Source organism: Tripterygium wilfordii, chromosome 22, assembly GCF_013401445.1.
Source record: "Tripterygium wilfordii isolate XIE 37 chromosome 22, ASM1340144v1, whole genome shotgun sequence".
Taxonomy (NCBI): Eukaryota; Viridiplantae; Streptophyta; class Magnoliopsida; order Celastrales; family Celastraceae; genus Tripterygium; species Tripterygium wilfordii.
In genome coordinates this window covers 1752434-1855514 of record NC_052253.1, presented here as the reverse complement: position 1 = coordinate 1855514, position 103081 = coordinate 1752434, and the positions used below count along the sequence as shown (strand labels likewise).

The 103081-nt window shown below is 37.8% G+C and overlaps 16 protein-coding genes, 1 long non-coding RNA gene, 1 other non-coding gene and 2 pseudogenes across 31 annotated transcripts in view; 12 read left to right on the top strand and 8 right to left on the bottom strand.

Annotated features, from left to right (window-relative positions):
* Window positions 1-5162: 5162 nt before the first annotated feature.
* Window positions 5163-11050, top strand: LOC119991006 (annotated as a pseudogene).
* Window positions 11051-11948: 898 nt separating this feature from the next.
* LOC119992057 lies at window positions 11949-18010 on the top strand. 2 transcript variants are annotated; one of them, XM_038838666.1, is made up of 4 exons: window positions 11949-12842; window positions 12939-12989; window positions 13076-13148; window positions 17523-18010. In XM_038838666.1, the coding sequence occupies exons 1-4, from the start codon at window positions 12076-12078 to the stop codon at window positions 17676-17678; spliced, it is 1047 nt and encodes a 348-aa protein (XP_038694594.1). In that variant the 5' UTR covers window positions 11949-12075; the 3' UTR covers window positions 17679-18010. The 2 variants fall into 2 exon arrangements, with proteins under 2 accessions (XP_038694594.1, XP_038694595.1); XM_038838667.1 differs by having other exon boundaries at window positions 17527-17665.
* Window positions 18011-18477: 467 nt separating this feature from the next.
* Window positions 18478-21959, bottom strand: LOC119990414. 5 transcript variants are annotated; one of them, XM_038836311.1, is made up of 4 exons: window positions 20906-21959; window positions 19157-19274; window positions 18973-19103; window positions 18478-18900 (listed from the first exon to the last, which is right to left on the bottom strand). In XM_038836311.1, the coding sequence occupies exon 1, from the start codon at window positions 21827-21829 to the stop codon at window positions 20924-20926; it is 906 nt and encodes a 301-aa protein (XP_038692239.1). In that variant the 5' UTR covers window positions 21830-21959; the 3' UTR covers window positions 18478-18900; window positions 18973-19103; window positions 19157-19274; window positions 20906-20923. The 5 variants fall into 5 exon arrangements, with proteins under 5 accessions (XP_038692239.1, XP_038692237.1, XP_038692238.1 ...); XM_038836309.1 differs by having other exon boundaries at window positions 19157-19240; XM_038836310.1 differs by having other exon boundaries at window positions 18478-18893; window positions 19157-19240.
* A 633-nt stretch (window positions 21960-22592) lies between these two features.
* On the bottom strand, window positions 22593-24675 carry LOC119991005 (GATA zinc finger domain-containing protein 14-like). Its single transcript, XM_038837174.1, has 3 exons — window positions 24609-24675; window positions 23895-23976; window positions 22593-23466 (listed from the first exon to the last, which is right to left on the bottom strand). The coding sequence occupies exons 1-3, from the start codon at window positions 24673-24675 to the stop codon at window positions 22593-22595; spliced, it is 1023 nt and encodes a 340-aa protein (XP_038693102.1).
* Window positions 24676-26828: 2153 nt separating this feature from the next.
* LOC119990478 (RNA polymerase II C-terminal domain phosphatase-like 3) lies at window positions 26829-33474 on the top strand. The gene is made up of 12 exons (XM_038836412.1): window positions 26829-27799; window positions 27922-28054; window positions 28197-28252; window positions 28342-28402; window positions 28533-29918; window positions 30491-31087; window positions 31218-31364; window positions 31460-31728; window positions 31824-31935; window positions 32036-32293; window positions 32568-32614; window positions 32735-33474. Exons 1-12 carry the CDS (start codon window positions 27201-27203, stop codon window positions 32799-32801), a joined length of 3732 nt encoding a protein of 1243 aa, XP_038692340.1. The 5' UTR covers window positions 26829-27200; the 3' UTR covers window positions 32802-33474.
* Window positions 33475-34007: 533 nt separating this feature from the next.
* Window positions 34008-39464, top strand: LOC119990479 (coiled-coil domain-containing protein SCD2-like). 3 transcript variants are annotated; one of them, XM_038836413.1, is made up of 18 exons: window positions 34010-34552; window positions 34741-34913; window positions 35084-35159; window positions 35279-35320; window positions 35420-35482; window positions 35799-35848; window positions 35929-35956; window positions 36090-36161; window positions 36292-36402; window positions 36476-36536; window positions 36863-36979; window positions 37098-37222; window positions 37407-37473; window positions 37634-37675; window positions 38064-38104; window positions 38182-38308; window positions 38981-39089; window positions 39190-39464. In XM_038836413.1, exons 1-18 carry the CDS (start codon window positions 34175-34177, stop codon window positions 39224-39226), a joined length of 1719 nt encoding a protein of 572 aa, XP_038692341.1. In that variant the 5' UTR covers window positions 34010-34174; the 3' UTR covers window positions 39227-39464. The 3 variants fall into 3 exon arrangements, 2 of the variants coding, with proteins under 2 accessions (XP_038692341.1, XP_038692342.1); XM_038836414.1 differs by having other exon boundaries at window positions 34011-34552; window positions 37101-37222; XR_005466050.1 differs by lacking the exons at window positions 38064-38104; window positions 39190-39464 and having other exon boundaries at window positions 34008-34552.
* A 1077-nt stretch (window positions 39465-40541) lies between these two features.
* LOC119991633 (ADP-ribosylation factor GTPase-activating protein AGD3-like) lies at window positions 40542-50837 on the bottom strand. 2 transcript variants are annotated; one of them, XM_038838004.1, is made up of 20 exons: window positions 50643-50837; window positions 50295-50532; window positions 48931-49007; window positions 47763-47863; window positions 47495-47565; window positions 46911-46973; window positions 46419-46463; window positions 45427-45492; window positions 45241-45288; window positions 45042-45137; window positions 44922-44963; window positions 44048-44263; window positions 43806-43937; window positions 43477-43701; window positions 43319-43405; window positions 42908-43237; window positions 42143-42288; window positions 41964-42057; window positions 41205-41683; window positions 40542-41116 (listed from the first exon to the last, which is right to left on the bottom strand). In XM_038838004.1, the coding sequence occupies exons 2-20, from the start codon at window positions 50349-50351 to the stop codon at window positions 41002-41004; spliced, it is 2490 nt and encodes an 829-aa protein (XP_038693932.1). In that variant the 5' UTR covers window positions 50352-50532; window positions 50643-50837; the 3' UTR covers window positions 40542-41001. The 2 variants fall into 2 exon arrangements, with proteins under 2 accessions (XP_038693932.1, XP_038693933.1); XM_038838005.1 differs by lacking the exons at window positions 47495-47565; window positions 47763-47863; window positions 48931-49007; window positions 50295-50532; window positions 50643-50837 and having other exon boundaries at window positions 45427-45546; window positions 46911-46930.
* Window positions 50838-55310: 4473 nt separating this feature from the next.
* Window positions 55311-57441, top strand: LOC119991265. Its single transcript, XM_038837573.1, has 2 exons — window positions 55311-55746; window positions 56258-57441. The coding sequence occupies exons 1-2, from the start codon at window positions 55357-55359 to the stop codon at window positions 57170-57172; spliced, it is 1305 nt and encodes a 434-aa protein (XP_038693501.1). The 5' UTR covers window positions 55311-55356; the 3' UTR covers window positions 57173-57441.
* Window positions 57442-57590: 149 nt separating this feature from the next.
* On the bottom strand, window positions 57591-60111 carry LOC119991266 (trihelix transcription factor ASR3-like). The gene is made up of 3 exons (XM_038837574.1): window positions 59248-60111; window positions 58919-58969; window positions 57591-58247 (listed from the first exon to the last, which is right to left on the bottom strand). The coding sequence occupies exons 1-3, from the start codon at window positions 59978-59980 to the stop codon at window positions 57958-57960; spliced, it is 1074 nt and encodes a 357-aa protein (XP_038693502.1). The 5' UTR covers window positions 59981-60111; the 3' UTR covers window positions 57591-57957.
* A 2782-nt stretch (window positions 60112-62893) lies between these two features.
* Window positions 62894-62974, bottom strand: TRNAL-AAG. The gene has a single exon. It is a non-coding gene; the product is annotated as a tRNA-Leu (tRNA).
* Window positions 62975-63048: 74 nt separating this feature from the next.
* LOC119991095 (glycine--tRNA ligase, mitochondrial 1-like) lies at window positions 63049-67355 on the top strand. Its single transcript, XM_038837298.1, has 9 exons — window positions 63049-63540; window positions 63992-64374; window positions 64567-64684; window positions 65118-65312; window positions 65389-65613; window positions 65788-65847; window positions 65940-66020; window positions 66112-66517; window positions 66883-67355. The coding sequence occupies exons 1-9, from the start codon at window positions 63169-63171 to the stop codon at window positions 67113-67115; spliced, it is 2073 nt and encodes a 690-aa protein (XP_038693226.1). The 5' UTR covers window positions 63049-63168; the 3' UTR covers window positions 67116-67355.
* A 302-nt stretch (window positions 67356-67657) lies between these two features.
* Window positions 67658-70639, top strand: LOC119991096 (cytochrome b-c1 complex subunit Rieske-4, mitochondrial-like). Its single transcript, XM_038837299.1, has 2 exons — window positions 67658-67948; window positions 69750-70639. The coding sequence occupies exons 1-2, from the start codon at window positions 67777-67779 to the stop codon at window positions 70391-70393; spliced, it is 816 nt and encodes a 271-aa protein (XP_038693227.1). The 5' UTR covers window positions 67658-67776; the 3' UTR covers window positions 70394-70639.
* A 454-nt stretch (window positions 70640-71093) lies between these two features.
* On the top strand, window positions 71094-74447 carry LOC119990699 (probable beta-1,4-xylosyltransferase IRX10). Its single transcript, XM_038836757.1, has 4 exons — window positions 71094-71513; window positions 72532-72920; window positions 73027-73268; window positions 73713-74447. The coding sequence occupies exons 1-4, from the start codon at window positions 71417-71419 to the stop codon at window positions 74224-74226; spliced, it is 1242 nt and encodes a 413-aa protein (XP_038692685.1). The 5' UTR covers window positions 71094-71416; the 3' UTR covers window positions 74227-74447.
* Window positions 74448-74928: 481 nt separating this feature from the next.
* On the top strand, window positions 74929-78005 carry LOC119991681 (peptidyl-prolyl cis-trans isomerase FKBP19, chloroplastic-like). Of its 5 annotated transcripts, XM_038838075.1 has the most exons (11): window positions 74929-75142; window positions 75221-75290; window positions 75397-75531; window positions 76112-76197; window positions 76285-76335; window positions 76498-76578; window positions 76663-76707; window positions 77049-77104; window positions 77408-77483; window positions 77572-77719; window positions 77805-78005. In XM_038838075.1, exons 1-10 carry the CDS (start codon window positions 74957-74959, stop codon window positions 77665-77667), a joined length of 882 nt encoding a protein of 293 aa, XP_038694003.1. In that variant the 5' UTR covers window positions 74929-74956; the 3' UTR covers window positions 77668-77719; window positions 77805-78005. The 5 variants fall into 5 exon arrangements, with proteins under 5 accessions (XP_038694003.1, XP_038694007.1, XP_038694005.1 ...); XM_038838079.1 differs by lacking the exon at window positions 77805-78005 and having other exon boundaries at window positions 77400-77483; window positions 77572-77644; XM_038838077.1 differs by lacking the exon at window positions 77805-78005 and having other exon boundaries at window positions 77049-77186; window positions 77572-77622.
* On the top strand, window positions 78005-82194 carry LOC119991680 (annotated as a pseudogene).
* A 55-nt stretch (window positions 82195-82249) lies between these two features.
* LOC119991683 (ethylene-responsive transcription factor ERF087-like) lies at window positions 82250-83274 on the bottom strand. The gene has a single exon (XM_038838080.1). It carries the CDS (start codon window positions 83233-83235, stop codon window positions 82432-82434), a length of 804 nt encoding a protein of 267 aa, XP_038694008.1. The 5' UTR covers window positions 83236-83274; the 3' UTR covers window positions 82250-82431.
* A 6131-nt stretch (window positions 83275-89405) lies between these two features.
* Window positions 89406-90409, bottom strand: LOC119990722 (40S ribosomal protein S27-2). Of its 2 annotated transcripts, none has more exons than XM_038836794.1 (4): window positions 90273-90409; window positions 90009-90140; window positions 89894-89922; window positions 89406-89809 (listed from the first exon to the last, which is right to left on the bottom strand). In XM_038836794.1, exons 1-4 carry the CDS (start codon window positions 90273-90275, stop codon window positions 89683-89685), a joined length of 291 nt encoding a protein of 96 aa, XP_038692722.1. In that variant the 5' UTR covers window positions 90276-90409; the 3' UTR covers window positions 89406-89682. The 2 variants fall into 2 exon arrangements, with proteins under 2 accessions (XP_038692722.1, XP_038692723.1); XM_038836795.1 differs by having other exon boundaries at window positions 90039-90140.
* A 2232-nt stretch (window positions 90410-92641) lies between these two features.
* On the top strand, window positions 92642-93682 carry LOC119990493 (acidic endochitinase-like). Its single transcript, XM_038836436.1, has one exon. The coding sequence runs from the start codon at window positions 92680-92682 to the stop codon at window positions 93562-93564; it is 885 nt and encodes a 294-aa protein (XP_038692364.1). The 5' UTR covers window positions 92642-92679; the 3' UTR covers window positions 93565-93682.
* A 1288-nt stretch (window positions 93683-94970) lies between these two features.
* Window positions 94971-96647, bottom strand: LOC119992051. The gene is made up of 2 exons (XR_005466310.1): window positions 95672-96647; window positions 94971-95378 (listed from the first exon to the last, which is right to left on the bottom strand). It is a non-coding gene; the product is annotated as an uncharacterized LOC119992051 (long non-coding RNA).
* A 6364-nt stretch (window positions 96648-103011) lies between these two features.
* Window positions 103012-103081, top strand: part of LOC119992174 (indole-3-acetic acid-amido synthetase GH3.17-like) — a 2372-nt gene continuing 2302 nt past the window's right edge. The window contains exon 1 of the mRNA XM_038838836.1: window positions 103012-103081. This exon is cut by the window's right edge and continues 396 nt beyond it. The gene's annotated coding sequence lies outside the window, so the exon portion shown is untranslated.

Here is a 103081-nt window from a genome sequence, read left to right as displayed (position 1 = left end):
CTTAGAATAATGATGCAACTAATGCAAATGATATGAATGACAAGGATATGGAATCCCCCTTGGGAAATGATTTGCAATGACACAAATTCACACACATATTTGCTAATTCGGGCATAACGAATCCGTACCTAAGTCGGTTTTAGCGCACTTAAGCCAAATCTCCCTACAATCGATTACTAGCCATCTTATTGGTCTAGGTCGGATATTCCTAAATACATTCTAGCCATCTTATTGGTCTAAACATGCATAGGAATTCATGGAGTTCTATGGAGATTAGGATTCATACAAATTGTCACCTAATTAAAGGGAGACACATTCATAATCAAGTGTTTCAAGAAGCATAATCTACTTGACATATTATTGTCTAAGCAAATTCTCCAAACAATTTCATCCAAAAAACCTAGGTGTTGGCCAAACACCACAAGCATGAAGAAATTGCAATCAAACATAGAAACACAAGATTTATACCCAAATCAACTCATATATATGTAAATCAAGCCATAAACAAAGTCATCAAACCCAAGGCTTCAACCTAGCCTTGGCACAAGAGGTTTAGTTACACATAATGAGAGAAAAACACAAAAGGAGAGATGAGAAAATCATGAATAAACCCAATTAGTTGAGTAGATCCAAGTTGAGCTGAAGAATCTCTCCTCCTAGCTCCAAGAGTCGCCTCCCCCTCTGCTTTCGCTCCCCAGAAATTCTATTCTAGGTCTCCAAACTCCCGCAGCTCGGACAAATCGCGACTTAAAACACCCCAGAAAATTGCTTTTTGCGCCTAGGCGCGTTGTTTTCACGCCTAGGCGCACCACGCCTAGGCACACGATTCAAATGACCATAACTTCTCCATATGACCTCCGATTTGCATGATTTAGATTCTACGGAAAGCTTGAGATGTCTAGTTTCCAATGCCTTTTGTTTCGCTCAATTCCAATAACGTGACAGAAAGTTATGACTATTTGAACACACGAAGGTCGGTGGACATTTTCTTCAATTCAGCCCTTTTTCCGTCGCTTTTCATCCAAACCGCAATCAACCTATCAAAATACAAATCAACACATAAATACACTCATTATTTATCAAAAGAAAGCTTAAGAGGGGGATATTTCTACCAAAAACAATAGGTATTATCATACCTATCAATCACCAGCAAAGCAATGGAGATATTGTTCCAAGGTGCGATTGACTACTTCGGTTTGGCCATCTGATTGTGGGTGATAGCTAGAACTCATGCTCAACATGGTACCGTGCAACTGAAATAGTGTCCGCCAAAAGGAGTTGATGAAGACTTTGTCCCGATCACTCACAATGGATTGCGGAATACCATGTAGGCGAACCACTTGGGCAACAAATGCCTTAGCCACAGAGACGACTGTGAACGGGTGTTTCAAGGCAGTGAAGTGCGCATACTTGGTCAGGCGGTCCACAACTACCATGATGACAATGTATCCATTTGAAGAGGGTAAACCTTCAATAAAATCCATGGAAATGTCGGTCCACATTTTCTGAGGTATTGGCAGCGGTTGGAGGAGGTCGGCTGGCCGTATACAGTCAGTCTTGTACCTTTTACATACCTCGCACTGGTGCAAGAATTCTTTCACAGTTTGGTGCATGTTGGGCCATACAGAGCTCTGCTTGACACGACTGAGAATTTTGTGAAAGCCAAAATGTCCGCCGATAGGGGAGGAATGACAATCCATCAGAACCTAGGAAATCAAAGCTGAAGTGGGACTCAAGAAAACTTTATCTCCTTTGAACCACACACCATCACGTTGCAGCACTTGATATTCTGATCGGGTAGGACTCCTCTTCCTTAATTCCTCATAAAAAGAATCGTGTTGAACTTCTTTTTGTAACAGTGACCACCAATCGGCATGGGGTAAGGAGATGGATAAAAATTGAAATTCAACTACACGGGATAAGGAATCAACACCTTGGTTTTCCAGCCCTTTTTTATATTCGATTTCATAATCATAACCAAGGATCTTCGGCAGCCAACGTGATTGAGCTGGGGTTGTAATCCTCTGTTCCAATAAATATTTCAGGCTTTTGTGATCAGTACGGACAGTAAAAGGCTTTCCAAGTAAATAGGACCGCCACTTCCTGATCGCCTTGACAATTGCCAACATCTCCTTCTCGTAGGTGGATAGAACCAATGCCGAGCCTTCCAATGCCTCACTAAAAAATGCGATTGGTTGATTTTATTGAGTAAGAATGGCTCCAATTCCAAACCCACTAGCGTCACATTCAATTACAAACCGTTGAGAAAAATCGAGTAGGCGTAGAACTGATGGAGAAGCTAGAGTTTCCTTCAATTATGCGAATGCCTTCTCTGCCTCTTCATCCCAACGAAATCCCTCTTTAGAGAGCAACCTGGTTAAAGGGGCTACCATACATCCAAAATGACGGATAAATTTTCAATAATATCCTGCCAATCCGAGAAACCCTCGAACCCCCTTTACTGTTGTTGGCGTCGGCCATGCAAGGACAGCTTGTATTTTCGAAGGGTCAACCAATACCCCTTGCTCCGTGATAATGTGGCCCAAGTACTCCACCTGTAAGACACCAAATCGGCATTTCGATGCTTTGGTGAATAAACTGTTAGTCGAAAGAATTTGTAGAACAATTTGCAAGTGGGTTAGATGGTTTGCCAGGATCTTGAATAGACAAGGATGTCGTCAAAAAAAACCAGGATAAATTATCAGAGATATTGTAACAGCCCGACCCACTAAAGCCCAATCTCCCCACCAACCACTGAACTTGGCCCATACCAAGCCCAGCCTGGCAGTTCCCAACCCTCCTGGCCCATACCAGAAAAGATTGGACAATAGTTTAAGGTCTGCAGCATGTTATATTCTGCACCCAAGACCCATCCCTGGCCGATGTGGTATTTCATCCAGAATAGTAACCCCCACACCTCGCCTCATATGACGCAGAGCAGGGCATTACAGTCCACCCCCCTTAGGAGCCCACGTCCCCGTGGGTCACGCCAGACACGGGCATCGCGCCCCGGTTAGACATGAGGGACGAAACCCACATACCCACCAGGTCGGCTCCGATACCAACTGTAACAGCCCGACCCACTAAAGCCCAATCTCCCCACCAACCACTGAACTTGGCCCATACCAAGCCCAGCCTGGCAGTTCCCAACCCTCCTGGCCCATACCAGAAAAGATTGGACAATAGTTTAAGGTCTGCAGCATGTTATATTCTGCACCCAAGACCCATCCCTGGCCGATGTGGTATTTCATCCAGAATAGTAACCCCCACACCTCGCCTCATATGACGCAGAGCAGGGCATTACAGATATGGCAGGAAAAGATCATTCATAAGGCTCTAGAAGGTTGCAGGTGCGTTTGTTAGTCCAAACGGCATGACCACAAATTCATAATGCCCTTCGTGTGTTCTGAAAGCTGTCTTTGGAATGTCATCATCATGCACCCGAATTTGATGGTAGCCGGATCGCAAATCCAGTTTTGAAAAATATTTAGGCCCATGGAGTTCATATAATAATTCATCAATGACAGGTATTGGGTACTTATCTTTAACGGTGATGTTGTCCAGGCCTCGATAATCAACACAAAATCGCCAAGTCCCATCAATTTTTTTGACCAACAAGATTGGTGAAGAAAATGGGTTGGTACTCGGCCTAATCAACCCCGACTGCAAGAGTTCTCGCACCATTTTCTCTATTTCCGCCTTCTGATAATAAGGATATCGATATGGCCTTACACTTACTGGACCCGTGTTCGGCTGTAGTGGAATCTGGTGATCATGTGGTCGATGCGGCGGCAGGCCAGTGGGCTCCTCAAACACTCGAGAGAACTTGGCTAGGAGTTGGCTTATTTCTGGGGAACAATCACTCGGTGGATAGTAGTGATTAGAAGGAATTATTTGGAATAAAAAACCAATACCTTGCAAGCAGTTGAACTCTTTCTCATTTATGGCCTCAATGCCGCCTCGCCTTACACCACGGAAGATGTGACTAACTCCTCCCAAATTGAATGTCATAGATAGCTACTTATAATCTGTCTCGATGGGCCCCAAAGTTGCCAGCCATTGAACTCCCAACACTAATTGGCAAGCAGCCACCGGAAGGACGTAATAATCAACAGTAACAGGTAGTCCTTGTAAGTTGATAGTAAGTGCCCGACATTGTCCTACACAGTCTATCTTCTCACGGTTAGCAACCATGACTTGGAGTTTCTTGTCTCGAGTCACTGGCAGCCCGAACTTTGAGACCATAGTCTGGTCAATGAAATTATGAGTGCTGCCTCCATCTATTAGCACAGTCACATTCTTGTTATTCAATTTGCCATGGACACGAATAGTCTGTGGATGCTCCGCACCAGCAATGGCATGGAAAGAGATTTATGATATAGTTTCTTCAAGTTTCTCCTCTGTAGATTGTACTCCAGTATCCTTCTCTGGACTAACTGGGGTGGATTCTTCGATCATAAATAATTATGGTCGCTCGCATCGATGACCCGGAGTGAACTTCTCGTCACAATAGTAACATAACCCCTTCTCTCAACGCTCTCGCGCCTCTTGGCTATTAATACGACGGAAGGACACCAATGGGGATGTTTGGTTTGGGTTAGGTCGTGGTGGTCCCAGTACTCCAGCAGTGGTATTTGGGGATGTCCGAGGTGATGAAAGGGTTGGTTGGGATCGATAGCTTGACTGGATTGGTTTCTTTTGCACCAAATTTCGCTCTTCGACTAATCGGGCTACACCAATTGCTTCAGCCAAGGTACGAGGTTGCTTAATTTTCACATCGATGCGAATGTCATCCCATAGCCCTGCAATAAAACATCCGACCAGGAAACTCTCGGGTAATCCATCAACGCGATGGGAAAGTTTTTCAAAGGCTTCTTGATAAGCTGCCACGGTGGTGGTTTGTTTCAAGCGGGTTAGAGCCTCTGCAGGGTCTTCAAAGTCAGTTGGCCCAAACCGGAGCAGTACCGCCTTCGTGAGCTCCTCCCAAGTGAGTGGTTCGCGAAATTTTGTCAACCACCTATGCCACTGTAAGGCTATGCCTTCCAAATGAAAAGAATCCAAGGAAACTCGTTGTTATTGTGCAATTCCTTTGAATTCAAAATATTGCTTCGCCTTATAAATCCAGCCAGTGGGGTCATCTCCGTAGATGGTCATTTTGGTAGATGGATCGGGAGGTATGTGGGTGTAAGGATGCTTCCGGGGTGAATGGATTGATTTCGGGATGGTGAGTGTTTGTGGTACATGAGGTGCGTAAGGCTTGAAGCCCGGTTAAAACTGCTTGAAGAGCAGAATTCACCTGATCAAAGCTCAATTCGTGCTTGGCTAGTATTTCGTTAACCTCATTACGGAACTCAACATTAGACTTGCCGCGCGTATCCATGCTTGAACCTCGCTCCGATACCAGTTGTTATGAAGAATTTTGGATTATAGAAGAATAGCAAACAGAGAAGAAAATGAGAAGAAAAGAGAGAAGTTTGGGGCAAATATCAACATGCCTTTCATTCATTTCTTCCTTAACATATATACAACCGAAATGAGTTAACTGAAATGAAAATGAACTGCCAACTCTGTACAATAACTACACTAGTAACTGAATTATAACTACATAAACAACTGAAACAATAACTGTAGGAAACTACTTTCCATTTTGCCTTTGCACCATGAGGTGCACTACTCCCACGTCCCACGTTCCATACTCCTGACTCTGCATGGATGTGGCACACATCACAAAATTGCTCAAACCCTTGGTAAAATCCCAATAGTTCTTTAGTGGCTTTGAAACGACACTGTTTGAAAAGAAATCCAAACGCTCGTTACGCTGTCTTCTTTTCCGCGGTCGCAGTTACCTTAAACGCTGCGTTTTGCTGGTTCGCTCCACTGCTCCTTGCCCTCTGTTAATTGATGGGTTTTGATTCGCGGTCGTCTGGTGAATGAAGTCACCTACGCTTCACGAACTGCGGCTTCTTGACGAAGTAACTATTCGACTCTGTTTTGTTTTCTGACTTGGTGAAGGTTTGCGGTCTCTGGAAATTGAGGCGCATGATCAGATTGACTCGCAATCGTAAAGCATTTTCATGCCTTGATTTTGCGACGCATTTTACAATTAACACTTGGACATGCTTCCCTGACATCGTTTTACAGCGCAAGCTGCGTTGAGCCTGCAAGGGCAAGAAGAAGAGCAGAAGCGAGGGGAACAAGTACAATGTGCCACTTCTCTGTAGTTCGACTCTCGTGTCTATACTACTTTACTCAAAGATTGTAACGATGACCCAGTTAGAGGGAAAGCCTTGCACTGTCATGTTCTAAAGAGTGGTAATTACCTTGACTTGTTCGCTCAAAATGTTTTTTGAACTTGTACGTCCAAGCGGATTTATTGAATGATGCACGTAAGCTGTTTGATGAGATGCCCACGAAGAATACAATCTCGTTCGTTACTTTGATCCAAGGGCAGAAACATTCGTTTAGATACTTGAAGGGTATACATTTGTTCCAACGCTTACATAGAGAAGGGCAAGAAATGAACCCTTTTGTTTTTACTGCGATGCTGGATTTGCTTGTGGATATGGAATGGGCGGAGCTGTGTCGGATGCTACATTGTTATATCTGTAAGCTTGGTCGTGAATCTAATACTTTCGTTGGGGCTGCTCTTATTGATGCATATTCTGTGTGTGGATACGTACAGAGTGTTAGAGAGGTTTTTAATGGGGTTGCTAGCATGGACATGGTTTGTTGGACCGGAATGTTGACTTGCTATGCAGAGAATGATTGTTTTGAAGAGGCATTGGAACTTTTCTCTGGAATGCGGGTTCGTGGGTTGAAGCCCAATAATTATACCTTTGCTTGCATGCTTAAGGTCTGTCTAGGATCAGAGGCCTTTAATCTGGCAAAGTGTGTGAATGGGTGTGTTTTGAAAACTCGTTATGAATTGGATATTTATGTTGGTGTTTCTTTGCTTGAGTTCTACACCAAAATGGGAGATTTGGGTGATGCTCAATTTATTTTTGACGAGATGCCAAAGAAGGATGTGATTCCTTGGAGTTTTATGATTGCTCGATATGCACAAAGGGGTCTGAGCATAGAGGCTGTGGGGCTATTTTGTTGGATGAGACAAGAATTCGTCATTCCAAATGAGTACACGTTTGCTAGTTTGCTGCAAACTTGTGCAACAATGTAGGGTTTAAATTTGGGGACACAAATCCATTACCATGTGTTCAAGCTTGGTTTGAACTTGGATACATACGTTTCGAATGATTGGTGGTTAGGTACAGGCAGAGGATGAGGAGAAGGCATTGGATTTGTTCGTAAATATGCTTGAATGCCAGGTCCAGCTTACGGAGGTGACATACTCTAGCATTCTTCGTGTTTGTGCTAGTTTAGCTGCGTTGGAGTCGGGCATTCAAATTCATTCCTTGACAGTGAAGAGCAATTATACCAACAATGTTGTGGTTGGTAATTCTTTAATTGATATGTATGCTAAATGTGGAAGCATTAAAGATGCTCGGCTTGTTTTGACATGATGAGTGCAAAAGATGGGGTTTCGTGGAACGCTATGATCTCTGGGTGTTCAATGCATGGTATGGGTGTGGAGGCTCTAAATTTTTTTGAACTGATGCTGAAAACAGAGTGTAGACCAAACAAGGTAACATTTGTTGGTGTCCTATCTGGGTGCAGCAATGCAGGACTATTAGATAAGGGACAGGCTTATTTTAAATCTATGGTAGATGACTATGGCATTGAACGATGTATAGAACACTATTCTTGTATGGTGTGGCATTTCAGCAGATCAGGCCATCTCGATAAGGCTGTGAAGTTGATTAATGAAATCCCGTCTGAGCCTAGTATTATGTTATGGCGTGCCTTGCTTGGGGCATGTGTTATTCATAAAAATACTGAGCTAGGAAGAATTGCTGCTCAGCGTGTCCTTGAGATGTATCCCCAAGATGAGGCAACCCATGTGTTATTGTCAAACATATATGCCAATGCTCGGAGGTGGGATAGTGTTGCTGCTGTTAGGAAGGACATGAAAAAGAAAGGACTAAAGAAAGAACCAGGCCTTTGCTGGGTTGAGAGTATGGGGACAGTTCATTATTTCTGACGCAACCGGAAGATGAAAACTCAAAGAGTTTTGGAAAAGAATCAAGATTCTTATTAAAGCCAAAGTAAAAACTGTCTACAAAATCCTCCTAACGACATATATATATATATATATATATATATATATATATATATATATATATATATATATATATATATATATAAGAAACCTAATAAGTATAGAAAACCGAATACTACTTGGAAACAAATAAAGAAATTCAAAAGAAACTAAAACTCCTCCGTAAACAGGGAAAACGTTACTTTCCGGCCTTGATTAGAACCCTTCAATCGGGTTTCACCCAGACCGCCCTAGCTGGATTTCAATTCAGTCCTTAAAAATATATTATGGGTCTTATAACTCCAAGCGGATCAAAAGTTACGGCTACTTTTAGATTTACCGTTAAACTGCTAAACTGAACTTCGTTTCTTAAACTTTCGACGCTCCAAACAGTCCAAAAACTCATTCGCAACGACGTCCACGTCATTCCCCTCCACTTCAGAAGAATCCGACTCCGACGGATCTTGAGAACCCGGATACAGTGGCTCCTCCGGATGGTAAAGAGATAAATCAGCAACATTAAATGTGGAAGAGACATTCATGTTGACAGGTAGATCAACCACATAAGCATTATCACCAATCTTCTTCAAAATCTTGTAGGGACCAATTTTTCGCTGTCGCAGCTTGCCATGTTTACCTGCTGGAAACCGCTCCTTGCGCAAGAAAACCATAACATCGTCGCTTACACTTGAAAAATAACTAGCCCTCGAGTTATGATTTGACTATAAAAAGTTGTCTTCACCAAGATACTCGTATATAATGAATCATTTGAAGTCTTCGAGCCCATCGATCGATATTGTAGTCTTCCCCTCCAAAGAAACAAGTATTTCGAATAATGCAATTTGTTCAACATACTCATGAACTCAACAAATTTCATGAAATTATGACTGTCGAAACTCTTAGTTCTCAACATCAACTCTTTGACAATCTTCAATATCGAGGAACTAATGTTGAAATTAAATTTTCCACTCCCAATAAAATCAACAAATTCGACCACACAGTTTGTAGGAATGATAATCTAATTATGAAATTCTTGAACCACATAATTCTCCATTGAACTTGAATCTTCCTCAGTCAAAACTTGACTTTCAAGAGCAATAGTGTCAATGTCCTCTACAACTCTCTTATCAAATTCAATAATTTCTTCCTGACTTTCATCAATAAAAGCTCATTTATCCTCCAAATTCTCATTCTGTTGTGATTTGTTCTCCACAGAATTATCAGACTCTTCAATTTTAAAATTGTCTTCATGAATTGGATGTTCCTCAGATGCTTGTGAAATTTGATCAATTTCAATTCCTTCGGTTAGTTGAGAATTTTCTGAATTTTCTTCACACAATATCCCACCTTCATCAAACTTTGCGCAATATATTGACAACTGATTACAATATTCAAAACAAGTACTTTGAACATAGGAATCCACTCGTCGATTTAATTCCCATAAAATATCTTGCCAATCAAAAGGAAAAAATTTAATCGTAAGCAACTTTTTCATTCTACTCCAAGTTCGGATCTTATCTTTACCCTCACGAAATCGTGACTCCTGCAACCTATCCCACCAAGCCGAAGCTCCTTTTTCAGCAGAATAGCAACATATTTAACCTTCTTTTCTTCAGGAACGGATGCAAAATCAAAATACCTCTCGAACTCAGCCAACCAATCAAGGAACCTTTCGATGTTCACAGAACCATCAAAATAAGGAATATCAGCCTTCATGCGAAAATCAGACTGAGCACCATAGTTATGTTGTTGTTGTCCAGCGCCTATATCTCCCAATTCAAAATCTTCTACATCTTCATCCGTAGATGAATCCTCGTCTCGATTGAGACGTCGGTTGGGTTGCCTATGTCGTTGAACTGGAACACCACCACCTGCTACACTATTCTGGGGCAGATTACGGGCAACTCCCTCATGACGTCTTCCCCCAACATCTCACAACAAACCTACAATTTCGTCGAAGCGAGCAGTCAACGCTGCTACTTCAGTCCGCAATTGTTGTACTTCGACAACGCTTGCATTACCACCAATGTTATCTTGTGCCATCAGGTTAGGGAAAACCTCCTCTGATACCACTTGACGCAACCGGAAGATGAAAACTCAAAGAGTTTTGGAAAAGAATCAAGATTTTTATTAAAGCCAAAGTAAAAACTGTCTACAAAATCCTCCTAACGACATATATATATATATATATATATATAAGAAACCTAATAAGTATAGAAAACCGAATCCTACTTGGAAACAAATAAAGAAATTCAAAAGAAACTAAAACTCCTCCGTAAACAGGGAAAACGTCACTTTCCGGCCTTGATTAGAACTCTTAAACTGGGTTTTACCCGAACTGCCTTACCTGGATTTCAATTCAGTCCTTAAAAATATATTATGGGTCTCATAACTCCAAGCGGATCAAAAGTTACGGTCACTTTTAGATTTACCGTTAAACTGTTAAACTGAAATTCGTTTCTTAAACTTTCGACGCTCCAAACAGTCCAAAAACTCATTCGCAACGACGTCCACGTCAATTTCACAGCGGGCGATACTTCACATCAGGACGTGAAAGTCATTTATGGGATGCTGGAGTGGTTGAACATGAATACTAGGAAGGCAGGATATGTTCCTGCTCGCAATGTTGTTTTGCTTGATGTTGATGAGAGTGAAAAGGAGCGCCTTTTATGGCTCCACAGTGAAAGATTAGCACTAGCTTTTGCATTATTTAGTACTCCATCTGGAAGCCGTATCCGAATAATTAAAAATCTCCGCATATGTGTTGATTGCCATGCTGCAATCAAAACAATATCAAGAATAATTAAGCGAGATATTGTCATCAGAGATATGAATCGATTCCACAACATTAAAGATGGGATTTGTTCTTGTGGTGATTATTGGTGATTTGTATTATTGGTTCACTAGTTCTGAAGTATGAGCTTTTATTATATATATTTTCTCTGAGTTTTTTTTTTTATTCTGCATTTGATGCATTTACAGGGAAGAAAGAAATGTGGTTGATAATGTTTTTGAAACCGTTTGCTTTTCTGCTTGATAGATTTCCAAGATAACAACAACTCAACTTACAGGGCAGAGGATGTGGTATTTGTTTGTAAAGTAGTGTTGTAGAGGTAGAATTGACAATCCAACCACAAGGTTTAATGCTACTGTGACCTGGATTAATTAGCTTTTCAGTTCTTGCGGAATTACTAGTATTTTGATTTTAATTTGTTTTCGTCTTATTGGCAATGATTGTTAGCCTTATTTAAACGACTAGAATGGATTCTTCTTTCAATTGAAGAATATTTCTGCTTCCTATTATAGAGTATGTGTTTCCTTGCTCATTTTCTTGAGAAGCAGAGAAGTGACAATTGTAGGAACCTATCCTTGTTTTACAAGTCATGATGTTTGCATGCTTTCAAGAAACACAAAACTATGTGTTAAAAGATTTGAACATAGAGGAGAGGACCTATGATAATAGATAATATGACGTGACAAATTTCCAACAATTACAAGTACCTGAAACTCCATGCCATAAAACTATATATATATGTATATATATATAACTGATTCATGAACACCCATTCCTCTCTCTGCAACTATTTCATCTCCCACAGACCTCCAAACAAAGAGAATGAATGTAAAGTGAGATTTCTTATAAGGTTTATTATTCTCCTTGTTGTCTTCCTCCAAATTGCATATACATATATGTACACATATTTATTCACGATAAAACAGCACACAAACGAGTAAAAAAGCCTTATCTGTCCGTTAATGGCTGATGTTAATCCTCTCTCTTGATTCCACCCTTGTTCTTCTTCCTCTTCCTCATTATGTTCATACATCTTGATCAGAACCGTTCAATAATAATCGATGGCTGCGATGGTCATCATCATCAAGAATTATAATAAGCGATTCGGGGTTGTTCCGGGTTGTCGGTTATGACCATGGTTCCTGCCCAAACCCTCTCCAAACATCATCAGTTATACTGTGGCGGTTATGGTGGCAGTTACACGGAAGAAGAAACGGCGGCTGGCTTATTAGAAGGATCTGATCTAGTGGTCGTGTCGGCGGCTCATAATCCAATGGCGGAAGATGAATCAAGAACAACCATATTAACTAATACCACCGGCGCTAGTCTTAACAATAACGAAGCTGCGGCTTCAAGCTCTAAAGACGCCGGAGCCGAAGAAGATGACAGCTGGCTCCAGCTCAGCATAGGCGGCTCTGCCAAAACTAACACTCATGCGGGCGTAGGTTTAGTAGAGCTTGATCTGTTACCTCCCTCCGGTAGCGAGGGCGAAAGAGTCATTTCACAAGAGAATACAAGAGTACTGGCGGTGGCTACACCAATTTTTCACGTGCCGCGGCCTTTGCCGCGGCCTGTCCCGTCTTTTTTGTTTCAGACAGCGGCGGGGAGTAGTTCGAGCACGGTTGTTCTTCCTCATCCTCATTATCGTCAAGAGAATATTGATTGGACATTTAGGCCTGCAGTGTTGAGTATAGGGACGAATTCATTGTCGTCACCAACTTCATGTAATCAGCCGTCCACGTTTATGCAATTGGGTTCGTATTTTTCTCGAACACCATTTCAATTTCTCGGTGGTGGTGGTTGTGGTGGTGGATCGAGTTTGGATTTTAGAGTTATTGATCCTCCCAGGAGACCCTATTCTGGCATTTGGTTTTCGCTTCAAGCCTCACAAAACCAGTAAGTCTAATTTGCTAATTTAATAATAATAATAATAATACAGTAATAATTTACTTGTTTACTTATAATTTCTTAACCTTTTACGATTAAATGCAGAGCTAAAGAACCCTTCTTGCCTCAAATACCAAATAGCTATCTAAGAATCAGGTAAATTAATGAATTAGTATATTTTCTCTATTTCTTGGTGTAATAAATTATTTGGGTTAATTATGGGTTTTGAAATGTTGTTTTAGGGATGGAAGGATGACAGTTCGTTTAGTAATGAAATATCTGGCTAACAAGCTGAGATTGGATAGCGAATCAGAGGTACTTCATTCAACTCCTGCCTCCTTGTAATTTTTCAAATTATATGTACATTAATTGCTTCATAATTTTTGAAATCTGGTTAAAATAATAGTCCTTATAGATCAAGCCCAAAAGAGGAAATAATCTGACCTATATATATATATATATATATATATATATATATATATATTAAATTTTGTATACCATACAAGAATATGGACGTTTGGGTTGGTGTTGTAGAGACATGAAAGAAACATCAGAACTAAATCCATTTTGTGTAGTGGTATTTTTGCTGTTCTGAAAACATCAGTTTTAGGTAGCAAGTCATCTGTCAGGCCAGGTACCCATCATCTTCTAATTTTGTATCATTAGAGACAATCATAATCCATTCTTACAAAGATATAATTTCGTCCTAATTAGGACTACTTTAACCCAAAAAAGTTGGTAATTAATTAGGTCTTCTCTTTGAAGTGGTCAGGAATTCCATGTTTTTAATTAGTTAATTAGCTATATGAGTGGATGTGTTCTTAATTAGTGACAAGAATGAAAGGTTGGTAGGATTCAAAGAAAATAATTAGAAGTATATAATTACGAGATAATATAGAAAACTACCTACCACCACACACTCTTTGAATTCCAATATTGAAACCCTCTTTAAGTATATATATGGAAGATGAGTTACCTTGTATATGTGGGTTTACTATTTAAACATTTGTAGGTAAATTAAATGAAAAAGCCTAGAAGATTATAAAATGGTGACAAGACAAAGATCTAAGGTTAGGGTTTGTTTTTAAGATTAATGTAGACGTGAGTGTGTTATTAATGTCAATGATGAATCTTTTCTTCCTTAATAAGTTGCATGACCACCAAGAGTTGGGGATCGAGTAAAGCTTATTATGATTCTAAAGGATGTCTTCAAGTTAAGGAAATGTCATGTCATTGTGTACGAGATTGCGTATGATGAGTGAGAGAGAAACAAAGGATTTTGTTTTTTTTTGTCAATCTCATTAAGGAGGATAAATTAATTAAAAATGATATATACCTTAATATAGTAGTAGCTAATTAAGGCATATATATGTGCACAAGATATAGAATCTATATATATATATGCACCCTTCATCGTCATCAAATACCATTATATTTTCACTGACGATTACTCCAAATTATAGCATATTTTCTTGTATCATTAGCCTTTATCAAAACATATATAGCTAACTCGTGTGTTTGTCGAGTAAATCTTGAGCACTTTAGTTCGAGTCCCGCATCTAGCTTATTTTTAAAGAAAACTCTTTATTTTATTTTTTTTAGTGATTTTTCATGCATGCTAGGCATTCTTTCATGATAGTGTTATTTTATACGTTCTTGATAGGTTTATTAATAATGAAACCCTAGTTATGATATTAATTTCTAATGGACGAATATTCGTGTTTTTTTTATCTTTAAAATATAAAGGAAGCAGATAATTATATATTTGTGTTTTTATTGATCATTGTTTATGAGCTTTTAGTACGCACTTTCAATAGGTGAAACAATAATTCATTAATTATTAATTAAGGTACCTAATGAGAAAAATCCTTAACTAGGAGTCTATCACGGGACATATGCAACCGAATATGATAATGTAGTAAATCCAAAAAAAGATGCATGCCATGCTAGGTTTAATTCATTATCTTTTGACAGATCATTATATATACCTATATATATATATAAAAAAATTAATCCCCTTCATAATTAGCTGTATATAACTTCTCTTCTAGGGTGCTGTACAGATGCTTGCATGCATGCTTGGACATTAAATTAATTATCTAGGGTTAGAGACAAAAAGAAAATAAAGAAATTAACAAATAATGACAAAAACCCTTAGCTGGAAAAATGGACAAAGAGAATACCTATGTCATGTGATCAGTTGAATTATTTCTTGCTTGTACTTGATGGAACATGCATGTATCATTTGAAGATGTTGTCTTGCTTACCTAGAACATTAAAATACAGTTATATATGTGCGTCCAACATTCCATTTTGTTTTGTATAATCAACTTCTAACTTGAGTAAGTGTTAGTTGGCATATATATATAGGTCAACTCATCTTATATATGCCATGATTTGGAAATTTGCTTAGTGTTTTCTTGCACTCGATGCCTTGCCATGAAGTAATGACAAGTGAGATTAGGACGACACAAACACATGTGTTTACCTAACTAACAACGCCCGTCATGTATAGGAACTCTCTCTCTTTCTCTCATCAACATATATTACGTATAGAGAGATAATCATCATAGGTACATATATTACCTAGTTGATTATCTTTCTAGACTTCAGACGTACATACTCGAGATCGGAAGTTTGAACCAACCAACTGAGATATTTCCTTATGAAATCCTAATTTCATGGGATTGTCTCATTTCCGGGCCTCTTTCCGCGTGGTGTGGATTGTTTCGACAGTCTGAGATTTATGCCTACTCAGCTGCTCAAAGGGAATACTGGAGTGATTCCTCGGTTAAAAAAAATCATCATTTTGAATTGTTGACCTTAAATCGTTTATAATCCACCTCATCATAAAAGAGTATGTAGTTATATAAAATACTAGGAATGTGTTACGTACACAAGATTCTTCATTATCATATATATTGGTCAACTCTTAATGATGCCATTGATTTGGCAATTAATTCCTTAATAACGTTGGTTTCGCCGCCCCTCCCTCTCCTTTAGCATCATCACCTCCTACAAGAGGCATGTATATAACATATTACATACTCGTGTTATGTGTATGTAAGTATAATATGTGCATATATATAGTTGTAATAACATAGCTAGATCATTAGTTTATTATGGGTCTTTTGGGGGTTAAAATAGGAAGAAGGTGGTTTTTTTTAAAGAAATTCATTTATTTACTTTAGATATTATATAAAACAAAAAACTTATTTTGTTCAAATATAGTTGACACTAATTGTTAACGTTACGCAAGAAAAGGTTGAACATTATCATCATCATCATAATGAAAACATCGTAGGGTTTTAACAGCCACACGTGGACCCTGTCGTTGTCAATCTTTTTGCATGCGTTGCCCCCTTTAGTTTCAACCTTCAAGCACTTGAAATATATATATATATATATATATATATATATATATATATATATATATATATATATATATTCACTCCTTTTACGTCTGAGGAAAACAATGCACGAGCTACCTATTAGTCTACAACAAAATCATTCAAAGCTTTTGAATAATTCTCGACACTATTAGTTGGTGAATGAGTGTGATGTGCATGCAAAATAAATAAATACATGTTGATATGTGAACAAACGCCGACCCTCTTAACTCTTAAGAAAAAAACTAGGTTTTGTAAGTCTGGTTTTACCTGGCTAGAACTATTAAATGTCAATAAATATTATTGACCTTTTTCATTAGGGTTCTTTTTGGAAGAAAAAAGAAAGAAAGCAAGCAACATGAAGGAGACGTGCATGAGATATAGCTATCAAGACGTGCTATATGTGTGTATATATATATGTGTGTATAGAGAGAGAGAGAGAGAGAGAGATTTTGTTGGGTAGAAAAATAAGAATGAGTGCATAATCTTCGCCGTGCTTTTTGGATACAGGATCAAGTTTTCTTTTATTATTATTATTTTTTTTTTTTTTTGCACGAATTTAATAATAAAAATCTATGTGTTAATGATTTAAGCTTAGAAGAAAAGTCTAGGGTAGGCCATATAATGATTAAAAACGGGCACCCACTAAATCGTCTATTTATTTGGCTACCCGTTGCCCGTAGTGTGTTTTTGCTTCCAAAGAGAAAATGGTGAATATTATTATATTAGGCTAAAGTTAAAAATAGTGGTCAAGATGTAAATGATGTAATTTTTATATATATCTATTGTATATTTGTATGGGGTAAAGTAGACGTCAACAATCCAATATGGGAGATAGCATGGGCATTAGGGAATAAGTAAGGTAGTGACAAAGCATGATGTCGATATAATAATCAAAATTCTAGTTTATATATATATATATATGAGGGAGCTAGAGAAAAGGTACATCTAGTCCTATGATTTTGACCTAATTTTGTGTATTTGTAAATGTGTGAGTATTATTTCAGTTCATTTGGTGCTTTGTAGTTTGTAACATTTATATATTTGGTGATGAAGTAAAAAATTTGTTTTTAACTTTTACATGATCAATTGTTCTTCCAACTGTAGACCATGATAATGACTCACTCCAATACTCCACCCATCAAACCATATATGTATGTGTGTGTATACATATATCATTAGTGTAAGAGCAATCTTTTATTTTTTATGCACAATTGTGTTCTTAATGTGTTGTTTTTCCTTCTTTTTTATTTATAATTATGTAACGTTGTGAAATTTTGATTTTTTTTTTTCATGATAGATAGAGATAATATGTAGAGGACAACAACTTGTACCTTTCTTGACGCTTCAGCACGTACGAGATAATATATGGAATCCAAGAGACACATTTACATTGCTTCCAAATTCATCAACTACACATCATCTGATGGTGCTTCAATATGGTAGAATTTCTTAATCTATCCTCCAAAAAAAATACTAATAATCTTAATCCCCATAATTTATTTGTCTTCTCATTAATTAATTTACATGTATTATTATTCGCTAACTTATCAAAAACCACCTCTTTTTTAGTTATATTTTTAATTTCTAATGGGTTTGTTAATTTATTTATTTTTTGCCTTTCTTTTTATTGACTTCTCCAATTGATGATGGAGAAAGAAGAATATGGGTTAGGCCCCAAAATTATGCTTATGGTTTTTGGGGTTGACACCTTAAACCATGTATATCATGTATGATGTAACCTCAACATATGAGGGTTTGATATTTAAATTATAGTCACTTTATTGACCGACCGCTGAAAACTTCTCTTCATTTCAACTATAACTTTAATTTTCTGAAGGAATTAATTTCCCTGTTTTTTGAAACGGGAATGGGGGATTCGAACCCTGATCATCAAATAATGCACTTCATTTTTATCACTCCAACTAGTTACTCGAGTGTGTGAATTAATTTTCCCCCCTTTTTAATACGTTTCTGGTGTATTTTTCGATGAAACAATCTCAGCTCCACCGACTGGGCTTTTTCAATGGGCTTTAAGGAATTTAGGGTTTAGGAAAAAGTTAGTAAAGCCCAAGAAGCCAATAAAGCCCATGATGAAGAATATGGGTTAGACCCCAAAATGATGTTTCAATGGGCTTTTTCATGCCTTCAGAAGTTACAAACAGTAACAGTAACAGTAACAGGTCTCCGGCATGCAGCATTCTCTAATCCTCTCTTCAAACTGAAAAAACACACAGGAACAAGAAAACAAACAATTTAACCTTCACAAATTGACCACCTTTGTCGATAAGCTTCAACTGTTGAAAACGTAACAAAAGCAGTTAAGAGGGATTGAAATAGATATGAAAATGTACAGGCCTACAGTAACCAAAAGAACTCCAAAAATCTCACAGGACGACGTCGATCCGAATAATTTAAGTGCGAGAATGGTACGCGTCTCCATCTAAATACCACCTTCACGCCATGCCAAGGTAGTGCAAGAAATTTTCCTGAAATGCGTACTGAATGCTTCATGGACGGGGCGGTAATGAAGGTTGTAACTTGTAAGACAGAAAGACAATACACTTCTGATCAACATATTGGAACATCTCTTTATGATTTGCCTTCGCCAAAGCAAAGGAACACCACCTTCAATTGTCCTCCATCCGATGACATCAAAGTTTGTTACCACCTGCATGCTTTCACACAGCGCTCTGTCAAACATCTTACAAACAAAACAATTGTTAACCCGTGAAAACTACAAGACTTACTGACTATCAAGGTAGTCCTTCATAATCTTGTATCAACATGGAGCAATTAAAATGCATCTTCAAAAGGTAAGATTGAAGGGTAAAGCAAGCCTTTGCCCAAATGGATAAACCATTTAGTCGTTAGCGCTTCACTGTAGCAAAAAAGAGCAAATAGTTCCATTAGAGTAAATTGATAATAACAAACCTTTACATCTCCGTCGTCTTCTAGAAAAGCCAACTGATGTTGTGCAAAAAAATCATTATAAGCTTGGTAAGCAAACCGGCTTCACTGCCAGCTCAACCATACAAATTTAACTTGGTACCTGTTATAACATCCATGATAATGATACAACTCCAACATAAAAATTGCATAATTTCCCATGGAATTGTTAATTAATAACTTAAACAAAAGCAGAAAGGTAAACCTCTAAACAGGATCTTGAAAGACGACAATTGAGCTTGGAATCAATAGTTACCATTCAGATCATGCAACGTTGCATACAATGACTTCAGTCTCAGATGACTCAACTAAATGAATAGCTATTTATGACAGAGAAAAGCAAAATCCAACTCAGCTAAAGTTGGGATTCCAGAATTTGATGATGAACCCTTTGAAGGAACTAGAAAAATGCACACATTAAATGCAGTTCTATTTTAACAGAAAAGACAGACCAAACCACAATTATCCTGAGGATCCGTTTTTCTGCATATTGAAAATATTTGGCCTAATGGTGTATAATAACGCATAAAATCCAGAGTGATGCAGGTTAAATCAAGGAATCTAGGAAATAGTGAGAATGCCCTAGAACCTTTCGACCCTTGACCCACTATCTTCACTGGTTTGAAACCAAAATATATGTTAGTATATACTTGATTTGACAAATTACCCTCCGATCAGTTTTGTCTATTCTAATTCCAAACACACTCCAAAAGGTTTAATTTAAGATAAAAACATCTTGTTCAGCCTTCTTGGTTGACACCATCCAGTAGTTGTCTCAATCATCCGATGGCATTTGAAATTTTAAGCGAACATAAGACAAAAGAAAAAAGATACCTAAATCCGATATACAATATAATCAGCGCAATCCTATTTGAGACAAACAAGACAAGCTACTCCCAGGCAGAAACTGCAGAATGAATCCAAAACGGACAAAGAAAGAGATGCAGTCCCTATCTCTCTGACTGTCTCTCCACCTCTCTTTGTGCCCCTCAAGCAGCCACTTGTTCACAGAATCATGTAACCAAACTATTAATATGCCTATCACGTGGCTTGACTATGCCAGTAAAAAGCTCTGAATTTCAAAGGCTAAAAAAATGCTGTTGAAGCGGAGCTCATAATATTAATTCAGTAGGAAAGATAATTAACCAAACCAGAATTGTACAGTATCAGGAATGGAGTCCTGGATTTTTGGAAGTGCGTAAAATGTATCAATATAAAGAAAGATTGAAACAATAGAAGAAGGATTAATAATGAAAAACACATGCCTTCTACTCGGATACTCGGATATAATGGCCACCATCAGAAGATCAAAACTAATTGAAAAGTATAAGGGGCAGCTAATTATCTGCAAGCTTTCACCGATATCAAAAGAGAAAAGTTCAGTCTATATCTCAGCAGACTTGTAATAAGCTTACACATATACGACCACCTATACTAAGCGCAAAGCAACTTTTCCAAAGAATGAAAATTTTCATGGCTATCAATAACACCTTCTGCCAATTTTGTCATCCTCATACTATACAATGAAAACTACCAGTCTACCAGTGCTGAACAACCATATGTGATACCAATCAAGTCAAAGCAATCATTGAAACCAAAATTGCAAACTCGCAGAAAAAGTTAATACTGTCATTATTAAGTCACCCAAATAAGGCTCAAACCATCTCATACAAGCATTTTAATGTAACAACCAGCCCACATGAAAGTTGAAAATGTCACTGGATTTATACCCACCAAAAATAGAACAAAAACTCACGAGAACCCCTTGCGAAGCTTCTGAATCGCAGTGTAGATTTTCCTCCTGGAACCCACCGCATTTATCCCCATGTCCTTAAGATCCTCCAGTGTCAGCAATGGCAACACCTCGTCATCCACTTCATGTATCTCGAAAACAGGTGCATATCTGCTCAGCCCCAATTCTATCAGCCATGTCCTCACACCCTCACTATTGCCGCATTTCTGGTCTCTGGAATCCGTCTCGAGCAAATTATCCATCTCAACGGCGTCCTTTTCTCTGCTCTCGGAAACCCTAGTCCGACTAGGCCTCCTGGGCACACTCTGCCACATATCCAGAGCCACGTTGTCCGCGGAATGAACGGGGCTCGGGTCCTTTAATGGATCCTCCGAGTCCGGAGCGAAATCCCTAAACTCTTCATCCCCAACCTCCCTACTGTTCCCCTCAGCTTCGTCCACCCTCGAAGATATCCAATTCGATCTCACTCTTTTCGTGGTCCCTCTTTTCGCTTTCGCCGTCCGGTGCCCAAATTCGAGCGTCAAGTCGCCGTTTTGATTATTCTCTTCGGGCTCTTGGTCGTAATTATGACTGTGAGTATCGTTGTTGTTGTTGCCGTTCACAAGATTGGTTACAGAACGTGCCTTGGAAGATTTCGAGGACTCTCTAGGGAGACGCCAAGACGGGTGCCTGTAGCGGTTGGCACTGCGCATCTGCGTGTCGTAGCTGAGAGTGGCCGGCTGGTCTCCAATCTCACCTAAGCGAACACTCGGCCGGCGCTGTCGTTTTGGTGGGGCTGGGATTTGCCCCGGGTTCTCTGTTTGTGCATCGACTATAGCCGTCGTTATAGTATCCGCCGTCTCTGTGACCGTCGCTGCCGTTTCTGCGTCGATTGAGCCTTCCACTGACTGTAACTCCGCGGCCATTTACAGGGAATGTGGAGAGGGAAATTCGGTGCATAAATTATAACTTGTCCCGATTTTAAATACTACACATTTATTATTTTCCTCAAAATTGTTTAAAAAAATGCGTCTCTTCCCCGATCTCATTACTTGTATAATCCCAAATTCTGAAAAATAGTTAAATTTAAACTTTTTTTTATTATAGAAACTTGCAATTATTATTATTTAACACTATGTTTGGCTGGCCGCAAAAATGGTCAATTTCATAGTCAAATAGAATTCTTCAGTTTGGTTGATGGACAACACAAGACAATGTAAAATTAAGTTTTGGAATGAGTGTTGCTCGAATGTGTAACAATGTTATTTTTTAAAAACATGTTTTTAAGGAATTTTGAGTTATTTTATATGACTTGAGAATCTAAAATTCTGAAAAAGAATGGAACTCATTTTATTTTTAAATGACAAAATGGTCCCTTTTATGGCACAATTTTTTTGGATCGATTTAATCTTTAACAATTCAGAATTTAAGAAACGTGACTTTAACATTTACCTGGCAAGCTAACAATTTTTTTTTAGAAGTTAATGAAAAATCATCCCTTAAATAACTATTAGATTGTTTATTTCGAATGCAAACTAAAAACATAAGCTAATGTTTTACATAAATACATTTTTTTAAAATATAATTGGTTTACCACGTAAGTCATACCCAACTATAAATTATCATTAAAACACAATAAACATAGGGGATAATATAGTCTTTTGCCAATTATTCTTATTCTTATTTCTGTCACAATTCTTTTACCAACCAAATATCGAAATCGTATGAATTCTCATTTGTGTTCTCATTCTCACTCATGTTTATATTTTTGTTTTTATTCCTATTACCATTCCCACGACGAACCAAATTCGTGTTTTCATTCTCACTCCGGTTTATATTTCCGTTTTTATTCCTATTACCATTCCCACAACGAACCAAATTCATGTCCTCATTCTCAGTCCTGTTTATATTTCCGTTTTTATTCCTATCAGCATTCCCACAACGAAGCAAATTCGTGTTCTCGTTCTCACTCCGATTTATATTTTCGTTTTTAGTCATATTACCATTTCCAAGACGAACCAAATTCATGTCCTCATTCTCATTCATGTTTATATTTCCGTTTTTATTCGTATTACCGTTCCCACCACGAATCAAATTCGTATTCTCATTCTCACTCTGGTTTATATTTCCGCTTTTATTCCTATTACCATTCCCACAACGAACCAAATTCATGTCCTCATTCTCAGTCCTGTTTATATTTCCGTTTTTATTCCTATCACCATTCCCACAACGAACCAAATTCGTGTTCTCGTTCTCACTCCGATTTATATTTTCGTTTTTAGTCATATTACCATTTCCAAGACGAACCAAATTCATGTCCTCATTCTCATTCATGTTTATATTTCCATTTTTATTCTTATTACTGTTCCCACTACGAATCAAATTCGTATTCTCATTCTCACTCTGGTTTATATTTTCGTTTTTATTCCTATTACCATTCCCACAACGAACCAAATTCATGTCCTCATTCTCAGTCCTGTTTATATTCCCGTTTTTATTCCTATCACCATCCCCATGATGAACCAAACATAGCCTAAGGGTACATTGAGTGAATTCATCCAGCCTGACAATAACTCAAAGATAATTTTTTTAATCTTTTCTTTTATGGATTGGTTTTTTAGTCTACACTATTAAAATTAGTTAATTTAATACTTTTTTTTTTCTTTCACGTACTATTTATCTATTCATAATTCGTGATCCCTTTTTTTTTTTTTTGTTGATAACGGTACAAAAATGGAAGTTCATCACCATTCATAATATTATAATTTTATACACCATTCAGCAAATAACATTGAAAATTGCTAAAATAAATTGCCTTATTGCAAGTTAAAATTAAATTGTTGAGAACCTTGAGATAAATAAAACTACTTTTAAAATCACATTCAACTCAAAGCCGGTCCTAAACCATTAAATGGGCCATGAGGAAAGGTATGGCCCATATTACCGGAACCAACCTATAATGGGCCAAACAAAAGGCGCCGCCCGTCAAACGGAGCGAGATCGAGTAACGGAGATGCCTTTCGATTCCACCTTTGCCATCTCCGTTTCTCTGTATTGACATGAAGTACATGTTCTGTTAAAATCAAACAATAACCCACACAATAACAACAACTAGGTTGATAAATCAAGCACCCAAATACTAAATAAGTAAGTAAATCAAGCAAGAAGTAAAGGAATATGAGATTTACGTGGTTCGGTGTAAAGTCTACGTCCATGAACGGTAGATATGGTTTGCACTATGTTGGAGAAGAAAAATTAAAGTGGAGAATCCACCAATATAACGAGATCATGATTCTAAAGCTCTCTCTCACTCACAAAAGTCAGCTCACAAAGTGTATGTGTGAATTAGGGTGAAAACCCTTACAAATTGCAATTTATATTGATCCCGACACCAAAGCCCGATCGATCGATGGCTATTGGACATTCTATTTGTTTTGTTGGGTGCAGTATTATTTGATTCATTCCACAGTCATATTAGTTTCTGGACTTCTATGCCAGTTTCTCTTTTTTTTCTCAAAAACTAAACAAATCCTCATGTACTAGCAACAGTTTTATATGTTTATCTTTGAATATTATGGGTTAGTTTGAATCCTCACAGGATTTTGTATCTTGGCTTTCCACATATAAAGCTCTTGTTGACCGACCTCAATCGAGATTCTTTGGCCATTCCAGCATTTGTCCACGTGAAAGCTCTTGTTGGCCAACCTCGAGATCCTTTGGTCATTCCAGCATTTGTCCTTGTGGACGTAGAAAGCTCATATTCTTCGGTCATTGATAAACAATTTGTTTGACAAGACAGCCATCGTTTTCCAGCATTTGTTCTTGCTGCCACAGTGATCCAAATTTATATATATATATATATATATATATATATATATATATATATATCATCAATCATCAATTTATATATATAAAATGGAGGGTTCAATGATGCTTCCCCTTGAATTGTGCATAATAACAAAGGGAGGGATAAAAAGCTTCCCCTTAATTATGGGAAAATCATCAATGCTAATAATAAAGACTCATCAAAAATTAAATAAACATAATATTAAATATGTTAATTATGAGAAAATCAATGCTAATAATTGTGGAAAAGTATTACAATATATTGAAGTGCTTTAGAAGCTGTCACGTCTGCTTCTGTATGGCTCAAACTTTTGCCGTATGTAATAAAATAAAATTGAAGTTGTGTTAAGAAACACTTTCAATCATCATGTATTTTACGTCTCATGTGATCAATCATATGTTACAATTCAATAATGTCATGTTATATATAGCAGTGCTATTATTTTGCTACTGAATGTACTCGCATTATAATTAAAATCTTTGTGAAATGTATTACACTTCAAACTTTATCATTTTTAAAAACATTTTAGTTTTACTTTTTAGTCGCGTAAATAAACGGGGACACATATTTTCGCTATGTTGACGCTATTGAGTACTCAGATTTAGAATGGGATTCATGATTTGTCAATTTACTACTATGCATAGAATGTTGTCCATACACATGTTCTTGATGACCTTTGCGACTTTGGAGAAAAAAGCAACGCAAACAATAATTGCTAAACTCTAAACATATTTTTTCCTCATGCATCAAATTTCTTGCTCCCTCTTAGAAAATTATTTCTTAACATATTAAGAAAAATGTATTATAGTTATTTGTTCATTTCATAATTATCTCCATTTTCTACAATTCAAGCTCTGTTGTTCATCATGGTAACAAAGTATCGAAAAATTATCAAAAATCTTTATATATATATATATATTTGTATATTTGTGTAGTTCTCTCCTCTCTTGTTAGGAACTTTAATCGATACGAATGTTTTTTTTAATAGTTACAGTGATTTAGACACTTTTCTAATCTAATATGTTATTTTCTTGGTAAGTAGATTTAACCTAAAGACAACTGACATTCTTTTTAAAAAAAAAAACATTGTTCGAAATATTGGACAGCACAAACTAGAGAAAGAAGAACTGTAATCTGGTGAAATCGAGATTTAATTCAATATATTCAACACCATAATCTTTTTTTGGTATTAAATAATAAATTATTTAAAAGTTGGAAACTGAAAAATGCGATTAGACCCGGGCCGGACCGAGTAACCCGCGTCCAGCTCTTGATCCGCTGACGGCTACAACAACCTTAGTCGCTGGACCCGCTGTAGTTCACCAGGGTCAGTCTTTTAAAAAAAAATTAGGATTCATTTATTAATGTAAAATATTCTTTCTCAATAGATTGATTGAATTAATTTTTCCTACCGTACACGTCCCTTTAATAATGATGTTTTTCCAAAAGAAAATTTTGTTATACAACGTCTTCGACCAGCCATCCCTTATAAAAGGTATAGTTAGATGTCATTTTTTGAAACCAATCGTTCGGTCCATATTGGCGGTTTTGGTCAATTTTTTTTCGATTTTTCGATTAATCTTCATTAATATATATTTAATAATAACTGATTAAATGATGATTGGTTCGGTTTGACATTATTTTTTTGGACAATCTTAATTTTGATCAAATTTATGAACTAAATATATACATTTTTGTCCAAAATAAAATAAAATTGAATGTGAAAAGGATGCAATAATTTTAAATTGTTGAATACAAATCCAAAATATTATATGTTTTTCTACTGATGACTTTAATTCTTGTTCAGAATTAAAATTGAAGTTAAACTCTTAAACGCAATCAAAATATGGTTTTTTCAACAGTATTTCAAAAAAAATCAAATATAATTTTTTTTAAAAAAATTGTCAGCCACTACAACGGTCCCATGCCCCTACAAGGCCACAACAACCTCTCAAGTGGAAACTGGAAATCATCACCCGTTAAAGTTCGCACGGATCGATGACGTGTACGGTCTAGATTCAAATTCTTGCGTGCGCTAGATTGGTTTCGTCATTATAAGACACTTTCATCTTCCTTTCCTCTCGCCGCTGTGTTATTATTCTAGTTCTGGAAAGCGATCTGATCTCTAGAGAAAAAGCAAATCTAGTCGCGATCTCGAACTCTGTTTCCAACAGATCGGAGATCAAGAATAGAAATTTGAATTTCTTAAGGTGAATTCGAGTTTTTGCCACAAGATCGATAATTTATGGGTGAATTATACAAATTCTCTTATGAAAAATAAGAAACAAATATAATTTATATACAGGCTTTCCTTGAAATTGTTTTTATTTCTCGGGAAATCGGGTGAAGGTGCTCTGGTTTGTTGTTTGGTTTCGAATTCTGAGATATACAGTTATCTTGATCTAATTGGATCGAGGAGTAGAATAATCTAGAAGAAACCCTTTGGTGAGATGGGCGAAGATGAGAATTACAATAGAGTGGCCCATACGGAAGAAGGAGAGGTTTCTGATTCATCATCTGTAGAGGAGATCAGTGCAAAAGATTTTACTAAGCAAGAGAATCGGAAGGTTGAGGTCCCGAAGGAGTCCAAACCATCGAAAGGGGAGTCTAGGGTTTGGAGCATGCAGGATCTGTACAAGTACCGGGTTCGCGGGGGTTATGTCAACTCTGGTCTGTACAATCTCGCTTGGGCGCAGGCCGTGCAGAATAAACCTTTGAATGACGTCTTCGTGGAGGCTGAGCCGGATGAGAATTCCAAGAGATCGTCACCTTGTTCGTCTGTTGCCTCTGTTAACAGCAAAGAAGTCGATAAAGTTGTGATTGATGTAAGTGGTGATGAGACGGATTCCGAGAAGGAAGAAGGAGAATTGGAGGAGGGTGAGATTGATTTGGACTCCGAGCCACTGACAGAAGCCGGGACTGTTAATGGTGAAGAATGTATGGATATTGATGCATTGGATTCTGATGCCTTAAGAATTGGGGAGTCGGAGAAGGGAGTGAACTTGATACGGGAAGCTCTAGAGAGTGTTAATGTGATGGATGCAGAGAAGTAAGTGAAATTGCTGTTGGGGTTTGATAATTTACGCGTATTTGAACAAAAGGAACCAGTTAGGGCAATTCCGGAAACTGGCAGTTGAGTTAATTATATTTTTGTTCACTTATTTGCTGTAGGTCGTTTCAAGGAGTTTGTTCTAGACTGCAGAGCGTTTTGGAGAGTTTGCAGGAAATGGTTAGGGAGAATAATGTTTCTACAAAGGATCTTCTTATTCGGATGTTGTTCACTAAAATTCAAGTTGTTGATTCCGTAAGGCTGCAAGAGCTTTTGACTCATTTATTTTGTTTGCTGTGTTCAATATATACGATTAATGAACGAACTAAGCTTTTGAAGTTTTTCTGTTTGATTAAAATTAAACTACTCTGGCACCTGAACAATTTGTTCGTTGCAGGCTTTTTGTGCCATGGATAGTGCTTTGAAGGGACAGAACAAGGGCTTTTTTTTGAGGTTTTGATATTTTCAATGCATTACTTGTTATTATTAACTTCCATCAAGTATGGGGTGTTGGTGATTTATTGAATTGGATCTTGAAACAGGTTACTTTCTCTTGTAAAGAGCCATAGCCCACCGCTTTTCTCTCCGGATAAGATGAAAGAGGTGTGATTTGTGTAAATATTGGTGTTCATTTTGAGCTATTATTATTGTGCTTGTTTGTCATCTGTGCATTATAGTTTGGAATGGTTGGTCTATGTTCATGGAGAATTAATTATGCTCTCTACTTTTACAGATAGAGTCAATGCCGACCTCTTTCGCATTGAGTCATATTTTCTCAAGGGCTGGGCCTAGTAATAAGGAGAAGGAGATAAAGGTCTCTGAAGTGTCGAATAAGGAGGCTATCGATGGCTTAGCTGGAAATGCAGGTCATGGTTTGATCACTGTAAACAAGTTGCCTCAAACTGTTCAACCTTTCGTCCCTGATAAGTCAAGCACGTCATGGGAGGCTTTGAGACCAGTAGTATCTGGTTTTAGGGGTAGAGGCCCTTTGCTTCCTCTACTAGACCTCCACAAGGATCATGATTTGGACAGCCTTCCGTCTCCTACTCGTGAAACAACACCAGTTTTACCTGTACGTGGGCCATTGGATGGGATTGTTAGACCAAGTTTGGCTGCAGATAAGGTGGCGCAAGACATTGAAGGCTCTATAATTCATCCCTACGAAACTGACGCCCTCAAAGCTGTTTCTTTCTATCAACAAAAGTTCAGTCGTAGTTCAGTTCTTACTACTGATCTTCCTAGTCCAACCCCATCGGTAGAATCTGGAGATAGGGATGGTGATACTGGCGGGGAGGTTTCTAGTTCCTCCACTGTTGGTAAACGGATAATGGGCCAACCAATGCCATCATCCTCTCCATCTCTCGATATTTCTAACATGCAAGGACTTATCACCACTAGAAATGCTGCATCCATGGTTTCTGTATATAATTCGCCCATAAAACCCCCGACAAAGACCAGAGATCCCAGGCTTGCTTTTGTGAATCCTGAAACAGTTGCTTTGGATCTTAATCAAGGTTCCTCTCTAGTGGTTCATAATACACCTAAAATGGAACCTGCTGCGGATATTATGAACTTACGGAAGCAAAGAACTGCTGAGGATCCTAGTTCCAAAGGTCCTGCATCCAAAAGGCAAAGGAATATGCCAGACAATTTTGGGGATGTTAAGAATGTGAGAACTGTTACTAGCAGTGGTGGTTGGTTGGAGGACTGTGACATTATTGGACTGCAAACTCAAGGCAGAAGTCGATTGACAGAAAATGCAAAACCTGATCAAAAGAAAGTGGATAGTTTAGCAAATAGTGGTAAACCTAATGTGATTGTCGGTGAGCAGGTGTCAGTGACCAGAACCAATAACACAGCATCTTTTCCCGATATATTGAAAGATATTGCTGTTAACCCAACGATGTTGATTGATATACTTAAGATGGGACAACGACAAAATTTACCAGTAGAGGCCCAGCAGAAGGCTGCTGATCCTGTGAAAATTACAATACTTCCTCCGAGTTTCAATTCAAAACCGGGGGCAGTTCCCTCTGTAAATGTCACTCCCGTGACCCCGACAGGGATTTTACCAACACCATCTGGAACACTTCAAGTTCCTTTTCAAATAACTACCTCGGTGAGAACTAAATTTTATGTTATTTATGAGGATGTCAAAATTATAATTATGTGAAACAGATGCCTCTTAATTTGTTATTTGTTTGTGCCTTATGCCTATGGGTTATCACATGTTTCAATTTTATACATGCTATTCTAGTTTTCCCTCTTTATTGCATCTGAATCATCAGTGTTGCTGAATATCCAACTCATTTAATTTCTTGGAGTTGGAGGTAAATATTCTCACATTAAATCCCAGGTTAAAATCTCGATGTGCCATATGAACATTATGTAGGCTGAATGTTCTTTCTATATTTGAAGGATTCTTAGGTAAGTTAACCTGGTTGATCTTGGATCAAGAGGTTTGGCTGGATTTCGTTTGATTGTTTTTGCTTATTCAATGGTTTTTTTAGATGTAATCATGAGTTTTCATTCACGTTATATGTAATTACGTATAGCCTTGCTTGCCTTTGTCTCCTAGAATTGTCCAATTTAAGAGCATGTTTACTGTATTATAAAACTTCAACGGATTCTATTATTCCTTAGCATGTTATGCAATTTCCTTGCTTGTTTGACAATTTATTTTCTTTGCAGGAAGAGTTGGGAAAAATTCGCATGAAACCCCGGGATCCTCGTCGTGTTCTCCATGGTAATGCCCTTCAAAGGTTTGGGAGCTTAGGATCTGAGCAGTTGAAAATGAATGGACCTCCTACTTCTACTACTCAAGCTAAGAATGACAATCAGAATGCTCAACAGCTAGGTCATACACAAACGAAGTCAGTGACTTCTCAGTCTTCCATGCTTTCAGATGTATCTCTACCAGTTACCAATAATATTAAAAACATTGCTAATAGTCTGTCTGTTCCTCAAGCATCAGTAATTCCACCTGTAGTTTCTCAGAATCTTCCTTCTCCACCTATGCCAATTATAATGGGAAGGATGGATGTGAAAACTGTTGTTTCAAATTCTGAGAGCCATCAAGTGGGGGATCCAGAGGTAGGTGCAGCAGGTCCTCATCCACAAAATAGATGGGGAGATCTGGAGCATCTTTTTGAAGGTTATGATGAGCAGCAAAAAGCTGCTATTCAAAGAGAGAGGGCAAGGAGAATTGACGAACTGAAGAAAATGTTTGCTGCACGTAAACTCTGCCTTGTCTTGGATCTTGACCATACTCTTCTCAATTCAGCAAAGGTAACTTCTTACTGTCATAACTAGCTCGTCATTACCTATTTAAGTAACCAATATTTGGAAATGCATGTTTTCTCTCTCTTTTTTTTTTTTTTTTATATATAAATTTTGTTACCTCTGATTACCTCTTCAGTTTGTTGAGATAGACCCTGTACATGAGGAGATCTTGAGGAAGAACGAGGAACAGGATCGCGAAAAACCGGAAAGACATCTATTTCGGTTTCCTCATATGGGAATGTGGACTAAATTACGGCCTGGAATCTGGAATTTTTTGGAAAAGGTAAAATCATAGTGAGGAATTAGTCTTGGTTATGTGCTCAAAGGTGTTTGTGTTTATTATATGTAGTACTCAAAAGATTTCTGTCTTCATTTAAGGCTAGTAAGCTATTTGAGCTGCATCTTTACACTATGGGAAACAAGGTATATGCCACAGAGATGGCGAAAGTGCTTGATCCAAAGGGAGTTTTGTTTAATGGGCGCGTGATCTCTAAGGGCGATGATGTGGATCTCTTTGATGGTGATGAGAGACTTCCCAAGAGTAAGGATCTGGAAGGAGTCTTGGGTATGGAGTCCGCTGTTGTTATTATAGATGATTCAGTGAGAGTCTGGCCGCATAACAGACCGAACTTGATAGTTGTAGAGAGGTAACTTTTCTTTGCTACAACAAGACAACCCTTAACGATTTAATTGATCAGTTTACTTATAAGTATCTTACTAAACCCAAACTTATTTGTTGCAGGTATACTTATTTTCCTTGTAGTAGACGCCAATTTGGGCTTCAAGGTCCCTCTCTTCTTGAGGTTGACCTTGATGAGAGACTAGAAGATGGGACTTTGGCATCTTCTTTGGCGGTGAGGAAAACACACACACACACTCACTCTCTCTCTCTCTCTCAAAAGGAATGAAAGGTGATTCTTGTCTTCTTCTTGTTTGTCTGACTGTTTCTAATAGGTTATTGAGAGAATACATCAAAACTTTTTCACCCATCAATCCTTGGAGGAAGCAGATGTTAGGAATATCCTTGCCTCAGAGCAGCGGAAGATTTTGGCTGGTTGTCAAATAGTGTTTAGTAGGGTGTTTCCTGTTGGTGAAGCTAATCCCCACCTACACCCGCTGTGGCAGATGGCCGAACAGTTTGGTGCAGTGTGCAGGAACCAGATAGATGATCAGGTTACCCATGTAGTTGCCCATTCCCTTGGGACTGATAAGGTATTGTTAATAGTTTTCTCTGTTCTTTGGCTTCTCCTTATATCCGTAACCTGAATCTGCAAGGTGGTTTCAATTTATCTTTCAATATAATAGAGAGCACAATGGATATGATTGAAGGAAACAATTTTTTGGATGGTTTCCATTCATAAATCTTGGAATCCAGTTGTTCCATTTGTTGCTAACATACCTTGGGAAAGTCCTTGTTGAAGTATATTCACCTGAAGATGGATGAGATGTTGAGAAAATATTGATCGTTTCATTATGTCTTAAACAGGTGAATTGGGCGCTTTCCACTGGTAGATTTGTTGTCCATCCTAACTGGTGAGAATCATCATCCATGCTTTCTAATTTCAATTTTGCATTGGAATAAGCTTACCTATCCTGATGTGGATGTACCTTCATCCCCTCTCCCCCCTCTTCTTTTTCCATTCATTAACACAGGGTGGAAGCATCAACTTTGCTTTACCGGAGGATGAATGAGCAGGACTTTGCAATTAAACCATCTTAACCTTTTTCCGGTAAAATTAAGACCTGATAAACGGAAAATCAAATTTCACATTTAAATTGACAAGTTGGGGGTAAGGCTCCTAGAGCTCTTGGTCCAACTTTGAGTTCTTGTTCACCCATAACAATCAGCAGTTCCCCTGCACTGAAGATGGGCTAAAAGAATGGGTTAAGTCGCATTTGGAAGACTTTACCCCGGGGCTACAAGTAGTTTGCATCCATTTCAGCCTTAATATTTTGGGGGGGGGGGGGGGGGGGGGGGGCGGGGGATATGGTGGCATCACGTGTATTGAAATCTTTTTCCTTCCAATCCCACCCGATTTTGACAGTGAGAAAAAGAAAATGATTTCCAAGAATGTTTATAATAAATAATAAATAATCTTAATTATTAAAGAGTGAGAAACTAGAGAGTGAAGATGTCAATTATGCGAATTACTATAAATATCAAGTTGCTCAGAAAACTTGGAAGTACACCCTTTTTTAATTCTAGGCGTTTAAGATATGGTCAGTTACCGAAAGTGGGCGAGAGAAGAGAACCACCGAATTCGAGGAATCTAGAGAAGAATGTGCATCTTTTTGTCCATTTTTTACGTTACGAAGCTGACATTCAAGAAAGAACAATGATTCATTTGTCTAATGTTTGAACCTATTGGGTTTGGACAAAAAAAAAAAAAAAAGTGTCTGGTGGAATGGTGCACTCAGTTCGGTTGATTGCATTTTTGGTGTTAAAACAATTTTTTAAAATTAATCCTTAGTAAATTTTATTATTTTATTTAATTTTTTATGAAAAATAAATGAATCAAAAATTAATTGATATCAATAAAAATATTTAATTTGACCTTTATCTATCTTACTATAGTTCACACACTTTTTGATCTCGACAATTCACATCTCATATTTTCAGAACTTGCCTGTAACACAGGAGGTAACATAAAACAATCTCCAACGGATCGTGTCTTTATTTAATGGATAACAATAACTTTATTTTTAATTATTGATAGAGGATATTGGGCTTTAATTTTCCTTTTCAAGTGCAACTGTAGGGCTTGGACTTGGTGATGGGCTTGCTTTCTTTGATATGGGCCATTCTACATTTGTTCAAATTGAAAAAGAATTTGCAATGTCTTGTTGTTTCAAAAACAACTGTACATCCTGTCTCCGACCCCATCCAACCCGGTAGGGATTGTGTTTCTGTTTGTGTTTTGTTTTTCAAGCGACAATAGAGTGTTTCTTACCCTCTTTGTTTGTTTTAAGAAAGTTGTATGTCGGTCAGTATCTCAGAACGCTGTGTTTCTGGACCGTGTTTTTCGCTCCTGTTACGCGAAGATCTAGGGTCTCACTCACCACTTCTTCTTCATTACTCTCTCAAGTTTCCCTATGGACCGGAACCGACAGGGTAGTCCGGTTTATCTTTCAAGATGGAGCAGCGAGCCCGGCTCAACCGCTACTACCACTTCCTCTCCGGCATTGTCTCCGGCAACTCACCACCATTCGCGATCCTCCTCCATCACTGGCCTCTCCTCCGTCAAGCGCAATCAGAACTTCGCTGCCAAGGCCGCAGCGCAGCGTCTTGCTCAGGTTATGGCCTCTCAGACTACTGACGACGACGACGACGAAGACGGTGGCGATCTTGGGTTCAGGTACAGTGCGCCTCCTCCTATGTCTCTAACGAGGAACAGCTTGAACTCTGTTAGTAGTGCTACTAGTAAGCCTGCGATTTCCTCTGCGAGGATCAATAGATCTCCTTCACCAGCGGTGAGTTACGATTATTTTGTTTTACTTTAACTCTGTAATTCCTCTGAATGCAATTGGATCTTCTTTGATTTTGATGCGAAAACAATGTTGTTGGTTCGGCATTGTGCGATGAACTCTGTTCTCCGATGAATTAAGGAGATTTCAAAATTAATTGATTTAATGTGGATGTACTTCTTGTTTTTTATCAGTTAGAAAGGATTTCTGCGGAGGTAGCACCGTCAGTTCGTTCCACTTCGGCTGGAAGGGCAACAGCCTCTCTTCGTACAGCGGTTCCACCGGTGCCTCCCAGTAGATCATCCGTGAGGACTCCTGTTTCCATGCCACCTATAGATCCTCCTACCAGTCGACAAAAAGATAGAAGGTACTCAAGTTATTGTTTGTTTTTATGGAAGGATTAAAGTGGCCTTGGATATTGAGTTTGTTCATGTTATTGACGGGGTTAAATTTTTAGCTTGGCTTCGATTTTGCTCTCCTTAGAAATATTTATTTGGTTTACAATTTAAGAAATCAGAGATGTGGCATGAACTACAGATTCTTTTCGGATGTTGGAAGATTGAACTCAAAGGATAACGGACATCAACGCGATGCCTCTGCACTTCTTGATGAAGTATGTTATAATTGTTATTGCATGATATTTAAATGAGCATTTTCTTACTAGGTGACTTTGAATATGTCTTTTCCTGAATTCCTTATGAAACTGACGACAACAGACAACTTATCCTGCAGCTCGATGCATTACAAGAAGAGAATGGGAATCTTCTTGAAAAGGTTTACCATTTTCTACCTTTGAAGTTTTAAGAAAACCCCGTCAGTGGCCTTATATGTCCTTTCTATTGATCCTTTTAAAATAATCTGTGCACTGTACAGCTCAGGGTTGAAGATGAAAAATCTAGAGAAGCTGAAGCCAGAGTTAGGGAGCTTGAAAAACAGGTAATTGCTAGTTTAATAATGTAAGATGGCATCCATGGTGACTAAATGTTGATATTATTGTCAGTTAGAAAGTTTTATTTGGGATGCAAACTCCAACTGTACTCATTCCTGTATCCCGCATCACCTATTCATGGTTTTCTCTGACTACGCTTGTAATGATATTCTTCCTTGCGGATTTCAGCTACTCTGAAGTTGCTGCTGAAAATTGAAATACTGAACATACAGCATTTTTCTTGCTAAAAAGTATTTATTTCCTAGATATGTCCCATTCCATGTGAATGTCCCCTTATAATCCGTGCTGCCTCTCCCTTGTTAGGTTGCTGCTCTAGGAGAAGGTGTGTCTTTGGAAGCTAAACTATTGAGTAGGTAAGTTGTGATCCTGGTACCTGTTTATCCCCCCCTCCTTCTGCTTGAAGTTTATGTTGACATCTGTTTTCTTATTGCAGAAAGGAAGCTGCATTGCGTCAAAGGGAGGTAAATGACTTCATTAGGCCATCAAATAGGAATTGTTTGATTATTGGATATAACGTTCTGTATTCTCTTCTTTCCTTCAATGAAACAGAGAACTTAAGCTTCTCTGATTTTCTTTGTTTTTCTTCTCCTGCAGGCTGCCCTTAAGGATGCAAAGCAAAGTAGCACAGTAGATAAAGAAGTTGCATCTCTTAAGTCTGAAGTGGAGGTGCGTATGTAAATATGTGGTGGTCGTACTGATCTATTTTCATGTTTGTTAGCCTAGTAATTTTGCTTGTGAGTTTTTCCGCTGCTACTGACTCGTGTTTATACTTACTTTAATTTCTTGCTCAAATCAGATTGCAAAAGATGAAGCTGCAGTGATTGTGCGCCAGCTTCATGGCTCAGAATCTGAAGTTAAATCACTTCGCTCAATGACACAAAGAATGATATTGACTCAGAAAGAGATGGTGCGTACTGTTGTGCTTTTAAGCACCCTGCTGATAGTCTTAAATATTAATCATTGACTTGATTTGTTTTCAGGAAGAAGTAGTTCTTAAAAGGTGTTGGCTTGCGCGCAACTGGGGTTTAGCTGCAAAATATGGTAATTTACTGCAAGATATGTCTAAACTTTATCTCTCCCTCTCCCTCTTGGCTTTAGTTTTCTTTATTAGTTAGGGGCAAGTGGTAGGGAATTTAGGGATGAACTAACCTGCTTTTCAACTTTCCCATGTTTAAATTCTAATATGAAAGTTTAGAGCATACAACTCTGATGTCAAACCACTGAACATTTATGTTGGTGTTCTAGTTCTTGAGATCAAATTTTTTTTGTGCATGATACCCTTTAGTTTTTACTTTCAAAAGCACATAATATGCATTTTATCCATTATTAATAACTGCCATTAATGCATAATCTATTAAGATTTGCAGGTATCTGTGCGGATGTTGCTGTATTAAAGTACGAGTACTGGTCATCTTTGGCTCCACTTCCATTTGAGATTGTCATTTCTGCTGGACAAAAGGCCAAGGAAGAATGTTGGGAAAAAGGTTAGTGATTACCTCTGTGATTATTAATATTTGAGTCATTGCAATCTCATTGGGCGACATGTTTATATAATTATTAGATCGGCATGTATTCTCATCTGTATTAGACATTTCACCTTAGCAGATGATGAAGACAATGAGAAGAGGAGCACGCTTGCTCTGGACTTGAGTGATCTAACTGGCGAAGGCAATATTGAGAGTATGCTTACGGTTGAAATGGGTTTGAAGGAGCTGGCTTCTTTGAAGGTCTGCTGTGCTAGATCTTTTTGGTTTCTTTTTACGGTGTACAAACTTGAAATTTAGGCATGTGTGTGAAGTAATTGTTTGTTTTTGGGTTATCTTCTTTGTTAGCCATTCTTTTTATATGCTTCTGAATCTTTCTTGGAAACTCAAGGAACCTACATAATATTGTTTTGTTGAAATTTTGAAGGTTGAAGATGCTATTGTTCTTGCATTGGCCCAACAGCGACGGGCAAACTCTGTTCGACAGTCCTCAGGTATGCTTTGTAAACTTGGTGGTATATGTCACTTGCCTGTGCTTTAAATTCCATTTTCTGTTTTCTATCTATTTTCATCAGTTCTAAGTGCCATCGTTAACGTGTATCCATCCTAAGTGCTAATGCTTACTTTTCTGTCATTATTCGAATTCACATACAGATATCAAATCACCAGGTGATCCAAAGTTTATGGAGGAATTTGGTAAGTTATATCGGGTTTGGGACTGCACTCTGTTTCGGTAATTTGCGACCTTTTTCTAAAATAAAGATATTGTACGGACTCCCAAACAAAGTTGATGGACATATCCTTAATATTCTTCACCAACAGCAAACTTCTTGATTTTCCATCTATGATCAATCCCATATTTGAGGAGAAAGTTATGTAAAAAAATGCTAAGACATGCTTAAGCTGTCTACCAGTGCAACAATTCTTTCTAATCCTTTCCTTTTGTTCTCTCTTTCTTGGGGGAGGGTAAAAGTTGGGGTTGCATGGTCATGTTTTTATTTATAAATAGCATAAGAGATTTTGTCAGATGATATAAGTGTAATCAAAATGCAAAATCTTTTAATGTTAGTTTTTTGTTCCTCAGAACTGAGTCCAGAGGAGTCTGAAGATTTACTTTTCAAGGAGGTTTGCTGTTTATTCTCTTGGATTTGACAGTTTTATCACTTTGTATCTGATACTGTTCATGTATATAACTTGCATAGGCATGGCTTACATATTTCTGGAGAAGGGCCAAGGCCCATGGTATAGAGGAGGGTATAGCTAATGAACGACTTAAATTTTGGATCAGCCGCAGTGCGCACTCACCAAGTTCTCATGATGCTGTTGATGGTAATAATAACTCTCTCATCATCATCAATTTACATGGAGATATGACAGTAGCTTTCATGAAAGCTTAAAATGGTAGTGATTAAACTTCATTGGGTGATGGTATGTGCTAAGCTTGCTCAACTTAACTGCATGTTTGGTTGGCCCTGGGACTTCCATTCCAAGTGAAAGGGCATTACCTTTGATGGACATGCTAGAATTAGGGATTGACATCTTTCCCATTCCCATTCCATGGGGTGGTCAATTATAAGTTTATCCTTTATTGAAATTATATTATATAAATTATATTATCATTAAAATAATAATAATAATAATAATCAAGGAATGATAGGGGTACCTATAATTGTAATATGATGGTAATAATTACGGCAATATTTATGTAGTTATGACATTAATTTTTATAGAATATATAAATCATCATTAGGGTTATAAGTATATAATTATTTGTTAATAATTGTTATCCACAAACACCTAGAAGTGAGTAATTTGATCATCCACGCTTGATTGCACCATCATTTCACACTGGCTAGCAAACACATTACGATAGTTTTAAAAAGATGAAAATTCTGTTGTACTGTCATATGACAGATGCTTCCAGCTTCGTGCTAATGCAATATTGACTAGTCTTTTATGGTTCTCATTTTTAACTGCTCATTTTGGTTTTTTCCTGCTTAGTTGAGCAAGGGCTGATGGAGCTCAGAAAGTTGGGAATTGAGCATCGATTATGGGAAGCATCACGCAAAGAAATCGATCAGGACCCTTTGGTATCTAGGAATTCAGCCGGGTAATTCAAGTGACCTGCTTTGCTTGGCAGTTGGTATTATAGATGTTTATAGCTGTTTTATTCGTTCGACCTTTCATTTCTCTCTAAACATCTTTCTCAGGACTCTTGAATCTTTGAACTCTGCCAGGAAAATTTAACTGACCTGTTTGAAGGTCTACACTATAAAGTCGGCGTTTATATATATATTAGCAAGGCATGTGTACATTCTTCTTCTTGTTTGATGCAAGGTTATGAATCATTTTTGTCTGGCTCTCTAGACAATTGTTTTGAGTTGTTTGCCCACTCTGTATACTGTAATTATTACCGTCTGTGTTGGCTTGCCCTGTCAAACTTTGGTCGAGTATTTCCTGAATATTTTGATTTGCGTTGCTTCAATGCTGTAAAGTCGATGCCTGGGCACACAAAGCCTTTGCCCGTGTCACTATCTCCACACTTCTAAAGCATGGCGGTAAGACCTGGATATGGTACCTAACAATGGCATCCCACTTGTGTGCGCTAACAATGGCTTTCTGAGAGAGATACAGGTAATCCCGGTTTCCTTCTCTCATGTGTCCACTGGAATCATACGAGGAATAGCCGTTGGAAGCATGGAATTACTGTCGAATACGCTTTTTTAAATATAGCATCTTGTGTTATGGCCTATGGAGTCTATCTTTATTGCATGGATTATGGCGCTCGCGCTGCAGGTTTTGTTCTGTGTCCTTGCATTAAACAAACTTTTCTTAAAAAAAATCCCAAAAAGTTGTGATTCCACTTGAGCCGGTCCCACCTCTATTACACAAAAAGTCAAGTCAAACAGGTATTCTAATACAGCCACATCAGCAAAACACAAATTTCTATACACTTTTTCTTCCCACACACTTTCTCTTTTCACCCAACCCAACAACATTCCATTCCTCCATATTATCCACAACAAAACTACACCAAAACATCAAATATCAATACATCCACATCAACAAAACACTTATCCCAATACAGTCACATAAGCAAAACACATTTTACAATACAGCCACATCAGCAAAAGACAACATCTTTGTTGGCCCAATACCACTTCACCATTACATTTGCCCTTAGTTTAAACCCATATCAAATAATAAATCACTAAATTAAATTATTAGCAATAACGCTGCCTAAAATCATGATAATTTCATTTGAAGCCGTGAAGTAATACCCTTCTTGCATTAAAAGAAGACTCATTACTAGATTTAATAACATTGCTGAGCTCTACATTTCATCAAGATTATTATCCGCCAGAGGCAAGAAATAAATCAATGTAAGATATCTGCATTTAGATAATAGATGAATTCGCTATCATTTACTCTTGCTATCATCACACTCACCTTTTTTTTGTTGGAATTATTACTCCCTTCTAAAAAAAACATTTTACTTCAAACTAAATTAACCAAACACCACACTAAGCAAGCAGAGAAGATCCTCATTACAACGCAGCACTTTATATGCAAAACGTAAAGAACCAAAATTTAATTGCTTGGAGGCCCAGGAAGCAACAACCAGACCTTGTGACAGAGGTGGTAATTTGTCATAACTCACAATCACTCAGTAATTTACAGACAATAAATATTCATTGAAATGAATCAATGTACAAATACACAATGCCCTGATCTATACTCACAGCTCCATCACAAAAAGGGACTAAACTGATTCAACAAACCATATTTCATATCATATAACCCTTTGCAGAAATACTGGGGCGTTTATAGATGGCATGCGTTGTACACCGATGCAGCAGGAACAACCACCTAACGAAGTACACCTCTCTATTTCTCCCAACACCGGTGAACTATTCAATGGCGGACCAACTTTTGTGCTAATAAAAATACAATTTACATAAAACTGTCATTTCACACTCCATCCCTAGTTATTACCATTTATATATGTTTCTTTTCAAAAACTATCCATTAGAGTCAGATAATAAAGCAAGGACCTCATTATCAACAAATTTTGACTCTACTGCTAGTTCGAGTGGTGTTTTACCTTCCCCATTCACAGCCTGTGCATCGGCTCCCCTGTAAACATGAATCGATATCCTTGAATAGGAGGAACTCAGAGATTATTAGGTAAATGCAAAAGATGTAAACAAGGACTGCTATATACCTCGTAAGGAGCAATTTTGCAAACGCAGCTTTGCCTCTAAGAATACAGCGATGGAGCGGCATCTGACCTCTTGAATCAGTTGAATTTATGTTAGCACCATACTGTAATAGAAGTTCTATCATGCCAATGTCTGCAGTTTCACAAGCAATGTGAAGCAATGTACAGCCATCTAAATCCTCCAAAGTTTGAGGTCCACTTGTCCCTTCCAAGTTCAAAAGGCTAGTAGAGGACCTGTCCAACGAATTTCTCGAACAGTTGTCAATGCTTGTCTGCTCTTGCAGTAGCATAACTTTAGCAAGTGTTAGAGAAGAGCTGCAAGATGCTTGCCCATACACCATGTTCACATCTGCTTCATGATTGACGATGAGACGATATACCGCTTTCTTGTCATTGGCACGAACACCCTCCCAGATCTGTAGTGCCACCGAAAGATAAAATTGATTGTCTTTTGGCTTGCGAACAAAAAGCTTTTCCGCATACTGTGAACAAAAATATTAGATGAGTATGCAACTGACAATCACGCAGATTAAAAGTGCAGTTTATAGAAACAATGATAACCACACAAATACAAGCACATCTCCAGTAAGAATAAGTAAGAGTGTGCAATCAAGCAAAACCTTTTCATGCAAAAAGTACAACCAAGCTCAATGCACATATTCCCCCCCCCCCCCCCTCCCAACAATGTAACCCCTATACATAACTCTCCCCAAGTAAAATAAATAAAACCAAAAAGGAAGGCTATGAGTAACATAGTTGCACCTTTGCATGAATAAACTTCTCTTTTATCGCTATGGAATCTGCATGACTAGGTTTGCCCATGAGAAACAGATTTGGTTTATCCAACTTGCATAAGCTTCGCCAGAACATAATACAAATGTCAGCAACCAGCAGTTATGACATTAATTTTTATAATTGAATCATAATTGACAGTTCTTTACCCTGGGAGGGTAAGATCGACCTGAAAGGCACTTCTTGACTGCAATAATTCCTCCCACACTGAGTTGGCGAAGGTATTCCCCAGAGACTGAAACAAACTTATAACAGAAGGTTCCCATGCTCTGACATCAAGTGTGAGAGACCTTACCTGCAATTGTAGTCAACACAAAACAAAGAGCCAAACTATATGAGAATGTCATAAATTCATTTCCCATAGAAGACAATAATATACATACAAATTACACAATTGGTACACAACTGCCAATTTGATCATATAAAAAAATTTCATAACTCAAAAGGAATAATCAAGCCACCACCACAAAATCTCACAAACCATCTCATCCTTTGACCTCATCAACTATAACCGTCATGCTACTCGATTAACTTCCCTATGACATTGCAGGAGATAAACTCAACTTTTTGGTGGCTAGAATATGAAAGAAGCTGAACGAGCCCAAGAGTCAATGGCAGTCAACAAAAGAGAACAGTAGAATTATCTACTAATAAAATATCCATCGAGTTCTCTGCCTCATTGAGGAACCTTCTGATAAATATCCTCGGGCATAAACACGAGGCCTGCAACTATTCACCTTCTCTGTTCACAAAATTTGTGATTCAATGTAGATCAAGGTATCTCTCTTAATTAGTTTCTATTAATCAAGGTATCTCTCTTAATTACTTAGTTTCTAAAATATCCTTTGACAAACATATATCAAGATGGCCATTACAATATGCAAAAATAATGCACAGAAAACAGTGTCACTTACCTTTGATATGTGCACACCAAGATTACGGTGGACCCCTGAACACTCGATGCAAACAAGCACGCCAAGATTTAAAGAAGCCCAGTCAGGTTCAGGGGAACCACAGTCCGCGCATTTATCATTCCCACATACTCTTCTCAGCATATCAATTGGTTTCACTGTTTTCACAGAGGACCGCTGGTGTTGCACAATTCTCAATGGCCGTTCATGATGTGCAGTAAAATGAATCCTTTCCGATGTGTAGTCTTCAATGGCATTGTTGTCAAAGTCAGCACTTTCAAAGGAGCTACTCTCATTGGCTGACCAATGATGACCGCTTCCCGTGGGACTACACTGAAACATGATGGACTATCATCATCAACTTGAAAAATAAAGCCAATGGCCACTAATCAAATGAATATTGCCAACATTTACCCTTTCAGGAACCTGAGAACTAAGTAATGAAGCAATAACTCCAGTTATCTTTTCAATCCAGTCCATCTGATCTAGAGCACTCTCTGCCTGCACTGACAAGCATAAATATCAGAAAGGATAGCATCACCAAACAATTAAACACGACCACCAAGTAGTACCTGCAATGTATAATTCTTCGTTGGTGAAATGATCCTGAAGCAAAACCGTAGATCAGATTGGTCAGCATCAACTTTGATTGTTGATGTAAGAAGGTTGACAGTGTGATGAGCAACAGATTTCTCGTCATGAACTCCACCGTGATAGTGAGAGGAGAGCCAACGACTCAGCAGTCCAGATCCAAGCTCAGAACTGTTCCTCTGACCAGAAAGGTGTGAGGCAGACCCCTGAAATGTAATGATAACAATGAAAGGCAGTATATCATAAGCAAATAGATTTCTACGATGTCTCCAACACAACTTACTAAGTACTATCCGTATGAAGTACTTACAGATGATTTGCTGCACTGTTTGCGATAATAATAAAGCATTCCTCTGCTGTCAAGAACAAAAAATCGTCTTTTCCAGTCACCTCTCAAGTTTGAAGAACGTTTTGAAAGATAGCCTTGTCGAATGGTTTGAACCTGAAAGTTGCTGGTAGTTCAGATGAAGGTAGATAAATAGAAACATGAGGACATGTCAAAAGGACATAAATTTCCATGAACAGAGTTCCAGATAAGTTATTTTCTCAAACCTTTCCTTTAGCAGCAGATTGCATAACTGCCTCTATCATTTTATGTGAACTTCTACCAATGGCTTGTATCCCATCACCAGTGGGGGATGTATTAGAACCATTGGAAGACAGCCTACTCTCACGATCAATTTGCCTTTTGTATTCTTGCATCCTTTCATTAAGAGCTGCCTGCTCATAGTTGGACCTTTCTCTTGATTGTTTTGCATAAGTCAATACCTGCCAAGAAAGAATAGACATGTCGCTTCCCTCATTTCCATTGTAGAACAATAAATCTAAGATTCCTACCTAGTCAAAATGAAGCCCCATGCCCCAGAATTTCAGCAAGCCATATAATTTATTCTCATAAATCTGCATATCCTTGGGCCACAGTAGACAGAGCAGGTACTTTAACACTCTCAATTATAACACAATCTAAGATAAGTTCTTTTTCACTCAAAAAAATATAATTTATTCACATAAATTTTTGCCACCGACGGTTGAGGAAAAATTTATTTGGCTGGCCCGGATGCAACAAAACCAATTTACAATTCACGTACAAAATACGAATTACTCGCTTCTAATTTTCACAAGTAACTAACACCATCACATTGTAAATTTTAGGTCCATCATTTGAAGCCTTGCCAAGCTTTCCAGCAAGACAAGCAACCTCTTTTTTATGGTTGCAGTACGCTGTACTTCTGACAGTCACTTAAGTTTTGGGTGGAGACCCTACACATGCTTTCAAGAAGTTGGTGGCTTGCATATCCCACTCTTTCTCTTGCTCTTATTTCGTATAATGTCAATAGAATTCTGCATGCTGTGCAAATCTTGAATATGATAATGCCAGCTCATATACAGCAATCTAAAAGTGAAATACTGAAATATAATAACGAACCTGATTAATGTATGGTTCCATTTGATGCAACAACTCATACCCCTACATGCAATAGACTCTTTATAAGAACACATGATAAATAATCTCTGGAATACAGGGAAACACCAGTATGTGAACCACCTGTTTAAAATAGCGAAGATGAGCATCCATTGTCCCACTGACTGCTTCCAGAAATTCAAATCTCTTTATTGCTTCAACATTTGAAAGAGCAGTGATCTGCAAAACCAAGAGATCAGGGGATAGAAGCCTCGATCTAGCAATAACATCTTGAGCTGAATCTGAAACATCCGAGAGTCTCTTGATGATAGAATTAACTAACCAAATTAAAGCGAGCTTGCTCGAATGAAGACCTTGCATTATAAAGCTCCTGCAGTGGTTACAACTATTCATAAGTAACAAATGTCAAGCATCTTAGTCTTTTTCAACAGAGAGCAAATCAATATGACAACTACATGAATGATAATTTGGGAGATATCCACTAAAATTCAGTTTTTTTGCATAATACCTCCTCCAAAAGATTTGCTACATCAGTTTTTGTTCCTTTTTTCATTGATAGAAACTTCTCACGAGCCTGTCATATTGAATGGACAAATTCATCGACGTCAACAAATATTGAGATAACTATCTGCAATCATTTCACGTATACTCAGAGTTATGTAGGATGCTCAAATCGCCTTCGCATAAGTTAGACTGTAATTGCAGTCAACATTACTATCAAAACAGCTGCAAATCCAGGAACCATAGTCGATAAAAAAAATGAAAGAAGAAAAAAAATTAAAAAGGTTTAAAATTAATTCTGCATTAAAGTTTATGCCTTTTTTATTTCTTAGGAATTCTATGAGGATTAAGTCATACGCAATTCAAAGATAGAAGAATAGGAAAAACTATATTTGCAGCCCACGGTACAAGTTGATTAAAATGTTGGTGTAACATTTATCCTCCCTGGAACAAAGCATCCACTACAAGTCAGTCCAAGTTGTCTAAGCAGCTGGTGATGGGGTGGTGAGAGTGAGCGCAATAAATGTTCTCTCCATCTACCACATCCCTTGGATGCACCAAAATTTATTGTAGGTAAGCCAGATCTGATCAGAACTTCCAATTTCAACAGAGAACTACTCACATATTTTACGGGACATTACACATAAAATAAGTTTTGAAAGCTCAAACTCCAATGCTTCTAAAGAGACTTCAAACAATTGTAATCTTAGTGGGTTCCTACAGAATCCCCAGTTGGCCTGAAGAGCTAGAGAGCCTTCATAAAGAGTTTATTCAATCTGGTCTTTGGATTCACTACGCAAATTGACTATTGAATAAAAAAATTGTGTCAAGAGTTTGATACTAATATTATAAATCACTCTTATCTCTACTTCTGTCCAAAGAATACAAGAATAACAATGACTTTATCAATCCATCCAAATATGTTGCCACAATAACGGCATAATAAAACTTATCAAAAAAAAAACCAGCATAATAAAGAATCTAAGCACGAGGAAGCACCTGGTCATAGAGAAGGCTTGCTTTGTCAAATCTCTTCCTTGCTTCCTGCACTACGACATGATATTTTGTAACAAAGACAAAAACAACCACCATGAAAGGAGAACATCATACCATACAGATGCCTTTTTCTTTGAATGAATTTTTTTCTTCCCTTATTTTTGTCTTTTTGAGCAATTTGGTGTTTCTCTAAAAATTTTACCCATTATTCTGATGCTCGAAATTTACAATACATAATAATGTTCAGGGTGGAAAGTTTGAAAAAAGAAAACCAGAATTTGGACAGTAAAGAAATGCCAAACAGAAGTTGTAAGTTGGAGTTCTTCCCATAAATCATTTTATTATGGCAATGGTTGAGAGAAATCATTAAAAAAAATCAGATCACAGCTTTGCAGATTGTATCTCGAGTGTAAATCTGGTAACCCGGCCTTTCACCATGGCTATACAGCACATTTTAAATATAATATTCAAAAAGAATGGACAATGTCACAGTACCTTGACCTCGAACAAATCTATGTTGATGAATTGGAGTAACCTATCATTCAATATGTGTTCAACCTGAAAAAGAAAAAGACACAACACATAAGAATGTTACCGCCTTATAGAGAAAGAGAGGTATCAATTTTCTGATAGCCCTGCAAATATATTCTTATTAATAGTTAAAGAACTAATCCAAGAGGGAACCAAAGAATTGGAAACTGTTACCCTGTACAGCGGCCTAATGCTCTTATTCATGCTATGTTCAAAAAACTAAGCTGCAATTAATGGAAGCACAGGTAACGGACTAATTGTAAAACGAATCCTACACGTCATCAGATATGCAATTTATATAATGCCGCATTGCATTGCCAAGAATAAATGGTAGAAAAATGGAGTTGGATACAGTGCACTGTTATAAGCTTATAAGGTCTCAAATTATTCCCTTTTTACCTCAAGCTCCTAAAAATCAAAAGAAGATAAAAGGAAATAGATAACGACATAGAGATGAAGCCATTTGACAAAAAGTATCAGTATAACAGGCGTCTGTAGTCTTTGCCTGTAAGCCAGAACTCTGGTAAGGGTGAATACCAGCATCCTACCTGGGATCGAAGGACTTCTTTGTATGTCCCAATCTCTCTTAAGGCAATGGTGAATTTGGCCATCACAGGGCCTGAATCAGCAAATCAAAATAAAGTTGTCTCAGTGATAATTATCAGAAGCTAAACTCAACGGTACCAACCATAACTACATTTAACAGGTGATCATGACTCATAAGAACTTACACTTGAAGAGCTTAAAAAGGAGAATATGTGACCATCAACATCTAAATTCTAAACCACTATTGTAACTAAACTCAGAAATACATACCTCCAAAAGCCTTACTAATAGAATCATTGTGTCCTCCTCCAAAAGCTTCTAGGGCACTGGCAAAAGCAATGTCCCCGTCATATCCCTCACCAAGTCCTTCACTGCAAGCAGAAAATCCAATCTTCATCAATCAGCCACAAAGAAAAAAGTAGATAAAAGTAATCAATTTTCTTAATCAAATACAAGAGAGTGATGATTGAAAGCTGAGACAACATACAGTCCTTGTAGAGCAATCAATGATGACTGCCTTTTTAAATATAAGAGCACATGTGAAAGTTTAAACACCTTGATAAAAAATAACAAAAAAATAAAAGAGAAACCACCCAGTCACTTCCCTTTGTTCTGTTGTTATCTTTCCTTTGCTTTTTTTTCCTTGTGCAATCTGCCAATCTCCATATTCCATTTTCAAATTAAGAAATATATCAATATGAAAAACATGTGTTTAAATCCTGAGGCTTCCCTCGTAATGCATGGTTAAACTTCACTACTGGTCCACAAGCGGCAACCAAATGTAAGAAGGGTGTTGATTTAATGTTATCTTATCCTCTTCTAGATTAAGCTTTTTAAATATGTGGTTGCTTAAGAGTAAAAAAGTTTCTGCATCTCCACATATTTAAGATTCATAAGAAGAAAAAAATGTGGCTCAATGGTAGAGTTGCAAGGGTGCAACCTAGAGGTCACGGATTCAATTCCTAGAAACAATCTTTCCACATATTATGTGGAAGTAAGGACTACGTACATCTAATATGTCCCCGACCTCGTCCACTGCGGAAGCCTTGTACAAGGGAATTGTTTACCTTTTATTAAGAGGAAAAAAAGTGAGTCACGTGAAGAAAATTGTTCCATGTCTATCTAAAAATTAGCAGCTAAGATATATAACCTGTTCTTTTTACCAGAAACTTTTGGTGTGCCAATCGGAAAAGAATTGGGAACAGAAAATGACACACACCAAGCTTCAATATAATTGGAGCAAGAACACTCAGAAGTAGAGAAGGAATACATTTACAGGCAATCGAGTAAGTACCACTTTAAAAGTAAGAAAAAAATTCATCATTATTTTAAAGCAAAGAAAAGGTTCATTGCTTTTACAGACATAATAACAGCTAGTATTATAGGTTGAACTTAATTTCTAATAAGCCACAGAAGCACATTCATAAAAAATACATACGTATATTTTCGACATCCTTTGTAAAACTTTAAACTCCTCTCTCTTAATGATTCAGCATTTTCCTCCATGGATTGTATCTGCCACCAAAGAAATCATCAACAATCCAACATCAAGAGACACACTAACACATGCATTATACGTAACAACACAAATATTTGCATCCACATTAAACCCAATGTGTCAGATGCATCAACTTCTGAAGGTTAGTACAGGATAAGTATGACAAAGAATCAGGAAACAGACTTGTCTTAGTTTTCGACGAAGTAACACCCCAATTTGTATCGGACCAAAAGAATGACTACTACATTTATATGATGCACAAATGAATAGAAACACTCACCAGTCACACAAGGAACATATATCATCATCAAACAAGTTTAATTACCACCAAGCATTTATGCAGGAATAATAACGTTATGAAAAGATCAAAGAAACTTGAGAGATGTCATTGGCAGACACACTAATCACCATAGAGGCTCGTTCTTCAAACTCTGTACACCATATTAGTATCTTTAGAGATCAATTGACACTGCTGAGATCGGAAACACTCCAAAATAACGAAAGAGAAAATTTCCCAGCCAAAAATCTCATTTATGAATCCTGAGATCAGGTAATGAGAGTTACTGCATCAATAGGGCGTTAAACAAAAGAAGTTTCCTAAGTTCTTGGATTCTATACAAACAGGAGCCGAGTAACTCAAGTCATGATAATAATAAAGATATGAAAAGTAAAATCTCGGGAGATTAATTATATAGCACAGTCGCATGGTGAAGAATTTAGAAATAAAAAGTAACAGTGACCAACCACATAGATCATATAGTAGAATAGAAGCCCCAAGCTATACCCATTTATTGATTGTTTGGATCTATATAGGACCTCAACCAATAACTACAGATGTAATTCACAGTTCACACCCTCTAGACTAAATCTTAACCATTGTGGAAGCAATTACAAAATCGCAAGTCCAGTATGCCAATATCTATCCAACAATTATGTTTCCTTGAAGGTTTGAACTAACTAAACTAGCAATACATACAATCCTAAAAGATATTTATACACACAAAATTTATCCGATAACATATCACTGGAAACTGGCTGTCATGAAGAGATATTTCAGCTTATGCTTCATCTAACATATATCACAATAGCTCAACCTTCATTTTTTAAGCCTTAAATTTTCTAATCAATCAAAACCAAGCATTGCGAACACTACCGCTAAAGACTGTCAAAACTACAGGCCGAGACAACTTAGATCGACTAGCAAGTGAATATTAAAAAATTCTAAAATAAAATTCATTCGCTAGATACAGCTTCAACTCCTTCCAGCTTCATCGAAGCCAAGGAAGATACAAAGCGGAACAGACCTGCGTCCGGAACATGGGAGAGTCATGGAGCTCATCGAAAAGCGTCTTCGAGACCATGGTTCCAGCTCGTCTCCGCCACAAATCTCAATTAGGCATCCCGATCATTAAACCGAAAAAACAAAGCAGAATTCACCTCCAACTTTCAAACATCTACAACCAACTCTCTTTTGACAGGTTAAAATTAGCCAAATAACGTCCTCTTTTCTGCTCAGCTGGTCATGAAACCCTAGAAGAACAACTAAAAAAAAGGAGCAAAACAAGGAACAGGAAAACACGAGAATGATTTAGTTAGGGCGGTCGGTGTTTACCGGGAATGGAAAGGGCTTGATTAGGCCAAGCTTTGCTAACCTGAGAATGTCCAGACCACGTGAGGGAGACAGAGAGGAGGAGAAAGGGAGACAGACATACACAGATAAAGAGAAGAAAAGCGTAAAGAAACAGAGAGACACCAGTCAGACAGCGAGAGCGGTTTTTGTTTGTGTTTTCTTTTTTATTTAACCTTCTGGTTTTTTTGCTTTTCGAGCCAAATTAGGAAGAGACGAAAGGAGACGAGCTGAGAGCATCCACAATGGTGTTATATTTAACATTGTTAGCAATACTTTTTGGATAAATATAGTGTTATACTCTCACAATGGATATAATGGAGTGTATTTCAAGTACTTGAAATGTTACTTTTTTGATAAATATAGCGCTACATGCACACAATGGGTGAAAAATGACACTTGAAAATTTAGTTGTGGAAAAATGATACTTGAGAGTTGGAGTATATATATAGTTGATGAATAGTGAAGAGAGAGATGATGAAAATGAGGAGAAATGTGATAAAAAGAAGAGAGAGGTGATGAAAAGAAAGAGAGAGAAGATGAAAAGAAAGAGAGAGAAGATGAAAAGGAAGAGAGAGATGATGAAAAGGAAGAGAGAGAAAATAGAGAAAATGAATATAGAGTGTTGGAATTTATGGAGTGTTGATGAATAGTATTATTATGGGACCCACTCATCCAATTAAATTGTGCCACATAGGAAAGAGGAGAAGAGAGAGAATAATTTTGAAGTGCTGTATTATATTATACTACTGTGGATGCTCTGAAGGGCTTAATACGACTTCGTTTCATTGAACTTTTATACGAACTCCCGAGTGTCGGACAGTGGTGGACTTTACACAGTAACGAAGGGACGTAAGGACCACTCTTACCAAACCGGCATTCATCGCGCGTGTATCGCACATTGCCCATATATGTTAGTACTTCATGTGCAAGCATTCACAATAACTTTTCCAAAATAAAATTCACAAACATTAATTTATATCTTATTTTAAATTTAACTTTACTATTGAATTATAAGTAATGTGTAAGAGGATTAAGACAACATTTTTTTTATAACGCAAGTATTTTATTGAAGCAAAACGAAGATATGTTAAAGAGGTTTAAACTCTAATACTTTCAAAGAAGAAATTGATCTTAAACATTTTCGGAAATATTTCTAGACCAATTATCAGAGCATTAAATTTACCTCAATAATAAATTTTTAATTTTAAAATTATATGATCTAGATTCGAACTCCCACGCTAATATATATACACACGAATTCAACTACTACCTATCCAATTACTAACTATATTGTGCGCGTATGATAAATTAATTTAGACAATGGAACACGGTCTTATACTAATTTTATTTTAATATTGAAATTGTATTTTGAAAAAATAAATATGATCAAAATAAAATATGAAAGGGAGCAGATGTGCAATGGAGATGTATTCACGCTCGTGAGGAGAGCGTGGGGAAAACAACGAATCCAAGATGCTTCAGTCACGCGCGCTCAGCACTTAAAGAAGTGGGCCACGCACTGAAAACTTCCCTCCATTTGCTCTCCGCGCGAGAAAATGAAAATCACTCAACGTAAAACAAAATCCAAAAAAGAAAGTGAAAAAAATCGAAGTGGGACCCACGAACCAAAACCGTCGTAGATGCCATAATGGGAGCATGAGGAACAATCACAGTGCGCAATGCTATTGGGAACGACAAAATGTAGTCGATTAAGTGTTTTGTTAAGGTGATTGAGAATGATAATGAAATGTTATATATATTGAATATTGACATAATATTGTAAATTTATTGATTTAGTTTTTGGTGTAATTGACTTGGGGCCAATATTGATTTTTGGTATAAGTGGGACTCATGTTTGAAGTCAATCATATTTTATGCTTACGAGAATGGGAGAGAGACTGGTTGGTCTGGTTATCTGCCCAGGATCTTGAGGTCCAGGGTTCTATTCTCACTAAGGGGTTTGGGATTTTGGTAGTTTTTCATCCGCTGTGGTGGTATTCATGTCCCTCGGGCATGGCTTAGCGTGTGTGTGGTCTATGGGCATTTCAAAAAAAGAAAAAAATATTCTATGCTTACAAGTTTGACCTAACAAATTTGGGACAACAAAATGTTATCATTGTTACCTTTTTATCCATTCATAAATTCTTAAGTGCGGATGTCCGCAACTTAATAACTTGCGCACTCCACTTTTTAAGTGTTTTCAAAAGTGAAATGACAAGTAGGGTCTACAGCTTTCGGTCTCACACTTTCAAATCAATGATGAAATTGAGGTGCATAAGTTAATATAACTTATGGGTGTCCGCATAAGAGAATTTCTCTTTATCCATTACCCATTCAATGGAACAAGCATATACCCTCCATTCCCCATTAAAACTATATCATTGCAATTGCTCTAAATACGATGATATTTCGTTAGTTTTTAAAGTTTGAACTTTCAAAGTAAATTTTGAAATATTTCTTTGAAATTTCAGTTCGAAACAATCTAAGGGCACCTCCAGCAGTTACTGTAAAATAGTATATACTGTGAATTTAGAGTACCATTTCCAGTTTTTGACAAAAAATCATGCTCCAACAGATACTGGACGAGATACTCTAAAACTGCATATATGAACAGTGAAATGGTAGATGTCTTGTTTCACTGTTCAATACTGTATATAATATTTTGATTAAAATATTCATTTATTTTGTCTCTTTTTTGTTTTGTTTTTTTTTTTCTTGTTCACTCATTTTCTGAACCTCTCACTGGCGAACTCTCTGTTTTTTTTTTTTAAAAGTTAAAATAGAGGGTTCTATGTGCATGACGTGGTATTCGGTTGGCTTTTATCAATTATGATTCCAAATTTGTTAATTTGTCGAATATTAGTTGTCAATATATATTTAATTTTTGGAATATATAAATATCAATTGATTTATTATTATGTTAATTGATTTAAATGTAAAAAGACTTCAGTTTAAATAATAAAAATTGATAATATAAATGAATATTTAAATGATTTAGAGTATCTGTTGAGTGGTGATACTGTTAAAGAAACTGCAAATATGTGAAAAGTGTACTTTTACTGTAAATTTAGAGTTTCTGTTTAGAGTATCTGCTGTGGATGGTCTAAGAACTCCAATTAACATGTATTCTCTAATGTTAACTAATTTTCAAGCTTGTAGCCAATACCATTACCAAAAGAAATCTCCACAGTAAAAAATATTATTATGAAAAGAATTTGCTCAGTTTGATTTGAGTTATGAAATAATTTTTAACACTTGGGTATGTCTTGTGAGAATGGTATATTGAACTTAGGCAAATGGCTTAACAGCGTGGTCAAATTCATATTTGTGTACCACTCGTTGAACTTTGCTCTAATTTATATTGTCGTTATGGCGAATAGTTTATGTGAGATAGATGGCTTGACGATCATAATTTAGACGCATATTGGATATTCAAACGAGAAATTCGTAAGGTGTTTTTTAGTTTTTTAAAAAAATAGATCAAATTAATAAAATATTGTAAACATAAAAATATGGGCAAACATCTTTATTCCTTTCACACTGATTGACGAATTTTTAGAGACAAGAAAGAAGAGCAGAGGAAGATAAAGGAATTGGGCTGATGGCCTTTTGTAGAATCATAGATGATAAAAGTTGAAAAAGAAAATACTTGAATGATTCCACTAGGACTAGGGCCCAATGTTGTTGCCCTTTTGACCAGTTGCATTTCTTTTCCCTCCGTAACAAATGGTTATCCAAAGCCAACGAAAAAACTAGTAGTCATGATTATTTTTGAATAAAGGGGCATGGTTGGGATGCTCGAACCCAAAATCTCTATAAATTAATGGTGACTTTCCATCAATTCATTTGTTAGGGTTGGATGTTAAGCCTAATAACTCAATACCGAATAGTATATATATAAATAAAAGTCTAGTTCCTCTCACACATGGACGTGTTTTATGGGCCTAAAAACTAATGGTTATTTTTCACGATAGACAAATATGTGCGGACCCGTAACTCAAAACGGATAATATCATTGATATGTTTGAGACTTTGAGTTTGAATTTTCAACATTGAAAGCACATCAATTCTCCTGTAAAAAAAGAAAAAGAAATTGGGTGAATTTTGCATTTCGTTGATGGTAGAGTTATAAGAAACCGAATGACCGTAATCGATCAATAACCTAATTGATCGGTGGGTTATTTTCAAAAAAATTACATATTTATTTAATAGAATTGACCAATAGTCGAAATATTGAAATAACCGCCGATAATCAATCATCGGTTCAGTTAAATTCATGTCAAAAATTATAAAAAAAATGAGCGTAACCGATGGCTTACACCCCTAGTTGATGATATTGGTGCACATTTGATTTGTTCAATTTGGCTTTAGTGATATTTAGCGATTAACAATTTAACAAACAACACATATTGGTTCTTTGAAACAAAAGTCTAACCGACTTACGGACTTAGCACCAGTCGCCAGCCCAAGTTAATGGGAATAGTAATGGGCCTTTCTCAGCCAAGCCTGCCCAGTTCACACAGTCCACTGAAGTGTGGGTCAGCCCTAGTTAAACGTTATAGGCTATTGCCTATTGGAGCTAAGTGAGCCCAATAAGGTGGCCCAAAAATCAAATGACTATAACGCCCCTAACAAATATTAAAAACCCCACAGGGCGGTGCTCCTTATCCTTTAAAAAGGGATGAAGCGACCATAAGGCGGTCCAGTTCTACTGCCTCGCAAATCCCAGTATCAGGATGGCCGCCTCCTCAGACTCCATGGACGACGACAGCTTCAGAGCTCGCGTTGGCAGAATATTCGGATCCCTCTCTGGCGGATCGAACTCTTCCGTGCAACCTTCTTCAGCCGATCGATCATCTCCTTGGTCTCTCACCGGAGAAGAGGTGGAGAGGAAAGAGTGGAGGCGGGACTCGGGCTCTTCTGACCGGGATGAGACGCCGTGTTCCGCTTCGTTCGATGATTTCTTGAAGAAGGATCGCAAAAGTTCTCGAAGGAACGCAAAGTTAGGCGGAGGGCTTGGAGGGGATCTTGATGATGTCGATGAAGATGGTGATGAACAGCCGAAGGATAGTGATGAATGGGATATCCGATCGTCGATAGGATTGGACCGCACTCTCGACAATGAAGTATGTTTTCTTGAGCTTTTTGAGTATGTTATATTGATGAATTTCTGTCTGTGGGAAATGCTCATGAGAATAAACGAGCTGCCTTTGCTTGTGTTAGTTGCTGTGTTTTTTTGTTGTGAATAGATTATGCTGCAGTCTTTTTTTTTGCTTCCCCTTTTGCCTCTTCTGTTGTTGTTGGCTTCCACAGTGACCTAACATAGGACGACATCAATGTGACAGAATGAAAATGGGTAATTTGAAGTTTAAGCCTATGGACTGCTCGGACTAGTTTATGATGGCTTGATGTTTTCAGTATGTCCGTGTACTTCTGGTGGGAAAATCATCTTATGCTTTCTTGCTATAAAAGGTGAAATTCATAATTTACTGCATACAGAAAGTGTGGGGGAGATATATAGTGTTTTCATTCAATTGGTGAGAATAGATGATTCGTAATTTGTTTCCATGTGTCCTTTTAATTAACCTTTCGTCATTCTCCATAGTCTAATGCTTCTTCAATTGGTGCTGATCGCAGGAAGAAGAAGATGAATATGACAAAGTGGCTTGTGGCAGAGAAAATGCTGATGATCGGCTTTATATGAAGGATGTTACCAATCATGGGTCGCATTTGAATGCGGAGAATGTCCTTTTCAACTCATTAAGCAGTACTACGAAAGATCCACGTGCCAATCACCTTGCTGCTAGGAACAGGCTAATGGAAGATGATGCTGAAGCCCAGGTATTGAATTCTCCTCGTAATCCCGGTACAGAATTTAAGGACCCTCAGGTTAGATTGTCTGGAGATGGTGTCCTACTCAGATCTATCTTAAAGAGGAAGGACACTAATTCAATTCCCAAATCACCAAAACGTGTCAAGTTTGATCCTGGTTGTATGTTTAGTAGTGAAGAGTTATCAGAAGGCCATCAAGATGTTTTGATAAGAAATTCTTCAATAAGTGCTATTGTTTCTAATGATGGATCTATGTTGGCCCGAAATGCATCAAGGGTTCAAGATTGTACCCAGAACCCTTACACACACTATACCTTGAATTCAATGAAGGAGGTTGATGAAGAATCCAACACCAGAGCTCGTATGGACTCTTTGGAGTTGGTCAGAAGTTCAAAGCCCTCAGACTTGGGATCAAACTCCCAGGATGTTTCTCTGGATCTTCCAAAATTTATCACTTTTATTCCTAAGAAAAAGGCAGTGGCTTGTGAATCAGCAGATAGTTGCAGTGAGGTTGAGCAAGATAAGAAAGTTGATATCATCAAGTCCTCCCAGCAAGCAGAATGCCCCATTGGCATTGCAGTGATAGAATCCCATCAATTCAAAGTTGCTGCAGTGGAGGAAGCTGAGCAAGAAGTAAGTGCAACAGATGAAAGTTCTAGTATCCAAAAACCAAATCGCAAGTACAGAACAAAGTCGAGTTCAGACGACTCTGAATGTTGAGTGATTGAGATCAAAGGGAAGAAGTTCTTATCATTGTAGTATTTCTCTACTATGATGTCCTGGGATTTTTTTTGAAGTCCTCCATAACTGCATTCCATTCTGGCTCTTTTTTTATGGGTGTTTTTTCCCCTCTTCTTAGTGTCTTGGGTTTGAGAGGATTTAGTTGATTTGAGTTTCTCACATCATTTTGTTATGGATATTATGTTGTTGACTAGAGTATACCATGAGAGATTCTTATGCCTACGAATGATAGTGGCAGAAATACCATATGTAAATCGTTTGCCGGTTCTGTCCGGGCAGCTATCACTCAACTGGGTGCCAATCCCTCCTGTCGCCTCTCCCTCTTCTGGATTTTTTTCAGTTTATATATCCTGGAGTAACTTCTAAGCAGGGTTTCAGGGCTTCAGAGCATCAGAAAGAAAATAAAAACTTGCTTTCTTTCCAGTCAAATATGAAATATGCATTGTAGTATTAACACAATCAATGCATTGTACTTTTTACAACCACTAGAATTGATGGGAGAAAGATAACTATCTATATAAACCTGATGATTCTAAGAATAATTGCAGAAAATTGGTATGAAATGTAATGCTAATACCTCTAAACTTATTATCTGTGTATGAAAAAAAAAAAAGATATAAAGAGCAGAGAGGGTAAAATGATAGAGGAAAATCAAATGCAAAACAGAATCCCGTACTGGAAGTAATTCAATCTGGCAATTCTTCAGCCTCCACTATCATCTATAGGGCTTGGAAAGAACTTTTCCTATATCTGATTTCACTTCTCTATAATTTATCTGCAATTCTTCCTAGGGCATCTGCAAGCTTGTTAAGAACAACAACTAGGCCATCAGCGTAGACTTTGCGCTGCTCTCGATCCAACTGGAAATTGGTATTCTGAACTTCAAGTTGTGCACTCAACATTTTACCGTTCCTTTCCAAGACATCAATCAACTGATTCTGCAGATTAGTTGTTTCCTCGTCCACATCTGTCACGACGTGTCTCCTCTTCCGTCTCTCCTGAGAAGTAGATCCCATCTCCGGGTTCGAGGCTGGTTGTTTCATATTGGTTGCACCTGCAGAGAGCATCAAACACATGTTTGTATAAGAGAGATCTTTATCATCAGTATTTACTAAATGAAATCAAAACTGGAAAAGATTTTCAGCTCTCGGGTAGGACAGATCATAGCATAATAACAGAAAAAGTAGACTTATATGCCAGCCATTATTCCTGGCTCTATTATGAAAGAAAACAGCAGACTTTCCTCAAGAAACACTCTTATTCATGCCAGCCTGATAGGTGATTAAGAAAATTTTACGATTTGTATAATATGAAATCTTCAAGTACTAAGCAAACATGAAGATGATCTTCAATGCAAGAAACGTCCGAGAGGGAGCCAAGTCCCATCGTGTTAACTAATAATCATTGAGCTTTATTCTGCTTCCATGGTGAACATAGTTAAATGTTCAGTGATTTCTTCCCAATGATGCAATCCAAATTCGCATTTCGTGATTCAAACATAAAATAACTTCTAATAACAAACCAACAAATGCTTTACTAATCAGTAGCAGCCAACAATGAATTCCATTGGTAACAGACCATTTCGACCCTTTAAACAACTCAATAAATTTTACTAGATCCTTTCAGGAGGCATTAATAACAATATACTGAATCAATTGTTTCAAAAATCAATAAACGTCCTCAAATTCAATCAAGATCGTTAGGGTTTAAGTTTGGGAGTATTACCCGGAGCTTGAAACCCTGGTGGTGGTGATAGATGTGGTTGGTACTGCTGCTCTGCAAACAAGAATATGTTACAGTTGAAAAATCAGCCTGTGATGAAAGCATTTTCTTTCTTTTTTTCCAGGGAACCAAACAAAAAAGAAATTAATTTGCAACAACGTGAATGTAAACCCAGTTAAAATGTGGATTCAAAAAAAGAACCCAAGAAAAAACTACACATCTCGGGAAAATCTATAATTACCTTTAAAAATAGTGAAATACACCAACCACTATTATTTCTAAGAAAAAAAAATCAGAAAATATGTACTCCAATATTTCAAAATTCAACTTACCAGAAATCGGCGCCGGAGTCGCCGATCCAGGAGCTGACACCGCAATGGTAATAGGTGGAACATCCTTTGGCAGTGTCTGCATTTCCGGGGTGACTCCTGCATCGTCATGTTCAAAGTCGGAAAATAGGCCGTCCTCTGCGGCGGCGCTCCTCCCGCTATCAAAGACGGGTTCCTCCTCTGCATCCGGCTCGTCCACGTCACCGGAAGCCCCGACTCGTGACGGTGCCAAAGACAACGCGAGCCCCGTGGGGCCTCCTGCCGACGTTCCGTCTAAAATATCGTAAACCTCCCTGTCGAAAAACCCTGGGAGCCTCCTTTCTCTTCTCAAATCGTTCCTCATCACCCAATACGACTCCATTTCATCTCTTATGCGAGACTCCCACTCCTTAATCTTCTTGAAGTCACCGGCCAAATTGCTCCACCTCTTCCGGCACTGCACCGGACCCCGGTTGACCCCATACTGCTTACAGTACGAGGAGACCGATGCCCACTTGGGCTCCACGACGCCCGACCGGAGCCCCATACCCGGGGTACGGCCTCTCCGGACCCGGTTCTCGGCCACTCGTTTGCCCTTTATGAGGACCAAAATTTCATGCCGCGTCCAGCGTGGGAGTCTCGGGGCCTTACTTCCGTCATCTCCGCCGTCGGTGGCCGGCGTCGACTTGCCGTTAGTAGGGCTGTCAATGTCGGCGTCAACGGGATTTGGAGCGAGGCTTAACTGCTCTAATTCCATGAATTGAAGCCGACTCAAAATTTGTGGCAAGCCACGTGACTTAACGGGGTGGAGAAAAGTAACGGCGTTTCAAGCAGGAGCCCCGTTACGCCGTTTAGAATGAAGAGAATAGGTAGGATGGGATTTGTGGGCTTTTTGTGAAGGTTAAGGCTTGTACCGTATGGGTATTATCCTCTAATTTATTATTTATAATTAATTAGGGCTATTCATCATTCATGACTTTGGGTAGTGTGTTGTAGTATTGCGTTATATCTACTTTAGGTTGTATCTCAAAAAAAAATCATTCATGACTTTGATTTTCTAAATTAATGGGATTCCCTTATTTGATAAATATTACTTTCTTAATTGGAGGATATCATATGTTTTCAAAAATTCAAAGGCCACCTTTATCTTTACTTTTCAAAAACCTCAAAATGGGTCATTTTTCTTAATCAACAACCAATTTGCCTAAAGCGTTCAATATTTGATCAAAAACCAAAAACCTATTTGATGACATGCAAAATCGGATCGACTTCTCGACTGCTCGATTCTATAAGCGTCTCAATTGATTAGACTAGGGATCAAGAGGTCGTTGTTCTGTCTCTGCGCAAATAGGAAATGTAAGCTTTAGGGTCACAGGGGTATACCTAAGGAGGACGCTTCGACGCTCAAGTTAGTTCATTAGGTAATATTGTAATAAGGCTAGTGAGACATCTCGGTATTTAGAGCCCTCTATTTAGCTAGTAATCAATAGTGAAAAAAGTGAGGAGATTAACCTGAGTGGAGGTCCTTTTATATGAATTTAGATTTACTAAGCTCTCTTTATTGCAGGCAAAATTTTTGGGGGTGAATCACCTAGAGATCTCTTGCAGATCTTCTCCCTAAATAACGATGAGTGCTCCTCGATACCAGAGGTATTTTGGACCTTTTGGTCATATGGGGTTTTCAAGGTCATGCTTGTTAGGTAGTACCGAAGAATACCGACTGAGGTGACATCTAGATGTATCGAGATGCTCCCTAGTATGATCTTCTCTCATTCACTTTCTATGGATACACACTTGTCAACGTCTCAATGGTGAAAATGATTTTCGTATTATCATCATTAATACCTTTTGATCGTAGATCATCTATTATTATGAATTGCTCGATTTGTTGTATATTGATGTCTTACGACATGGTAAATTGGGTCAAAACCTCAGCTTGTGGTCACAAGTGTATTGCTTTCATTGGAAGTCGAACTCATAATCACCCGAATCCATACAATTTAACCACATAAATATTCACTGACTAGACTATCAACGCGAGTGGTTAAGAAAATCACTCTATGTCTTGATCAATAATTTTGCTCCAATCTTTGTTTGATGGCTAGTACTAATGGATGACCACTCTTCCATAAAAAGCCACTTCTTTTTCCCCGTTTGTTTTGGAACCTTTGGCTCAAAAGGTTGATGAGAGGCCATGAGAGCACACCATTACCCCAAAATGGTGCAAGTGAAATATCACTATCCTTATTATACATGTGATATAGTTTGTTCCTGTCATACATCTCTTGTTAAATCAATTTGCCCTTTTAAGTTTCAAAATAAAGACACGCAAGGATTATAATATTATATTAAAATGGAAGCTTACAAAGATGGGCTTGGAAGCAGTCTCATCTCATGAGGGCCTGTGATTAGGGAGGGTTAGTATGGGGTCATATTCTGCTTGTGATAAAGTGGGGACCATGTCCATGATTGTGGCCCCCCCCCAATCCTAAAATCCAATTTACAATGCTTTTTTATTTTTTTTCTTATTAACAAGTGGCATTTTATAATAAAAAGTAAGGTATTGTATTATCTTTTTTTATTAAATTTTAAAAATGAGATACTTATATGTGCTAATTCATATTAAAACATTAAGTAACAATGTTTACATTGTATATGGACAAGAAGTGATTGGGTCTATTTATGCTATTTTATAAGCTCTTATATGCTACCTTAAAATAAGCTTTTATACGCTACTTTAGAATAATATTTTTTTACGGCTCTTCATTTATTTATTACAATTAATATAAATTAGTTTATTTTAAAAATATCATATGAACAAACCAAATGCCTAAAAATAGGCTAATTTATAAGTTCTTACACGGTACCTTAAAATAAGCTTCTCATAGGAGTTAATACGCTATTCATTCATTTATTACAATTTAATATAAATTAACTTATTTCAAAATATAACCAAAAACTTATAACTTATAAATCTACTTATTTTTAATAATTTATAAGCTAATTTATTTATTTTTCTCAAATATAAACTATGCAAACCAAAGATACAAATAAAAATCAAGTCCACAATTCCAATTGACGCCTATATACGAAATTAATAAAAAATGAAGCCCACAATTCCAATGAGGCCCATATACGAAATTAATAAAAAATGAAGCCCACTATTCCAATTGAGGCCCATATACTAAAAAATAAAATGAAGCCCACTATTCCATTTTTTTTTTTTTAGTACAAGTACAAATACAATATACGACACACTACCAGATCAAGCCTATAAAAGTACAAGTGTCAATAGGCCCACTATTCCAATTGTTGCCCATATATGAAATTTATAAAAAAAAATATATATATATACATACCACTATTCCAATTGAGGCCCATACACTAAAAAATAAAATGGAGCCCACTATTCCAATTGAGGTCCATATACAAAATTAATATATATATATATAAAATTAATAAAATATATATAAAAATTGAGGTCCATATACAAAATTAATAATATATATATATGAAATTAATTATACATACCACTATTCCAATTGAGGCCCATACACTAAAAAATAAAATGAAGCCCACTATTCCAATTGAGGTCCATATACAAAATTAATAATATATATATATATATATAAAATTAATAAAATATATATAAAATACAAAATTAATAATATGTTGAGAGTGGGATTTGAACCCACGCCCTTTCGGACCAGAACCTTAATCTGGCGCCTTAGACCAACTCGGCCATCTCAACAACCTTACTCCGGTGAGAGACATATCAAAGTTAACATCACTTCAACTCGGCCATCTCAACCATACCCTAGCGAAGCACCCGAAGACAAAAGACTTGCCGGGCTCGCATGCGATTTTTCTCTGCCTTCCTTTCCTCATCATTTCCAATTGGCTACTATTTGTCACTCATACGCCTTCGCACGCATCTCTTCGCTAATGGCTGCATCGGAGGAGTCGCTTCGCCAAGCCTTGGCTGAGAAGCAATCGGCGGTGGAAAATCAAGGCAACGTTGTTAGGGCCCTGAAAGCCTCGAATGCTGCAAAGACGGAAATCGACGCCGCTATTGAAGCCTTAAGTAGTTTAAAGCTCGAGAAGAATGAGCTTGAGAGGCAGTTTCAGGCGGCGGTCACTGGAAGTGGCGCTGATGGCATGAACAGGGAGGAGTTCAGGCAAGCCGTGGTTAATACTCTCGAACGGCGTTTGTTCTACATTCCATCGTTTAAGATTTACAGGGGTGTCGCCGGCCTTTATGATTATGGGCCGCCGGGTTGCGCCGTTAAGTCTAATGTTCTTGCTTTCTGGCGTCAGGTAATAACCGTTTCTATAACTTTTCTTTCAATTAAGGTGGTTTCAAGCTCAAGGCGATGCTAATGGTTGATTGTACATGACTTAGACAATGATGCCGTGTAAATTTGTGAAATGAGAGCCCAATTTAGCAGTTTTCAATTTCCAAATGATTGAAACAAGTGAGATGAACTCAAGTAGGTTTGATTTTAAGTTTTTGCTATATCTTAATGACCGTTATAGACTCACTTACAAGGTTCGTATTTGAGAAATCAAAGTTTAGGACAGTAAACTAGATATTTATATGCTTGTCCGTATATCTAGCCACTATCAGTGGCGTAAATTATTTTTTGCTGTCCAGCGGTTATCACTGTAGTGTTGCGTTGTTGTTGTTGTTGCTCTTGTACCCTGTCATAAAGTTGTTAAAGATTGGGGAAGCAGCTAATATGGGTGGTTTACTTTCAATGTTTCCCAGCATTTTGTTCTCGAGGAGAACATGTTGGAGGTTGACTGTCCGTGTGTTACACCTGAGCCTGTGTTGAAAGCATCTGGCCATGTTGATAAATTCACCGACCTAATGGTTAAGGATGAGAAAACCGGGAATTGCTACAGAGCTGACCACTTGCTAAAGGATCACTGCAATGAAAAGCTTCAGAAAGATCTTAGCATTAGTGCTGACAAGGCTGCTGAATTTAAGCATGTGCTTGCAACATTGGATGATTTCTCTGCTGAGGAGCTTGGTGCAAAAATAAAAGAGTATGGAATAACGGCACCAGATACAAAGAATAATCTTTCTGATCCTTATCCATTCAACTTGATGTTTCAGACATCAATTGGTCCATCTGGCTTGATCCCTGGGTGAGTAGTGATTGATTTTGTTGCCAAGGCTGTAAGTTTTGTGATGGTGTTGTGCAGCATAACCAGAAATGAGATAGATTGATTGACTATTTTAAGTAAATTAGCTTAGAACTCTCGGTTAATTTATCTGGCATTGTTTCAATTATTTGCTATATTATTTTTTCTGAACTCTTAATTTTTCTTCCTGCCTAGGTATATGCGCCCTGAAACAGCACAGGGCATATTTGTTAATTTCAAAGACCTATACTATTACAATGGCAACAAGCTCCCATTTGCTGCAGCTCAAATTGGTCAAGCCTTCAGAAATGAGGTTTTGAAATTTTCTTTTAAGAATTCGTTCTTTAACACCTACATGCTTCTGTGCTGGGTCTTCTACTATTTTTGTGTGCATATTGAAATGGCCCTTGGCCTAGTGGTAAGGTTGTTTCACCATAACCGATCTTGGAAACAACCTCTTCCAATTTCAGGGTTATGATTGTGTTTTCCTTGATCCCACTATAGTAGCCTTGTGCACCTGAGTTATTTACCTTTTATATTTAGAAATCTGTTGTTGTGGATTAATTGGCTCTGCGTTATTGTTCTCTGCGCCAATCTATTGCGCTGCCCATTACTGTTGCAGTTGATTTCTAGAAGTTGTCTGCTTTCTTGTTTAGAAGCCTATGATTTGTGAAGACATTTGCAAAATTTGAGCTTTGCGTGAATGGGAGAGAAGGTTTTCTGATTGCTGTACCCTTCATATACAGATATCTCCTCGACAAGGCCTTTTGAGAGTTCGTGAATTCACACTTGCAGAAATAGAGCATTTTGTTGATCCTGAAGACAAATCTCACCCGAAGTATTCGGATGTTGTAAATTTGGAATTCCTGATGTTCCCAAGAGAAGAACAAATGTCTGGGGCCTCGGCAAAGCAAATTCCACTGGGAGAAGCAGTTTCAAGGGTTAGTTTGACATTTAGTCTTTTGCATCTCCCCTCATACCCCCCTCTCCCTGACAATGTGGTTTATATCATTTCAGGGAATTGTCAACAATCAAACCCTTGGCTACTTCATTGGCAGAGTTTATCTCTTCCTCACTAGCCTTGGTATAGACAAAGACCGGTTACGTTTCCGGCAGCATCTTGCAAATGAAATGGCCCACTATGCTGCTGACTGCTGGGATGCGGAGATTGAATGTTCCTATGGATGGATTGAGTGTGTTGGCATTGCGGACAGATCTGCTTATGACTTGCGAGCCCACTCGGTGAGAACTTGTTTGATCTTTTCTCGATCTTACAAATAAAAGATTGGATAGATGTTTCTTCTGCACATACCCTTCATTCATATGAAAAGATGTCAGGATTCTGTGTATATGAAACAATGCATTATGTGCTTATGGAACTTTTGTTTAAAAGTTTTTGTTTATCACTTTTAACAGGAGAAAAGTGGTGTCCCTCTTGTGGCTCATGAAAAGTTTTCTGAACCTAGGGAAGTCGAGGTAACACTATTAATGGCAGCTTTTCGTATTAGGAAACTGATAGCTTAATTTTGTCGCTATATTTGGTTCTGACCCATGCCATGCAATTGCAGAAATTGATCATCACTCCTGTGAAAAAAGAGTTGGGCCTTGCATTTAAGGGGAACCAGAAGATGGTGGTTGAAGCTTTGGAGGTGAGAAGTGGAATTAATTTCTTGACGGGTCCTTGACACTGTGAAGCTTTCTGCAGCATTTGTTTGATACGTTATAATCCTTTTCTGATAGGCAATGAAGGAAGGCGAAGCTATGAAATTGAAGGCTGATCTGGAATCCAAAGGAGAGGTGAACTTTTATGTCCGCACTCTTGGGAAAACTGTAAGCATTAAGAAGAGCATGGTCACAATTTCAAAGGAGAAGAAGAAAGAACATCAGAGAGTTTTCACACCATCTGTGATTGAGCCATCTTTTGGTGTTGGAAGGATAATATATTGCCTCTATGAGCACTCTTTCTATACAAGGCCAAGTAAGGCTGGGGATGAGCAGTTGAATGTTTTCCGCTTCCCCCCTCTTGTAGCACCGATCAAATGCACAGTTTTCCCACTGGTTCAAAATCAACAGTATGAGGAGGTTGCCAAGGTCATTTCCAAGTCTCTGACTGCTGCTGGAATCTCACATAAGATTGACATTACAGGTATCTGAGCAAGATAAAACTCACTTGATTGTGATTAGATCAGTTGGTTATTGGTTAGGTTTGTGGCTTTTGAAGTTTGATATATTTGCTGGCGTAGGCATATGTTCATGAATGATTATGACAAAAATGTTTTTGTTTGCGCTGTTGCACATATATATTCACTTGTATCATCGTTGTCTTCAGTCTTTAACCCAAATACTGTTGGGATCAGATTGTAACTGATGGAGATAATCTGGTATAATATGAGTGCTACGGAGTGATATTTGCTTTTACATGCTTGGAAACCCTTATATAAACTTAGTAAATGCCTTCTTATGCATTGGTATCATGAAATTCTGATTGAATACATTTTATTTCATTTACAGGCACATCAATAGGGAAAAGATATGCAAGAACAGATGAACTTGGTGTACCCTTTGCTATCACCGTTGATTCAACATCCTCGGTAACAATCCGAGAGAGAGATAGCAAGGGACAAATCCGTGTTAACGTGGAAGAGGTAGCATCAGTTGTCAAGGAAGTGACCGAGGGTTTGAGGACGTGGGAAGATGTGTGGTCTAGTTTCCCTCATCATTCCTCTGCTACGACAGATGATTGAGCTTAGATTCTTATGATGCTATGGGGACCGTTATACTGCAAGTGCTGATTTGCATGGGGTATACCATACTTTTGAATTGTTTTTCAACCATGACGGTTTTTGGAAGAAAATTTTCCTATTTTGTGCAGCCAGAACTTAAATGATGAAAAACCACAATATCTTCTGCATGCTTTGTGGGTGTAATAGATATGATGATTTATTAAGCTAATAACTTGGTGGGACCGTGGGATAACTTTTATATTTCTTAAAACTGTGAATTATGTGTGTATTCACATCATTTTTTTTTTCCTTTTTGGTGAAGAGGAACTATGTGTTATTGACCCATTTGGATCTAGTGTTTTTATCGTAACTCAGTGACACTCATATGTGTGATATCTAATAGAGAACATGGATAAATTCCTGGGGGAATTTTTTAAAATAGGGTAAGAGAAACAGATTAAAATATATTGCAAAATAATAGAAAGAAGAGAAGACTTGTCAGCAAGTGAAAAGCTGATGCACCAACGACGTCGTATCGTATTCAAAATAAACGCAATTTTTTGGTGAGTTGATCCTTCTTCGAAGTGCGAACGCTCGTCTCGATACAGAAGAGCCGGAGGTCTCTGCCAGGGACATTGATCGAAACAAACCCTAAAGAGGGAAAAGAGAAAGAAAGAAGAGGATGTTGAGAGTAGCTGGGAGGAAGCTCACTTCTCTGCCATGGAGATTGTCTCCGACAACCTCCACGTTCCTATCTCGAAACCAATTCCTTAGCGGCGGCGATTCTGTCTCCGATGGCACTTCTTCCAGATCCACCTACTATGCTGATTCTTGCCTTCGAGATCTAATCAGAGGTTTGATTCTTCACTTTCTTTTACGATCTCCTTATTGTTGGGTTCTCTAATCGTATCGATGCCTTTGCAAAATTATGACATCCTCAACAAGTAGGCGTTCTTTTTTTCCCCCCTCAAGCTACGGTTGCTTGCAAGGAAATATGAGAGGGAAAAATATAATCTAAATCTTTTAAATTTCTATTATTTGCTTATTAATTTCTTTGTGTGGGGTGCCTGCATCAGGAGGCCGGAACTTTTGGACTTAAAATGATCTTCAAAAATAAAATTACATGTTATACAATCCATTCGATTGATAACTTTGGGTATGCTGCAGGATTTTTAATCTTCAAGTTTTTGCTGTGGTTGTCCGGCTGTGAAATGGGCCATTATAGAAATCATTGGAGAATTGTAGAAACGAGGCTAAGTTTTTGTAGACCATAAGCTTGAAACTGTGCATTGAGTGAGAATCTTGAAATTATTGTTGGTTGTTGCCTTTTTCTAGGTTTTGTGGGTTATATTTAGTTGTGGGAAGTGAATCACCTTGGTGTTTCTTCAGCGAATTATTATAAATTTTTTTTCTGGTTTTATTGTCGTGTAACTTTTATGTTCTATTGAATTAATTGCAACTTGTTTGAATGAATACCATTGAAACAACGAAAACATTGTATTCACACTATTTCTTTCATTGGTATGCAGATTTCATTTGTACTTTCTCAATTTTGTGTATTCTCAATTAATATCATGTGAGTCAAGTTTTCAAGAATGAGTCTGTTAATATAGTGCTGCTTCCATAGTCGTGCTATCTGTATGTATAATTATTTTTCAATGTTCTCCTGGTGGTAATGTTATCCATTATTTGAAGTTAGACATTTTATGTTTTTAGAAGAGTAATGTTTGATTGGATATGCAAAATTTCAGGATTTTACTTAAGTCAAGTCAAGTTTCGAAGTGCATGTCTTCCCTTAAGGATTATGATCATATTAGGGGCATATGTTTTTGCCCATGATTTATAATTGGAAAGAAGGCCATCACGTTATTTTTATTGAGGAAGGATTTGTTCAAAATGGACATGGATATTGGCAAGCACAAAGAGTGGACTGTCTTATAGTAATAGAAGGCCTAATGAAACTGCCCACTTGTTCTGAATTTTCCTCTTTTACACTAAATGAGAGTAATGGAGAGAATACACTGTTTTCTGTTATATGCATCCATTTTCATGTAATTACATATGATACAACTTAAACTCATGGTGCACTTAAGGATTTACTATTGTGAATTCTTAGTCAGTGAACAACTTTTGTGCACCTAAATTTAGAACATACACTTTCATATAATTACATGTTACAACTTACACTTATGGTGCACTTGAGGATTTACTGTTGTGAATTATAATTCAGTGAACTACTAGCGTATATGGTATATCTAAATTAATGTACATTCTTGTTTCTTTTTAATTTTGATTTTGGACAGAATTGCATGGCTGCAACCTAGAGGTCACAGGTTTAATTCCAACAGTCTCTCCACATATTATGTTGGGGGGGGGGGGGAGGTGAGGTTTATGTACATCCTGCATGTTCCCAACCCCTAATGCGAGAGACTTGTATACTGGAGTTGTTTACATTTTTTTAACCTTTATTCTTTTTTCATCTTAGCCCTCCCACCAAAAATAAGAACTTTTTTCTCGGGGGGCTAGAGTTCCATGACAGGTCCTGTCATGATGAAAACCTTGGCACCTGTTGTTCATTATGACTATTATTAACACAAGATTTGTGTATTTCATTGTTTTTTGCCCACTTTCTGAATGGTTGGTTACTTCTTGTAGGGTTTTCTTCTCAAGCCCTCACACCAGGACATGACACAGGTGTGCTGTCACACCTGCCAGCTACTGTGGAAGCGGTGAAGAACCCTACCCCAAAAATTACCTACGATGAGTACAACCATGAGCGTTTTCCCCCTGGTGACCCCAGCAAACGTGCATTTGCCTATTTTGTCTTATCGGGAGGGAGGTTCGTGTATGCCTCGTTGATTCGTCTTTTGGTCCTAAAGTTTGTGCTGAGCATGTCTGCCAGCAAAGATGTCCTTGCCCTTGCTTCTCTTGAGGTTGACCTATCCAGTATTGAGCCTGGGTCCACTGTCACAGTCAAGTGGCGTGGCAAACCGGTTTTCATCAAGCGTCGGACTGAGGATGATATTAAGCTGGCCAACAGTGTCGATCTTGCTTCTCTTCGTGACCCACAGGAAGATTCTGCAAGGGTTAAGAATCCAGAATGGCTCATTGTCATCGGGGTCTGTACCCATCTGGGGTGCATTCCTTTACCAAATGCTGGCGACTATGGCGGCTGGTTTTGCCCGTGTCATGGCTCGCACTATGACGTCTCTGGCAGGATCCGCAAGGGGCCTGCACCATACAATCTGGAGGTGCCCACTTACAGCTTCCTTGAGGAGAACAAGTTGATGGTAGGGTAAGAATTGTTAGGGAATTACTTTTCTGAAGCATTTTTTCATGGTGACATGTCATCAATCATAATAGACGTACTCCTCTGCAGCTGATGAAGTTGGATGATTGATTTTTCGACTTTTTTTGTTTTCTTTCCTTCTGTTCACCAAATGATATTTATATTTGGAAATTGCATCTGCTGCCTGCATTGGTCTGGCTCTGATGTTATGAATAATACAACTGAAATTGTATCTGCTGCCTGCATTGACTCTTGAGCAAGATGCATTTCGGACCTCAAATACCATGTCTAGCCTAATTGTATTGGAGATTTGGAGACCACCCTTTTGCTGAATGATTGAAGTTTTTGTGGTCATAATTAGGAAAAGGACGTGATTTGTATTGCTGTATTGCTCCTCCAAATAGGGCCCCTCAGGGAACCAGTTGATAAGGTTAAAGGCCCAATTAAAACAAGGATGCGGGCAGCCCAATTAAAATTACAATGGGCCTGATAAGGTTAAAGGCCTAGCCAGTTACAGAGACCACGGAGCCCAACTTCTCCAATTAGGCCCCCTCAGTGGACAGTTGATAATGTTAAAGGCCCAATTAAAACAAGGATGCTTGCAGGCCAAATAAATTATGATGGGCCTGATAAGGTAAAGGCCCAGCCCGTCACAAAAGAACACGGAGCCCAATTTCTTTATCTGCTACTGAGATGGACTTGCCATCGAACTTTCAAAACAAACGCAGCTTTCACAAAGCTATTAGCCACCTATAGAGATGCACCTGCTTCCGCTCCGTTGTCTTCCGTGAAAATGGCTCTTCTCCATTCCTTGAAGCAAGTTCTTCGTTGTTTAGTCTATCGATTCCTACATGGGAACCTCCATTTCTTATTTAAACCCATGCCCCCAATAATCTACATTCAAAGTAAACCCTTCAACTACTACACATACGACGCCCCAACTGTACTATAATCCTCTTAAATACGAGCTTTTCATTCCCTTTTGAGGCGGACCCCGAAAGACCCATTTCGGTATTTTGGGATAAAATTCAAAATGAGGTTATGTATATGGTTTTTTCTGGTCTTTGTTACTTATGGACCTGTTTGGACGATTATCGCTGACCAGAGTCTGCGTACTGAGCGGATTTCAGGTTCCATTGTTACTTCTAATATGATTTTTGTGTTTGTTTGCTTGTTTTGATATCTAAGACTCTTAGCTCAGTGTTTCTCATCAGCTTTTGAGTTGTTCATGATACGAAATTTTAGCTGAACCGTTATATTTTCTGAGGAGTTGTATTTATTTCTGAAAATTTCTATATGTTAGATCTAGATTGTGGAAATTAGTTATGCTCAAAATAGGTCGACTCCAATTTAGACATATTTCTTTTGATTAGCCATATGAATATGCGAGAGCTTGCTTGGTTGATGTTTAGGCGACCTTCATAGACACAATGAAAACATTTTTCACTTTTGGAGGGCCGTGGTTTCGTGTTTGGTTATTTGTGTAAGTTAACTTAAACATGCTCCCTGAAGAGCTGAAATGAGGACAAAGAGGAAATCAATTTCTCTGAGAATGTTTAATTTTTTCTTGTATTGCCTTTTATTAAGCATCTTGTTCAGAACTTTTCAGCAAGCCATGATTTAGATAGATAGGACATTAGAAGTAGCAGTTGATCTAATTCTATGATGCCTTTTCATGGGTGATGAACTCATGGAAATTGAATCAGGGTTTGCTCAGTTGACTGATTGGAATGAGGTGGAAACTTATTATTTCTTCTTTGATCTCATTCTTCCATGGAAACTTTGGCTCCATATTTCTTAGCTTTCCTAATGTATCCGATGCTCATCTTCTATGACGTGAACCAAGATACTCATTCTTAAACCTGAATATAAGTTGTATCAGGGCTTTTAGTCTCAACTGGTGTAGATGAATGAGTTCTTGTTAGAACTTAAAAGGATTTTTGTACAGAAGCCTCTGTTATTTGTTCTTGATAAAAATAAAAAACCAATGTCTCTAAACACGTCTTCTGTTCCTGCTGGCATTCTTTTTTATAGAACTGAATTGCTGATTGTGCTTACAAAATAAAACCTGACTCGACTTGATCTAGCTCTTTTGCTTGCACAGCTCTGAACATATCTTAAAGTTTGCTTTTGGTTTCCATAATACAGGAAGTGCTGGTGATGTCTTGGATGATGATCCAGTGGGAAGATTGAAAGTTTACATATATGAGCTCCCAAGCAAATACAACAAGAAGCTCCTACAAAAAGACCCCAGATGTCTTTCCCATATGTTTGCTGCAGAGATTTTCATGCACAGGTTTCTCTTATCAAGCCCAGTTCGAACCCTTAATCCTCAGGAAGCTGATTGGTTTTATACCCCCATATACCCCACATGTGACCTTACACCAAGTGGCTTGCCGTTGCCCTTTAAGTCTCCACGGGTGATGAGAAGTGCGATACAGCTTATCTCCACAAATTGGCCATATTGGAATCGAACAGAAGGCGCAGATCATTTCTTTGTTGTGCCCCATGATTTTGGAGCATGCTTTCATTATCAGGTAACTTCCTTTATTTTCCCACTTCTCAGTATGTTGCAGATTGACCATCTAAGATGTGCTTATGTACAAAGGTGCTCACTAAAACAATTCATACTGGCTATTATAGGAAGAGAAAGCAATTGAACGGGGTATTCTTCCTTTACTCCGTCGCGCTACCTTGGTTCAAACTTTTGGACAGCGGAATCATGTTTGCTTGAATGAGGGCTCAATAACAATTCCTCCTTATGCTCCACCTCAAAAGATGCAGGCACACCAAATTCCCCTGGACACTCCACGCTCCATCTTTGTCTACTTTCGTGGATTGTTTTATGATGTGAATAATGATCCAGAAGGTGGTTACTATGCAAGGTATGTATGAAATACTGAGCTCTTAGTAGGACTCTGGTTTATTGAAATTGGCCAAAATTTGCCCAATTTTTCCTCTTGGTGGCACTGTAAGAGAATTGATAATGTTTAAGACTACAAGGAATCATGACAGTTCTTATGTGAAGCATTTATGTAGAATTTTTCGTAAAAGTGGGCCAAGTATTTGTCTTTATAGGAGCGGAGACTGCCGAGTGGAGCCAATCTCATTAGTCGCTGCAACAAAATATTATAGGCCCAGCATCTCACATTTTCTCAACATCGTATTCCTGATTACACATTAATTTATAGATTTTTTTTTTGGTGTCGTGTGATGCGGATATGATATCCACTGGACAGGCTATGGTCTGCTTCTGTCATCGATAGATGATCATCTGCTTTGTGAATTGAATATGAGTCCATTCTGATCCTTTCTGTTCCAAATGACAGAGGTGCAAGGGCAGCGGTTTGGGAGAATTTCAAAAACAATCCTCTGTTTGACATCTCCACTGACCATCCAACAACATATTACGAAGACATGCAAAGAGCAATCTTCTGTTTGTGCCCCCTGGGATGGGCACCATGGAGTCCTAGGCTCGTCGAAGCAGTAGTGTTCGGCTGCATCCCTGTAATCATAGCAGACGATATTGTTTTACCCTTTGCTGATGCTATTCCATGGGAGGAAATCGGAGTATTCATAGAAGAAAAAAAGGTTCCCAACTTGGACAATATCCTGACATCTATACCACCTGAAGTGATTTTGAGGAAACAAAGACTTCTTGCTAATCCTTCGATGAAACGAGCAATGTTGTTTCCTCAACCTGCACATCCAGGTGATGCTTTCCACCAAATCTTGAATGGCCTTGCTCGTAAACTGCCTCATGACAAGAGTATTTACTTGAAGCATGGTGAGAAGACACTGAACTGGACGGCTGGACCGGTTGGTGACATGAAACCTTGGTAGTTAAAATCCCGGCTCTTCAGTTGAAAGTGATGTTAATTTTCTCAGGTTTTAGGACTTTTTCTTGTAAAACCTGTATCAGTTGAGAAATGTCTGTGATATGTCCCTTCAAATCCCAAGTTTTGTAGATATGACTATCTTCCATTTTGATGTCTTCAGCTCATTATTCTACACCCTTGTTGTGGGCTTGAGAGTTTCGAACTGCTTAATGATCCCTTCTATGAGCTAAATTGCACTTTAAATCAATCAATGGGCGCTCTTGAGGGTGCAATAATGGTCGGATTAATTTGGGGTTAAGCAGCTTTTACAAGGACAGGCCATTTGAAAACTCTATTCACTTCTCTTTGTACCAAAAATCCTCACCCAGAAGAGACAAATTGGGCCAAATTGAAAATATTGGCCTTTAGTAGGTGATAATTATCTGGGTGTTTGATAATTATGCAATAAGTTACTTATGGTTGGGATTGTAAAGTTAATTATGGTAACTCTTTGTAAATACGGGAGATTCCGATTTCAACTCTCGCGCCGGTTGATATGTTGGACTGGGTAATTCTCGGTTAAAAAAAAAAGTGTTTGATAATTGTGTGAAAGAATTAGGTAGAAATATGGTTGATGAGGGGTTTTTTTTGGGTTAAAACGATTGTAAAGCTGCTTCCAAAAAGAGAAGAAAACAAAACAATTGGTAAGTTAGAGCCTAGAGGGGCCGGGCCCCACTTTAAGGGTAGATCCGCTAATGGGCCTAAAGATAAAGCTGAGGCCGTTATCTTCCCGCGAAACCCCATTCCAGGTTTTACTATTTATTCAGCTTCGAAACTTCTCTCGGTCTACCTCACGTACACATATTTTCATGGCGCCGATTTCTTCAATTGGAATTTTACAGCAATCCTTACCGGTATCTCTTGGAAGCGCTTCAACCATGGTAGGGCGTTACTTTGGCTAATTGTCGTTTTCTCTCTCTCGGGGCCTTTCGCTCAGTATTCATTGTTTTGCTTTTCAGAAGTGGCGCATGCCGATTACGCTTCAATTCGCTCCTCAGATACCCTATAAATCTGAGTCCAGTTCAAGCGGTTTGTAATTTCTTCGAAAACAATGTGAATTACGTATGCACCTGCTTTTTGTGGCTTAGTTTGTGGGGTTTTCAGCAATTGAAAGGATTGGAGTTGTAAATTTTAGGTGAAAGCGGTTTTGCAGTTTATGGAGACAAGATTGATAGAAGAAAAGTCATGATATCTTCGGTTGGGTTGATAGCTGGGGCATTGTGGGGTGCTTCAAAAGATGGGGTGGCCGTGGCATCTGAATTTGCTGACAGTAATTTCACTGTTATCCCTTCTATTTATGGTTTTCGTCTAGAAACACTGCTAGGGTACAAATATGACATCTCTTCCATGTCAATTTTTCTCAACTATTTCTTGGAATGTTCTTTGTGGAACAAATTTGATGCATTGTTTCCTCCATATGGCCTGTGGGCATTACTTTTGGGAAGCATTTCTTGATCTTCGGCAGTTTCTGGAATCAGTAGGATCAGAGTGGTCATTTCCATCCCTCAGTTTGGAGCTTCAGCTCTACAAGAAATGTGTGGTAATCTGGCCGCATTTCCATCTCTCAGTTTGGAGCTTCAGCTCTACAAGAAATGCGTGATAATCTGGCCGTCTTTAAACCCTGATCTTGAGGAAGAATCCATCATTTTGATATCCTTTTTGGTTATCTTGCATGCATGCCAATATTACACGAGGAAGCTAGTTGATTTTGGTACAGAATTTAGTTTCTCAATTGCTCTGTAGTTGCATCATAGTTGGCGTGGATGACAGATAAGAGAACAATGAAAAATCGGTGTGAATTGATGATGACAATACTTAACTAATTGTTTGCACCATGTTTCAATATGCAGTGCCAGCACTCAGGGGAAAGGATTATGGCAAGACAAAAATGCGCTATCCAGATTACATTGAAACAGAATCCGGTCTTCAATGCAAGGTCACCTATTGGAAAATTGCGTTGTTTTAGTTTGTAAGTGCTCTAAGTGCTATCTATTGTTTAATTAAATAATTGAAAATGATGCAGGATTTGCGAAAGGGAAATGGCCCCACACCAAATATGGGAGAGGCCGTTGTGGTAAGGACACAATGAGTAAGCTAAAGCTATGAAATCAAAGAGACTAGTATTTGTGAATGACGCTTATGTGTGTTTAATGGTCATCTTTATTTTTTCAGTAACATTCTATTTTTGTAGTTACTTCATCGAAGATATTAATGGCACAACATACATGCATTTTAGGTTGATTGGGATGGATATACCATAGGTTACTATGGCCGCATATTTGAAGCTCGAAACAAGACAAAGGGTGGTTCCTTTGAGGTGAAAAGTACTTATTTTCTATTTATCATGTATTGTTTTGTATTATTGGTTAAATTTACATTTTTCTTGGATCTCGACATGCAGGGGGGTGAGAAAGATTTTTTCAAATTTAGATTAGGATCCCAAGAGGTCAGGTTATTCTTCTATAGATGTGTTCGTTTCAATTTGGATGATATGATATGGGAACGTACTTTTGTTTTCTCTTAGCATTTTATCGTAGGTAACTTTTTTGTCATCTCACTTTTTTACGAGTCCGAAGCATTCTCGACTTGTTGTCCTTCCAATCCAAATATCAGATGGTGGTGCTAACTATAAACTAGTTTGGTGAAACTGTTTGCTCTTGAATCCAAATGTTAATGATTGGCATTCTGTTGTAACAATGCTATATGATTCGTTTGCTACCTTGGAAACATGTTCTCTTGTCAATTTTGAGGGCTTAGATTGTGCTGCCGGGCTCTTGCATTTTTCAGGTAATACCAGCTTTTGAGGAGGCTGTTTCAGGCATGGCTCTGGGTGGCATTAGAAGGTGTTTCGTCTGCTTTGTTTCGCAAACATTTTCTTGCATCTGAGCTGAGACATTTAAGTACATCTACTCGAATACATGCAAAGTAATGATACATTAATAATGTATTTTGACATGTTAGAGCTATATTCATACATGATAACACGACATACTCCATTGCAGTTTCTATCCTGGCTAATAGTTATTTGTTATTGTGCCTTGATGTTCTTTAGACATACTGCAACATTCTGTAATTTTGTTAATGCCAAAATTTCCCTATTCCAGTTTATGCATATTGTGCAAATAGTTCACTTTGCAGTGATGCAGGATCATAGTGCCTCCTGAACTCGGGTATCCAGGGAATGACTTCAACAAAAGCGGACCAAAGCCAATAACATTTTCGGTACTGCTAAAAATTCTCTTAGTGATGCCTATTTGAAGTCCATGTTTCTTTTTCCCCTTTTTCCTATCAATGGCACTCTGCCTAACAGGGGCAACGAGCCTTGGACTTTGTGCTGAGGAACCAAGGGCTGATAGACAAAACTCTCCTGTTCGATATTGAGCTCCTCAAGATTATAGCAAGCTGATCCTACATATCAATGTTTTACTTGCCACTCCAAGCACCATTAAATGACAGAGATTAGTTTGTGTTTTTTTTGTTGTCTTGAATTGTCTAGGAGTAAGCAGTTTCCATAAATATTAACCGACTTGTCGCCCAATTCAGATGCTAGAAGGTAATGAGCTGTGTGGAGAGATCCATAATGTTGGAGACCAATATTTGAGGAATGTAAGCAAAGTTGAAACCTTTCCACCCAAATCGATTCTTGGAAGTTGTCTTGTATAATATGCTGTAATTGGATACTTTTTGAAAGATACCAATTTCTGTTGTTCTGTTGGAGAGTAATCAATATTGGCTCATAAGCATAAAATCAGGAATCCTAATACTAGTAGGATTAATTAATCGTCTAATCAGGGATCCTAATACTAATACGATTATTTAATCGTCTCTCTCTTTATATTATTTCCCTGTACGCGATCAACCTTTAACAAGCGAGAATCCTTACGCAATGAAACGACCGTTTGACGATGTCAGTGGCTCTAACTTCGCCGGAACTAACACCACCAAACCGGTCTTCTTAACCAAAGTTCAACGACAACAACTAGCCTTTGAACGCCGTCAAGATTTAATCGAACGGCAGAAGAAACGCCAGGATGCAATTCTCTCCAAGTACCGTCCCTCCGACTCCAGTAGCCATAAATCCTCTGATTCCGGCCGAAGTGAGCGGGACAGGGAGAGCAACCGTGATAGAGACAGAGAACGCGAACGAGGCCGTCGGAGGGCGCGTGAGAGTGACCGGGAGTCTGAGATGAGAAAGTGCAAGCGTGCACTTGTAGATCTTGTAGCGGAAAGCGAGCGTAGGAGGGAGAAATTAGCGCAGAGAGAGCTACAAGCGATTAAGGAGCAGTATCTCGGTTATGAGAAACCAAAGAAGAGGGAAATTAAGACAAGCCAGAAGTTCCGTTTGTCTTTCGATTGGGAAAACACGGAAGATACGTCTAGAGACATACCAGAGCCCGCACGAGGCCCAGCTCTTGTTCGGGAGGGGTTTTCGTGCTGGAATGGATCGAGTAGAGCAGAAGAAGCTTGCCGCGCGTAACGAGAAGGAGTTACGGCAGGAGAAGCCTGAGATGGCTGCGCGGAGGCTGAAGGTGGAAGATGCTGAATCGTATGGGACTTCTGATATGAAAGTTGATCGCCACTGGACGGAGAAGACGCTAGATGAAATGACTGAGAGAGATTGGAGGATTTTCAGAGAAGATTTCAATATATCATATAAGGGATCCAAGATTCCTCCCCCGATGAGGAGCTGGGACGAGAGTAGACTGAGTACAGAGCTGCTAAAGGGTGTGGAAAGGGCAGGTTACAAGAAGCCATCTCCAATCCAGATGGCTGCCATTCCACTTGGGTTGCAACAAAGAGATGTCATCGGCATTGCTGGCACTGGTTCTGGTAAGACTGCTGCCTTTATATTGCCTATGCTTAATTACATTTCGAGGTTGCCTCCTACAAGTGAGGAGAATGAAGCTGAAGGGCCTTATGCTGTTGTCATGGCTCCCTCTCATGAACTTGCGCAGCAAATTGAAGTTGAGACTGTTAAATTTGCTCATTATTTGGGTATTAGAGTAGTGTTGGTTGTTGGTGGGCGGCCCATTGAGGAACAAGCTTTGAGTATTAGGCAAGGCTGTGAAGTTGTGATTGCAACTCCGGGTCGTTTGATTGATTGCATAGAGAGACGTTATGCTGTTCTGAACCAGTGCAACTATGTTGTTCTTGATGAGGCGGATCGTATGATAGATATGGGTTTTGGACCTCAAATAATGGCAGTAATGGATGCCATGCCTTCAAGCAATATCAAACCAGCAAATGAAGAGCTTGATGAGAAGAAGATCTACAGAACAACTTATATGTTCAGTGCTACTATGCCACCGGCTGTGGAGCGGCTTGCGAGGAAGTACTTGAGGAATCCTGTAGTGGTCAACATTGGCACTGCTGGCAAAGCCACTGACTTAATATCCCAACATGTAATGATGATGAAGGAATCAGAGAAATTTTCAATGTTACAGAGATTGCTTGATGATCTTGCAGATAGAACAGCAATGGTTTTTGTTAACACAAAAAATAATGCAGATACGGTTGCCAAGAATCTTGATAAAAATGGCTATCTCGTGACAACTTTGCATGGTGGTAAATCACAGGAGCAGAGAGGAGTTAGCCTTGAAGGGTTTAGGACTAGAAAGTACAATGTTCTTGTTGCTACTGATGTTGTGGGACGTGGCATTGATATCCCTGACATGGCTCACGTCATAAATTATGATATGCCTAGCAATATCGATTGTACACACACCGTATTGGTAGAACTGGCCGTGCTGGGAAGACAGGTGTGGCTACGACTTTCTTGACTTTGCAGGACACTGAGGTCTTTTATGATCTCAAGCAGATGCTTATTCAAAGTAACTGTCCAGTTCCCCTCGAGTTAGCTAAGCACGAGGCTTCAAAATCCAAGCCAGGAACAATTCCTGACAGACCTCCCAGGCGCAATGACCCTGTTTTTATTCATTGAGAAAATTTGAGTTTTGAAGGACTCCCTCATTAAAGGTCAGACTCATTGCATAATATAATGGTGTTTTAGAACTTAGCATTGAGGAAATGGTTTTGCATGGACTATGATTTGAATTTGGAGCTTTTGGATGTACCACATATGTTATTCTATCAGATGAATGTTTCTCAACTTGCATTTCTTTTACTATTAACTACTAAGCTTTAGCATCTTTCGCTTTGGCATTCTAGTTTGTGTCTTATTGTGCTGTTCATCCCACCTTATTTGTACAACCAAACAAATGATAACTGATAGGTTCAGTTTATATTTCCGTGGTTGCATTTGTTCTTGCGACATTATGAATGCCTCCAATGCTGTTCATGCATTGATTCCTGGACAGTGATAATGTGTAAGAATACAATTGATAACCTTAGTTCTATGGTTCTTGTATCATACTTTAGCTGCTGTGCTTTTTCCACTAATTTCTGGCCTTTGCAGAGCAGGAAAGCTTGTGGAGTGTCTTGTGTTGCTGCAATGTGTGCCTTACCTAGCTTCATTATTCAGGTAGTTTTACATTTTATGTCTGCAGATCACTTGCTATGATGATACTTTTGTTAATAATAATCTATCAATGTGAAAATTTGCTCGTTTAAAAACCCCAAAATATTTTTGGCTGCACCCTGCTCAGTGCCCTTGAATAGAAGTTTTCTTTCTGCCATTTTAAAAAGAAAAGTCTCCTCAAAATGTTGGTTGTACTTTGTGTGAACCTAAACCTTAACTTGACAAACTCTCCCACTCCAGTGGACATCTTGGGAGAATGATTCTTGAGATCGTATTCAGCTGGTCATTGGAATGGTGTATTTTTTGCCAAATAATTACATTTCAAAACATGATTCATTCATTCCATTTGGAACTCCTAACGGGAAACTTGAGGATCTGAGTATGCATGCTAGCCTATGAAATTTAGTATGCAAGTTGGCTGTTGTTTAGAGCTGTATATACAGATCAAATGGTGTGGCTGTTTATTTAAACGAACTTAATAACAATCTTAGCCTCATCACTGCTGCACAGCTTAGCAAGTGAGGGCTCTCTTGTAGCATTTAAAATCTATTGACAATTGGAAAAGTCAAGAAGTCGTAGAAATTGTATGTTCAATTCGACGTTATTATGTTATAGAATTACCATATTAATACTCACTGGAGATGTATCAGGTGCATTCATAGATCCAGTTGCGGTCTGGTTCCAACCCTACTGACTCCAGAGTTTCTGCATTCCTAGGCCTGTAACTTAACGTGCAACAGACAGCTTCATCAACTGAGAGAAGTCTTATGAACATGGTGTTTCCAACAGAAGTACTGTAAAATTGTTTTCCCTACCTGGCGAAAGGATCGGGACGTGAAGTGCCGAAAGTGTTGGGAAAGACGGGATTGCGTTCCTGTATGTGACCAACCTTTCTCAGGAAAGTTTTGTTCACGAACTTGTCAGCTTTGGCGAGCGAGCGATCATGGTCTGCCACCTCTGGAAAGCTTTCCCTCCTCTTCTTGGAAACGTAAACAGATGGAGAATGCACCAGTTGCTGCTTGGCCGTGTGCCCTCCATTTGACAATGCAACCACCAGCATTACCAGCACCACATGCACAGGTTAAAACTCTCCTGTCATCCCATACCTGAAGGTTGCAATCATAGCTTACTGCAAGTAAATCTCATATTTTGACAATAAAAACATTTTAGGAATCATTTTTGGATCAATTCATTGACTAACTTGTTGTAATGGTGACCAGAATGGGTGGCATTTGCAGCCGCAGATGGTGTGAAGTGTTTCATCTTTGGAGTCCTGGACGATGCGAACGATCCGGTACCTCCCAGGTAGGCTGCCATTGATCTCCAGTGACGCTGCAATATTAGATTGTTTTGAAGTAGAAACATATATTTCATTTGTTCTTAGGGATTATGACTATGAGCAAATGCTTTACTACAAAGCAAAAATAAATAAAAAAACAAAATAGAAGCTCTAAAGTGGTCAAGGTGGAGACTGGAGAGTAATGGAAATCAAATTAACATACATCTGTACATTTCACACCCTCACAAAAGACAGAAAAGCCAAAAAAAAAGGTCAAAGCCCTAAACTCATGGGCTTTGACAAAATCACTCCATACTCAAAAAAAGCCCAAAGCCAACACATTTAATTATTTAAATAATAATATTAATAATACTTGTTTTAGCACTTTATGTCGTAAATATTTAATTATGAGCTTAAAAGTAATAGGCAGACGTTGAGCCCAAATCGAACCCATCCGTTACGCTATCCGAAACCGACGCTCTCCCAATTAGTGAGCCTTGATCCACAAACTCGTCAGCCCCATGGCCCGAATAAGGCCCATTGAATGCAGAATCAAGCCCATTGGTCCTCCCATCCGAGATCCCATAATAGTTGGTATCATCCCAAAACCCCTGGCCCATTTCCACCCCATAACAAGCAGAACTGGACACGTCAGGAGGCAAAGGCGGGAGCTCCACGTCATCGCAGCTCTTCCCAAATCCAGAGCTACCACCATCCGCGATACCAGTAATGGGCTGGTATGGCCCAGTAACTGCTGTGGGCTGAGCCCAAGCCTCTCCTAACCCAAACGTTTCCGGAGTGAGAGAAAAGTAGTTATCCGTTTCATTTTGGCGGTTGTGATTGTGGGTTGGGCTGATAAAAAGAGAGGAGATATCGTGTTGGGCTTCATCAGGAGAAATAATGGAGGTGACGGAGGATCCGGAAGGCATGTCGGAGTAGACAAAGTTGGTTCTGGCCTTGGAGCCCCTCATGGATCGGGCCGCTCGGTCGTAAGCCAGCGCGGCTTCTTCGGCTGTGTCAAAAGTGCCAAGCCAATGCCTCTCTTTGGTCGACGGGTCTCTTATTTCGGCGGCGTATCGTCCCCACGGTCTCCTTCGAACCCCCAAAAACCTCACCTCCTGTTCTTGTTGTGGGTCTTGTTTTTTGGTCTGGTTTGGCTTTCTTTTGGTCTTGGAAGAGGAAGGGGAGTTGGTTCTTGAGTTATTTGTCAAGTCCATTGTTGTAGAACAAGACAGTATTAGTGAGAAGAAGAGAAGAGAAGAGCAGAGTAGTGAGAGAGGAGAGAATAATTGTGGTTTTGGTGGTGTTTATGTTAATCAGCGGTTGCATGTTTAAATAAGGACGATGTTAAATGCTATTATTGCTATACTCTCTCCACGTTCTATTGTGATTTACCACATTTGTCCTTGTCAATTTTCTTAAATAGCATTCACACCCTTAGTCTCCAAAATTAGTGATGACAAAAGTATAAAAAAATATATATAATGTACATAATTTGGGAGTAGGCCCACATTTCTTATATTTTAGTTAGTGTAATTAGATTTCATTTCATTATGTAGTCTTTCATCTAAAAATTATTCAATGGTACTAGTATACTGATGTGGTGTACCAAAACTAATAGTATAGCATCAATTCACGAATGATTGGTGACAATGCGTTGACAGTTGAGAATAGAATAGGTAATTTGTAAATCAAATTTTAAAAGTTATACTAATTGCCTATGAATTGACATTGTCTTATAGATTTTGATGCACCACATCAACGTATAACGTGGTGTACCAGAACTACTGAATGATTACTCCTCTTTTAACATCTTCTCATGATTATGTGCAAACACACAAGTTCTCTCTTTTTAAATGCTCACCTATAAAGAAATTAATCTCTTGAGGAAGAATATATTCAACAAGTTCATATCTCATCCGGGCACATGAAATTGTACCCAAAAAATTGTTTCTTAGACTCCAGTTTTTTTAATTATTAAGCTTGTGTTTTAGACGATCTAATAATTAGTTCAATCAATCAATTTTTTTATCTATGAAATATTTTGCTATTTTTAACTAATGTTGTTATCCCATTCAATATTGATCTAGATTACAATAAAAGACACGGTTTACTAATTCCTATACGTATGTACATATAGGCCTGCGTATGTATATATGTATGTATGTATGCATGCTTATTGCTTGTCCCAATATATGGTTAATATAATAACAATTACAATAATGTATTGGCAAGATTTAGTGAAATATACAATGATGAGCAGGGTTTGATGAGCAGATTAGTACGTATGATTGGCATGTGCGATCTCCTTACTAGATCATGTATACTTTTCTTGCAAACTTATATATAGTATTAAATATATTTTATACTAAAAGCTCTTATAATTGGATTATTATCCTCACATGCTTCCTTTGGAGGGAGAAAATGAGAGTTCTCATATATATATATATATATATATTCAAAAGCACTAATCATGGATAATTTGCACTAATCATCACTATTCACTAGTATTATTATTAGCATGCATGGGTTCCTCAAAGACTTAAGTGCATACATGATTCATTCATTCATATGAAGATCTCAGTAGTCATTATCATGCATATATTTATATATGTATGATTACATACATTTTCTTGATCACCTACCCTTTTCATCTTTTTGGGTATTTTAAGAAATTATTATAAGCCTTTTGATTTATCAAATATGTATAAATAAATAGTATCTCTTTTGGTCAAAAGAAGAATATAAATCCACAAGAACAAAGAAGGAAAAAAAAAAAAGCTTCATGTTACCCTATATAATGCATAAGAGAAGCCTTTTAGGTGGAACACTCATAGGGATTATTATTATCTCCATCCCATGTGCATCCAATTTAAACCAAAAATAAACAAAATTATAATGATATGTGCCACAATCCTTTCTCATTACTTTTAATTAATTTTATCCACTAACCCTATATCTCCAATTGAGGGTTGCATGTGAGAGAGGGACATATATTAGCTAGGCATGCATATACTGCTTTTTTGATCAAAACATTCCCTAGGAAGACCTACTTAATTATGATCAACTAATGACTACAATGGTATACAAATACATCTATATATAAGGGTCATTCTCTCTTACGAACGTCCATAAATAGAATTGTTTACGAACCCCTGTTTCAATAGATCCAATATATCAAGACTTTAAAGTGTGGGCCCCAATGTTGCAATAATTAATATTCGAAATTAACTTTATAAATATAGGAGTTTTCTTATACCAATTTAAAATGGAAACTAAAATGCAAAACCACTTTTTGAAAGTGTTTAAAAAATGAAATGACAAGAGAATGGGAGATAGCTTGGTTGGTCTGGTTATCTGTCCAAGATCTTGAGGTTCATGGTTCTATTCTCATCAGGGGGTTTGGGATTTGGGTAGTTTTCTATCCATTGTGGTGGCTTTCATGCCCCTCGGGCATTGCTTAGCATGTGTGTGGCCTGTGGGTCTTTCAAAAAAAAAAAAAAATGAAATGACAAATGAGACTTATTAATTTGCTTAGCTTGTGTGTGACCTGTGAGTCTTTAAAAAAAAACAAATGATTTGAAATGACAAATGAGACTTATTGATTTGAGTTTTATATATTTCAAATCAACGGGTGAAAATATATGTCTGTATTTTAAATCCATATAAGAGAATTTCTTTTATATATATATTTGCCCACAAGGAAATAAGGCAAAGGGTTCACCTTCATCAATTGGGTGCCGGGGCTCTGCTGTAAAAAAATTACAACAGGCCCCGCTGTAATAACAATTTGGGATGAAAAAAATTTTTATTTTATTTTGAAAAAATTATAGATGTGTAGTTTATGATCTAACGAATCCAACGATATATTTTTTGTTCAAAACAAAAATCAAATTCATCTTGATTCAGACATCGAATGTTTTGTGTTTATATCCGATGGTCTAAAATTGTTAAGCATTTTTCATATAGCATATGATTTTTGTTTTGAACAAAAAATATATCGTTGGATTCGTTAGATCATAAACTACACATCTATAATTTTTTCAAAATAAAATAAAAATTTTTTACGACCCAAATTACCTACAGCGGGATCTGTTGTAGTTTTTACTACAGCAGACCCCTGCCACCCTTCATCAATTACTACTAATTTCGCACCACTTTAATGAAAATCTGGTTCAAACAACAACGCGGGTCACAATAGGTCAAAAATATGCAGAGACTTTTGAGGAAAGACGATATTATTTAAATTTTGTGAGCACGAAATTTAAGGTAAGTTGGGGTGACCACTAATAACTATTAAGATAGAATCCACACGTTGTAGACACATAGTGTGACTCTAAGTCAATTTTTCTTGAACCAATAAACCCTCTATAAATTAGGTTTGACGATAGACTTTGGCTTGTGAGCATCTCACATTCCAAACACCTCAATTTTTGTGTAACTATCAATTTAACAAGTGCTACATTCCAATACATTCATAATGAACACATTTGAGCTAACGCTCCATACTCATTTTCTTTCTCTTCTCTCTATTCTTTTCCATCATTTCTCTCTTCCTTTCCATAATCTCTCTCTTACTTTCCATCATATCTCTCTTCATTTTCAAAATGTGACATTATTTGATTGGTTGTGTTTATCACTATTTATCCATTTAGACACACACCAAACATGAAGTGTGAGTTAAATTTCTACATGTTTTGAAGTGTCAAATGTTACACATTGTGAGCAATTAGCATTACATTTCAACATAAAGTGTTGTTTGGAGCACTCTAAACATCACCCACTGTGCATGCTCTAATACCAAAATAAACAAAGTATATGTGAAAAGCCAACTAACATCTGCCCTCTTTGTAGTCCTAATTCAATAGGAGAAGGGGGTGCTTGTCATATTGGTGCAAGGAAAGTCTCTCAAATTGACAATTATTAAATGTGTAGGGACACTTGAATAATATTAATTTAAAGTTACATTTGACTGAGATTAGGTTTTTATTGACTAATATTTTTTGTAAATATATACATACATGTGTAAGGCTCTCTCTCATGTTCCATATGTAATCATATTTGGGTGACCTTAATTAGGGTCATGAATATGCAATATCCATCTACCTCCACCCTATAGATCATCATAGATTCTCTACTACTTTTCTATACCCATCACAGTACTAATCAATACCAATGTGATACTTTTAAGTTTATCAGTGAATTTAGTTTGATTTCCATGTGAAGAGCTAATGTCTAATTGGATTAGATAGCATTTGAAGAGAAAAAGAGGTCAAGCTGTTTTTGTTTTTGTTTTTAATGTATAATCAAGATGGAAATGGAGCAGGAAAGTTGTTGGGTACTTTTTAGTCCACATAACTCGGATTTCCAGGCAACATACATCACTGAAACATGTAGTCAAAAAGGGATTAGACTTCCCTTGTTACATGGAACAAAAAGTGACAAAACAATGACCTTGTTTTGCTCTCCATTTTATAAATATTGTCTGACCTTCTACTTCAGTTCAGATTGTAACCGTTGAGTTTGAGACACTCACGTGATGGTGACAAAGAACTCGTATGCGTTAGCCAACTAACCCTTTGGCAAGGTGATTAAGACATATATTTGAATTGAATGTAACAATGGTTAATATCTCATATTTATTTGGTATGCTCAAATCATGTGGTTTATAAGAAAACTCGACCCTACCACACCAAGAGACCTTTTCCTATTCTTAAGTACCATTAAGTGAAACAGCTCAAAAAAAAAACAAAGCCATACGGACTCATGTATCTACGAGAACTGATAAACCCAAACCAAAACAAACAATATATTTGATGTGAATAGAGTTGGGATTTTCAACAGACAGTTTGTGCACATACATACATGGGTCGCTACTAACCTAAAGCCTTGTTTAGATTGCGCTGAATTCCAGTTGTGCATATGTAACCCACAAGAGTATATGGGGTGCGCGGACGGGCACATGGACTCTCCAATTGTTGGTCGTTCAAATCGAACACAAAAATGAAACAGACCATTTTTTTTAGGTACTGATAATGATAGGCAGCTTTTAGTGCCCTGATCACATATAAGCAGAAACAAAAGAATTATCTACGTATTCAACTAATAGTTTCTTCACATTTTAGAACATTACAAATCAGAACTAGTACTCCAGCCTAGTTTGTGGAGGACTCTTCAAGGTGGTGGACACCAGATTTCTCTCCAAAACAGCTTGATCAGTCCCCCAAGTCCCAACCTGTGTATCTTTCATTTGCAATTTTATATGATTGGGGTCGATCTCATTGGAGTCGATCTTAGAGAACAATGCATCTTTTCTTTCCATACGACTACCTCCTCCAAGGCATTACAGTACAGCATAACATCTCATCATGAAAAATATCACAACTCCATAATACAACAAAGGGTTACCAATAATCATCTATACTGGAGTGTAAGTGAAAGTAATCTCGTGGAAAGAAAAAATCAAAACAAACAGGAAGTAAAGTAATCGCCTAAACTAAGTTCTAAACTTTATAATTGATCATTCAATGCCAATCACCCTCAAAACCTACAAGCCAAAATAACAATCAGAGGATGAAGATGAACCTGGAATAACTTTGCCTTAGCACATATACTTGCTGCTTATCAGTTATCACCCATAATCAGCACTGATACCAACAAGATTCTGAAAGATAAAGAAAGATTAACCCCCATTGATACCCCCAGATTGGTTAAAGACCATGATATCTTTATCTTGCACAATCACTCTAACAATACCAAATTTGAGCTAAAAAAAATATAGATTTAACTACACAAATTTACTGCAGGTGGATTGCACAATGACATCAATAGCTTTGTTTGATAGTTTGCTTGAATCTAGTTAGGGGAATTAACTCTAGGGTGCACGTGCAGCTTTCTCCTAGCATTCAGATAATAATAAGAAAAAGGAAAGCCAAACCCAAATTGTAAGAGAAAAGTTATTTTTACTGTTGAACAAAACATAACTCTCTTAACGAGCACAAGAAAGATGAAGACCATGCAAGCTTATGAACACTTCATCCAAATAAACAAAAAATCCTTAGGGCTAACAAGAAACATACATTGTACAACTTAGCAACAGAAGCTGCCAACATTGGAAGCTTAGAGGAAAAGCAAGTACAAAGCCCAAACATGATACTGGTGAACTTTCGACACCGCAGAAAAACATGATCAAACACAATCAACTGGTTGGACTACTAGCAACTTGTCCAGAATCATTATAACGTACAGAGAGGGAGACATCGGTAACAAAGCAAACATCCACCCTGAACAGAAGCAACTATATCTAATAGCATTTATTCTATTTAGAAAGAATTAACAACTAATCTTAGTTTCACATGATAAATTGATAATGACAAAAGTCATAGACTGATAAGGGCATAAAGTATGAATCTGGACGAAGTTTAAAGCTCTAGACAAATAATGATTCGAGTGTTCATATTGTGAATTGCTGACACTGCCAAAAAGAACAAATGATAGCAAACCGAGTGATAATTAAACAGCAACGCTAATATAAATATGTAGGTCTCATAAATCAATCCTAACATGGTTACATGTTAAAAGAAAATCAAATCCAGAACAAAAACCACAAGCGCTCCATTTCTTTGCTCATAGAATCAATTCAAGAAGCATTTACCAACAATGGATCAATCTCCCTTTCTCCTGAAAGAGCACCCTTCTGTAAGCCTAGCACGGCCGCCAGTAGGTTGGCACAACACAGTCTGGCAATTCCCACACACCACCACAGTTTGGGAGTGGCTGAATACCGTGGTTCTGCACATATTTATGTGTTCAGTCTTAAAATTTACACTACTGAACAATAAAATGAATCAAATAACTAAATCAAAAGAGACTTACATGTTGAAGCAACCCTGGCACTTGACATCCTACACAAGTTCAAAACAAACGGTTTCAATCAATGCCTCATCTTCTTGTAACCAGAAACCAAAAGTAAAATCGAAAATAAATGCACCGATAAGCATGCGTATAGATGAATATGTACCATAAAAAACGAGTTAGGGGACTGCACAAGTCGTTTGAGCTTGTGCTTCTTCTTCTCCAGCTCCGCTGGCGGGTTAAGCAAATCAATATCGTTTTGAAGAACCTAACGATCAAATATCCACGCAAAGACGGAGAAATCACTAAAACAGTGGGAAGAAGAAAATAAAAATCAAACATATAATTCAGATCGAAGGAGAAAGAAAGCTGTTAAAGAGATAATTGACTTTAAACTCACCATCTTCGATCGGGAAACTGTTCTTTTGCAGAACTCGCGAAAGCGATAATCCCTTCTGCGGGCAAAAGAGAGCGAGTGCTGCGACTTCGGGAAGGGATCTGGATCGGGGTTTTAGGAGGGATATAAATAGGTCTAAGATAATTACAAAGTAATTAGATCCTAGCCTCTCCTTTTAGGCCCAATATGCACTTGCTGGACCACTATTTGCGTCATTTTTTTCCTGTGGTTATAGCCTTATGGGCCGTGACATGGGCCCGACAAATTGGTTTGGACATGGGTTTTAATTTTTAAATAATTAACTTAAATGTTTATCTGACTGAAGATCTGTTTAGAGCCACAAAAACTAAACACTTGGAAATTTTATTCGGACCCAAAAACATACTCATATCTCAGTATAAAAAATACTAGAAGAGCTGTATTGGATGGTATTGAGTTCGACATTGAGCATGGTCCAATTCAACACTGGAACAAGGTCACGCGAAATTTGTCTATCACATGGCAAGTGAAAGAGGAATTGAAGTTGTATCTAGCAGCAGCTGTTCAGATTTATGGGAACTATGTATGCTTATTCCAAGATTGTTTGACGGTGTTTGGGTTCAGTACGTCAGTTTCACAATAATGCACGGCGTCAATATAGTTCGGGTAACACCACAAACCTTATAAAACTTCATTGGATCCAATGGACATAGGAGGAACGTAGCATGTGGGGTGATAATGGGTTGAATTTCAAACGGAACTCATTGGGCCTAACTCTTTTATAGAGTAGGTTTAACCGTTTAAGGGATAAACAAAACTGGGCCTTAATTGCTTACAAGCCCATGATCTTCGAACGTTACAAAACCAAACGTCTCTCACGTGCTGTGTTCTTCACTTCTTGTGCAAATGCTTCTTTTCTAGTTGCCTTGAAGCTTGTGGGTTAAGAACTTAATATATATATATATATATATAAATAAATTACTTCAAAAATAAATAAATCTTTTATATTTATTTTCCAAAAATAACATATCATATAATTTCATGTTTTTTCTTCTCATGCTAAAATATGTTAATATATTATTATTATTGACTTATCTCAAAAACTTATCGTTAAAATAAAGATACAAAAGATAGTTTTTAAGTTGATTAATTATTCTTGACTTAGTAAGATCAACATGTTTTAATTTTTAAAGCAATGAGTCTTGTAAGACTCTGAAATGATGAGTTGGGCTTCAATTTGATAAAGCGGATAATAACTATATAACCTTAAAAATTGATAATTAGCTATATAGTATATGGTCAGAGACATATAACTAATTATCATATTTTTAGGATTTCTAGCATTGTCATTCAACAATACTCACCTATTCAAGTCTAAACAAAGTTAAAGCAGTCAGTCAGTCAACATTGGACAATCCCATATTTTCTTGAGATGTCTGGAATTTCTATGACTATATGCCACGCATTATTAATTAAATCAATGGGGACTGAAACAAATTTCCAAGTCTACTCCGAAGAATTGATGACTTGAGGAGCTTGACAATTAATGTCGGTTTCTCCAACCTTGCTGGACTGTCGTTTCACTTGACCGCAATGGTTCATTGAGGTGTTTTCCTATTCATGGCTCCACAGTCGTCCTTAATTAGGCTAACGACATTGTTCTTTAGTGATGACTCATGTTTGATTGATCATGTTCTTCCAAAGCAGCCCCCGGCATGAAAATTGATCACTTTCACATTATAGATGAGAAATTTTGCCTTCTAACTTCTTCAAGATTTTATCCGAGTGGCATATAAGCAAATGTCCAATCCAGTCCCTCTCACACAACCAACGCGTTATGTAGGCCTAAAAACAATGACGATGGCCCGATGAGAACAAAGTAGTGTGGGTCTTTAGCCCAAAGCAAACAATATTGGTTTGTAGTGTTTGAATTAGACTAACATGGTATTGGAGCTAAGACTCGATCTATTTGGACATGACATATACTTGTTCATTTATTGGATCTGACATAACTCAGTCAACAAGTGTGAGGAAGTGTTGAAACTTTATCCCATATCGCATTGGCATAACCCAACCAAGTGATATATAAGCAAAAGTTCAATCAGTCTCTCTCACACAACTCATACGTTTTCTGAGCCTAAAAATCAATGATGACGGCCAATAAGATCAAAGTCATACGAGTTTTTTACTCAAAAAAGACGATATCAATTTGTGGTGTTTGAGGTGAACTTTCTAATAATGAAACTATTGTAAGTCAAGTTAAAAGACTTTTCGAATCAGAATTTGTAAACCCCACAAAACGAGTAATTGGTTACGTGACCTGCAATACACGACAACTACAAAAGTCCGGTGTGAATGTCCGACACAACTATAAATATAGGTACCCTCCCCACCATTGTTGAGTCAGAGAAGCCAACCAAGACGTCCAACCATGGCTAAAACTTCTATCACTACATCTATTCTTCTTGGCTTAGTCTCTATTCTATCTTTGTTCATTGCTCCCTCATATGGTGCTGGAATTGCCATCTACTGGGGCCAAAATGGCGGTGAAGGCACACTGGCTGATACTTGTGCCACAGGAAACTATGAATTTGTCAATATAGCTTTTCTAACCACATTTGGCAATGGCCAAACTCCGGTACTAAACTTGGCAGGTCATTGTGACCCGGGCAGTAATGGTTGCACCGGTTTAAGCGAGGCCATACGAGGTTGTCAAGGACGAGGCATCAAAGTACTTCTCTCAATTGGTGGTGCTGCAGGAAGCTACTCTCTATCTTCAGCTGATGATGCAAAACAAGTTGCTGATTATCTCTGGAACAATTACTTAGGTGGTCAATCGAACTCGCGACCTCTTGGGGACGCTGTTCTTGATGGGATTGATTTTGATATCGAGTCCGGTTCAGGCCAGTATTGGGATGAACTAGCTAGATCACTTAAGGGATTTAACCAACAATTGTCCTTAGCAGCAGCTCCACAATGTCCATTCCCAGATGCTAACCTTGACGGTGCGATCGCTACGGGCTTATTTAATTATGTCTGGGTTCAATTCTATAACAATCCTCCATGTATGTACACTGATAATGCTGATAACCTATTGAGGGCTTGGAACCAGTGGACTGGTGTTCAAGCTAGTCAAGTGTTCTTGGGGCTGCCGGCAGCTGCTGAAGCTGCTCCAAGCGGCGGGTTCATTCCGGCGGACGTGGTTAATTCTCAGATTCTACCACAAATCAAGACTTCGGCCAAGTACGGAGGAGTCATGATTTGGAACAAATTTTATGATAATGGTTATAGTGCATCTATCAAGCCTAATGTCTAGGTATGGATGATGGTATCATCCATCTAAATAAGTTACACCCTATATATATTTATATATTTGTATTGAGAGTGTAACATTCACTTAAACATATGATAATAAAGGTTTTTTTCTTATACAATCTATACACGTTAAGTTTAGAGCTTATCCGTTGCATGACGTGGGGTAAGCAATAAAAAAAATTTATGACAGATCAAACGTTTTTTGTCACAACTTTTTACCTCACATCACCAAAATACAAAGCACTCCCAAACACTCAACCTGTCAAAGATGTGTACTAGGATCTTAATGGGCTAGCTTTGGGCCATAATGAGATAGCCAATTTCTTACCAAACAACCAACCTGTCAAAGATGTGTATTGGGATCTTAATGGGCTAGCTTTGGGCCATAATGAGATAACCAATTTCTTAATGTGACAGGCCTTGGTTGGAACACAAAAGGGTATGATAGTAAATACCAGTGCTCTGCACTTCACATTCACGTGACCAAGCTAGCGTCTTATCGCTGCCTTTTATCTGATGAGTGTTTTTCTTTACTAGCGTTTAGTCTTTAAACAGTGGTCATGATGGAGTTACCGAATTCCAATGCCGTATGTATGTTTTTTTCTCTTTGATTGGTGAAAAGAAGATTTATCAAGTTAAAAGAAGCAGAGCCAAAGGTTGTGATGGGGATTATGATCATCTGACATGAACGTATTTATGATGGTCGCTGAAAGAGGTTGGCATGGGTGGTGAGCCTCTTGTTTTTGCAACTGAACACAGCATCAGGTCTTTTGTTTCTTTCTATTGGGGAAGCAACGTCATCTTCTTCCAGACTCCCCGCTAACATGATTCATGCTCCACAAGTCTCAATGCCCTCTGTTCTGGCCTCCAGCCATTTTTGTGTAAGTACTAAGCAGCCATCAAACAAGGTAGTTTAATATCATAAACTACCTTTTCCCCCACTCATATTATCTCAACTTCCTTGAATAACCACTAAAAGATTTTTGATATTCCTTTTTTATTTTCCAAAGTTAAAACCATGAAGCTACTTGGAAAGTCAAGTATCACTAGACAGGAGGCCCGCGCGTTGCGTTAGGACGGCGGGTAATCACATGAACTTAGGGAAGCCAACAATCTTAACCGAGGCCAACAATCTTAGCCGAGGTAGACTCATAACAAACTGCTAAATTGAAATAGCAGTGCAAACAATTCGAACTTCTCACGAAAGATGGTCGTCTCAGGATGTTCAATGTTGGAATAAATCTTCATAATGGAGGTATTTGCCAGTGTTGTCATACTTGACATCAAAGCCATACATTGCCAACAATAACTAACTGCGGCCATAGAGAGGAGTATTCGGGGAAAAAAGAAACTAGGATATGATGCTCACTTCCAAAAGTTGCGAGAATGATGATAATGAGACTGTTCTTTAATAGCTCAATCGTTTGATCCTCCTTAAATTCAAGAGCAACCTCACATCAGAGACCCACAAATGTCCTATTAATTTTGTATAGTTGAATTTTCATGTCAATTGTAATAAACTGATTCTACAAATAAAGAAACGCAGCTTCAAAAAATTCAAGAATAAACAACTGACAATGTATCTTCAAACCCTCTCCTCCATTGTTTCATAATCCAGAAAATCAAACTTGTTCAACAGAATTGGTGGCGCAATTCGAATCATAAAGTCATGACTGCATACCCTTTATGTCCCTCCTAGCACAGGGTACGCAACACAAAATCATAATACCCTATTTGATTTCTTCTGCTTTGCTACTCTTCGGTTTCCCTTCTTCTTTATCCCTTGCATGTTCCACAGGGGAAAAAAAACCTAATCTTGCCATTAAGAGACTTAAATTTAGAACAAAATTTAAAATTTTGAAAAGCAAATAAGACAAACAAAAGACAAAAGATGGATACTATGCCCACAAAGATAATCTCAGTTGTATGCTTGCATTACCAAACCACTGACATTCACAAGTAAATTATGCCAATTGAGATTATTCACAAGCAAAGCACACAAGAGTTGATAATCCAAATTAGAATTACCAGGCACATAGGAAGTTGTTGGATTATACTCATTAAACATCTTGAATGATACAGACTGAAAGAAAGTGAGAAACAATTACCTTATTGTATATTTCCGTTCGTGGATAGTGGTGAATCTTCTTCTCTTTGTGGTTATCAAATTTCCTCAGAAAAACACATTAATCGCAATATTATTTCAGATAATTATGCCAACAGGCAACAATAAACCTACAGATATATCATCTATCAGTTACCATTGGCAGTGCAACAACTTCCTCTTTAGTGTTTCTCAACACATGAAGATCTCCTTCACTCAAGAATATTTGAACCCTCATAGATATTGGCAAGACAAACGCAGTATTCCTGGTCATGCAGAGCTTCTTTAATTTAAAAAATACAAGAAGCCTTATATATTACTATTACCTCTTCAATTCTTTATCCTTTTCCAAGAGAAAAAACAGAGTAGTAGGTTTGTCCAAATAATGCATTCAAAACAGCACATGTAATTATATAAGACAACTAAGACATAAATGAGATAGTTGCTTTCAACAACTGTGCAGTTATATCATTGATGTTCAATTATTCAGAAGATTGAGAACCAAAACAGGCTAAACGTACAGTACAGAAGTTGATGATTTTCTCAAGTTCTAAAGACAAATAACCAAAACAAAGGTTATGATCAAAGAAATACAAATACGAAAACAGAAATTCTAGAATCATATTTCATACCTTTCTTTATTAGGTCCCCCAAAATGCATGCAATGAATCTCGGAAGAAGCCAAATTTACAAAAAAAAAAAAAGAAAAAAAAAAGAAAAGAAATCTTTACCTCAAAAAGAAACCAAAATATAACGAAACGAATTGTAAAATTAACCTAAAAGCTCAGAGTTACTTACGTCTCAGAATTTTTGTTTGAAGGTTGGCCGAGAAGCGATAGTCAGAGAAGACAGAGGGATGGGGAAGGAGAGAAGAGAGTGCACTTGAAATCTATGAAAACGACCCAGATACATGAATCAAGATGAGGATACATATTTGTCGCTTCGCGAAGAAGGCTCTCGACATCAGCATGAAACGTCGTCGCTCTACATGACCAGTTAGTGAATGAAACAAAACCACTTTCGCGAGTATAGAAACACGCGGAATTCGCTCCCAATTCTAGGAACTTTAAAGTAAAGTATAAATAGATAGATGGAATAATGCTTGAGACCCCCAAAAAGTGATCATCAAAAGTCCCCCATTTAATGTGGAGTGTTGGATGTGAAGTACGCCCTACATGTGTGTTTTTAATCAATGGTTATTTTAATGCCACATAGATTTGAGGGACTTTTGGGGGTTAAATTTTGGAGGTCTCTAGCATTGTCCAGAAAGATTTGCACTTCTTAATTAGTACGTGCTTAAACTAAAAATATATGTTGGGTTGGGCAGAGTAACAGGCCCATAAGAGAGAAATAAGATAGCAATGGCCCACTACTTGAAGAAAATCTTGATGGCAGCGGCCCAAAATACGGAACCCCAATTTGGATTTTGGGGAGAATAAGAGGCTCGGTTCAAGCCATATGGAAAGCCCATGAAAGAATATTGGCTCGTGCGGTTGAGGTCAGAGGTTACTAGTGGTTATTGATCCGGCAAGGTTGTCGAGAAGAATAAGGTTGTTGTAGAAATCAATTGCGCAGCTATTAGCTGTATTAATGGGCATGCTTATTGATGCGTAGAGTAGTACATCATGCATCCGGAATGTAAGATAACTCATAACCATAAATATCTACCATCATCCTTATTTATATATATATATATATACACATATACATATACATATATAAATAGTCCCCCAAAAACATACTATAGAGTACAAACACACAGAAATCATGACCCAAAATACAACATTAACCATGTTTGGACTTGTCCTCCTGATGCTGCTCTCAATTGCAGGGCCTGTGGTGCATGTCCAAGGCCAGGATGTGCAGACAATGGAGCAGTGCCTCTCTGGGTGCAGCCAAGCCGTCCATTCTTGTGTGACTGGGTCCTTAGGTAACTTACAGGCTATGATGGTTTGTAACCAGAATAACCTCCTCTGCATTACCTCTTGCGCTGGCATTCAAATTCCAGGTCCACTTCCAAACTAGCTCCCATCGAGAGCATAATAAATATAGAAAATGACATATTAATACCACTTTCAAAATTGTTGGACATCTAGGTCCACTCCAAAAAACTTTATCCCTGATAAGTCCATTTTTATTTTTTATAATATTTAAATCATTTAAATTTTATCTGATTCCTTTTTTGCCTTTTTTCAAAGAGGATTAGATCTAATATGGTTTTCTCTCTTGTTATATGCTACATCTCTCTTATCTCACTGCATCTTCTCTCTCTACTGCATCTATCTCTTATCACAATAACCTTCTCTCTCCTACTACATCTCTTTCTCATCACAACAACTTTCTCTCTCTCCTGCTGAATCTCTCTCTTTCTACTACATCTCTTTTTACTACGTCTTTCTCTCTCTCTCTCTCTCATATCTTTTTATGGCTGTCGTTTGATCCAAATATGACTGGGCATTATGCGTCTCTATGAGGGGAGTCTAATGGTGATGGTGGTATTGCAAATTATTGTCGAAATCGATCGGATCTGAAGTTTTTTTCCAAATTATAACACTGGCCGACCAATGTTACTGTTTTGAAACAGTAACATTGGTAACACTGGACGATCAATGTTACTGTTTTGAAATAGTAACATTGACCGACCAATGTTACTATTTTAAAATAGCCATATCTTATGGTCGTTTTGGGCCATACATGACTGGGCATTGTGCGTCTCAGTGAGGGGATTCTAATGGTAGTGGTGGTATGGCAAATCGCCGCTAAAATCGACCGGATCTGAAGTTTTTTCCAAATAGTAACATTGGAAATAGTAACATTGGTAACATTGGTCGACCAATGTTACTTTTCTGAAATAGTAACATTGACCAATGTTCCTGTTTTGAAATGACCATATTCGATGGTCGTTTTGGGCCGTACCTGACTGGGCATTGTGTGCTTCAATGAGGGGAGTCCAACTATGATGGTGGTATGGCGAACCGCCACCAAAATCAATCGGATTTGAAGTTTTTTCCAAATAATAACGCTAGGCGACCAATGTTACTGATATAAAACAGTAGCATTGGCTGAGATGGATTTGAGGAAGAGAGATGAGAGACCCTAGGCTAGTGAGAGAGAAAGGAAAATCAGTATTGCTTTGTCGACAACCTTTCCCCCACAACCATCGTCACTACCACCCCGACAACCACCCCACCATCATAAGTTTTTAGGTTTTCGAACCTGATCATCAAAATTGTTTATGGACTCTTTGTTTTCATACTCCAGATAGAGGGCGAGTTGGCGTATTGTCGAAGAGAAATTCATCTTAGTAGTGGCAATTTCATAAACGCATTGAACAGATATCCAAAACGAAGTAGGAGTGGAAAATTGAGCAAGCACACACAATGATCTAACAATTAACTTCAATCGAGGTTTACAAGAAGTGATAAAGAGACTTTCATTTACAGTCTTCTATACATTGAATACTGTATTGAATTGAATTCTAGGAAAATGTATTCTTTTTTCCTTTCTAACAGATAAAACGAAATGTAAAAAAAATTGAAGTGTATTTCTTCTTTAGCCCGTGAGAAGTTAAGGAGTAGATTTCATGAATATGAAATTAGTAGTGATAAGAGATTGAAGCAGCGTGCCATATCCTATTTTTTTGGAGAAAGAAAGAGAAGAGAAGGGTAGGTTTTGTGAGAGGAAGAAAACAAGGGTAAGAAAGTAATTAGAATATTAGTGGTACCTAAGAGGGATAAAGTTTTTTGGACTGAACTTAAATGTCCAAAAGTTTCACAAGTGGTACCGGCTTGGAATTTTCCCTAATAAATAAGAGACTATGATCCAGATTTTATATATAGTCGAACATATATAAATTGGGATGAATCTATTTTCATCATCTTTTATTTCATGGTTATAGTTTTAATCTTTGAGGCCCATTTTAGGCCCAAACCATGTGCTCCTTCTTCATGCAACATACCCTTAAACCATGTGCTCCTTCTTCATGATCACTTCCTTGTTTTTTTTATGTGTGTTGTAAATATCAATGTATACATGTCTATTGAGTAGGTAGCTACTTTGTTCTTGGATCTGGTGATTTTGATCATATGCTTCAATCCAATCAGTACAGTTTAAGGGAACCTGCTAGATATGTATAGATATATATGTATTGTTTAGTTAACAGAGGAAGATGGTATATTTAAAGAATATACTAGTAGTTACTTGTGTTTCTCCCTCTTCCTCTGCAGATTCCAAGGGGTTTGTGTCTCCTCCACAAGAAACCTGAATTGTTTTTGGTTTGAACGTGGAGACCTCTGAAACCAAATCTAGCAAAATCCCTACAACTGTGTTCTAATTATGATTAGTTTACACCCACCATTTTTCTTTATCGCTTCAATGTGCTTACCAAACAGGCTTGTATGGATATGTGCTTAGTTAGGCACTTGTAAGAGCTAGCACAGAGTTATAAAACATTATGAGTCTTTATTGAAACTTCCTCCTTTCCATGCAATCCAAATCTCAACTTCTTCTGCTAGTTTTCCCATGTGCTTGGGAGTTTTCTCAGATGTGTTTTTTTTTTGGTGTTTTGATGATATATATATATATGTTTTGGGTGTTATGGATTTTGAGTGATATGAGCTTATATATGCTCGAGAGTTTAGGGGCTTCGGGGCTTTACAATTCCTCGTGAATTTTAGAATATGAAATTTTCATCTGATGGCTCATATAATTTCAAGTCATTTTTTTTAATAAAGCCTGAGAGAATGAGTAACATTATAAAAATAAGATAGGTAATGTGACATTTACTCTAATCGTTAGATGTAAAATTTTAGATTTTAACATTTTTTGAATAATTGCAAAGCCCAAATCCCAAAGTTTAGTTCCCATGAATTCTCACGAGTTCAAAAAAAAGAGAAGTAAATGTCACAAATTAATGTTCCTATTTAATATTTATTAATGATATTTTGCATTTATTAATAGGTCGAGAGTATTTTTGTCTAAAAAATTCAAAACCACGAAAATACCCTATGGCCTATGGGGTGTCTCTAAAATTCATCAAATTAAAATACCCTCCCATGGGTTCTAAGCTGTTTGTCAAACTCACGAGAACACATTTAAAAAACTCTCAAGCTAGCATGCATGGGCTCTTCAAGAACACCTCATAATCAAACCTATAAAAACTAATTATGAAAACCAAACTCCCAAGCACACATTTTGTCGAACACCTGGTGCGCATGCATTCGTGCTTGGCTACACATGCGTGTGTAAGCAACCCAAAATTTAGTAAAATATGGGGATTCAACTGGGTTAATTGTTAGTTGCTTTGTCATGTCAATGCTACAAACAAAGTTGCATGTAAATCCTAATTTATATCGATCAACTTCACAATAGCATCACTGCGTGCATCAGCCATGCATGTGCTTGTATAGTACTGAATTTTCCATATCTGAGCAGACGTGTGCAGGCCAACACATGGGACTCTTTTGCCTCTTTAACTTGACTTGTAAAGTAACAAACTGTCTTTTGCAAATTGCAAACCCCTTGTACTCGCAACATACAGCTGGGTTTTTTCGTATCAACACTTAAATCCCACATCCGTCATATCCCAACAGAATGGTTTATAAGCAAAGTTCATCTTCTCACACATCAACAAGGACTTTTCTGGGCTAAGTGAGACATTCCAGAAGAACAAATTAAAGTCGTGCAACCTGATATATCTAAAGTGAACAAAAAAACCCAAAGTGGAACATTAAGTGACCTTCACTATACTTGTTGGAACGTCACGTGCTACTCCAATGTATCCAAAGTGACCTCATAAATTCAAAGCGGACAATATTCTCGAGAATTTCAACTAAAAGCAATTTTCTATGACTGACTTGTGAAAAACTAAGTCCTTTTTTCCACACTTTAAACAGATCTCAAGTGAAACAAAATTGATATTGTTTTAGGCAGTTTAAGAGGTTTTGATTCATTTTTTAATGTGGGTGTGTGGGTGGGTCAGATTGCAAGCAAACACTTTCTTGACTCGTGGTTCATAAATTTATAATCCAACATGGGTATTGATCTTTAGGTGGACCAAAATGTTTCCAATCCCAATAATGGATTGGTTTCATTGGGTCGGCCTCCAATCATAATTTTTTATGATTCTTAGTGTAGGGTCCTTGAAATGACACATGATTCACTACTATATTACCATATGACAATCCCAATCCTCTTCATTTCTCTCTCTCTCTATATGTATATTATATGCACACATACATACATACATAGTTCTCTGCTAAGTTGTCATTTCAGACAGAGCTTGCACTGTATTGATATATGAGGTAAATGAAGCCAAAAAAAATTAAATATTTTGAAATGTTTTCGAATCTGTAGGTAGAATTTGCAGTTTTGAAAGTCATTTTTTTTTATTAGCAACTTTTGGATGCAAATCTCATATCGTCAGAATAGAGAATAGCTCACATCACACTGACGAGTGACGACAGGTAAGATTGGGTTGAAATTCATGCGAAAGAAATGTGACCACTAACCCCTACCAAGAAGTGGGAAGGCCCATGGAATAAAAAAAATCTCAAGGGAAATACTTCCCGCTGGTTCCAACTTTGACCTTAGCGTTATCCACCTTAAATCCAGAGATATAACCAACTGAGCTATTGTTCCGTGATTAACTTCGCATTTGGTTATTAGGTATAGAAACATTGATTTGAAAGATCAAATAATGAGGAGACATAAAGTCATTGAATAAATATACACACTAAACTAATAAACAAGGAAACAAAAAGTCCTTTTTGTGAATTTCTGAACCACAATGTTTATGCCAAAAATTGCAATATAGCATCTAACTTTGCTGTGCTTTCATGTATATCTCCATGTGTTATGCCACCTAAGACCCTCTACTAACAACAAGCAAATCATGAGCAATTCCATCATACATATATTCATGGAGGAGGCCCCTCTCTAAGAAATATTGCTGTTTCAACAAATTCCATCTCTTGGCACAACATTGTCCACTTCTTTGATCATAGGTTAGAGTTTGCTTTCTTTTCTAATTTTTTTTTTTGTTAGATGTGGATTGAATTCCAAGCAAAGTTGGTAATGCATTTATTGATTTATTTTTTTTCTTACGTAATTGCTGCTGCTGACCAAGGCTTATCTTAAGCAACATAGGAAAGCAGTGATTGGAGTTGAAACTCTACAGAGAAACTTATTTTAATTGATTCTGATAGCTTACTAGACAAGGCCATGTGTGTGTAGGACCTCTACAGCCTCTACTTCCTTTGTGTTTCCTTCTTATTGTTACTACTTCATTCCCCAAACTGCTCTCCTTCCTCTGAAACCCTTTCTGTCAGAAACAAATTTCAATTTGGGTTTTGTGTTTGGAGTGTTGAATATGACATTAGTTCTTGCAATATGTCCTTCAATAATGTTCTTTAGG

What these genes read in the sequence shown, in the direction of transcription:
- LOC119992057 (XM_038838666.1), top strand. Translation starts at nt 12,076, where the DNA reads ATGACCATGGTTCCTGCCCAAACCCTCTCCAAACATCATCAGTTATAC. An exon ending in CTTCAAGCCTCACAAAACCA is followed by an intron (nt 12,843 to 12,938) that starts GTAAGTCTAATT and finishes GATTAAATGCAG; the next exon opens with AGCTAAAGAACCCTTCTTGC. An exon ending in AATAGCTATCTAAGAATCAG is followed by an intron (nt 12,990 to 13,075) that starts GTAAATTAATGA and finishes ATGTTGTTTTAG; the next exon opens with GGATGGAAGGATGACAGTTC.
- LOC119990414 (XM_038836311.1), bottom strand. Translation starts at nt 21,829, where the DNA reads ATGGCCGCGGAGTTACAGTCAGTGGAAGGCTCAATCGACGCAGAAACG.
- LOC119991005 (XM_038837174.1), bottom strand. Translation starts at nt 24,675, where the DNA reads ATGACCGAAGAATATGAGCTTTCTACGTCCACAAGGACAAATGCTGGA. An exon ending in AATGACCAAAGGATCTCGAG is followed by an intron (nt 23,977 to 24,608) that starts GTTGGCCAACAA and finishes TGATTTTAACAG; the next exon opens with AACATGTACTTCATGTCAAT. An exon ending in CCGTTACTCGATCTCGCTCC is followed by an intron (nt 23,467 to 23,894) that starts GTTTGACGGGCG and finishes AGTTATTGTCAG; the next exon opens with GCTGGATGAATTCACTCAAT.
- LOC119990478 (XM_038836412.1), top strand. Translation starts at nt 27,201, where the DNA reads ATGGGCGAAGATGAGAATTACAATAGAGTGGCCCATACGGAAGAAGGA. An exon ending in ATTCCCTTGGGACTGATAAG is followed by an intron (nt 32,294 to 32,567) that starts GTATTGTTAATA and finishes TGTCTTAAACAG; the next exon opens with GTGAATTGGGCGCTTTCCAC. An exon ending in TTTGTTGTCCATCCTAACTG is followed by an intron (nt 32,615 to 32,734) that starts GTGAGAATCATC and finishes TCATTAACACAG; the next exon opens with GGTGGAAGCATCAACTTTGC.
- LOC119990479 (XM_038836413.1), top strand. Translation starts at nt 34,175, where the DNA reads ATGGACCGGAACCGACAGGGTAGTCCGGTTTATCTTTCAAGATGGAGC. An exon ending in GAAGCTAAACTATTGAGTAG is followed by an intron (nt 35,849 to 35,928) that starts GTAAGTTGTGAT and finishes TTCTTATTGCAG; the next exon opens with AAAGGAAGCTGCATTGCGTC. An exon ending in TTCTCATGATGCTGTTGATG is followed by an intron (nt 38,309 to 38,980) that starts GTAATAATAACT and finishes TTTCCTGCTTAG; the next exon opens with TTGAGCAAGGGCTGATGGAG.
- LOC119991633 (XM_038838004.1), bottom strand. Translation starts at nt 50,351, where the DNA reads ATGGTCTCGAAGACGCTTTTCGATGAGCTCCATGACTCTCCCATGTTC. An exon ending in AGCAAGCTCGCTTTAATTTG is followed by an intron (nt 45,138 to 45,240) that starts GTTAGTTAATTC and finishes TTGGTTTTGCAG; the next exon opens with ATCACTGCTCTTTCAAATGT. An exon ending in GTTCTCAGGTTCCTGAAAGG is followed by an intron (nt 43,238 to 43,318) that starts GTAAATGTTGGC and finishes ATCATGTTTCAG; the next exon opens with TGTAGTCCCACGGGAAGCGG.
- LOC119991265 (XM_038837573.1), top strand. Translation starts at nt 55,357, where the DNA reads ATGGCCGCCTCCTCAGACTCCATGGACGACGACAGCTTCAGAGCTCGC. An exon ending in ACCGCACTCTCGACAATGAA is followed by an intron (nt 55,747 to 56,257) that starts GTATGTTTTCTT and finishes TGCTGATCGCAG; the next exon opens with GAAGAAGAAGATGAATATGA.
- LOC119991266 (XM_038837574.1), bottom strand. Translation starts at nt 59,980, where the DNA reads ATGGAATTAGAGCAGTTAAGCCTCGCTCCAAATCCCGTTGACGCCGAC. An exon ending in GACTCCGGCGCCGATTTCTG is followed by an intron (nt 58,970 to 59,247) that starts GTAAGTTGAATT and finishes TCTTGTTTGCAG; the next exon opens with AGCAGCAGTACCAACCACAT. An exon ending in ACCAGGGTTTCAAGCTCCGG is followed by an intron (nt 58,248 to 58,918) that starts GTAATACTCCCA and finishes TGCTCTCTGCAG; the next exon opens with GTGCAACCAATATGAAACAA.
- LOC119991095 (XM_038837298.1), top strand. Translation starts at nt 63,169, where the DNA reads ATGGCTGCATCGGAGGAGTCGCTTCGCCAAGCCTTGGCTGAGAAGCAA. An exon ending in TTCTTGCTTTCTGGCGTCAG is followed by an intron (nt 63,541 to 63,991) that starts GTAATAACCGTT and finishes AATGTTTCCCAG; the next exon opens with CATTTTGTTCTCGAGGAGAA. An exon ending in GTCAAGCCTTCAGAAATGAG is followed by an intron (nt 64,685 to 65,117) that starts GTTTTGAAATTT and finishes CTTCATATACAG; the next exon opens with ATATCTCCTCGACAAGGCCT.
- LOC119991096 (XM_038837299.1), top strand. Translation starts at nt 67,777, where the DNA reads ATGTTGAGAGTAGCTGGGAGGAAGCTCACTTCTCTGCCATGGAGATTG. An exon ending in CCTTCGAGATCTAATCAGAG is followed by an intron (nt 67,949 to 69,749) that starts GTTTGATTCTTC and finishes TACTTCTTGTAG; the next exon opens with GGTTTTCTTCTCAAGCCCTC.
- LOC119990699 (XM_038836757.1), top strand. Translation starts at nt 71,417, where the DNA reads ATGAGGTTATGTATATGGTTTTTTCTGGTCTTTGTTACTTATGGACCT. An exon ending in GAGCATGCTTTCATTATCAG is followed by an intron (nt 72,921 to 73,026) that starts GTAACTTCCTTT and finishes TGGCTATTATAG; the next exon opens with GAAGAGAAAGCAATTGAACG. An exon ending in GAAGGTGGTTACTATGCAAG is followed by an intron (nt 73,269 to 73,712) that starts GTATGTATGAAA and finishes TCCAAATGACAG; the next exon opens with AGGTGCAAGGGCAGCGGTTT.
- LOC119991681 (XM_038838075.1), top strand. Translation starts at nt 74,957, where the DNA reads ATGGGCCTAAAGATAAAGCTGAGGCCGTTATCTTCCCGCGAAACCCCA. An exon ending in AATCCGGTCTTCAATGCAAG is followed by an intron (nt 76,198 to 76,284) that starts GTCACCTATTGG and finishes AAAATGATGCAG; the next exon opens with GATTTGCGAAAGGGAAATGG. An exon ending in CAAAGGGTGGTTCCTTTGAG is followed by an intron (nt 76,579 to 76,662) that starts GTGAAAAGTACT and finishes CTCGACATGCAG; the next exon opens with GGGGGTGAGAAAGATTTTTT.
- LOC119991683 (XM_038838080.1), bottom strand. Translation starts at nt 83,235, where the DNA reads ATGGACTTGACAAATAACTCAAGAACCAACTCCCCTTCCTCTTCCAAG.
- LOC119990722 (XM_038836794.1), bottom strand. An exon ending in ATCTATACGCATGCTTATCG is followed by an intron (nt 89,923 to 90,008) that starts GTGCATTTATTT and finishes GAACTTGTGTAG; the next exon opens with GATGTCAAGTGCCAGGGTTG. An exon ending in TGCCAGGGTTGCTTCAACAT is followed by an intron (nt 89,810 to 89,893) that starts GTAAGTCTCTTT and finishes AAATATGTGCAG; the next exon opens with AACCACGGTATTCAGCCACT.
- LOC119990493 (XM_038836436.1), top strand. Translation starts at nt 92,680, where the DNA reads ATGGCTAAAACTTCTATCACTACATCTATTCTTCTTGGCTTAGTCTCT.